Source organism: Ochotona curzoniae, unplaced genomic scaffold, assembly GCF_017591425.1.
Source record: "Ochotona curzoniae isolate NIBS_2020 unplaced genomic scaffold, NIBS_Ocur_1.0 scaffold_2453, whole genome shotgun sequence".
NCBI lineage: Eukaryota > Metazoa > Chordata > Mammalia > Lagomorpha > Ochotonidae > Ochotona > Ochotona curzoniae.
Window position 1 is genome coordinate 19,140,716 of NW_024467094.1, and position 144,179 is coordinate 19,284,894.

At 46.1% G+C, this 144,179-nt stretch overlaps 2 protein-coding genes across 2 annotated transcripts; both read right to left on the reverse strand.

Moving 5' to 3' along the window:
• Nucleotides 1-225: 225 nt before the first annotated feature.
• AATF (apoptosis antagonizing transcription factor) lies at nucleotides 226-101,161 on the reverse strand. Its single transcript, XM_041000283.1, has 12 exons — nucleotides 100,971-101,161; nucleotides 99,801-99,992; nucleotides 95,042-95,449; nucleotides 94,450-94,587; nucleotides 62,884-62,998; nucleotides 59,760-59,955; nucleotides 58,962-59,126; nucleotides 57,653-57,736; nucleotides 37,254-37,321; nucleotides 35,420-35,500; nucleotides 24,915-24,986; nucleotides 226-1,050 (listed from the first exon to the last, which is right to left on the reverse strand). The coding sequence occupies exons 1-12, from the start codon at nucleotides 101,059-101,061 to the stop codon at nucleotides 987-989; spliced, it is 1,674 nt and encodes a 557-aa protein (XP_040856217.1). The 5' UTR covers nucleotides 101,062-101,161; the 3' UTR covers nucleotides 226-986.
• Nucleotides 101,162-106,250: 5,089 nt separating this feature from the next.
• LHX1 (LIM homeobox 1) lies at nucleotides 106,251-110,640 on the reverse strand. The gene is made up of 5 exons (XM_041001120.1): nucleotides 110,384-110,640; nucleotides 108,451-108,677; nucleotides 108,070-108,347; nucleotides 106,963-107,128; nucleotides 106,251-106,694 (listed from the first exon to the last, which is right to left on the reverse strand). Exons 1-5 carry the CDS (start codon nucleotides 110,551-110,553, stop codon nucleotides 106,315-106,317), a joined length of 1,221 nt encoding a protein of 406 aa, XP_040857054.1. The 5' UTR covers nucleotides 110,554-110,640; the 3' UTR covers nucleotides 106,251-106,314.
• Between the last annotated feature and the right edge of the window lie 33,539 nt (nucleotides 110,641-144,179).

Here is a 144,179-nt window from a genome sequence, read left to right on the forward strand (position 1 = left end):
GAACCTCTGTGCCACATGACTGAAAACTCCAAGCCTCTCGGACCAGATCCCTGCTCCTCACTTCTAAGCTCCATGTTTTCAGATCTCACCACTAAGTCACATGGCACAGGACTCTTTTCCTGCGCCAGGCTCATTTCATTTAGCATAATGCCCTCCAGGTTCATCCACACTGTCTCAAATGACAGGACACCCTTTTTAAGGATGAATATTATTCCAGAGTGTGTTCAGACCACGTTTTCTTTATTTACACTTCCATATAAGAAACTGAAGCAACTCAGAAGACAATCCACTTAAAGGACCCAGAAATGTATCAAAAGAAGGTAAAAAAAAAAAAAATGGCAAACAGCATCATTAATCATGAGGGATATGCAAATTAAAACCACAATAAGCTATTACCTCACACCTGTTAGGATGGATAAGTGCTGGTGATGACATGGAGAGAAAGAGACCTTGCATACTGCTGGTGCAAATCAGCACTGCCTCTGGGAAAACACAAATGGTGATGCCTGGAAACACTGGAAATACCGCTGTCCTAAACCGGTTTTTACACAAAGAACTGGAATCGTCCCTATGATTCACAACACCCAAGATATGAAAGCACACTAAGTCTTCATTAATGGGTGAACAGATAAAGAAAAGGCCAAGTTCTATGTTGTCCAAGGAAGCCTGTGAAAAGAAAAAGCTGAAAACCATCCCAACAAATGTGTCATCCTGCCACAGCTCCAATCAGCTCCCCCTGCACTGCTTTGGAAGACACAGGTGGTGGGACCATCTTCACTGGTGGTGGGCTAAAGGGCCTGCAGCCTGCAGGTGCCTGGGCAGGCCACAGGCATGTGTTTCCAACACAGCACCTGCCCCGGGATTTCCCTGCTGGCTTGATCCATCAAGGCAATGGTTTCCTCCATCTGGACGCGCAGCTGAACTGCCAAGGAGCTGCTGTGTGCTGGGTGGGCCTGAATCAGGCCCAAGGCCAGAGAGGGGAGCTGTCAGTCCCGCGGGCCTTCGTCAGGAGGGCTGAGCTGGCCAAACAGGGATCGATATAGCTCTGTCCTGAAAGACACACAAAACAAACTGGTTAATGCTTTGGTTAGCTTTTCAAGATTAAAAAGCCAGCAGTAAGCTATGGAGTGCCCAAACCTGTTTCTGCCGTTGAAAACATGGCCGCATAATTAAAAATGCATCCCACAGCTCTTAACCACAAATATAAGGAATCAACTAGTGAGATATGTAAATAGTCCAGGGTGGCTGGCTACCGTGTCTCCAGGGAATGAGTTTTCAGTATGCCTGCCCTTTGCAGAGGCTCTTCAAGTAAGAAGACAAGATGGAATATTTTAATAGGAGGAATGAGTCTGCCACGCCATGAGGAGGATTCAATCAGACATGGCATGCGGGAGATATAATTTAGTTTTCATACATTTTCTCGGACTTAGCAGTACTTGAAAAACAATGAAAACGACCCAGCAACAAGATTCCAATTACTGCCATGTGCACAGCTGCTCAGGAGAGGGCCAGGGCTCCCCCATTTCCCAGCCCCCCGTGTTCTGTTTGTAGCCTAATAAACAATTTGACTGGCTAATTTATTTCTAAAGTTGGGTTTTGCCATGAAAAGAAATCACTACATGCTAGGGCCGTGGGCTCTTGAAATGTAATGATCACTCCCAATCTGTGTTCCTACTATTAAATGCAAAACACACACACGCATGCATGCACACACACCGTGGCCCAGCCACTGCCAAGACGGGGCGGTCTGAAAGCAGGGAGACCTTGCTGGTGTTGTGACACAAACTTAGGAGGACTTTGACCACGGACCACAGCAGATCCTCTCTGACAATGATAAGAAGCACGAGGAGCAAGGCAGATCTGAGTGAAAATGTTCACGACAGGTGAAAATGATGGGTGAAGTGCGGGGCGTGACGGCACACAGGGTCATCTGAAGCAGCGGCCCAGGCCTGCGCCCTGCACAAAGGGCCACTGACAAACAGCACCCAGAGCTAGGGGACGGACCAACAGTCAACAACTCGAGGAGAAAAGGAAGCTTGCTCTGACATTTTTACAGTCCAACTAAAAATATAACCTGCCATCCTAGGTAAGAAAGAACTTGGCTCTTGGAGGATGGCATTGTGGCACATCAGGGAAAACTACCACCTGTGACACTGGCATCCCACAGGGGCACCAGTTTGTCCTGGCTGCTCATTTCAAATCCAGTTCCCTGATAATACGCCTGGGAACGTAGCAGAGGATGGCCCAGATGCTTGGGCTCCTGAACCGCATGGCAGCCCTGGACGAAGCTCCCAGCTTCTGTCTGGGGAATTAACCAGCAAATGGAAGATTTCTCTCTTTCGTCCTCTCCCCCCTCGCATAACTCTTTCAAATCAATCTTTAAAACAAACAAATGAACAAATAAACAAATTACTAGCAAATCTAACTTCAAAAATAAATCAAGGGAATGGCGTCATGGCATGACAGGCTAAGTGACCACTTGTGAGCCAGCATTCATATCTGATACCAGCCTGAGTACCAGATGCTCTGATGCCGACCTGGCTTCCGGCTCATGTGCCTGGCATGGACAGGTGGCCTGTAGACCATGGCACACCTGGAATGGTTCCTGATTTTTGGCTTGGCTCAGTCTTGGCTGTTGTGGCCATTTGGACAGTGAACCAGACACACAGATTGCTAAGTCCATCAATAAATAAATAAATCTAAAACAAAACAAAACAAAACAAAACAAAACAAAAAACCCCAAACCTACCTTACTTTTCAAATAGCTCTTTCAGTTCACTAAGCCTTTAAAAAAAATTATTTTTATTGGAAAGTCAGATATACAGAGGAAGAGAGACAGAGAGGAAGATCTTCCATCAGCTGATTCACTCTCCAAGTGGCCACAACAGCCAGAGCTGTGCCAATCTGAAGCCAGAAGCCTTAAAGAAGAAACTATAAAAGCTGCAGAGAGAAATGAGCCTTTTCAGTGGGGATGGGGCCAGAGCAAGTAGGAAAATGGGCTCCAATTTTAACACAGGATTTGTAGCACAGGACGGGTTGATACCCTTAGCCTGAACCACTAAGCTGCCCCTGGTCCTACAGACAAAGGACGTGGCCTCACGGGGCTCCAGTCACCCCCCTCGCCCCTCTGCGGCACACATCTGTCCCCTCGGCCCCGCCAGCCTGCGGGGGTGCAAACGCAGAGGCATCCTCAGACTACACACATGCGCTGCCGGCCTCCAGCCTGCACCCCTTCCGGCACCAGCAGCAACGCCTGCCCAGCCTTCACCTCATTGCTCTGAAGCCTGCCTATTTGCCAGCAAACAAACCTCTATAGCCATTTCTAATAATTATAACAACAATAATAAAAAAAAAAATAAATGGGACTAAGGGAGAGTTGCTGTGACAAAAACAATAGCATGGCTTTAAGATGATACGGACCAACGAGAGAGCCATGCAGAAGCACAAGCTGTTTAGCCCATCGCAATCACGCCCTTTCCTGCTTCGCCTGCTCGCCTGCTCCAGACCCCGTCATTACCCAGAGCAAATGCTCCCACTCGGGCACAGCCGCACAGCCCGGAGCAGGCGGCAGTTACTGTCCCCAGCAGGGGCCTGGGAGGGAGACCAGGGAGAACTGCATTTCACACTCAGGTGGACAGAGCTGGCAATACAGGCAGTAGCTTGCAGCCTGCCAACCTGAGAAGCCCAGTGGTCTGGATTCTTGGAACAGTTTTACAGAAAGGGTCCGGTGAGATAGCCTAGTAGCTAAATCCTTCCCACTGGGGTTCGTATCCTGGCAGCCCTACTTCCCATCCAGTTCCCTGCTTGTGGCCTGAGAAAGCAGCTGAGGACTGCTTGGATTGGAAGTAGAATAGCTGCCATTGACTTTGAAATGCCTCTGTATGGGATGCCAGTTGCAGGCAGCAGCTCCGCCCGCTACGCCATAGTGTGTACAACACTCGACTGCTCTTCCCACATTAAACACGTTAGACATCACCATCTTGAATCAAGAACATGGCAACAGCCTCCTGGGAGTCCAGGTGGAAGATGCCCAGCAAAGAGTCTGGGTGGGGCCCTGCAGCCTGCTTCATGCCCGGGGGTGAACTTGGTCCAGCCCCAGGGCTCCCTCACATCTGCAGCTGTCAGGGCAAGGTTTTCACAGGAAAACTTAAAGCGTCACAAAGGACACAGTTACCAGCAAGCCGTGAATACTAAAAGCTTTTAAAATAAGCTTTTAAAATAAAATAAGCTTTTAAAATAAAACTTGTACATCTTGTTTGCAAAGCACCCAGTGGAATCTCTATGCCATCATTCGTTTACATAAACTACTTGATTTAAAAATGTAAAACACCCTTTTGGTTTTTTTTTAAAAGATGTATCTATTTTTATTGCAAAGTCAGATATACAGAGAGGAAGATCTTCTGAATGATGATTCACTCCCCAAGTGATCGCAATGGCCGGTGCTGCGCCAATCCTCCTCCAGGTCTCACACACGGTGCAGGGTCCCAAGGCTTTGGGCCGTCCTCGACTGCTTTCCCAGGCCACAAGCAGGGAGCTGGATGGGAAGCAGAGCTGCCGGGATTAGAACCAGTGCCCAAGGGGATCCCAGCGCATTCAAGGGGAGGACTTTAGCTGCCTGGCCATGGGGCCGGGCCGACACCCTTTTCTTTTAAAAGTTCTATATCCATTTGACTTCTCCCTATGGATTTATCTTCCATGTAAGTATTTTATGCATGGAAGCATTTTATTGATCAACCTATTATACGTCTCTAAGACAAAAACATGTAAACAAAAATATTTTGGAGCTTTTTGAAATTAAAAAAAAAAAGGAAATGAGAGTGATTACAACTTTTTGCACTGAGCCATTATTACAGTTCTTATTAGAATGTGGCTCATTTATCCGATGATACTATAACACAACGCATCACACACGCCCCTCATTACCGGAACCAGTGCACGGGCTGTCCCTCCACTGGGATCAAAGAAGATTCAGTTTCAATTCTAACCTTTTTTTTTAAAAAAAAAAAAAAAAAAAAACAGATGTAAGTACTAAGAAGCTTTGTCACTTAAAAATATGTGGGTTTTTTTTTAAATATCAACTCACAGGGAATGGAATTAAAAGATAAATTTTTATGTAAAAAAGAAAAAAAATTCAAGTCCCCACACTGTCTCAGAAAAGTGTATTGTGTATGCACCCGGTGAGGCGCCCTCCCAGCCTGCCGGGAGTTCTGCCACAGCAGTGTCGCTCAGTTCTCATTCACACAGCCATCTACCACCACTGCTCACCGACTCCAACCTGTTGGCGTGAGGCTGACAGCAAAGAGCTGTGACCCATCTCACCATTTCCTGCGTCAGCCTCACATGCATATTTCCAACTGCCCACAAGTGTCCCCGCCTCAGGGCAAGGCCCAAGGTCAGGGCCAGGCTTGAAGTGGAGAATGGAGAAGGCCTGCTGGAGGACCTGTCACTAGATCGGAGTCAATCCTGTTTCTGGACACTGACCCCTCAAGCTCTCTGCTCTCTGCCTGACCTGTCTTGGCAACCGTAGCATGATTTCCGAGGCATGGGGACCCCAAGTTTCTCCCCTAACTTCAAAAGGTGAGATATCTGGAGCTGAGGCTCTGGAAACAGTAAAAAAAAAAAAAAAAAACACACCCCAAGCTGACAAAGTACATCCAGACCCCCTCACCCTATAAACACTGAGGCTTCAAGAAGGCAGTGCGAAGATCCGATGACCTGCTGCCAGAGCCCTGGCCGCGTCTCTCCTCGCTGGGTGCGAGCAGCAGAGAGGCTGAACTGTCAGTCCCCCAATTGAACCTCGTCTCTACTGACTCCAGGGTTGGTGCAGACCGCAATACTGCAGGGTCCCTTAAGGCTATGCATACTGAGCTTGGCTTCAAAAATTACATAATTCCTGTTATCCATCACATTAAAAAAATCAAGACTTGAGTTAGTGATTTGAATTATTGCACCTCTCTTCTCTGTTCTTCTCCCCTCACATCGCCAGAGGATGAATCCACAAGGGCGGCGTGCAGGACGGTCACCCACACGGCAATTAACAGCCTCAGACCTAAAGGCAGGAGGTCGACGGCAGAGGCCCTTCCTTGAATTAAAATTTAACTCACCCTTTATTGCAACCTACAAATGCAAGTAATGAGCACTAACATTTTTATTTCTCTTAAACCGTCATTTAGCCTGTAGAGGGGATAATTACCTACCTCTGGTGTAGTAAGGTTTTATAACTCTTAGTGAGGCATTTTCTAATTTAATATTTTTACTATATTATCATAAAACCATTTCTAGAAAGAAAAAAGTCATCGTGGATTAGCAGCCATTTTCCATAAGGCCAAGGACGTGTGTGTATGTGTGCATACATGCAAGTGTGCTGGGACCCAGCTCACTCACTGTGCTGCTCTGGACACACTTGAAGCACACACACAGGCAAGCTACTGTTGAGACGCAAACACTTCAGGGGCAAGGGGCTGCAGGTGCATGAAAATGCATCCCACCCAGATGGGTGGGCCCTTACATACCCCTTTCAGTTGAATGTGCACACCTCCCATAGCTCATGATCCCGCACCATGTTGTTTGGGCACACAGCACAAAACGGCACATTAAAACTGCACACGGTCTGCACGGAGCTTTCAATCTGTAGGTCAGTAGCTTGCAGGCTTGGGAATCTGGAGGAATCCCACTGCTCATGACAAGATCTCACTCTCTTCCCGGGCCTGGAAACTCCTAGCTGCCAAGACACTCCCATGGCTGACACCAGTGGCTACGCCCGGGGCAAAGGCAGGGGGCCCACAGAGAGAGCAGCCACCGCTCTGCTTTATACAGAGACCTGCCCGGCCTCCCAGAATACACCAGGGCTCCAAGCAAGCACTCCATGTCAATCTGCCTTACACAAACCATATGCATCATTTGCCCTTCTTCATTTGTGGCTCCAAAGAGCAGAGTACCCCTAAACGTTAGCTATACCCCAGAATGCGCCCTTGCCCTTCTCTTCTCTCTCTCCTGCATGCCACAGCAGCATCTTTACTCAGTCCACTAGACAGATACATGAAGAAGAGCAAGGGGAAAAGAGCAAAGCTAGATCAGGGTTCTAATTTTGCCATGTCTGGTGGAGTCAGGCTCACAGTGCAGAGCTTGCAGGCATCAGGACAGACGTGGCTGGCGTCCAAGTGCACACATGGGCCTGCTCTGTACCACCTAGCCCAGGTGCCCTGCAGTAACTGGTAACGTTACCAAGGCCACCTCCAGTCCCCAACCCCATTTACTTAGGGCTGTGGCAGCTTAAAAACATGCACTAGATTATATGGTCCCCAGCCTACAACACGTGTATCACAAATGAAAACCAACATCTCCAGAGCAGGGTTGGCCTTTGCTGGGGGACAGAGAAGCATCACAGAAGGCAGGCAGGAAGGAGGACACACACAGGGAGTTATTCAGGACGGTCTACCCCACAGGGGAGATGCAAAGACAGCTTCCTCACCCAGAAGCCCACTCCGTTCTCCTGTGCCCTGACCATGAGCATCTGCTCTAAAAGGACTCACCCCACAGGAGTTCTCCCCCACGTTAGCCAGCTCCTATCTCCTCCAGGGCTCCCAGGAGGAGGCTTCCCTGCCAGCCCGACTAAGCCCCGTGAGGGCCGTGCAGGAAGACCTTCAGCACCAGACCCACGCAGCATAGTGTCTCAGCCCAGGGTGGGCAGAGGGCTCCGTGGCCTCCATTGAGTGGCCATTGCAGCCCTACACGCCCAGGACACTCCAAGTACCTCCTATAGACGCCGCCTTGCCAACGAGCACTGGTAGTATTGCTGGCCCCTAACCCAACAAAGCTCCTCGACCTGGGGCCCAGGCCTCTACCCCTGACTGCAGAAAGCCAGGGAGACCAGAGGCCACCACTGCTCTGTTTGCATCGCGCAGATGCCTCCCAGGGAGCAGCAGCAAACTGCACCTGAAGCAGAGGCAGGACTTGAACCAAGAACATGGGATGTAGGCATCCCAGGAGGCAGCTTCACCTTCTAGGTCACAGCAACAGTCTTCCTTGCCACAGATTTAATGAAACCAGAAGTGCAGATTTGATAGGAATCCCAACATAGTCACCGTGGTATTGCGAGAGCTGCAGTCTGGAGTCTGGGCCGGTCTGATGCAGGCACAGTGCCTTCCCAGGTCAGGGCCCTTGGCTGAGTCACTGATTAGCCCCATGAATCCTGGCTCCCTAGGCAGTAAGATGGTGGCACTGTCTTTCTTCAACCCACTGCTTCACAGCACTCAGCAAGATCATGTGTGACGCTGAAGAATGGAATGAGCGACAGCAGCCGACAGGCCGGAGCTGGGGGTCCTGCAGGGACCCATGTGACTGGGTTGTGGCCAGCTCCCCGCTCACATTGGAGACCAAAAGTCACCTTCCTCTAATCTTTCATTCCTTCTGCTTCTTTGACCCAAGTCCATTCTACTCTGCATCAGGGATTTTAACATGTTAGAGGAAGGTGTGTGAGAAATGTCCCTGTGACCCGAAAGGGGAACAGTATCGATCCCCATGCCCAGCACAGCCCGCGGGGCAGAGGAGGGTAGTTTTATGCATACCACAGGAATCAGATCTTGGAGGCTGGGTGAGCGGGAAGGCAAACCAAGCCAAGAGACAGATGCAGTCCTTACAAGACACCAGCTACTCTAGTCAAAATGATGCACAATAATTACGAGAGCAGAAAATGGAGGATCTGAGCGCAGCCGGCTAGTGCCTAACCCTCTCACCTCTAGTAGCAAAGGGTGGGTCTCAGGCTGCTTTCCTGAAACCTCAGCACAGTCCACGATAAAACCAAAGCAAAACCAGCAAAAAGGAGCACAGAACCAAAGAGGTGAATACAGGAAGGAGCAACCTTCTCTTAACTACCCACTCTATGTCTTCGCAGGATCAAGTCAGCAAAGCATGCTTTGCAAGGCTCCTCATCTAGCACTATCCACCTCAAACTAGATACAAGGCAAATCACCTCCATCAGAGGCTGCACGCGGCTACCCAAGTCCACCACAAGGTGGCAGTATGCGACTCATTTCTTAAGAGAACTAGACCAGTGGCTGCGTGAGCAAAGCAGGCCCATAAATTACCCAGAGCGTCTGTTCTCATCACCATCCTCCTCGGTGCTTGAAGGAGACTCGGGGAAGGTCTGTTCCAGTCGCTCTTCCGGGCAGGTCAGAGCTAGGTCCTTCAAACCTCTGCCAATGCTGTTCACCCTACAGCTTTAAATTACAGAGGGTGACATGTGGCCTCTGGCCTGATCCTGAAGATCAGACAGACTCGAGATTTATAAACGTTCCAAGATGCAGGTTCAGGCCCCAAACAAAGGAGCTGAAGGATAGGGAAGGAGGAAGGGGAATTAGGGTTGGATCGGAGAAGGTCTTCTCCTTGCTTGCACTCCCTCCTTGTTCAAGTCAGTTATAAATTCACTCCACATTAACTAAGGAAGAAAAAAGTTAAAACTTTCAACAGCCCAGAGGCTAGTCCAAGGCCTTTTTTTCCTTTGAAGAAAAATAATTTTCAGAAAAGAGGAAAAAAATTAATTTACCTTAGTGGACTGGCAAAACAATGTTGGGGTGGAGGGCACGTGCCAAGAGCTCTTCAGACAAAAGGGGAGCCACTCTTTCCCTGTGCATTAATATTCTATATTCCTGGCATGATTCCCACTTTCACAGTTTGACTGTTTTATAACAGATTTGATGCGAGGGAAGACAAATGGCCTCACCAAGGGAAGAAGACAAATCATCTCACTGCTTTTAGCAGGGTTTCCTCTTTATTTTTCTTTATTTTTATTCTGGAGCTGGGTGGCCGAGCTCGCCGCCTTGCTGGAGATGTTTAATATTAACGTCAAGCCACCGAGATCCCGGCAATAGAGTTGGCCAGTGCCGTGTTTACGGTTTTGTGACTGCTGGCTTCAGGAAGATGAAGCTCCTTGTTCAAACAGCAGCCCGTCTAACGGCTCCTGCTAAAAGCCAGGGGACGCTTCACTGCGTGGACGTGAATCACTTCCCCCACTGCACGCGCAGTGAGACTGACACGCCCGTTACACGGGTGTCCCTATCAGGAGCGCTGCCCCCGGGCCCGGGCCCTGGCGGGGGAACAGGGGGAGCGCTCACCGTGCGTCTCTTGCTCTACTGTCAGCTTGCTGGGTGACTCAGAACATAGGATCCAGGGTGGGCGTGTGTAGGTGGCTCACAGGACTTCAGCAAGCCCTACACTACCACCAAAACGATGTAAAGGAAACCTACCACCCGGCAGATCAACACGAGGCAATCAGCTCTGCCGGGTCGGGTCACGGGCTGCGTGCACGGACCAAGCACCTCTCCCTGGGTCCTGACAGCTCGCTTCTCCTGGCTCTCCTCCACACTCCTGACTCTTTCTGCCACTCTCTTTCTGCTAGGTCCTGCTCTGGGATTCCTCTCTCCTCCTGGCCACCTCCTCTAGTGACCTCAGCCTGTTCTAATAAGTGTCCTCCTTTTTTTTTTTTTTAAAGATTCTTTTTAAAATTTTTATTGGAAAGATACACAGAGAGGAGGAGAGACAGGGAGGAAGATGTTCCATCTGATGATTCACTCCCCAAGTGACCACAATGGCCAGAGCTGAGCCAATCTGAAGCCAGGAGTGGGTGCAGTGTCCCAAGGCTTTGGGTCGTCCTCGACTGCTTTCCTAGACCACAAGCAGGGAGCTGGATGGGAAGTGGGGTCACTAGGATTAGGACTGGTACCCATATGGGATCCCAGAATGTGCAAGGCGAGGACTTTAGCTGCTAGGGTACCACGCCGGACCCTAACAAGTTTCCTCTTTGCAAAGGAGCTGCACAAGGACCAGTGTGGTGGTATAGCACATTTTCTGACACAGCCAATCTCTAAATGCAGTGCCGGCATCTTACATGGACGTCAGTTTGTGTCCAGTGGAGGATATCCAGATCTTTGGCCGTGTACCCATGTGGGAGACCTGCAGAAGCTCCTGGCTCTCAACCTCAGACTGACCCAGCTCTGGCCATTGAGGCTGCTTGCAGATTAAACCAGCAGATGGATAATTTCTGTCTCACTGTAACTCTGACCTTCAAGTAAAATAAATATTATTTTTAAATTAGGGGAAAAAAAACCAGCAAAAACAAAAATAGAGTTCTGGCTCCAACCCACTGCCACGCCCAGCGGGCGGTGCCGGCTCCTGAATGACGATTTCTGTCCAACAGCACAAACGTAGAAGACCAAGCTGCAGAAGCCAAGGTCACATTTTCTGACACAGGCATCGTGGCACTTAGATGCCTGCAACCCGTATCAGAGCAGAGGTTCAAGTACTGGCTGCTGCACTTCTCACTCGGCTTTCTGCTAACGCACCTGGGAAGGCAGCAGAGAGGCCCAAGGAGCTGTAGCCTGGTCACCCACCTAGAATACAAAAATGGAGCTACTGCTTCCTGGCATCACCTTGGCCCAGGCTCAGCTACTGCAGTTAAGTCATTTGTAGAGTGAACCAGTCAATAGAAGCTCTCTCTCATGCTGCCTTTTAAACAAAGAAACAAGAAATTTAAAGAGAGAGAAGTATTCCTTCTGCTGGTTCACCTCTCATACATCCCCAATAGCCAGAGTTGAGCCAATCAGGAGCCCGAAGCCTCGCCTGTGCCTCTCATAGGCGTGCAGGAACCCAAGAACCCAAACCATCCCCCACGACTTGCCCAGCCCCCAAGATGGAACTGGACAGGTAGTGGAGCAACCGAGACTAGAACTGACACCCACATGGATGCCAGCACTGCAAGGCTGAGGATTAGCCTGTTGAGCCACCATGTCAGCCACAAGAAATCTATCTTTTTAAAACATATCAGACTGCCTGACTACAAAATAAAACCTGAACTGAAAATAGTGGTTACCATGACCACGTGCTGCATCTGGGTTGGGTTCCAGTCTTAGACCCCACCCCAATCCCTCTCAGTACACACCCTGGACAGAAGAGGTGATGAGTCAAGGGCGTCAATTCCTACCAGTCACTTGGGGGACTTAGATTCTGTTCCCGATTTCCAATTTTGCCCAACCCATTCCCAACCACTGTGGATATTTGGGGTAGTGATTCTGCAGATAGGAACTTTCTCAATTTCATAGGTCAAACACTAAAAATAAAATAACAGAGCTAAAATTGGGTTCTGATTTGAACAGTCAGCTTGTAACAACTGATAAAATGCAAATTGTTATCCTTGTTCTTGCCACTTTTGCCACTCTTTCTTTAAATAAAAGATTTATATATATATATATATATTTTTTTTTATTGGAAAGGTAGATTTACAGAGAGAAGGAGAGACACAGAAAAAGATCCTCCATTTGCTGGTTCACTCCCCAAGTGACCGCAATGGCCGGACCTGAGCCAATCCGAAGCCAAGAGCCAGGAGCTTCGTCTGGATCTCCCACGCAGGTGCACAGTCCCAAGGCCATCCTCTACTGCTTTCCCAGGCCACAAGCAGGGATCCAGATGGGAAGTGGGGCTACCAGGATTTGAACTAGTGCCCACATGGGATCCTGATGGATGTAAGACGAGGACTCCAACCACCAGGCTCCCGACACCAGGCCCATTCACTCTTTTTGTTTTTAAACAAATAAGGGAAGTCTGGAAAAGGAAAGATCTGCCCTCAGACACTCACCAGCTGACTCCTGTGGAGCAGCAATGGGGCCCTCTCAGCTGCTGGGTGCTTGTGACAGGCGCCTTCCTCCCCATGCCAGTGTCCCCAACCTCAGCCACTTCCATGGCTGCCTTTGAAGCCCGTGACTGCTGAGTGCAGAATGAGCAGCGTGAATGTCCTGCTCAGCGGTACCCCCTCCCCAGCACAGCGCAGGCTGGAGCTGTGGAAGAGGCGGCAGAGGGCTGCCAAGTGTGTGTATGAGAAAATGGGTATTGATCCTTCTCTCTCATAAAGCAGCGCAGAGCGGGAAGAACAATTGCCCCTCTCTGCAGCACTCCACATTCCCCACAGGAGACAAAGGCCCAGCCCCACCCCCTCTGGGAGCCGCCCCCAGTGCTGTCTTCTGGGTGCCTGGGGCCACCCTGCTGTCCTTGAAGCCCAGGAATGCTCTGTCTGCCTCTCGAGGCTGATGCTTCCTCATCTACACTAAGAAAGAGCCTATGTCTCATTTTCCTTTCTAGTGCTGGTGCCCAGGAGTTCATGCTCAGGCAGTGCAGGATGGTGGTGGCAGGGGCAGGGGCAGGAGGATGGAAAAAGCCCAAGGCAAGCTGCGGACTCCCTGTCCAGGGCGCTGAGTGGTGGCTTCTCGGCAGGAGGTGCTGGGCTTCAAATAGAAAGCAGCCCTTTATCTACACATCCTGTGTCGGTCTGACACTTCACGGCAAGACCGAACACGAAAAAATGGGACCAAGCTCTGGCATGCTGCATTTGTCATACAGAACCAACTCCAAACTGCTTTGCTCTTAAATCTTGAAGAACTCCAAAGAATGACTCTGAAGCTGCAATGAGCTGTCACAGGGCTCTATCTCTCTATAGTCCGATGTTGAGCAGTCACTTGAGGTGGGCCATCAGAAGCCGAATTCGACACAAGCACCACCGCCTCGATGAGCAGGAGAAAACCCACAAGACACAAAGTTTAGGGGGACTATTTTGGGAAGTGCATAGGTAAAAGCACTCTAGGATAATCTGTTTCCAAGGTTCATTCTAGTAAAAACGACCTCAAAACCCCTCCATGAAAAGCATCAGGAATGGGAAAGACCAAAGCTGGACCTTTTGTCTCTGGCCATGAGCTCTGCTTGCCCTCAAGCAGTGTGACGCTCTCACACACAGCCCGGGAAGCAGCCGGCCAGCGGAGGTGCCACATCCATCACTGCAGGAGTGACGCTCTCCAGGGGCAGAGGAAAGCACATCAAAGGAGTGCAGATGACTGAGAGAGGCAAGAAATTCCCTCATTCCCCTTAGAGGAATGTTTGCAAAAATCTCAGCAGCAAACTGTAAACAGACTTACAGACTGCCAGCCTTTAAAGGCATTCCGGATCCCAAGAAAGAGCTATGTGTGTGCTGCAGGCAAATGGACAATAGCATAACAAGTTACACAGACATGTGAAAATAGACACTTCGCTAATTCAAATATTCGTATCTAATACATTTAAACCAGTCCTGGCACAACGGCACAATGGTAAAATCTTTACCTTGCATCCACCAGAATCCTACATGGGTGCCAGTTCATGTCCCAACTGCTCCACTTCCCATCCAGCTCCCTGCTTGTGGCCTGGGAAAGCAGTCAAGGACAGCCCAAAGCCTTGGGACGCTGCACCCGTGTGGGAGACCTGGAATAAGTTCCTGGATCCTGGCTTTGGATCAGCATAGCATTGGCTATTGCGCTCACTTGGGAGTGAATCATCGGACGGAAGATCTTCCTCTCTGTATCTCTTACTTTCCAATAAAAACAAACCTTTTTTTAAAAAGTGGGAAATCAGACAAAACTGGAGAAAATAAAGGTGGACAACTAACCCCACGAACATAGGAGGGATTGTCTAACCACAAAAGGCTCCCAGACTACCCGGGAGGCTTTTGTGCGGCCAATGACAATATCAGCAACCTCAGTGTCGGCATCTGACACTCTGGGTGAAGCTTCTGCTTGTGGTGCTGCTTTAACTTATGAACGCTGCTCTGAGTCCTGGCTGCTCCACCTCCACCCCAGCTCCTGCCAATACCCTGGGGAAGCAGCAGCACACCATGTGGGCACGTGGCCTCTGCCACCTACACAGGAGACCTGGGCGGGACTCCAGGCTCCTGGTGTGCACCCGGCCTGGCTGCTGTACTCATTTGGGACGTGAACCTGCAGATGGCAGATCTTTTCCTATGTCTCTCCTTTTCTTTCTTTAATTCTGTGATCAATAACAAAGCAGGCAAACAAAATGGAAAAAAATTCTATAAAAAATGAGAATCATAATATATATAGAATTCATACAAACTGCAAACTCAGAGAAAAACAGCATCAGGATAAAAACAGAAATACAAATGGTACAAATAGCTGATTAGCAAATTATACTCTTTAGTTCACTATTAAATGAGAAACACCAGATAAAAGCCCCATATGTAGCACACTGTATGTCTTCAGGAGGATCTTGTAAAGGAACTCTGATATTATAAAATCATATTAAATTTTTTTTTCTCAAACTACAAATTCTTTAAGATGTATTTATTTGAAAGACAGAATTACACAGAGAAAGAGGGGGAGAGAGAAGAAGAGAAACAGAGACCTTCCATCTAGTGTTACTCCCCAAAAGCCAGGAGCCAGGAGCAGCTGTACTTGGGCCATCTTCCACTGCCTTCCCAGGCACATTAGTAGAAAGCTGGATCAAAAGTGGAGCAGCTGAGAACTGAACCAGTATCCCTTCAGATACTAGTATATATAACAGGAGGAGGCTTAACCTGTTAACACCACAGTGCCAGCCCCTAGAGCATAATTTCTGTATAAATATGTTCACTGAAGTTCTTACAGAGCAGGAACAACTACCACAAGCAACCTAAGGTGTCTGATAATAATAGGACATAGCAATGTAATTTAAATGATTTTAAGAATGTCTAGAGGTCAGTGTAGTGTCATAGCAAGCTAATTCTCCCCCTGCAGTGCTGGCATCCCAAACGGATGCTGGTTTGAGTCCCTGCTGCAGCACTTCCAATCCAGCTCCCTGCATTCATGTGGAAGAGTGAGAAGAAGCTGTCGGCTCTCAGCTTTACACTAACCCAGCTCTGGACATTGTAGCCATTTGGTAGTGAACTAGCAGATAAAATGTATTTCTATTTCTCTCCTTCAAAGAAACATAAATTTTAAAAAATTTTAAAAATACTTAATGGCATCAAGATGCATAAAATACAAAGCTTACTAAAAAAAAAAAAAGACTCCAAAGTATTCATGTATATAAACTATATAAAATTTATACACAAGGGTTGGGCACAGTAGCCTAGTGGCTGAAGTCCTCACCTCAAATGCGCTGGGATCCCATGTGGGTGCTGGTTCGTGTCCCAGCTGTTCCACTTCCCGTTCCAACTCCCTGCTTGTACCTTGGGAAGGCAGTGGAGGATGGTCCAATGCCTTAGGATCCTGCATCCGTGTGGGGAACCTGGAGGAAGCTCCTGGCTCCTGGCTTTGGATTGGCTCAGCTCTGTCCATTGTGGTCACTTGGGGAGTGAATCAACGGATGGAAGATCTCTGTGTAAACCTTACCAATATAAATAAATAAATCTTTAAAAAATTATGCACAAAATTCTGTAATAAAACATTAATGTAGCAATAATGCTTAATAGAAAGACTGCAGAAAAATTTTTGTTGTCTATTTCTCAAATTTTCTTTACTGAGCATTGATTCTTTCTATGATAGGGAAAGGATATCATCTCTAGGGGAGACGGGGGTCAGACACTGGAGGGGCGGGCGGCACAGGAGCACACTGCCTCCGTGCTCCGGCTCGGAGGCGGGATCTCTGGAACCACGACAGCTTTAGAAATGCAGGGCTTCACCTAAAACACGCACTGAGGAGCAGAAGCTTCCTGACAGCATCTTTCCGAGCAAAAAGAAAAAAAGGGTTTTAACCCAACCAAGTTTAACATTTTTTCCAATAAGCTTTCAAAGGACAGAGACACAATGTTTTTTGTGTATGTATGTGTGCAGGAGGGAACATCCTCTAGGCATGTTGTTCCCATATGTTAAAAACATCTTGCCTACCCAATAAAAATAATAAATCTTAAAAAAAAAAAAGTCAATATTCTGGAAACAGCAGCAAAGGTTAGGGAGTCCCAGTGCCTAATGTATGCACTGGTTTCACCACTTACTTGCTCTTCAACTTGGTCAAGTTACTCAATTGCTGTAGAGCTTATTAGTCTAACACAGAGATCATGTCAGCTACTTCAATGGTTCCTTTATAGTGAGAAGAGCTTTAAAGTTCCTTTAAAGTCCTCGCCTTGCACGTGCTGGGATTCCTTATGAACGCTGGTTCATGTCCTAGCGGCCCCACTTCCCATCCAGCTCCCTGCCTGTGGCCTGGGAAAGCAGTCAAGGACAGCCCAAAGCCTTGGGACCCTGTACCTACATGGGAGACCTGGAAGAAGTTCCAGGTCCCAGGCTTCAGGTCAGCTCAGCTCTGATCATTGAAGCTACTTGGGGAGTTAATCAGCAGACAGAAGATCTTCCTCTATATTTATCTGACTTTCCGATACAAATAAATCTCTTTTTAAAAAAGATTTATTTATTTATTGGAAAGTCAGATATACAGAGAGGAGGAGAGACAAGGAGGAAGATCTTCCGTCCGATGATTCACTCCCCAAGTGAGCACAGCAGCTGATGCTATGCCGATCCAAAGCCGGGTACCAGAAACTTCTTCCGAATATCCCACATGGGTGCAGGGTCCCAAGGCCTTGGGCCATCCTCGACTGCTTTCCCAGGCCCCAAGCAGGGAGCTGGATGGGAAGTGGAGTTCCCAGGATTAGAACCGGCGTCCATATGGGATCCTGGCACGTTCAAGGCACGGACTTTAGCTGCTAGGCCACTCGCCAGGCCCAATAAATCTTTTTTTTTTTAAAAAAAAGCGAGTATTTTTAAAAGATGTCCACATTCCTTACCAGCATAACTACATTCCTGAGTCCAGCTTCCTTCTAACGCAGAATGTAAGAAAGGGTGGCTGTGGCTCCAGTCACTGCACTCCTGTCACTCTGTGGGAGACCTGAGGTGAATGCCCAGTAGCTAACCCTGGCCTTGGCGCAGCCTTGGGGAGTAAACCAGTGCATGTTACTGTGCTCTCTCCCTGCCGGAGAATCAATTAACTAGACACACAGAAACTCTTTAAGAAAAAATTCACTTAGGTGTAACAATGTTCTTAAACCCATGAAGACTAAGTTCTTTGTTCTTCTGTCACACACTTGCAAGTTAGTTATTGTTACTACAGCATCCATAAGACATAGTACACTTAGAAAGCTAGTAATAAAAAGTTCTAAAACAAAACACTCTTAAGAGACACATTCATGCTCATTTTAGGGAACGTGGAACATCCCTTCAGGGAAAAAGGATTTATAGTCTTTGAAGAACATAACTGCAGAGATGAGAACTATGGTCACTTATTCCATTTTAGGAGTGTTTTCTCTATTCTCCATCTACAATATATCTCTAGAGGATGCATCTTTATCATTCCACCTCCTGCTTAGATCCCATGCTGCAATTTGACAATGCAAATTCTACAATAAGACACTGAACAGCAACAGATTGGGGGGAAAAGAGAGAGAGAGAAACAACTGCAATGTTTTTTTTCCAACCCTGTTTTAAAACTCCAGCCCAACTCTCCAGTTTGAACTTGAGAGTGTCCTTTCTGACATTACTGGAGGGGAAAGGCCTCTGGCCCCTATCTCTGTGTTGGATGCCATCTTTAATGATGATATATGGGGATCCTTTTGCCTTCGCACTGCTGGGGGGGGGGGGGTCAAACATGTGATACCACCCGCCTAAGTATCAACAAGCGAATTATAAACTCTGTCAATCCAAGCTAATGCAGAGCTGTAATCCTCTTTAACAAGAGATCAAATCGCCACCATGAGTTATGTTCATTCTGTAATCTGATAAGGTAGAAAGGGAACCTCTAATAAAAAGAGTAATGGGAACCTTTAATGATGCCGGTAAAGGCAACACCAGCTAAAACACGGTGCTTGTTCCTGCTGATTAGATCAATGTTGCATATTTGCTGGGGCTTGTTTCGACTGTCAGAATAACCTGTGTCTTTAACAGAGATAAGAAGCCTCAGAGAAAACATCTGTGTCTTAAGTATTCTTGCCTGCAAGTTTTTAACCAACAGATAGTGCTCAATGGTGGGTATTTCTGGGGTTATTTGCCGATGCTTCCTCGGATGCTGAGCAAGCTACATCAGAAATGTCATCATGATTAGTGCATATTTCTCTTAAAGAAAAGAATAAAACTGGCAAGGGAGAATAAAAACAGATTTAAATAACCTCAGGTTACCAATGATGGAGGCAAAGATAGGATCTGTGTAGTAGAACATGCCCATATTTAGGGTGTAGACCCATACACAAAAATGGCAAGCGGAAGACAAATTGCCTGCTCAAATTCTATTATACCAAGGCACCTCAAGAATAACCTGGCAGTGATATTGACAAAGCACTTTACAAGGCTGTATTTCATTTGTACATTTCTGTTTTAAACACCAGATATACAACAATAATGCATGGGTACTTATCATTAAAGGACCCTCGCCTTGTTCTGTTTGAATGCCAGCAGCTCTATAAAATAAGTAGGAAACGTGGTTTTTTTGTTTGTTTGTCTTAGGAGAGAGAATGGGGCTACAACTGATGAATTTTCCATTCTTTGCAAAAGAATGGAATACCTATAAAATGTTAAGATGGCTAACATTTTTGGAATAGAAAAAACAACCTACTTTGAAGGATACAAAAATCTACAGCTTTGACATAAAGTGCCAGAATCCAGTTAATCTTTGAATCAGCAGCTAGTGCAAGGCGGATATGCCTTGGCACCTGTCAAACAGCCTGCTGTGATCAGACGATTTCCAAGGTGACAAACAGAGCCAACAGAGCAAACAGTTCCCATGTGTACCCTACCCGACATCGGAGTGGCTGGCCACTTTGGAGCAAATATTTCTTCCTGCCTCATAGGGTTTACTTGGTATAGGCTTCTTCTAGTCACGCCAGCATTTCACTATCTGACTCACATCAGCACCATGAATGACAAGAAATTCACTTCTTTACAAGTCTGCCCCAGGGAGGCTATCAAGAGCACAGGCAAGCAGCAGCTGGCCACTTCTGGCACCTCCCCACGCTGCACATCGTCCGAGTCCTGGTAAGGGGCCTGCTGCGTCTTCACCACATGCACCCTCTGGTCTAACAGCACTCTCGGGGATTCACACCACGCAAAGGGAAGTGGATTTCTAAAATGTCCTTGATAACCTTAAAATAACTTCAACGGAAAAATGACCTGCAACTATGCAACTACTGTGGCTGAAGGTGACAACAGAGGGATGCTCCACCAACGAGATGCCGTGCCTGTTCTCTTAGGTCACTGAAAATACTGCCTCTAAAGGACTCAACTAGATCCCTTGCCTCTTAGCAAAGAGAACTCTGGGAGCTGGCAGAATGCTGCAGTAGGTTAAGCTACCAATTGCAATGCTGCAACTGACACCCAGAATGCTGGTTTGAGTCCCAGCTGCTTTGCTTCTGACCCCGCTTCCTGCCAATGTACCTGGAAAGGCAGAAGATGGCCCAAGTATGTGAACTCAACCATCAATATGGAAGACGCGGATGGAGTTCCCAGCCCCTAGTCTCCTTACTGGCATGGCCCAGCCATATGGGGGCAGTCATATGGGGGCATGAATCAGAGGATGCAAGAACCCTTTGTCATTCTGCCTTTTCTAATAATTTTTTTTAAAAAGTATTTTTTATCACTATTATGATTTTACAAAGAGGATCCTTTTTTTAAAAAAGATTTGTTCATTTTTATTGGAAATGCAAATTCTAAAGAGAGCAGAAGAGACAAGAGAGAGAGAGATCTTTCATCTACTGTTTCATTCCCCAAATGGTCACAACAGGAGGAGCTGAGCCAATCCAAAGCCAGGAGCTTCTTCTGGGTCTCCCACATGGGTGCAGGGTCCTATAGACTTGGGCCATCCTCCACTGCTTTCCCAGGCCATAAGCAGAGAGCTGGATGGGAAGTGAAACAGCTGAGATATGAACTAGTACCTGGCAACTGCAGGTGGCAGATTAACCAACTGAGCCATCATGCCAGCCCCACAAAGAGGATTCTGAAGAGAAAGCAACAGGTGCTATGGGAGCTGAGTTGCCTTGGGCCAAGAGTTATCACCGGTGCACAACAAAGCAAATGATAATTTCTGGGTTTACAGAGACCTGCTCCCCTGCCTACAGACACCTAACATGTAGGCAAAGAGGAGATTCTGTGGCTTTCTTTCAAAACTGTGGATGTTCATCAAGCATGAAATGAATACCACCTCTCTACTGCAGAGTGGAGGAGAGCTGCAGAGCTGCAGAGCCGCAGAACCGCACGTGTGTGAAGCATCAGGGACTGCATGAGGCTCCACACACAAAGGGGACCAAAAGCACCCTGATTGTTATTGATTCATTTTTTATTTAGAGGGGGTAAGAGACAAAAGAAAGAGAAAAGGAGATGAAGGAGAGCTCCCCTATCTGTTGGTTCACTGCTCAGTGCTGCAACTGCTGGGGGCTGAAACCAGGAACCAGGAACTCAATGTAACAACAATGAGCTAGAAGAGGAAGCGGAGTAGGAGCCCACTCAGTCATTCCATTAGTGGGCGGGGGAGGGAGGGTGTCCTGATCAGTCTCTTAACTACTACACCAAACACTCAGTCCAGAGACTTGAAAGCATTTCAATCAGGCAGCAAAGTACACCTAAAAAAAACAGAAATTCGGTAATACAGGGACAAAACAGGGCTACTTTGCATTTAAAAAGGTTTTTTAAAAAACAGATCACTTCAAGAGAAAAATTCCTAGAGTGAAAAAGGAATTTGTATCAGCAGAAATTAACTAAATAGATTACACTACACAGAGCACACCACAGGAGACAAAATGAAGATGCCACTACCCTTTTAAAGATCCCTTTAAAGATAGCATTTCTTCCTCCACCAGGATTTTAATGCCCTGTCTTAAAGACCTCTTCTTCACTCTCTCCCTTAATGAAAGCTAGGTTTCAGTTTCAATTCAATTCAGCCAAACACAAATTCATTGTGCTCACACTGCAGAAGGGATATAGGGAACTTAAGGTTGTACATTTTGGCCTCGATCCCTATCAAAACAAAACAAAAAACCAAAAAACCAGCCCACCAGGCATTAATACAGTTTAGACCCGTGTGTGGAACAATAACCCAGGAACTTCTCTCTCTAGACCTGTTTAAGCTGGGAACCATGTGTGGTGGAGCTCCCTCAAGGAACAAAAAAAATCAAAAGGACTTTCCACGTTATGTGTACTTTCCACAACTGAGTTAAGATCCCCACACCCCATACTGCAGTACATGGTTAAAATCCCTGGCTCCAACTTCCTGCTACTGCAGTCCACACAAGTCAGCAAAGATGGCTCAGGCTAAGCAGGTACTTAAAGACAGGGGAACATCTCAAAGGACAAAAGGACTTTCAGGAATCTGTGAAAAACAATTTTTCTTCCCAAGTTTACTTATTTTGGGGCCTGCACAGTGAGTAAAGAAACTACCTGTAACACCAATATTACATATGGGCACTGGTTCATGTCCCACTCCCGACTTCTGATCCAGGTCTCTGCTAATGCATCTGGGAAAGACAACAGAAGCTGACCTGGGTGTCTGGGCCCCAGTCAGTCATGTGGAAGACACAGACAAAGCTTCTGCTTTCTGGTTTCTGGACCCTGGCCTTAGTGGCGTGGCCCAGCCCTGGCTGTTGCGGTTATCAGAGAAGTGAACCAGCAGATGGACGATCTCTCTCTAACTGTATTCTCAAGTAAACCATTTTTTAAAATTTATTTATTTGAAAGACAGAACAGAGAGAGGGGGAAAGACAGAGTAGGAGGAAGGATCTTTAATCCGTTGGTTCACTTCCTAAAAGCTCCCAACAGCCAGAACTGGGCCAGGAGGAATCAAGAAGCTGAGAACTCCATCTAGATCCCACCCACAAATTGCAGGAACACAATCACTTGGACATCTTCCACTGCAGGAAGCTGAACTGGAAACTGAGCATCCAGGACTGAAACCAGCACTCCGACATGGGATCCTGTTGGTGCAAACAGGATCCTTCTACATCACAACAAGCTTCAGATCTGCAAAAACCTTAAGATCAAAATAAATATAATTCCTTGACTATGAATCCCTATACAATATTAAATAGATGAGAAAGGAATTCTTTATTACAACAGAATGCCAACTAACAAATACATTTTAATTTATTCTTTAGGAAATGCTTATTAAACACAAGTACAGTCAACTGATTTTTGGCAAAAGTGTCAACAACATAGATTGAAAAGAAAAGGCATTTTAATACATAACATTAGAAAAGCTAGGTATCCATGTACAGAAAGATGGAACTAGACCTCTGTCTTCCATCATGTGCAAAACCCACCATGCTGCAATGGACTAAAGACCTAAATGTCAGAGCTCAAACAAAATATTAGAAGAAAACATTAGGGAAACACTTTAGAATACTGGAGCGGGCAATGGTTTTAGGGATGAAACACCAAAAGCAAAGGAAACAAAAGCAGAGATAAATGAAATTTCATTAAACCAAAGAGCTTCCGCAAAGCAAACAAAGTAAACAGACAACCTACACAACGAAAGAAAATGTTTGCAAGTTACACTACTAACAAGAGGTTAATATCCAGAATACAGAAGAAATTCAAATAACTTGACAGCCCCCAAAATCCAAATAATCTAATTTAAGAATGGACAGTAGATGTACACAAGCATTTCTCAAAGGAAGACACACAAATGGTCAATTTGTACCTGAAAAAATGCTCAACATTATTCATCATCAGGGAAATGCAAATCAAATTACAGGAAAGCATCAAGGTCACTGCAGTTAGACTACTACTGTCAAAAAGACAAAAGTACTGGGGAGGACGTGGGGGAGAGGGAAGAATTTCTCAAAAACTACAAATAGATCCACCATATGATCTAGTGATCCCACTGCTGCATGCAGATCAAAGCGGTGGAATCAACAGATCAAGAGACATCTGTGTGTTCGTGTTAAATGTACTGTTCACAACAGTTGAAAAATAGAAATAACCCAAGTACTCACCTTGTAATGGATAAAGAAAATGTGGCACATACACACAATGGAGTACCACTCAGCCATAAAAAAAGGATGAAACCTTGTCATTTTCAACAACATAAATGGAACCAGAGGCCATTACGTTAAATAAATGAAGCACAGAAAGGATAGTATCACAGGATCTCCCCTAAATGTGGGGCTTGGAAAAAAAAGATTTCACAGAAGTTAAAACTTCTGTGGGCATTGTGCCACAACGGCTAAGCTGCCACTTGGGACGCTTGCATTTCATGCTGGGATGCTGGAACACAGTCTTGCCTCCACCTCCAATCCAGCTCCCTGCCAACAATGCATCTCAGAAGCAGCAGATCACGGTCCGAGTGCTTGGGCTCCTGCCACACACATGGGACACCTGGACAGAACTTTGGGCTCCTGGTTTTGACCTGATCCAGTCCCTGCTGCTGTGGGCATTTTGGGGGAGTACCACCACACAGAAAGTGTTTCTATCACTCTGATTATCAAACTTAAAAAAATAAAGCACAATGGGGGTTACCATAGGCTGAGGAGGAAAGGAGTAAGGAAGAATGGGGAAAGGATGACTAGCAGGTACTAAGTTATAGCTGATCGGAGAGTTTCTGTGGCTCTAGCACACGGCAGGTTGACTGTTGAATATGTTAATGGATTATGAGTGCACACACACATATACATATATGTATTTCTAACTTATTTCAGCTTTTAGAAAATGAGCATGTGCTTCTTTTCCAAAATCATGTGTAATACTCAACAGTGGCCTCAAAAAAACAACACACGTACATCTCTAGAACAACCTCTAGAGCCACCATGAGGAGAGCAGACACACAAGTTCCTCCACACAGCAAGTACATGAGCCACCATTCTGACCCCTTACTCGGGAGAGGAGTTCCGACGCCACAGGGAGGCAACCTAAGATTAAAAATGAAACAAAACTGCAGGGGAAATAAATTACTAAAACCAGCACCAAGATTTATGGAAATTTTTGATTTGCTTTTAAACTTATTATGAGAACAAAGAGAAGTGGTGATGATGCTTGCTATGATGTGAAATACAAATGGTTAACTGATGCAAAGAAACAGAGAGGATGACAGGCTATAGGACAGGTCAATCTCAGGCTATCGAGAAGCCATTTGAGACATGTAATTAATCTAGTACTCACCTAGCATCATCATTCATTGTGGTATGGTCAATAGGTGCCATGAAGCTCAGCAGCTTGCTAAGGACGTGAAACCTGAACAAAGTGTGAAACAGACAGACAGCAACATTAGGAACTGTTCACGTAGAAATAGAATCACATTCTATGAATTGACAAATTCCAGAAAGATGACAGGAACATCCAGAGAGGAATAGAGGAAAATTCATAAGCACTTGCCACATATAACTGCCCTCTCCCATAATACTATGAGTGTAAAAGGATACAGCAATACATTGTAAAGAACAGAGATCAACACACATCTGTTTATAGCACAGCCCCCAAAAGGAGAAGACATACTTGTTCTCTTGAGCAACATCCAAACCCTTCCAGATAAAAGACAATGAGGACTTGACTACCCATAGTCCTCCTTTACACACATGTAATCCTTTTTTTTAGTGTCATTTAGGCTACCTACTGGCAACAACAGCACAGGTGGTGTACTAACACATGAATGTAATCCCTCACTATGCCTGATTCACCCGCACTGGTTCCACATCATTCAGCCCCTTGCTTTATTTATTTTTTTTTTTGAACTACCTAACTTTAAATGTAATCCAGCTTGCTTGCTTCCCATACCTTCATATAAGGTATCGGTGAAATTTACAATACATCACCCACCCACAATTCCCAATAGAGAAAAGGGCACTTTTTCCAAGTTCTCAGAGACTCCTTGACAACATGGACTGCAACAAATGATCTTGTACATCACAAAAGGTAGCAGAAAGGAACCCTTTCCATTCATTAAAACAAAGAGGCTGGGGGTTCCCCACACAGGTGCATGTGAGCATATGTAAAATCAATCCAGCTTTACTTGGGTAAAACACTAACCACAATAAGAATATAAACAAAATATTCCATGTATTTAATTATTTAGACTTTTAGAAACAATTCTGCATTTATTAAATAATTTAATTCTCACTATATCACTCACAGAAAAACCTCCCAAATTTTACCTTTTTTCTTAACAAGTGAATTTTGTAAGCGATATAACATTCCCCATTACAAGAGTAACAAAAAGTATAAATTCGTTACAAAAAGCTTGGAAAATCAAGAACACACAAAAGATGCAGATTTCCTCTACCCATACAAAACTGCTGCTATAACTTACATTACTACTAAGCTAGCTTTATATTGTGATCCTTCTGCCTATAGATTTATGTAGTTTTCTAAGCATCGTCTCCCAATGGCTGCATACAACTGCAGGAGAAGCACCACAATCTAGCTTATATTTTTGAATATTTCTACTGTTTCCAATTTTTTTTTCTATAATAAAAAAAAAACCCACAAAACTCTATGGATTATACTGAAAAGTCCTCTGCTAGTACTATTCCCTAGAAACAATCACTGTTATTTAAAACTAAATTTGGCTGCTGTATTTTCCTTGTTTAAAAACTGAATGTATTTGGGGTTGGCACCATGGCATAGCAGGCCAAGCTTCCACCTACAGTACTGGCATCCCATATGGTGCACCATTCAAATCTATCTGCTCCATTTCTGATCCGACTCCCTGTTTATGGCCTGGGAAAGCAGTGTTAAGATGACTCAGGCCCCCGGAACCCTGCACCCACATGGGAAACCTGGAAGAAGCTCCTAGCTTCAGATCGGCACAGCCCTAGTCATTGCAACCACGTGGGGAATGAACCAGCACATGGAAACTCTCTGCCTCTCCTTCTCTCTGTAACTCTTTCAAATAAGAAAATAAATCTTTTTTAAAAATTTAATATATTTATCATAAAAATGGTATTGTGACATACCTGTGTATAATGGCCTATCAGTTCACAATGGATAGCATATACAACAGTGTGCAGTCATCTACCCCATGCAGGATGGTGTAAGTGCACTCTACGATGCTTACACACTGATGAAATTGCCTAAAAATGCATTTCTCAGAACATCTCCCCATCATTAAGTGACACATGATTCAATATTATGCATTATGCTTTTTTCTGCTGAAGTATATCATTTTCTATTCTTGTTCATAGTTCAGAGCAAGTCATTATGTTGATTTAATGTAATTTTTTGAGTCTCCTATTGATGGATATATATATATATGCGTATAAATTAAAATAAATTCTCTTTTAAACATAATGGCAAGGTACAAATTCTTATACATAAATTATTTTATAACTTTTATTTTACATTTTAAAAAGAGATTTATTTTTATTTACTTAAAAGAAGAGTAGAGACATTTTCCAGCCATTGATTCACTCCCCAGGAGGACCCTAACAGCCGAGGCTGGCACAACCTGTAGCCAAGCACCAGAACTCAGCTCAATGTCTCTCACATGGGTAGCAGGGGCCCAAGCACCTGAGCCATCATCTGCCGCCTCCCAGGCTGCAAAAGCTGCATTGGAAGCATAGCAGGCAGGACTCCAACTGGTATTTCAAATCAGGATCCAGGAGTCAAAAGTGCTGAGGGAGCTACCTCTATCTGCTGGTTCATTCTCCAAATGGCCACAATGGGCAGGGCTAGGCCAAGCGGAACCACAGGCTTCTTTGGGATCTCTCACATGTGTGCAGGGCTCCAAGCATTTGGATCATCCTCCGCTTGTTTCCCAGACAGGTGGATCAGAAGTGGAGCAGCTGAGACCTGAACCGGTGTCCACATAGGATGCCAACACTGCAGTCAGTGGCTCAACCTGTTACACCATAATACCAGCCCTTCATATATTTTATGAGATAGATTTTGAGTTGTGAAACTGCTCAATGAAGAGGTAGGCATGTGTAAAACAGGGAAGCTGCACCAAAATGCCCTCCCAGGGGCTGTGTCAATGCATGGACAGATAAACATTCACACAATCTTTTTATTTAAAGACACAATACAAACACTAAAATAAATTTCAGTATCTTTGGGCTTCACTAAACTTGAAGTATCCTTCAAGAAATGAATACTATTTCTGCATTAACTTAATTTCTGGATAAAAATTATTAACTGCTTTTCTGCAGTTACAGTTTCCACTACCAGTATCCACTACCCATCTATGGTTAACTGAACACTTGAAATGTGGCTAGTTTGAATTGTGACGTATTTCACTATAAGACACAAATCAGATTTTGAAAATCTGAGATAAAAGAATGACATACAGTACTAAGAACACTTAAAGTAATAGTTGATCAACAGACTGAATACATACTGAGTTAAACAAAGTCATACAAAACAAAGTCATCTGTTTAATTTTTTTCTTCAGTGTGACTGCTAGGGTATTTAAATTGGCACTGCTCGATAGATTATACCGTAATGCAATATATTCAGTAACTATTAAGTACATGATGAAACATAGGCTTTACATAAGCTGGCAAATTCTGGGCGTGGGCCTGGACACAGGCAGCAGCTCCCACCAGCATGAACGTGGTCAGAATGGTGGGGCTGGTTCAGCTGAGCTAGGTTTCAATGCCCAGTGATACGAGAGCTAAACACTGCTGCACATACCGGCAAACATACCAGAACCAGGGCTGGGAGTAGGCTTGGTGGAGGTTACTGGAGATCGCCCCAACGAAGCTGCAGCTCCCACTGGTGAACGTGAGGACTGAGTATGTGGTGGGCAGTATTGAGTTGGGACAAAGCATCCATCGGTTTATGTAAGAGAGAGGGTTGAAAATAGAACTGACCCAGCAATTGCAACCACCAGTGTGCATGTAGGCTGACATGGGTGTCAGAGCTGGACCCCATACTGGCAAACAAACACAAGAGTCAGATCTAGTATTGCCACACAAGATTTCTGTGCGGAATCCCCCCAACAACTACTGAACCCAGATCTCCAATCATTGGGAGAATCGTGGGATCTGTGGTCCAACTGTGGAGTGCATGTGTCAGAACTGGACCTCCTTAGTGACTAAGATGGAGCAGTAGACAGCATGCCCAGATGCACATGGAAGATACAGCAGTCCATTGGGGTCTGCAGAGGAAATCTGGTACCACAGCAGAGAAAGGAGAGCAGAACAAATTGGTCAACTGCCCTAGCCAACCACTGACAGCTAATATCTGGGCAAATGGAGACTCTAAGGCAACTGTGTCAGCAGACACACCTTGGAAGGATTTCCTCATTCCCTGGATCAGCGAGACTGACATATTTCAAAAATCGGAAACTCAGGGATGGCACTGGGTGGCCATTCCCCAGCCCCAGGTACTGGAGAGGCAGGGAAGGTTTGGGTGCAGTTCTCCCCTAATTTCCTCCCCTTTCCCCAGATACAGGAGGAAGAGGGGTTAAATTTGAAAACAACTACCTCACCCACATCCCCCTAGTTCTCCACCCTTCTCACCCTGGTCAACTATGTAAACATCAGCAGAAATAAAAATAAAAAAATAAAGACAGGCTTTAAGAAGCCGTCAGACTAAAGGCAATGTAGTAATGTGCACTTAACGTATTCCAGCTGATCTTAGTGTTCCTGAGGAAACCTGTGTGTTTTTGTATGAAAACATCTTTTTACCAGTCATACTGAGGCAAATGTAACTTTGTTATGGAAGAACAGACCAACACCCATAGGCAGACATGTAGCCTTATCCTATGGTTAAGATGCCAGTTAAAATGCTCACATGCCATCTCAGAGAACTTGGGTTTTGATATCTGCCTCTGGCTCCAGACTTTCGCTTCCTGCTACTGCAGATCCTGGCTCAAGTACCTGGATGTGTGCCATTCACGTGGGAGACCTAGACTGTCCAACTCCAACCGTCAGGGGAAAACTCTCTAAGCCTTTCATATGTATAAACAATTTTTAAATGTTAGACTAAGAAGGCAAGACATCTTATTAGAGGGCCCTAGGTTTCCTTATTCAACCATGTTACATCCACTTACACGTTGTACTGAATAAAATAATAGTAATAATTGGCTATTAACAAAATAAAATTTTTCTTTTACTTTCTAGAACCTAATAAGCAAGCTGCCATGCCCAGTTTGACTAGGTTGTGATTTATAATGGCCTGTTATCATTTAAGCTGTTTCAACAAGGTAATGTTAATCCTCAATGTGTTTCTGGAAATCTTATCTTCTCAACACTATCACAAAGAGCAAAAATTGCTCAATAGTGGGACGTGTGTCAGCGATGACAGCTGGCATGCCCTCCCTGCTCTCTTGAAGTCTGCTTTAAGGAAGTTATTTATAATATTTTCCTGTAGCTGGGCCACTCAGCTAATCTTTTATGACAGGAGGCTGGTGTAGCTGAGATGTCATTTTGGTGTCTGCACAGACTATTTGGTCCTGCCAATGAAACAACTCAAAAACCAGATATTAGAGGAAGGCATTTAGTCTGGAAGGGAAAACACCCACATCAAAGTACATGCATTTCAAACCCAGCTCCAGCTCCTCACTCCAGCTTCCAGCAGATCCAGGAAGGCAGCAAGGGACGGCTCAAGGAGTTGAGTATATGCCACTATATGCCATCCACATGGGAGATCTAAACTGAGTTCCTGGCTCCAAGTTTTGGCCCTGGTCCAGCCCTGACCATGGGCTCATCAGGGAATGATTCAGGAGATGACAGCACTCTCATTCATTAGGTTGCTCTCTCTCTCTCAAATAAGTTTATTAAAAACAAAACAAACAAACAAAAAAACCCCACAGGTTAGAAACATAAACTCTGGTATCAGACCAATTAGTTCCAATCCCAGTTTGCTACTTAGTAGCTCTGAAAGATATGAATTATTGTGTATAATCTAGGTAACCACCCTGAGATGCGTCTTGTATTGTCATACTCTCTTCATAGATGAGGAAACTGAATTGCTCAAGGTCTCACTGTTACTACAGAACAGGCACAAAATGTCATGCCTAGACAGTTTCAGAGCCTGTGCTCTTTCTGCTTCTGAGGGAGGGTACGCTGCTTCCAGCGTCTGACAGTGAGGGCTCTACAAATGCTAATTACCATTACTGCAATTAGTGAAAATTCTTTTCTGCTTTTAGCCACAAAGCCAGGCTTGTACAGATGCAAACAGTAGGGTGCTCATATGTATCCTCAATTTCCTCTCACGTTTACAAGTACCATAAACAGCAACATTAACACAGGAAAGTAACATTGTACGATATCATAAGCTACAGATCTTGTCCAAATTTAACCTCATGTATCCTACTGTCCTTTTTCAAAATCTAACATAAGACCCCTTACTGTATCTTGTTGTGATGTCACCTTAGTTGCCTCCAATATGTGACACTTCTTTTCTTTTTCAGATTTATTTATTTATACAGAGAGCAGGGGATACAGAAAGCTTTTCTGTCTGCTGGTTCACTTCCCAAGTGGCCACAACACCAGGGGATATAAAGTTAAGAGCATCTTGATGGGTCTCCCACGCGGGTGCAGGGTCCCAAGGCTTTGGGCTGTCCTCTACTGCTTTCCCAGGCCACAAACAGGGAGTTGGATGGGAAGTGGAGCAGCCAGGACATGAGGATCTGAAGCAAGGCGAGGATTTAGCCAATAAACCATTGCATCAGGCCCTCCCCTACACTCACTTATTTATTTTTTGTAAGGATTTTTTTTAATCAGAAGGAAGGAAGAAAAGAAGGAAGGTAGGAAGGAAAGAAAGAAGAAGAGAGAGAGAGAAAGAAAGGAAGGAAGGAAGGAAGGAAGGAAGGAAGGAAGGAAGGGAGGAAGGAAGGAAGGAAGGAAGGAAGGAAGGAAGGAAGAAAGAAAGAAAGAAAGAAAGAAAGAAAGAAAGAAAGAAAGAAAGAAAGAAAGAAAGAAAGAAAGAAAGAAAGAAAGAAAGAAAGAAAGAAAGAAAGAAAGAAAGGCAGGCAGGCAGAAAGAAAGAAAGGAAGGAAGGAAGGAAGGAAGGCAGAAAGAAAGAAAGGAAGGAAGGAAGGGAATGTTTAAGTCTTTTTAAAATGCCAATTTGGTAAATGAGAATTCTGATAAATTTATTTCAATCTAGCAAATATACTCATGTTCTCTTAAGTTACTTTCCATACTACAGAGGTTTTTACTTTTCCAACACTTATGCTTATTCTTGCATTCATTTGTTTGAAGGGCAGACCATTAGAGAAAGAGCTCTTCCATCTACTGGGTCATTCACCAAATGTCCCATCTACTGGGTCATTCACCAAATGTCCAAAACAGCCTAGGCTAGAGCAAGCTGCCCCCAGGAGCTCTATTATGGTCTCCAGAATTGGTGCTGAAGAAGGGAACGGGGATAGACAGATATGCACACAGTACATTTTGTGCTGTTTTCCTAGGAGCTGCCTTCCCAGGCTCTTAGCAGGAAGCTGTGTCAGAAGTGAAACACCCAAGATTCAAACTGGCATTGAACTGGATGTCAGCAAGATAAGCAGTGGTTCAACATATTGTGGTATGGTAACACCTGCCCCATCAGATTTTTCTTGAAAAAAAAAAAATATTTCAAAGACAGAGTGAAAGAGAGAGGAGGAGATGGAGAAGCATTCTATCCACTGGTTCACTCCCTAACAGGCACCAATGGCTGGCTGGCCTTGGCAAAAGCCAGAAATCTGGAACTCCATCTGGTCTCCCATTTAGGTTCAGAGGCCCCAAGATTTGAACTACCCTCTGCTGTTTCTCCATGTACACTGGCAGGGAGCTGGCCTGGAAGCACAGCAGCCAGGATCTGAAGCAGTGCTCCAGCATGGGATGTGCCAGTGACACAGGCAGCAGCCTGACCCACCACATCAGATTTCTTAATACTTATTATCTTTACAGTTATAGTCACCTCTTAGTACCTGGCATTTTAATTCTACTACCAGAATCACCAGAAAACATTTCTGATTAATATCTACAAGGCACAACAGCAGAAAATAAGGTTGAAGCTGTCTTAAAGGACCAAGCAGCCCAGGTCTTGACCTAAAAGGGCAAATAACATGACGACTAGCTAGGGGCTCAGAGACCACAAAGGTACAAAGTAAGAATTTCCTGATGAACTTAGTTAGCTGACAAGCTGAAAGCAGGAATTCAATCTGCCTCTTCAAGTTCAAATGGGAGATCTATATTTGTTTAAAAAGGAATTTAAGGACAGGCAGGCTCTAATAAGAAAATCGCGTTAGCTCCATGTATAAAAATGTTTTAACACAAAGAGTTTAAGTTTTTGGCCAGTGTATACAAGAAACACAAGTGTTCTTTTATAACACTTTCCAGGCCTAGCGCGGTGGCGCAAGTGGTTAAGGCCCTTGCCTTGCATGCCCAGGATCCCATATGGGCACCGGTTCTAATCCCAGCAGCCCCACTTCCCATCCAGCTCCCTGCCTGTGGCCTGGGAAAGCAGTCGAGGATGGCCCAAAGCTTTGGGACCCTGCACCCGCGTGGGAGACCCGGAAGAGGCTCCTGACTTCGGCTCAGCATAGTATCGGCCCTTGCGCTCACTTGGGGAGTGAATCATCGGGCAGAGGATCTTCCTCTCTGTCTCTCCTCTCTGTGTATCTGCCTTTCCAATAAAAATAATAAAATAAATCTTTAACATAACACTTTGCAAGATACTGTGTCACACACACAGCAGGAATACAAGCCTAAAAGTATGTCAATTCTTACTCTCACTCCTTCCTTCTTCTGTATCCCTATAAAATTCCTTAATGCGCTAAAAGAATGGATGGGTGATAAATCTTGCTATTTCCTCATAAAGAGCGTATTTATCATTTCATTTAAACACATTGTTAACATTCTCCATAGTCCTTCCTTTACATCTTTTTAGCATGCAACGTAAATGAGCGGCATGAAAAAACAATCAATACAACCCTATTCTAAATAGATTGTAACATAAAAATTTTAATTATTCTACAGAAATCATTTTTTTAAAGATTTATGTATTTTTATTGGAAGGCAGATTTTTACAGAGGAGAGACAGAGATGAAGATCTTCCATCTGCTGGTTTATTGTCCAAGTGGCCAGAACAGCTAAAGCTGAACCAATCCGAAGCCAGGAGCTTTTTCTGGGTCTTCCATGTGGGTGCAGCATCCCAAGGCTTTGGGCTATCTTCTACTCCTTTTCCAGGCCATGAGTAGGGAGCTGGATGGGAAGTGGAGCAGCTGGGACATCAGCAGGCACCATAAGCGTGAGCATTTAGTTACTGAGCCATCATGCGGGGTCCAGAACTAATTTTCAAAACAAAGATCATCTTAACTATCTTGTCTGTTTTTTTTGTTTTTTTTTTTTTAATTTAGTTTTGCTTCTTGTCTGTTTTCGTACTTCTCTTACAAGGAAATGTACCAATTTTTTCATGCACCTATTCATAGCTTTGGACCAAAAATCAACAAAACTATGTTTCATTGCATAGCAAAGAATTAGTAAAGAGGGCCAGGCGCAATGGCTCAATGGCTAAATCCCTGCCTTACACACAGCAGGATTCCACATGAGTCTGGTTGGTATCCCAACTGCTCTACTTCCCATCCAGCTCCCTGCTTGCAGTCTGGGAAAGCAGTCGAGGACGGCCCAAAGCCTTAGGACCCTGCACCCACATGGGAGACCCAGAAGAAGCTCCTGGATCCTGAATTCGGATTGGCTCAGCTCTAACCGTTGCAGCCACTTGGGAAATAAACTAGAAGACAGAAAATCTAACTCTCTGTCTCTCCTTCCCAATCAAAAATTAATTAATGAGCCTATTGGGGCCTGCAGAGGACATCTGGTACCACAGCAGAGAATTGAGAACAGAACATACTGAACAACTACCCCAGCCAAACGACAACAGCAAGTATCTCAGTGAATGGAGACTCTAAGGTCGACTGTGTCACTCAATGGACATTGGATGGGTTTTCTCATCCATAGATTGGCGAGATCGACAGCATTGCGGAACTATCACATCCACCTGGACAGAACCCTGGGAATATCTGCCACATCAGGACCCTTGGTTGACATCGGGTGGCCATTCCCCATTCCCAGATACTGCGGTGGTTTGGAGGTTGGGTATGGCGTCTTCCCTTATCTACGCTCTTACTTGCCCCCCCAAAGAAATGGGAAGAAGAAATATAAAGTTTGGGGCCCGGTGTGGTGGCCTAGCAGCTAAAGTCCTCACCCTGAACACACTAGGAACCCATATGGGCGCCAGTTCTAATCCCGGAAACTCCACTTCCCATACAGCTCCCTGCTTGTGGCCTGGGAAAGCAGTTGAGCACGGCCAAAAGTCTTGGGACCCTGCACCCATGTGGGAGACCTGGAAGAGCTCCTGGCTTTGGATTGGCACAGCATGGGTTATCGCGGTCACTTGGGGAGTGAATCATTGGACGGAAGATCTTCCTCTCTGTCTCTCCTCCTCTTTGTATATCTGATTTTGCAATAAAAATTAATAAATCTTAAAAGAAAAAAAAAAGTTTGGAAACAATGATCACACCCACTTTTCCTTAATCCTGGATCCTTCTCACTCTGATCAACTATGTAAGCAGAAAAGTGAGTCAGAGAAAACTCTCAAATACTCCTTTTATTTTTATTCTAATAACAGACTATTAGAAGAAACAGAAAAAGTGACATAGCAGCAAAATGTTAAAGAACAGACACAACATGTTAAATCCCTCCCCGCCAAAAATTAAAATAAAATAAAATAAAATAAAAACTCACCGAAGTTTCCTTCCTTTGCTAGCTTTCCTATCTACTTTCTTGTGGATTTTGCTTCGTAACTTCTGGATGGCAAGCCACTGCCTGGGAAATTCACAAGCAATGTTATATACATCATCACTAACAGAAACAGTTACACATACTGACAAACTGGAATTTTTCTATCAACCCTGCAGAAAGAAATTATCAACCTACATCAAGTATCTTATGATAGTCTGAGACCAAAGTGACTAATCAACTGAAGAGGATTTCTGCAACAGTAAAAAATGGCAGCAGGGAAATTTTACAACAAATTTGGTTAACAATGCTTCTTAGTACTTGCAGTTGCTGTGCCAAGCACTTAATCTACAGCGGGCAGGAATCCCGCGGAGCTGAGTCCCGCTGCCCAGATCCCACGTCTCAGCTGTGCAGCATGTTTTCCCGCTATCTGCAACAGTTGGTGGTTTGAATGCATGAATTCTTTAAAAATAATTTTGCCTTTGCTCATATATAACTTTTTCCTTGTGCTTTCCAACTTTAGCTAATTTTTAATAAATACTGACTGCTGGCACTAGTTTTACTTAAGCATTAGAGATGCAGTGAAGAATGTTAAGTGTTGCTCAACAAAGCTCTTTCCTTCTTCCCCCAAAATCATCTCAGCGCCGTTACTCTACCCAAAAAGATAACAGCCCTTTGCATTCAAGTATTTGCATTTTAATTTTTCCAAAATGTCTCAATTTTAAAGTTTTACTGACTTATATACTATGCAATCAGCTAAGATATGAAGGAATTAATTTTTCAAAATAAGGGATATTTGGCTAAGGAAATCTTCATAAATTGCTCAGATGACAAATGGGGGAGGGGCCTGGGAGAAGGAAGAGAAACAGCAGCCGTGGCTATCATCTTACCTGATTTATTTAATGAAAACTCAACATGAGGAAAAAAAATCTAGGGAAATCCAATTACTGTAATCTTAATATAATCTTAATTACCATAATCTATTTTATTGTAAAGTCAGATAAATGCACAATATAATCACCAGTTAAATGCAATTTGCTCTATCACATCAAATTTATAGCCAACAGTTCTAACATTCCTGAGACATGCAAAACATCAACAATACCCTACCCTAAAATTCAAACAACACTTTACTCAAATAAAATGATTTCATCAACACAAAATGTATGATTGCCTCCTCAAAATGCTGCTCTGCCAAGAATCCCATTCTGGCACTTGCAGCTTTTGTTTCCTTTTCTGCTTTTGCAAATTACAGCTCATGGCTATTTAAATGTACACCATTCATTAGGTAGCACTCCAAATGCCCTTTCTATTTTCCAACCACAGGATGAAGCATACACACAAGAGCCTTCCTTCACTACTTTACATTCTACGCTGACATCTGGGTAATGCTTCCACACTCCACTTCTAATTGTGCTGCAGCTTTTACCGAAGGAGTGGAGGTCTAAATTAGGGCAGGCTCTAACAAGGCAGATTCAAGGAACCTGTTGTCTACAGTGCCATGTTCTGACAGCTGAGAACACACATTAGGGTGGCTGCTTTTTATCCACTGGTCTGTGGATTGATATGGATACAATCACAGCACTAAACAGAGAGCAGAGTCTAAGTCCTTGAAAAAGAAAACCCTAAAACACGTAAATGTTGTTTAATCTCTTTTCAAACTGCACTATGGCAATACACGACAAGCAATAATTCACTTGGTCTTTCTAGCTCTTATTATCTAGTTTAAGTTTGATAATTATAGGACCAATCACTGCTCTGGCAGTAGAACGAATGGGATCCAAAGCAAGAAACTATGATGTGAGACAGCCTGCATGAACAGAAAACCACATCAAATTACCTTCCCATGGCCACCTGATCGTTGGGATCCAAGGAGCTGGTCTTCCGCTCTATGAGTTCCCGGAGGAGCTATGCAAGAAAAGAAATACAACTGATTTATTTATCTTCTCCCAGCACCCACTGACTTTAAAAGGGCACAGAAACAACTGTGAATGGCGCAGTGACAGCTCAACGCCCTAATCAATAAGGGACAACCCAATGGCAACAGCATGACTGAATTCCCATTAACCCTTTCCTATTTATATATTTTTAAAAAGGTGGCAATAGCAATAGCTGAGAATGGAAGTCCATTTGGAAGACATATGGTACCGCAGTTCATTTCAAATGGATCAATGAATGTGCAACATTCCCTTCATTGTTTTTATGATTAGTTTTGTCCACCCCATCGATAGCAATGGAGAATCTTTAAAAGGTCATGTGGGAAGGGCTGTGTAGCAAAAAGGGAAATGCATCAGCTTCTTACCAAGAGGATGATGGTGCACAGTTAACTTCTGGACTATAACCTCTTACAGCCAGGTAGATTCTCCTCAGGCAAAAGCCTTTATTGTATAATTCAAAGTGTGGACTTCACCCTCTTAATTTCCAGAGCTACTACTCTATTGTGCTTGCTATTAAGTAATTTAACCATATGTGACACCAACAAATATTCATAGCCATAATAATTTTTAAGAGGAAACCTAAAGAAAGTCATTTATGTGTACAGCAAATACAACACCGACAGCCAGACTTTCATCCTGTGCAATTAACTCCACAGGACTCTACATTACTCTCTGGCTCTCCTCTTAATCCTGCGTACTCCACTGCACCCAATCAAAGCCCATATCGACATCTTTCAGACAGACTTAAGAATCTGCACTGGAGCTTGAAGTTCTAGGTGAAGAGAAGCAATGGATTTTAAAGTTTAAACACAAAAGGAGGAAAATTTTTAATTAGACTAGTCAAGTGCAGTATCTCTTATGTAAGTCCTATAAGCAAACAGCAACAAACAGGTTGAAATCCCAAAGCTCTGAGCAAAATCTAAGGCAAAATGCTAAAATATATGTGGTCTTGCTAAGTATCATTAATAATATAAGCCTGACTCTAAAACTCATTTTGTCATACAGGTAAGTCATTATTTTGTGTGTAGAACATGATGGCGATACAGAAATTTCAACAATTTAAACAGTGGGAGCCTTCGGAAGATGGAGAAGGGGGAATAAATTCCATGGAAGTAGTTTCCTTTTAATTTTCAGTTGTTTATGTGAGATGGTCTTAGATGAAGTAAAACACGTTTATAAAAATACTACTTTCCATAAGATGAATATTTATTGCAAAAGGGGAAAAAGATCTCAGCTGCAATTAAAAAAAAGAAAAGAAAAAAAGAAACAAACCCTGAGATGTTTTTTTTTTTTTTCCATTTGCTTCTTTCGGACATTATTAGCACAGCAATTACGTTTAAAAATGCGAGGACCAGAGGCCACTGGTTTATTATCACTAGAAAACAGCCAGCTATTTCTCTACCCTATTTATCTGATTGATTCCCAACATCTTTCTGGCAGCCAATCTATCAGTTTATCTCTCCTACTTCATCACAGTCACTTCTGGCAGCTAAATACAAGATCCAAATCCAGTGTTACACAGACACACGACACAGTAAACCTATGTAACGCGCTGCTGTGTAAACAGCTGCCCCGAAGGCTAAGCAAGAATGGGCTTCTGGTTTCCAGTCAATATGCTGTCAGAAGCAAGGCTGGGCTGGGTTCAAGGGAGAGGTTACTAACAGTAAAAAGAACAAGAAGAAAAAGCAAAAATAAGTAAAAAAAAGAAGAACAATAATGAGATGACTGCATTTCATTGCCCTTACCTTGTTCCAGCCTCATGGGCAGTTAAAACCATTCCTGCTTTTCCTAATCATCTCTGAGCCCTTAAGTTGGGACGCCACGGCCACTGGGGAACAAGTGCTCATGGAAGACTGCCCCAGTACAACGGGGTCAATCTTGCGGAAGAGAGAGCCACACGCCCTTGCCAAAGATGGAAAACAGCTCTGCCACCGCAGCACAGTTATCGAACTTGGAGTGGTCTCTGCAGTTCTAACGCCAAGCACTGAATCGCTTACTTTCGAGTACTCTGAGCACCACAAGTATCCTGAGCTGTATTTTCACTGCCCAGCTGCTTTGTACGGTTATTCTTGGCCATTCATGATAGGGATTTTCTTTATGATTCATTTATTCAGTCCTTCTTTCAGAAGGTTCTTTCTTGTCCAAAGCAGAAATGAGAAACCAGAAGGAAAAAAACAAATTAGATGAATTATTCCTTCAGCTATTACTATTTCCCACCACTTTCACTATCACTGGGCTTAAATTTAATTAGGAAAATAGTTTTCCAAATGCTGCTGCAAAATGCAGCTTTAGGGGTATTAGCTTAAGAATTTAATTTTGCATCTGAGTTCAATTTTTATTTTTTGACACATAAAAACTACACATTATGGGGGTACAATTTGATGTCTGCATAGACATATATATAGTCTATAATGTTCAAATCAACATACATCAATTCTTTATGAAAATATTCAAAATCCTTTCTTCTGCCTTATTTTAAAAAATGCACAGTACATTGGGCCCGGCGCGGTGGCGCAAGTGGTTAAAGGTCCTCGCCTTGCACACCCGGGATCCCATATGGGCGCCGGTTCTAATCCCGGCAGCCCCGCTTCCCTTCCAGCTCCCTGCCTGTGGCCTGGGAAAGCAGTCGAGGACGGCCCAAAGTTTTGGGACCCTGCACCCGCATGGGAGACCCACCAGAGGCTCCTTGCTTCGGATCGGCATAGCATTGGCCATTGTGCTCACTTGGGGAGTGAATCATCGGACGGAAGATCTTCCTCTCTGTCTCTCCTCTCTGTATATCCGCCTTTCCAATAAAAAAATAATAAAAATAAATCTTTAAAAAAAATGCACAGTACATTATCTACAGTCACTGTACTGTGCACAAGCACCAAAATACATTGCTCCTAATCATAACTGTGTACCCTTTGTTCAACCTGTCCCTGTCCCTCCCTCCCTCCTACTCGCCTATGCTTCTAGTAATTACTGTTCTAAATTCCACTTTTATGAAATCAGCTTTTTTAGGTCATATATTACCAGTGAGATCATTTGTCTTACCAGTAACATTTGTCTTTCTGGTATATTTCATTTAACAAAGACCCTCCATTTCCCTCCATACTGATGCAAATTACAGACCATGTGCTTTTTAATGGTTGAGTAGTATTTCTCTGTTCATATGCAGACTTTCTTTACCCATTCATCAGCAGATAGACACCTAGGCTGCTTCCATGGAATGTCTACTGTGAGCAGCACTCAAGCAACATGAAAATGTACAGCACACTTCAACATGCTGATTCCATTTCCTCTGGACATAAACTCAGACTTGGAATTGTCAGATTACACGGTTCTATTTTTAATTTTTTTTTAAGATTTATTTTTTATTATTTTTTTATTGGAAAGGTGGATATACAGAGAGGAGAGACAGAGAGGAAGATCTTCCATCCGATGATTCACTCCCCCCAAGTGAGCACAACGGCCGATGCTATGCCAATCCGAAGCCAGGAGCCTCTTCCAGGTCTCCCACACGGGTGCAGGGTCCCAAAGCTTTGGGCAGTCCTCGAGTGCTTTCCCGGGCCACAGGCAGGGAGCTGGATGGGAAGAGGGGCTGCTGGGATAGAACCGGCGCCCATATGGGATCCCGGGCATGCAAGGCGAGGACCTTAACCACTTGTGCCACCGCGCCGGGCCCTATTTTTAATTTTTTAAGGAACTTCCACACTGTTGTCTACAATAGCTCTACTAATTTACATTCCCACCAACACTTGTGCAAGGATTCCCTTTTCTTCACATCCTCACCAGCACTTGTTATCTTTTGTCTTTTTGATAATAGCCATTCTAACTGGAGTGAAGTGATATGTCATTGTGGTTCTCATTTGCATTTCCCTGATGAATATTGATGCTGAGAATTTTTCTCATATACCTGTTAGTCATTTGTCTATCTTCCTTTGAGTATTGTCTATTCAGACCTCTTGATATATATTTTGGGTATCAATCCCTTGTCAGATATTGAATTTGTAGACATTTTCTTCCATTCTACAGGCTTCCTCTTCATTCTGCTGTTTCTTTCACTGTACATCCAATCTTTATGCTTTAATTACATAAACTATGCCTCCAAAATCCAAGTTTCTGTTAGTTGTTGTATTCTTTATTTCAGCAATGATGAAATATTAATAGTAATTTGCCTTGTGACTCAGACAATACAGAGTTGTATGAAATATTTTTGACTTAACGTGTTACATTCCTCCCAATAGTCAATTCAGGAGGCCCTGACTGTAACTCTGGTTCTAAGAAAATATCACAGATAAGAATAGGCTGCAGGTCAGCACATAAAAACTTATTTAATCTAAAACATTCCACAGGAGGAAAAGTACAGATGGTACCATTCAGCATCTAACACTTACAGAGGCAGGCATTTGGAGCAAGCAGCCCACATGCCATCAGGGACACCTGCAGCACAGAGGGAAGGACCAACCTCACTGCCAGCTCCTCCACTTCTGACCCAACGTCCTGCTCATATATGCCCTAGGAGGGAGCAGATAATGGTTCAAGTACCTGGGTTCCTGCCAACAATGTGGGAAACCCAGCTGGAGCTCTTGGCTTTAGCCTGGCCCAGACATGGCTGTTTTGGGAATCTGAAGAGTTGACCAAAGGATGGAAGAGTTCTTTTCTCCATTTGTTTCTCAAATAAAATGAAAAATAAGTAAGAAAAAGTTTATAATACTGAATAGAAAAACGCACACCAGAATCAATTAAAAATGGATGACTACACACATTAGCTTCTTTCTTTTCATCTCAAACTCCTATGATTGGCCCATAAGAAAGGAGAAAAGAAGTGAGACACTCATATTTTGATTAAATTTCCCCAGAGACAGAGAATTAAAACAATGTGAGAGTGGAGCCAATCAGATCCACAGAATCCCTGTGGGATCAGCTCTCCAACTGGCAGTTACCTCAGAAGGTGGGAAGAGGAAGGACAGACCTACTTGGCCTTCTCATTCATTCTCACTATTCCAAACAGCTAACTATCCGCCTCCCTGAATCACTTGTTCTTTGTTTGTTTGTCAGAAACCACTGCCTAATTCAAAGTAATGCAGATTTGCTCCTATACTTTCTTCTAAGAGTTTTACAATGTACACGTTAGCTCTTATATTTGGTATGTGATCCACTTTTGATACATTTTTGTATATGGTATAAAATAGGTGGCTATCCCTGGAATTCCTGTCCCTTTAGTTCAATATCTGATCTACATATTCCCAAGTTTTACATTCAATAATCTGTCCATTTTTCTGTCTGTATGCTTCCACTTGAGCAAGGTTATCATTACACTGCTTTCATCAACATTTATTGAATACATGCAGAAAAACTGAGTCAGACAAAGTCAGTCTATCCCGACCAATTGCATCACTTAACACATCTGACCTTCAATTTAGTTCTCCTCATTGCAGTCATTCTGTTACCTTCAAAACACAAACATGTCAGAACACTAGTCAGTCACCACTGGCCCTACCTACTTCTCCACTCTGCCCTATCTTCCCACTCCATGTCCCAAGCAAAACGGGTTTTGTTGTTGTTGGAAAGTCAGATTTATAGAGAGAAGAAGAGACAGAGAGGAAAGATTTTTCCATCCGATGATTCACTTCCCAAGTGGCCACAATGGCCGGAGTTGAATCAATCTGAAGCCAGGAGCCAGAAGCTTCTTCCAGGTCTCCCATGTGGGTGCAGGGTCCCAAGGTTTTGGGCCATTTTCTGCTGCTTTTCTAGGTCACAAGCAGGGGGCTGGAAGGGAAATGAAGTAGCTGGGATACAAACCAGCACCCATATGGGATCCCAGCACATATAAGGCAAGGATTTGGCCACTAAGCTACCACACCAGGCCTGCAAAACGGGCTTCTTTCTGTACCTTTCCTGGAGCACCTCTCCTTAAATGGCCACAAGGACAGATACAGGGTCAGGATGCAGTCAGGAGCCAGAACACAATGCAGATCTCCCCCACGGGCTGCGAGAGCCCAAGTACCTATGCCATCTTCCACTGCCTTCCCAGGTAATACGAGCAGGCAGCTGTTCTGTGCTCACTCCCACACACCCACTGCAGAGCTCTTTAGGAAGCCAGCAGTACCAAAACAGGCTTCCCTAACCATTAATCTGCTCACCTCCCATCTCCTCCGCTCATTCATTAAACTCAAGGTTAAACACCTCTTCCTCTAGGAAGCCTTTCTCTTCACCACATATGCCCATGGAAGGTGCTCAACACCAGAAAAGCAGAAAAAGAAAACTCCTTCTGGGAAAACAAATTTTGTTTATTCATTCATTCACATATTTCTCTTCTTCACTGCTTTTTAAAACTATTTTATTTCTGTGGAAGATACATACACAGAGTGAAACAGAGGGAAATACAGCCAGATATCTTCTGGATATTTGGTTCACTCCCCAAATGCATGCTTGCATCCTAAGCAGTCCATAACTGCTATGCCCAATGCCAGCCTCCTCTTCATCGATTTTCTACAAAGCAATCACTGGGGCCAGTGTTGCAATATAGCCGATTAAGAGCTTCCACAGGTAAATTGCTAAAGCTGCTGAAAATAAAAGACAGAGAGGGGCTAGTGCCAAACTATAGCAGGTTAAACTTTTGCATTCCATATGGGAGCCGGTATGAGTCTATGGAGGATGGTTCAAGTCCTTGGGTCCCCGCACCCACGCAGGAGACTTGGGTTACAATTCTGGCTTTAGACTAACCCAGTGCTAACCATCGTGGCCACTCTGGGGAGGGAACCAGCAAATGGAAGGTTTTTCTCATTTTTATTCAGCCTTTCCAGCACAAATATTTAAATATTTAAATATAAATAAATAAAGGACAAAGAAAAGCAAAGTAAAACAAAAGGGGAACAGTGATGTGGTATAAAAGCCTTCACTTGAGACACCAGCATCCCAAAGGAGTGCCAGTTTGTGTCCCAGCTGCTCCACTTCAATCCACTCCCTGCTAACAGTCCGGGAATGGTGCAGGTGTCTGAAGCCCTGCCATCCACGTGGAAGACCCAGATGAAGTCGTTGGCTCCTGGTTCCTAGCTCCAAACAGCTCCAGATTTGGTCATTTTGGCCATCTGGAGAGTGAATATCAAAAATCTGTCCCTTCCTCTTTCTCTGTAATTTTGACTTTCACATAAATAAGTAAACCTTTTCTTTTTAAGAAAAAGTTGTTAAAAATCAACATACACAATTCAGTTATTTTTCTTAAAACACTTATTTATTTGAATAAAAATAAGACACAGAAAATAAATGAATATAAAATAAGATAAAGTGAATAAAAAGTAAATGAAAGAATATAGGGTGTAGGCATCCCGACCCAAGTAGCATCTTAATTACACCAACAATATCTGTCCTCAATTTTCCTTTTTAACTTATTTCTAAAATAAAAAAAAGTTTAAGAAAATATAAAAAGCACGGAAAATCCATAAACCTGTTAAATCAATCCTTGAAAAGTATGCTTCTGGTTATGATTAAATTGAAGCAGAGGCAGTTCTCTGCTATTCTCTTCCCATGACATGCAACCTCCTCTACCAGCCTTGAGTACAGGGCTTCATCCGGTGACAGCCTTACATCCCACCTGTCCTTTGCAGACAAGTGCAAACACTACCTTACCCTCTCTCCAACTGTTAATTTCCCCCAAACTATCATTAATTTCTTCCTCTTCCAATTTTTTAATTATACCACAATAAGTACTCCAGCTAGCTATATTTATGGCATATTCTCTTCTTGTTTAGATTCTTAAAGAGCAAGGGTCAGGTCTGACTCAATTTTGCCTCCCCACAGAACTCTATCCACTACCTTTTCTGTAATGATTATTCAATAGTATTTCTAAAATCAGTAAACTGGTGAGCAGTCTCCTAAATCTTGTGAGCAAAGTTGCAAAGTATTCAACTTTCGCAAAGGCAAATTCAATATTTTCAAAAAGTGTGAGTAAAGTCCAAGAAACATCTTAATGGTGAAGCTGAATAACCCACCTTTGCTTCTACAGTAAGAGAAACACACAGCTAGAGGATGCACTCCCAAAAGGTCAGCCTAACTCTGCCTCACTGCCCTTGGTCTGCAAGAAAGCAATTCCTTCACTTTGGGATTCAGCCTGCTGTCATGCTTTCCTTCCGGAGCTGGAGCTATTGTCTGTGACTTGGAAAAGATGACAAATTCTTTCACGGAATTTGTACAGGAACACTGTCTTCTCAGTGCAAATTCTAGAGTATTTCAAAGGCCGTAATATTTCACTAAGCTTGACCATTTGGATTAAAATTTATTAGTCAAAACAGAAAATTTCCTCATCAGATCGCATATACTCCATTAGCCGTAATATACAGTGTCTTAAGATGTCTATGATTAACTAGAGGTGTGAGTAAATCACTGTGAGTCTTAAGCCCTGAAGTGTGTGAAGACACAGTAAGAATTAAGAAATTCAAATGCGAGCCCAGCTCCATAGCCTAGTGGCGAAAGTCTTTGCTTTAAACACGCTGAGATGCCATATGGGCACTGGTTTGTGTCCCTGAAGCCCTACTTCCCATCCAGCTCCCTGCTCGTGGCCTGGGAAAGCAGTCAGAGATGGCCCAAAGCCTTGGGACCATGCACCCACATAGGAGCCTCTGAAGAAACTTCTGGCTCCTGGCTTCAGATTGGCTCAGCTCCAGCTGTTGCAGCCAGGTGGGGAGTGAACCAGCGGACAAAGACCTTCCTCTCTGTCTCTCCTCCTCTGTATATCTATCTACCGTTCCAATAACAACAAATCTTTTTTAAAAATTCAAATCTTAAAGAACTTATTTTTCCACTTTTTTTCCCTTTTTCCTCCAAATAAGGAGGCACAGCAGGCAAAGCGGCTTTCAGGCACCTGCCACAGCAGCAACTCATATGGGTCCAAGTTGAAGTACCAGTTGCACCACTTTCAATCCAGCTCCCTGCTCACAACCTAGGGAAAGCAGAAGCAGGACCCAACTGTTTGTGTCCCTGCCAACCACAAGAGAGATTCAGATGCAATTCCTGGCTCTTGGTTTCAACCTGATTCAGCACTGGCCATTGCAGCCATATGGTGAGGGAACCAGCAGGTAAAAGGCTCTCTCTATTTCTTCAAAGTAAATAAACAAATCTTAAAAAAAATAAAATAAAATAAGAAATGCACAGAGGGTGCTTTAAAAAAAAAAAAAAACCAAACTTTTCCAACACTCTCCCTTTCAAATCATCTGCTGGTTACCAGACAATTGTCTTAATGTGTGCCTTTTCCCCCACCCCTATAATAAAGGTAAACAGGGGATATATATCCTTTGAGACACTAGTGACACATACACTGTATCACTTGGTTTGAAAGAGTAAGGTCATTTTGAATTTTAAAAAAGCATCACAAGTAGGAAACTGGAAGGACAGTACCAACCTGTACTCTAGAACTGTGTCCTTAAAGACTAAAAGCCTGACTGAACCAAGTTTCTCTCCTTGCCTTGCCAGCATTTTCCTTGTAGCATTCAGATGTCAACAATTCTTCCAGTCCCACTAGGATCAATAATCCATTGATCCTGACACTTTTTCAGCATCCTTCATCCTCTCCTTGTGTTCACTCCTTTCCTCACCAGTGGATATGATTCCATAGTCTGTCAGGATAATCACCCCTAGTGCAGGCCCTAAACTCCCAGGCTGGCTGTCATACAGAGCCACGACCCCAAAGGAGCAGATGCACCTGAGAATTCAAATGCATGATTGGTCCCACTAAGTGACACAAGTAAGGCCTATATACAGCTCCTGATCATTCTGATTATAAGCTATCACAACATAGTTTGCCAAACTTATCAACAAAAATTCTGAGCTTTCAAAGCAGTTCTTATTTCAGAATTGCAGATAAGAAATTCTATGTGCTTACACATTTTTTGACAACACCTGAAACCAGGCCAAACCTCAGTGCTTGCACTCACGCAAGTGACACTAGGGAAAAAGCACAGGTCAACCAGGCTGGTGTCCTCATTGTAAAAGTCATTCCCAACAACCTACTAACTTCACATCTGAACACCAGGCAATTTCCTAATCCATTCACCTGTCTGAGCGCTGAGGAGTTCTCTCTAAATTCCTTCTCAAGCCACAAGCTCCTCCTGTATCTTCTCACTCTTGGCTTCCTAATTCTTAAACCAGGAACTGAGGTGAGAACTTCCACGTCCTCTCATTCCTAATCACTTGCACCATACTCACAGTGTTCTGACTACACAGCCGTCCTAATGGATGTGAAGTTGCATTCACTGTGGTTAATACTGAGTAACTTTCACACACACACTGCACTGCACTGTCTTTGAGGGAAAATATCCATTCAGATCCTCTGCATTTTCATTGAGTTGTGTGTCTTTTTATTATTGAGTTGTACGAAGCCTTTATTATAATCTAGACATCAACTTTTTTAGGATTTATTTTATTAGAAAGTCAGATACACAGAGAGGAAGAGAGACAGAGAAGATCTTCCGTCCAATGATTCACTCTTCAAGCAGCCCTAACAGCTGGAGCTGAACCGATCCAAAGCTGGCAGCCCGGAGCCTCTTCCAGGTCTCCCACACGGGTGCAGGGTTCCAAGGCTTTGGGCCATACCCAACTGCTTTCCTAGGCCACAAGCAGGGAGCCGGATGGGAAACAGGGTTGCCAGGATTAGAACTGGCGCCCATATGGAATCCTGGCGTGTTCAAGGCAAGGACTTTAGCTGCTAGGCTACCACATTGGGCCATGACATCAGCTTCTTATCAGATACATAACAGGCAAATATTTTCTTCCATCACGTGAATTGTCTTTCACTTTATTATTATTATTATTATTATTATTATTATTATTATTTATTCATTTATTTGAGACACAGAGAGACAGAGAGGAAAACCTTCCATCTTCTCATTCACTTCCCGATGCCTGCAAAGGCCAAAACCAGATTTGAAACCACAAGACAGGATCTCAATTCAGGTTACTTGTATGAGTAACAGGGACCAATCACTTGTTAGATCACTACATCTTTCAGAGTCTGCAGTAGCAGGAGGTTGGAATCAGAAGCCAAAGCCAAACATTATGGCATCTTAATTATTAAAGTAAATACTCTCCCCCCTTCACTTGACTTCTTTTAAAAAGATCTATTTCTGCATGGGCCCAGTGTGATGGTTCAATTGGCTATGTCCTCATCTTGAGATGCTAGGATTCCATATGGGTGCAGGTTCATGTCCTGGCTGCTCTGAACACAGGAGCCTCTTCCAGGTCTCTGACATGGGTCATGGTCCCAAGGCTTTGGGTTATCCTCTGCTGCTTTTTCCAGGTCATTAGTAAGGAGCTGCATCTAAAGTGCGGCAGGCAGGATATGAACTGGCACCCATTTGGGATGCCAACATCATAGGCAGCAGCTTAAGTAACTATGCCACAACATTAGCCCCCCCAAAGAACCTTCATTCAGCTCTGAACAATTAACTACACGTGTACAAAAATGGGAGTTTGTATTACCTAGAATTTATAACAAACATCATTTCCTAAGGTCTTCTACAAGTCACACACAAACTCTTTGGGAATTACTCAGTTGTAAACTGAGGTATTCACCAATACACCAATGAATGCTTGAGGTATATTTATCATAAAACAAGACTAGAGAACCATAAGTAATGTGATTTTATATATACGATTATTCTTTACAACATTTATTTCCTCCACTTAAATTTTATTGAAGTCACACTCTTAAAAAGCAGCTTTGTGATCCCACAAAATCAGAGATTCTTACCTTTGTCAAATAACACAAACTCTGTGACAGGCATTTTTCTTTCATCAGCCTATATAAAACCTAGCTTTTAGCATCATGAATGTTAGTAATGCAGTTCATAACCACTCACAGGTGATGCATATGAATTCTCACAGTACAAGCAGGTAGCTGCATCTCCAATTTCGTAAACAGATATAAATCTGCACAGGAAGTTTTCAAATGAACTAATTTTAAAACTACTCCAGCCAAAAGACAATATACTATACTGGAAAGAAAAACCGGGAGCAAGAACACCTGTGCTCAATGTCCTAGTTCACAAAGTGCGGTGACCTTACACCTTTCAAGTACTTTCCCTAGTCAGCTTGGACTTGATGATCTTGATGCTCTCCAATTGAAAGGTAGACTCACAGGAGATAGAGACAGCAAGAGATGATCTTCCACCCACTGGTCCACTCCCCAAATGGCTGTAATGCTTGTAGCTGAAACCAGGAACCTCGGATCCCATCCAGTTCTCCCACATGGTGGCAGGCAGCAAGCACTTGAGCCTTTATCTACCACTTGCCCAGGCACATTAGCAGGGAGCTGGATTGGAAGTAGGGCAACCAGAACTTAAACTGGTGCTACCATATGGTATCCTGGCATAACACACAGCACTTGGATCTATTCTACAAGGCCAGCCTCTGCTCTCCAAGTTCAAAACAATTATTTCCTAGTCTAGATCCATAACATACAATACAATTTTTAATTTCCCTCTCTCAGCCTCATTGTTTTCCTTAAAAGTTACTTTAGAAGCAGTATAGGTCTGCCATTGTGGCAGAGCAGGAAAAGCTGCCATCAGATAAGGCATCCTCTATGGCTGCCAGTTCAAGTCCCAACCATTTCACTTCCTCTTTCTCTCTCCCTCCTTTTCTCCCTTTCCCTCTAGCTTCCTTCAACTAAATAAAATTAATCTTAAAAAGAAAAAAAAAAGCAGCAATACATTATACACTATAAACTACCATACCATCACGCCTATTTTAGAGATAGGGTTCCCCAATTACTGACTATCAAGTTCTTCACTTGTAATCATAACACATTTCAGAGATCCTGCGTTTAGTTTTCACTGAGCTAGATGACACTATGCCTCTCAGAACAAAACAAGCAGTTCTTTGCCAGTAGACTGTCAGAGTACCACTGCCTTGGAAAAGTGTCTTCAATGGTTCTAATCTAATGCTTACTTCTTTCCTAGTTAGCACCAAAAAATAAACTAAACTGTTGTACTTTCTTACTGAGGTTTTACCTTTGTTTAAATGATGTAGTTGTATGAAAATCATGTTCTCACTTTCTTTTAAAGCACAGAAGCCAAAGAGAAATCCAAGCTGTTATGTGCGCCTTCCCTTTTCATTGCTGTTTAGTGAAGTTTCTGGATCACGCATTTAAAGGGGAAGGTGACACAGCAGTTAGGATCTTATTTGGGTATCGGCATCACACATGGGAGTGCCTGGCTCAAGTTCCAGCTTCCTGCTAGTGCATATCCTGGGAAGCAGTGAGCAACAGTATAAGAGTCTGGGTCCCATGTAGGGAACTTGAATTGGGTTCCAGGTTATTGACTTCAGTGTGGGCCAGCCTGCCATGGGCATTTGGGGAACAAACCAACGCAGGGAAGACCTCCCTTTCTTCCTCTCCCACTTTCATATAGTATGAAAACAAATGAACAAAATGTGGGCCAGATGTGGCAGCCCAGTGGCTAAAGTTCTCGCCTTGCATATACCAGGATCCCATATGGGCGCCAGTTCTAATCTTGCAAGCTCCACTTCCCTTTAGCTCCCTTCTTGGTATTGGGAAATCAGTAAAGGATGGCCCAATGCCTTGGGACCCTGCACTCCGTGTAGGAGACCCAGAGGAGGCTCCTGGCTCCTGGCTTAGGATCAGCTCAGCTCTGGTTACTGCAGCCACTTGGGGAGTGAACCGGCAAATGGAAGATCTTTCTGTCTTTCCTGCCCTCTTTGAATCTGCCTTTCCAATATAAATACACAAACAAACAAATAAATAAATAAATCTTAAAAACAAAACACTAGGCCAAGTAACTAGCTTAACACAAACAAAATGCTGAAGTCATTAAATCAAACAAAGCTACAGGATTCTCATTCTATGCAGTGAGCCCACACTATCAACTAAATGCCCATAAGGATGCCATATTTGGGTCCAAATTCTGAAAATGACTGGAGACTGTCTTCAAGAGGCAGCAGAGAAGACTGCTGCTATGGTCTAGCAGGTTATCTTTCTATTTGAGGCAAGCAAAATCCTAAATCAGGGGGCCTGGGATCAAATCCTGATCCTGCTGACAATCTAGCTAATGTGCATACTGGGAAACAGCAGTAAATGGCTCAGCCTGTCACCCATGTGGCAGACTCAAAGAAGTCCTGGCTCCTGGCTTCCATTCAACCCAGTCCCAGGTGCTGTAGGCATTTGGGGAGTTAACTTGCAGCAAACCTCTCTATTTCTGTGTCTGTCTCTCTGTCTTTCAAATAAATAACAAAGTTTAAGTATTTAACAAACAAAAAGAGGCAGCACAGTAACCACCCAATATCCCAAATAAAACTCCTACACATGTAACACAAAAGAATCTTGTAATTATTAAAACTAGAGTTTAATTGCACATTAGTATTGGGCTGGTTCGTTTTTAACATGATTACTATGCCTCAAGCAATCTGATTAATTCCCTGCTGCATTTTCAACCACATTTTCAATCTTAAAATGCATGCATTTCATACATATGTTCTCTTTAAAGTTATAGTATCTGTGTATAGTAACTTTCACCCAACCTAAGAAGCACAATCCAGATGTCAATAGCAATATTTTCAAAACAAAGAATAAAGTGCAGCTCTGAACAATTTCAAACTCATTAACAAGGGCTTGTTCAAATCAAACTTCAAAACATTATGAACTGCTGTAAGAACTCATGTCCAGAGTAAGAATAGCACACTGCAGCTAGTGAGACTGTTTTTAGCCCCAACATCTACATGTACACAATTAAGGCCACCACGCCAGGTGTCCATACTAGCCACTCACCAATTTAACTGTCAAATTTCTCCATTTCTCAATATTACTGACTTATAAGAGTTCAGCAAGTTCGTAATTTCTCGTTTATGGCATTATCAAATGTCTTAGAGACCAAAGTCCAACATGTGGTGAGGTACGCAATAGACACGTTTTCTTGGTAAGTGACACAACAGATTCAGCCCGTTAGGAGAGCTGTCAAAGGAGCAGAGCCCATTATACCTATGCTAGACACTCCTGAGCAGGTTCAAAATAGCTGGACAAACTAGACCAAAACTAACCAGAGCTAGAAGAAACACACAAAACTAATGAGCCTTCGAAATCCAGGTGAGTATCAATCTGTCAACAAGTAAGCTCAATTAGTCCTTTCAGAACAAAATACCTTTTGAGGTGACAGGAAACCAGACTGAAGTCTAGAACAGGAGAAGAATAAAAGCAGTCACTTTTACAGAGCTCGCTGCCGAATGCAGTCATATCACAACAGGAGGATTTTGTAATGACTAAATAAAGACGCATGTCAAATACCTATCCACATAATACAGAAGGGGGCACAGAACTAGTGTTCAGCAAATATTGGTCCTTTCACAAATCTTTGAGAACTCAGGCTTATCAAGTCAAAGATCATCTCTTGGCTTAAAAAAGTAAAACCAGATTAGGGGTGTTTGGCCCAGCGATTACAGCCCTGCCTGGGTGTGGCCCTGGCTGCTCTATCCCTGACCCACTTCCCACTCACACAGACCTTGGGAAGAGGCAGGGGGTATTTTAAGGGATTGGATTCCTGCCGCCCTGTAAGAGATCCAGACTGCAGCATGGCTCTAGCCTCAATTACACTGCAGGCATCTGGGGAGAGAACCAGCAGATGAGAACAAAACAAAGAGAAGCCTTAACTCCTTAAGTGGCAATACAAGACATCTTAAAAGAAGGTAGGGCTATAAAGCAGCAGGTAAGACCATGAAAATGAGAAGCAGCTATGGAAAAATTTCTGGATGACTTACACTTTTGGATGACTTTCTTCACGGTCATTTACAAACTTCATGTTTTGTGAAACTGTAAAGATGAACTCTGACAACAAATGGGCCAAATGCAAACTAATTTGGAAGTAAAACAACGCAAAGTCTTTTGCAGCAGGTGAACGGTTCCTTCTATAAATCCCTCACCCCCGGCTAGCCAGACTTGAAGCTTTCAGCAACTCCAGTTTTCAAACACACCAACAACAAAATTATACAGTTAATTTTTTCATTAGAATTATTAAATAACAGGAGGTTCAATAAATCGTTTGCCTTCGAAAGGAAAAAAATTACTTTCTAACACATGTAATATTTCTCCCGGTTCAAAGAAAATGAAGTTTATTTATTTACAAACTGAAAACTAAAATCTTTATGGCTCAAGAATGAAATATTTAAGAAACAATGATACAGAAAGAACAAGATTTGGTCTAATTCCAGTATTAAAAAATCGGTGGTGCGGTGGGGAGGGGAGGAGGGAGACAAAACATATGGCATAAAAGGGTAATACGGTGTTTCTTAATGGCACCAGCATCCCATATCAGAGTATCATTTTTGTTTTATTTTCCTTTTTAAAGATTTATTTATTTTTACTGGAAAGGCAGATCAGATTTATGGAGAAAAAGGACAAAGAGGAAGATCTTCCATCCACCAGTTTAATTCTCAAATGGCCACAATAGTCAGAGCTGAACCAATCTGGAGCCAGGAGCCAGAAGCTTCTTTTGGGTCTCCCACGTGGGTGCAGCATCCCAAACTCTTGAGCCATACTGCACTGCTTTCCCAGGCCACAAAAGCAGGGAGCTGGTTGGGAAGTGGAGCAACTGGGACACAAATCAGTGCTCAAAAGGGATCCCCAGTGCTTGCAAGGTGAGGATTTACCCACTGAGCCACTATGTTTGGCCCACCTTTATTTTTTTTTTAAGATTTATTTATTTTTATTGGAAAGATAGATCAGATTTACAGGAGAAAAGGAGAGAAAGACAGAGTACCATTTGGAATCCTAGTTGTTTCACTTGTAATTGAACTCCCTGCTATCATTCCTAAGAAAGCAGAATAAAATGTAGAAGATTTACATGGAGTTCTAGGATTCTGACTTCCGTCTGGCACACTCTCCTGGCTGTTATGGACATCATGAGAATGAAGCCACGAATGATCTCTTTCTCTCTCTCTCTGCCTTCCTTCCTCGCTCCCTCCCCCCTGTCTCTTAAACAAGCAAAATCTATTAAAAAGAAGAAGAAAAAACACTTTTTGGTATCAAGTACTAGTACTGCAACTCACTATAAGACTTTCAGGAAATGACTTAAACTCTAAAAACAGTAAGATTATGAAATCTGATGCTGCCTTCAGTGTTCCCCAAAACACGCACATACACAAACACACATGTACAAGAACATGTCCCCATGTCCCTTTGTTAAATAATTCTGTCATATTTCTGATGTGGTAGTAACTTAAGCCCCATTAAGAAACATTTTACTCACTATTGTGGCAAAATAGGTTAATCCACTGCCTGCCATTATCCCATCTGGGTGCTTGTTCAACTCTCAGCTGGTCTACTTCAATCCAGCTCCCTGCTAACCTGCCTGGGAAAGCAGCAGAAAATGTCCCAAGTGCTTGGACTCCTGCACCCACATGAGCGACCTAGAGGAAGCTCCTGGTTCTTTGCTTCAGCTTAACCCAGCCCTCATTGTTGCAACCATTTGGGGAATGAACCAGTGAACGGACTACCTCTCTCTATGTGTAATTCTTTCAAATAAATAAATAAATAAACCTAACTCTTGCTTTTAAATAAGTAAGTAATCTTAAAAAAAAAAAAAAAGATATTCATGGAGGGGGGATCCAACCCCACACATCATTCTCAGTACTTATGGCATTTACACAGCTTCATGACACCTGAATTAACCAAGTAAGCCTTTAAACCCTTACAATGAAACATTAAAATTCAATGTGGCTCTAATCTCTTCCTTTAAAAACATGGGACCCAACAGTCTGGCTTCAAGTATGGTTTAAAGAGGGGGCTGGGAAGGGGACGTGCAAAATGTATTATATTCCCCATCCAGCTCTTTCCTATAACCACTTAAAACATACACACTCACAAACACACACACACAAACCTCACAAGCCCATTGTAATACACTGAACCACTTTTGAATGCAACACTTAGCTCAGGCTTACTAGACTGACAAATAAAGGAAAGCACTTTATGAAGCCAATTTAATTGGGAGGTGACAGAAAACATACAGCCATTCTCTTTAGCCTTATCATTGAATTGGCTTCAGCTCCAATCTCTGGCAAATCCCACTCAACAGAAGAAATTAACCAGGTCAGCAGAACAGGTGCTACGTTGTGTCTGTCAAGGGCCTGGCATCACCACAATTACTTGCACACAATGAAGCAGTAATCTTTACAGATCATCTCTCCCAAGAAGCATACTGAGGAGGGGGAGGAAAACTAAAGGGAGGTAGACAGCATGGAGATGGGGGTGGGGAGGTGGGGAGGTGGGAAGATGATCGGAAGCAAAGAGAAAAGGCAAGAAAAGAAAATGAATGTGCAGCTGCTTTGCAGCTCAGCAGATGTCAGAACGTGATGTACGAGGCTAGGATAAGCTGTCGTAGCCCGCTGCCAAAGAGTGGTAAGTGATTAAAGCCGGCATAGTGCTAAGCACCATATTTAGAATCTGTGGGGTTTCAAGACTTGCACCCATTCCTTGCTGTGCTGCCAGATGTTGGCAACTGGTCCAGTTCCTTACTGACTGTGCATGGATGGCAGCAGTTGGAACAGTAGCAAAGCAATCTGGAATCCTTCCGGAGATGCTGTACATTAACAAGTGTCACCCATCATTCACCTTTACAGAACGCTGAAACAACTCCAATTTGCTGCCACTTCCCTCTTGGGAAACAGCCAAGATAAAGTTGTGCCTGGCAGCCCCATTTGTTTCACTCAGGTGTTTCAGCTGCCTTGCTGACCTCTATTAGTTTAAGTTTTAATTTAGATTAACCCCAGCACCCCAATTAACCAGCAAGGGGAAAAGCTAAAATGTGACTAGTCATAATTTTGAAATCAGAATTTATCGAAGCTAAAATTATTAATTGGGATGAAGGGCCAATCAAGTAATGCTATTTCTTCTTAAATAGACCTCTAGGCCAAAAAAAGAACTTTTCGAATAAGGAATGCCAATAGAAGCAACTTCCCCCAGTAATTTCAGTTTATTTTATTAAGCCTGTTTAATTTATGATGCACTTTCCATTGAACAATGTTCACTTCAATTAATGAGAACATTTCTGATTGTCTCCCGTGATCTCACACTATTATACAGCATTAATATCCCATATCAGGTACTTCCTAACCCACTCCAGAACAAAATAGAGTTCCTACTCCTCTGACAAATGGATACAAAGAAAAGAAGAAAAGGAAAAAAAGAATCAGGACTTCTGGCTGAGAACAGCTGAGGCCACACCAATTCTCTTGATTACTTCTCATCATTACTGATAAGAGTCACAGCAATAACTTTATCAAATATTACAGAATAAATGCAAAGATTAACAGTCTCTTTCTCTTTTTAGAATAAAACAAAAAGTATTGCCTGTACAGAACCACTTGTTTGGCTTTGCACATAACCTTCCTAAGAAGGTCCTCCTTTCACTTACACACACAATAAAGCCGCGGGGGCTAAACCTTCAACAAACACTTGCAAGTTCTTTCACAAGCTGACACACAGCATTCAGCAGAGAAGCAAATTGTCCTGATAAATAACAGTACAACAAAAACCGGCATATCACTGCTAAGCAGCATCCTCCATTCTCCACTATGCTACAACTTGGGAAATTATTTAAGTTCTTCATTTTAGACTTTAATCCAAATGTTTAGTCTACCTTAACAGTCACTAACATCATTAAAAAGCAAAAATAAACAAACAAAAAAACACCACACCAACAGGTAATGTCAGGACAAAAATTGAGTAGGAGCATTATTGAGAACTGGGTCATAGTTGAACTTTTTAACAATTCTTTCTGCCTTCTAAGAATAATACTATTATTATAATCAACAGCAAATAATCCTTTTCTCTCATACACATACACACACACACACACTCTCTATATATATATATATTATATTCAGCTGATTTAAACAGGCACAAAAAATATGTACAATAAGAGGCTTCAAAGGTAACAGAACCAGACGCACAACTCTCAAGAGTTCAGATCCCAGCCCTTTGGCTTCGTATCATTCCTAACAGCGCTGGGAGAAGCCACATAAATAGCTAACAGAAAGTCCTCAATTAATACTACCAAGCACAGCTAAGAAAAAAGAAACCATCTCACACACAGGAGTTCAAACTGTTTTACATATAATATACACTTATTGAACAACTAGGAAGGTAGCTACAGCTGTTTCCATTTCAGAATGAAAACAAAAAACATGCAGCAAATCCAGAATGACAGTCTACTATGAATGCAGTGCTGACTTCATTCTTCCAAAGCTGCCCCTTGTTCAGAGAAGTCTATCTGCTATTTTAACACGCTAAAACCATTTATCACAAAGAGTTAAGTCATACCTGGTGGTAAAAGTCATCATCATCAAAGATCTCTTCATCCAAATCCTTCAGGTGAGCATTGGCGGGGGCCTCAGGAAGGACCTCCTGCGTCAACAAGTGGAGGGAATCCCCATGAGGTTACAAACTAACACAACCACAAATCTAAGTCAAAAAAGCTCGTAGATAAAAATTTAAAAATAAAAACAGTTCAATGATAAAATGGGCAAACACATTAACAAGACAGCTGATTAAAAAAAGTCACAAATAATAACAAAAATATATTTAACTCCACTCTTACTAAATACATACAAATCAAGAGGAAAGGATAACTTTTTTTCATCAACAAGACTGCCAATTTTCAGTATGACTGGAGGGACTATATATTAACGCAGCTTTCAGAGGCAATTTGGCAACCTCTATCAGGATTTAGTGAATTTCCTTTAATGTAACATCTCCACTTCATGAAATCTATCCATATGCTTGCAAAAACACTCAAATTTTCTAGAATGCTTCCTGTAGCACTGTTTCTAATTCTGGAGACAACACAAACATGCATTGTTTGAATAAAGTAGTATACATCCATACAATGGAAGGTTCTGCAGCCATGTGCAAAAATGAAGGCAGTCTCATAAAACAGTATGGGCAAGTGTCTAGTATGTATTACATTTAAAAAGTAAATGCTAAGACCTTCTATATAATTGACATATTTTGTTTATAAACACATAAATATGGCCATACTATTTAGTTTAAAAAAAACACCATATTTGTGTCTGTGTATATGTGTATATATTAAGATGAATAGAAAAATCCCTGAAAGCTTGTCACAACTATCAATACTGACTAAACACAAGCAGAATTTTCAGAGTAGGGGCAGATTTCATTTTCCCTTTTAAAATCTTAAGAACATAAAAAAATTAACACATGACTATTTCTTCTAGCATATATAATATAAAAATATTCCCTTCAAACAATGATATTTGACTATTCCACTTTCAGGTCCTTTTCTGGAATACTAGCAACATTAAGCTTAAAATGCATCCCTGCTTCCATACTGACATTCCCACAAAGTCAGAGTGAATTGTAAAAAATTGGATTATGAACGTTTCTATTACCAGTTTCCTGCATCGAACTCAAATCTCAGAAGCTGACACACAAGAATTAATGAAAACCTCATTTTTAAAACTTCCTCCTTGCACATAATCCCAGGCTCTCAATAACCCAGTCAAGTATACCTGTTTTCCTTTCTCTAACTTCTTATCCCAAGGCACGATACCTGCACATTTCTGAGTTAGCCTCCCCAGTGCTGCTCCCGTAGTTACAGAGTTCTTACCGGTTCCCCGGGCAAACTCTCCGGGACAGGCTGAGGTGCCAGTTCAGGTTTGCCAAGAACTCGGTAGACAGAGCGCTTGGTCTGTGTCCTTCGAAGTAATCTTTCTTTGTCCATCAGAATATGATCAATCTGAGTCAAGATCGAGCGTTCAAAGGCACCAAAACCCTGCAACAACATTAACCGATGTCAGATAATGCAGAAAGTCGGTGCTGAAGACAGCTACATTAGTTTCTTTATCTTTCTGTGTCAGCAAAGAAATAGACAATTGCCTTTGCAGAAGAGGCTTTCTGTTACAGATGGACTTTGTGAGTGGCTGCAACTGTTCTCCAGAGGAAAAAAATTAGACTTAAGCAGATTAAATCACTTTTGTTTGCAGATTGACTTTTGCTCCTTTAATAACTGTTTTAAGACCCATTTCTTTATTTTGTACATTCAATACTTAAAACACAAAGACATCCATTTTAAGAATAAAATATTTTTCTAACAAAGTTAAAATCCCAAATCTGAAAAATACAAACCGCAGCTGGCAGTTCAGCATATTCTGCTATAGAAATGAGTGATGCAGAATAAAGCCTGGTTTCAAACCCCCTGTCCTCTGCCCAGGCAGCCTCAGCCTCCACTCCCTCTCTCCTCATCCCCCACAGGTCCCCAGCTAAAATAAAACCTTCTGCACGTTGAGGAAAAAAAAAAAGACTGTTAATTATTAAATCATAACAATATCCAGAAAATTTTCTTAAAATTGCTTCAGGTTGCTACCTACCTTATGTGGGCGCATGCCCACACACACACACAACTTGCCTTCCCAAGTTTTCCAGAAGCCAACTTGGTCTTATCATGCCATTTCTGAAGTGTGCGGTTCCTGTAGACAGTGAAATCGGCAAAGCGCTTTGCCATGAAGCTGGGATAGTCATCCATCTGCAGCTTCCTCTTCCGTGGGGCCCTTCTCTGTTTCTTCTCTTCTACCACCTCTTCATCTTCACTAGAAATCTCCTCACTGGAAAATCAGTAAGAACATGAGCTCCGTATCAACGAACATTATGCAAACAAAGAACAGGGCTCCACAAAGGAAAATACTGAAGTCTTTCCTATTCTAAGTTTTTACAACTAAGATTTATTTATTTGCTTTTTTTTTAAAGATTTATTTTTATTATTATTTTTTTATTGGAAAGGCGGATATACAGAGAGGAGAGACAGAGAGGAAGATCTTCCATCCGATGATTCACTCCCCAAGTGAGCACAACGGCCGATGCTATGCCGATCCGAAGCCAGGAGCCTCTTCGGGTCTCCCACGCGGGTGCAGGGTCCCAAAGCTTGGGCCGTCCTCGACTGCTTTTCCCGGGCCACAGGCAGGGAGCTGGAAGGGAAGTGGGGCTTCTGGGATAGAACCGGCGCCCATATGGGATCCCGGGCGTGCAAGGCGAGGACCTTAACCACTTGCGTCACCGCGCCGGGCCCTATTTATTTGTTTTAAAGTCAGAGAGAGGCAGGCAGAGATCTTCCACCTGCTGGCTCACACCCCAGATGCTCCTAATGAGCATTCAAATACACTCTACTAGAATGGCTTTTTTATTTGGGTGGAAAGAATGTGCTTAAGGTGAAACACTTATGTGTCTTTTCAAATAAATATCAAATTGCTCCATTAGGGATGGGAACAGCATAGTGGTATATAAGTTAATCTTTTCCTTGTGACACTGGCATCCCATATGGGCTCTGGTTTGTGTCTGAGCTGCTCCGCTTTCTTTATTTTTTTTTTCTTTATGTTTTTTTTTTTTAAGATTTATTTTTATTATTTTTTTATTGGAAAGGCGGATATACAGAGAGGAGAGACAGAGAGGAAGATCTTCCGTCCGATGATTCACTCCCTAAGTGAGCCGCAACGGCCGATACTATGCCGATCCGAAGCCAGGAGCCTCTTCCAGGTCTCCCACGTGGGTGCAGGATCCCAAAGCCGTGGGCTGTCCTCGACTGCTTTCCCGGGCCACAGGCAGGGAGCTGGAAGGGAAGCAGAGCCACCAGGATAGAACCGGCGCCCATATGGGATCCTGGGCGTGCAAGGCAAGGACCTTAACCACTGTGCCACCGCGCCGGGCCCACTGCTCCGCTTTCAATCCAGCTCCCTGCTTATGTACAGCCTAGGAAGGCAGCAGAAGACAGCCCGAGTGCTTGGTCCCCGACACCCATGTGGAAAACCCAGAAGCAGCTTTTGGTTCCTGGTTTCAAACAGGCTCAGCTTCAGTCCCATGGCCATTTAGGGAGTGAACCAGCTCTTGAAAAGACCTCTCTCTGTCTCTCTTTATCTCTCTGTAAAATCTGCCTTTTAAGTAAAAATAAATAATTCTTTTCAAAAATATTTTGAGGTTCCAATGTGTGGTATAATATATTAAGACACCACTTGCAATGCCAGCATCCCCATAAAGAAACTAGTTGGTTCCAGCTGTTCTACTTCTGATCCATCTCCCTGCCAATGAGCCTTGGAAAAGCAACATAAGATTGCCCAACTGTGAACACGCCAGGCTCCCAAATGGGTGCCGCTTCTAATCCTGGCAGTCCCACTTCCAATCCAGATCCCTGCTTGTGGCCTGGAAAAGCAGTTGAGGACAGCCTTGGGACCCTGCACCCGCATGAAAGACCTGGAGGAGGATCCTGGCTCCTGGATTCAGATCAGCACAGCTCTAGCCATTGCGCCGCTTGAGGAGTGAATCAGCAGACGGAAAATTTTTCTCTGTCTCTCCTCCTCTATGTATATCTGACTATGCAATAAGTAAATCTTTTTAAAAAATGTTTATGAGGTAAGGAAATTATAAAAATAAATGAAGCTGCAAAATCACTGCTAGAAAAATCTATGAATCACAACTGTACTATCATGAACAGATCTTTAAAAATTAAACACACTGGGCTGGTGCTGTGGCAAAACAAACTAGACCTCACCTGCATTCCTTACGGGCACCAGAACAAGTCCAGGCTGCTCCACTTCCAACTCAGATCCCTGCTAATTTGCCTTGAAAAGCAGTGGAAGATGGCCCAAGTGCTTGGGCCCTGGCACCCACAGGGCAGACCCAGAAGAATCTCCTGACCAGCCCAGCTCCAGCCACTGAGGCCCTTCAGGGAGGGAACCAGCAGAGGGAAGACATCCCTCTCTTGCTTTCTGCATCTGTAACCCTGCCTTTCAAATAAAAATAAACATTTGAAAAAAACATTTAACACATAACCATATTTCTATGAATTCAATCCTCAAATCAAAATGCCTCTCTGTAACTCAGGAAAGGAGAGTCGCACTGTACCCCCTTTTCTTTTTAGTTGCTATCCTCCCAGGGACCCACAAGGTAGACCTGCAGAGAACATTACTGGATTAAATCAGAAAACTCAAAATTGGGCAGGCGTTCGGCACAGCAGAGTAGATGCTGCTTGCAATACCCAAGCCCACGTGCCCAGGTTCAAGCTCTGATTCCATGTCAGACCCCAGCTCCCTGCTAAGGCACTCTGGGGGGCAGCAGGCAATGGTCATGTATTTGGAACTCCCTGGTTTCTGGCTTCAACCTGGCCCAGCTATGTCCATGGTGGGCATTCAGGGAGTGACCCCTCAGTCGGTGGATGATCACTCAGTCTTCCTGTCTCTCTCTCTGCATTCCAAAAATACAATACAATACAATAAAAACTCAAAAAGAAGGCCACAGGACTGGCCCTAAATTGTACAATCGGCCATCTGTTTCTGCCAATTCCATATCTATGAGCACCATATTTACATAATTCAACCAACTTAAGACCGAAAAAAACATGCACAGAACATATGCAGTCTTTTTTCCTAACAATATTTCCTAACAAATGGAACAACTATTTATATAAGTTGGTTTTACTTCATAAATGATGGAAAACAACCAGATAAAGAGAAAATAAATAACTCCACAGCTCCATGTCCTCTCACCTTTCTGCTTCAGGTTTAGTCCCATCTACGAGGTACCTAGTGTCAGGGTACTGACAGAGCAACTCCTCCTGAAGATCCACCAATGACCTCAACAATGCTTTAAGGGCCTTGTGACCTGAGAAATAAAGCAGAGCAGAAAAGACCATTTTTTGATTACCTACAATTCTCCCAAGTATATGATGCCTCTAACTCCTGATTCTTGAGCAGTTCTGGCTGGTGACGGTGAATACAAGGGACTAAGAACCCTCTAAAATACCGGATTTCCCAGTAGAATAACAGTATTCATTTCATAGGACTGTTGTCAAGTACCAGCAAGATAATACACATAAGGAGCTTAGAAAAGTATTTACAAGTAAGTCTAGCACATTATCAGTTCTTCAATTTATTAAGTTTCACCAGTTCCCTCCTTGCCTACCTTCATGACCATTCAATTGTTCCTCTGGAGTTAGATCCTTGAGCATCACCACTGTATCAACTCCTTCAACAATCCCTCCTCTTTTAAAGAACACTCCTTTAGCCCGGGATCTACACCGCCTCTCCCCCTCCCCCCGGAGAGCTCATCTGCATCCAGTTTAAGCGGCCACCTCCTTCACTCAATCTCACAACACATACCCATATGGAAAGTTCTTGTTCACACACAAAAACCTAAACTAATGGCTTTCTTTTCATAGTAGTGAACTGCCTTTTAAAAAATCTGTGCACCAAGAACATGTTGCCATCTAGTTCTCGCAGCCAACAGCATGGATCTGTCACGCAGCTGGTTGGGTTTAGGTTTACAGTCTATGGCTAAGAACTCCTGGAATAAAAACTGGACCCCCAAGAACTGAATCCCTACTTTCTGCAGCAGAACAATCCCACTAAACAGGCTAAAAAATCCTACTAACTAGACACTAAGTATCACCATTTATGTGCTGAGAGCTCTCAGACTTCTCTCCTATAATCAAGCCTTCACATTTCCAGCTACAACTGCCAGAAAAAGCATTCCATGGAAGGTCATACCTTCAAATACATGTCACGTAAGAAACAAAGCTTTTTTTCTTCCTAATATTTCTCCCTTGTCTGAATTTTCTTCTCTGTTGAATGTATTGTTATAGATCACGGACTTCGGCTGCATTTTTTCTATATGTTTAGTTGGCTGATAAATCCTGTACTTTCCATTCTTATCATCTCTGCTAATGGTAATCTCTGGCCATGCTTCTAACTTTTCTTCCACATAATCAAAATCTTACAAACACCCCTACTTTCATTCAATTATCCCTATATTCATTTTTTTATTTTATTCTCCACACTAACTTCAACTTTGATTACATGACTTTGATAAGTCTTAGTCTCTCTTTTCTGCTTGTTTCTACCTAGTACAGCATGAGCAGCCTTCTCACTATTGTGCATTCCAATGCCATCTCATTAACAGGACATCAATACATGAGTTAGAAAAGCTCTCCAAATACCTTACACAGTAACATCCTATTTCAATCTAAGGCTAGAAATTAACCTGCCTGAGAAAGCCTTCTTCAACTGGACAGAAGAAACTTGACCCAATGATAACCTGCAATATAACACCATATAACTATAACTTGCTTGAAATAAGACCCTTGGGCTCAGTCCAGAGACATAGTGGCTAAAGTCCTTGCACGTGCCACAATCTCATATGAATGCCAGTTCATATCCCGGTTGCTCCACTTCCCACCCAGTTCCCTGCTTGTAGCCTGGGAAAGCAATAGAGGATGGCCCAAAGCCTTGGGATTGGAACCTTGCACCCATGCAGGAGACCAGGAAGAAGCTTCTGGCTCCTGGCTTCAGATCAGCTCAACTCCAGCCTTTGTGGCTCCTTGGGGAGTGAACCAGTGGATGAAAGATCTTTCTGCCTCTCCTTCTCTCTGTATATCTGACTTTCCAATAAATATAAATAAATACTTCCTGCTAAAGACCTGGGAAAGAAGGGGGGAAGAGGTGGAGGAATGGTCCTGGTATTCAGGCTCTTAAACCCACAAGGGAGACATGGAGGAAGCTCCTGGTGCTGAGCTTCATTATGGCCCAGCTCTGGCCGCTCAAACTCTTTGGGGAGTGGAAAGGAAGATCTCTCTCTCTGTCTCTCCCTCTTCTCAGTAACTCTTTCAAGTAAAATAAATAAATCTTTAAAAAAAACAAAAATCTTCCACCAGGTAAATATAAAGATACTTATGAAGAAGAAAATCGCAATACAGATTTATTCTGTCAGCTTTGGGGAAATGAATTAAATATAACCCAGGTGAAAAGTAAATAAGAAAGAGACAATTTAAAGGCAAGAATATGCTATGTGTACATGTAGAACAATGCAAAATTATGTAAATATACAGGACATTTTCAAAGAAAGGAGAGCAAAGATTACAAATGATAACTGCCAATACTCTCATCACAGCCATCCGAGAAAAGAGCGAAGAACTGTTCACACATCTCCTCTAGCAGCTGAAGTCCAGAAAGTGTCTGTTATAGCAAAAGCCTTAATAAGAAATGAAACAGACACTAGTACTTGGAAGAGGGCCCATGAAAATACAGAAATCTCATTTCATCCAAATTCTTTAAAAATATGAACCGTTTTTACCTTCTCCTCCAGAAATGACATCTTAAGAATAGTAATACCACACGTTAATTTGCATCTGCAGAGCAGTTTTTAATATTCCCCAGATCAAATATGGAAAATATTTGACCTTGTAAAAAAAAGTCAATTGGGGAAAAGAAAAAATACTGTATAATTCCACTTATATGAAGTATCTTAATAGTCATTCTATATCTATACAGAGACACAAAATAGAATAGCAATTTCCAGGGGGTGGGGAGAAGAGTAGAGATGTCATGATTGCAGGTGTCCAACTTTGAGACAATGGAAAAAATCTGATATGGACAGTAGAGACAGTTGCATAATAATCTGAACATACTCATGCCAACAAACTACAGACTTAAAATTATTAAAAGGGCAAGTTTTTGCTATGTTATATATATTTTACTATTACTGAAAAACTTTAAAAAAAATCCCCAGACCATGATATAATAATTCTATCATCTCAATTCATCTCAGTAGAGACAAAAATCATAATTCTTTAAACTGAACCTATTCAAAAGGAACAGGAAAAAACAATGGAATATTCATTCAGCCTTAAAATGGAAGGAAACTGACATTCATGCTACAACACAGATGAACCCTGAGGATATTATACTAAGTTGAATAAGCCAGTCACAAAGCGACAAGCACCGCAGGATTCCACGCACATAAGTACCTGCAGAAGTCACACCCACATATGGGGACAGGAAGTAGAATGTGAACCAGGGGCTAGAGGAGGGGAAGAGAGGAAGGTATGGCATCAATTCTGCAAGATGAAACTTTTGGAGACTGGCTGCACAACAATATGAATATGCTTAACACCACTGAACTGCAACCATAGAAAGAATTAAAACAGTGACTTATGTGCCTTTTTTTCACAATGAAAAACTTAAAAGGACAGAAAAAGCAAAATATCTGTCCCTTACTTCCTCTAGGCACATACATTCATGAACTGAAATATGAAATAAAAATTGATGCAAGGAAGAAGTTAAAAAACAGTCTGTAATGTTTACAGCTTCCTGCCCCTAAAAAGCAAGTGATAATTTGACTCACACAGCATAACCAAGAATTGTCAAAACATCCAATAAATGACCGTAACTTTCAAGAGCCACTTTCAAGTAGCCACGAGTCTTTTTATTTAGGTCAGTTTTTAAAAACCTACTGCTCATATATTAGACAGCGTATCAATCCAACAAGAAAGCAGAGAACCAGTACCAGTAAATCAAAGTGTGCCTTTCTGTTAATACTCTCTCATACACCCTTTCACCCACTCAGAAAGTAACCCTGAAGTACTTAAGCTCCATTCTGGGATAGCACCATCAAGCATCAAAGTGTCAAGAGACCTACCAGAAATGAAATCTGCAATTCTGTGCTTCTAATCACCAAAGAGGAAAAAAAGAAAAAAAGAAAGGGGGGTTAGGGGGACAGCAATATTTAGCAAAGTAGATGTCACCAATGGCCCAACAGACAAGTCAACTTCCTCTGAAGAGACTTAAGAGGACAGAATCCATTCTTACTTCTTGATGATGCTGGGTCACAGTTCATTCTGGATGCTTTGTAATCCAGAAGAGATGCAGGGCAGTCCTGTGGTGGAGGTGAAGACCTCCTTAGAGCCAAGCACCAACTCCATGGCAAATCCTTCCCAGCCAAGATAAAAAACCAGTAAAAACAAAATATCTCTATTATTTATATAGGACTGGATCCAAGTTGTTCAACCCTGTGAATAGTAAATGGAATGGAATAAACAGTTTCTAACTCATCTTGGATCTCTTTCCTGTTATAGAAGAGTTGAAAGTTAAGAAAAGTAGTAAAGATGCACATACTTTCTTCTCTAGCCTTTTCGGCATGTGGCCACAAAGCAAATGAGATTGTCAAGGGCATATATGTTTATATTGCCCTACACGGTTCATTTCCAGAGGCCTTTCCCTTACAAAGAGATTAAGAAGGACACGTGCCTCTTGATATTACCCCCACTCACCCCAAGCATCTGATCGGCTGCAGGGATAATCTTGAATACAGAATAAATGGAAAAAGTACTTTCCTGAGGGTCAGGAGCCCCACATTCTACCTGACACCATCACTACTAAGTCGTGTTATGCTGAGTGGACCAGTGTAATCTCTTGAGTCTCTCATCTATAGAATGTAGGTAATTCTTTGCCTACTGATCTCATAGAAATAAGGAAAGAAATAACGTGTTATCATTTATTAATGTATTTTGTAATTTTGTTAAAAAGTTGCAGAAGGGAAGACATATTACTATCCTAACCACTGTCATCTTTCACATGAACTAAATCCTTCACACTCCGCTTGAAACATATAGCAGTGAGCCTGACCTGGTATTCAGAGATTCCTGTATTAGGTATTCATTTACATGCTACACATCTGCAAGCATTCTGTATATAAAATGTCACCAATCTAAAAACCATTTTCATCTAACAGCTTTATATTTTTCCTTGATTCATCCAGGCTGCTTGACATAAACAAAACTGTAGTCAGAAGAATAAGTTTGGACATGGCACACTGTTCATTAGTTAGATTACACACCACTAAATAAAATTTCCGGCTACAGGATGAAGGTGGAACAGGAAGAATGAATGTATAAAGTAAAACAAATCTAATCATATCAGTTTAAAACATCTATACAGCTATTTTAAATAAATATGCAAACATACAATTATTTATGTACAAGTACACATAAACTCCCACACTCCTATTAACAGAGATAAATACAATGAATTGGAATTTGCAGATTACAAGAGTATTTTTTTTCTCCTTCTAAAGTACTCTAGAACTAGAGCTAAACTATAGGTCAAAATGACATGCACTATATTGGTCTGAGAACAATACTTTTCATTCAAATTCACACAGGCCTGCCACTTGCACTAGTCACCCCCAGCAATTAATCCCCCAAGAAAGACGTTTGATTAAATCTTTTCAAGCAAATCCTTTGCTTTGCTTTTGTTAGTTCACTTCTTGTCAACATCTATTAAAATATGCCTTTAATTCTCCCACAATCTTAAAAAACACCGATTCCACTGTCTTCAACTTTAATCAACTGTATGGCCGGCATTTTTCATTTCATAATAATGTGCTGCTTGGAATTCAAGAGGCAGGCTCAGCATCAATCATCTGGTAAGAATTTTTCCACTGCAATAAATATGCAAATGAGGAGAGCCAGTCAGTCGTATTTCAGGCCCGACTTGCTAGTGTTTTAAAAAAGACACAAATTTATTAATTGCCGGTGGCCAGAGGAATCCTATTACTTTGGGCATTGATTACAAAGCTGTGTGAGTGATTATTGTGCAACTCGCAGGCTACCCAGGCATGAGGAAAAATTATTAAAGCAAGGCAGAGATTATCAACTCAGAATAACAATAAGCCTTAACATTTAGGCCCTAACTTCTTCAACAAAGAATTACGTGAAGGCTCCACTGTATCATAATTCCGAATTCTGTCAGTATTACTATTTGCACTTGTTCTATATTCCTGAAGCAGAATGGTACTTCCCATGAGAAGAGGAATGTAGGTTACAAATTCCTCAACAACAACCATTCGGACAAGCTGCCATGATTCCCAATGTGTGTCCAACCAGAAGTCTTACATGTCAGTACAAGTATACCCAGTCAAGTGTGTGCACATACACATCCTAGATTTAGATAAATGGGAATACTATCACAAAGACCTTGGCTTTAATTGGAATAGTGTAAGAAGTTCTGTTTCGAAGAGCTAGTTAGTTCTATGGGCCAAAAGTAGAACTATTCTAAAAGTAATAAATAAATAAATAATAACCACAAGAATCATTTTCCAAAGCAGAGCACAGGGACTTAGGATTTTATAATCCCAAATGCTCAGCCAAGACAGAACCCTAGGGGTGCCATAGGAGAAGGCATGCCATCTACACAGGGGGAGAAAATGTGGGGGAAACAGAAGGGTAGGCCAATTCTGAACGCAAAGTGTTTTTGCAAGGAACATTCAACCTAAGATACATTAAATGAGAAAGAGAACTCAGTGGATAAAACTTATTTTTTACTCTTAAGAGAATGATGTGGGGAATTGGAGTAAGTGGAAGTTGAAATAAGGGCAAGATGAAGGGACATATGATAAAATATACATCAGGTGAAACCCTCACAGAAAAGAAACAACAACAAAAAATCCTTAACATCTGACATTACTGCCGTGCTAAGTAACATGAAAAATAGTGCGCATTTGAGTTCTGTGGAGGGACAGCCCGCATAAGCTGTAATTTCTGCCCAGGCATGAATTTATAAGGAAAGGGAAAAACGGCAGAATTTTTAGGTTTCCCTGAATACTCTCTCAAATATCTTGATGAAGTGTGCCAATAAATTCTTAAAAAGCCCTACAGGACACAGCAATCTGGCTGATCAATGTGCTTTCTGAAATTCACCCCAGTTACCGTCACAATTCCTGCACAACTTCCATTGCAACGGAGCACTTTTCCCAAAAAGGGAAACTTATTTTCCTCTTTAAAGAAAAACAGCATTGGTACTGGGAGTGTGAGAAGGGAAATCTCCAAGCCTTTGGAACTGTATCGTAAAAAGTTTTTTAATTATATAATAATAAGAAGAAAGAAAAAGGGCAAATGCCCAAAATATGAGATACTTATAACCCAAGCTTATTCACAAGTAATGTTTAAACCAATGGTGGTGAACCAGGGAGAAAAACAATACTGGGTTTTGTTTTTGTTTCTCTCTTTTTTATTTTATTTTTTGATACACTTTTGAACTGTTTGAATATTTTATAAGTATCTATTTTTATCATTTAAAATTTTACTCAAACTTAAACTATGAAGTAAGAAAACTTTTTAAAACTAAAATGAATCCCACTTGACTTGTCAATTCCTGCTCCAGTTGCTTCACTGACAGTACTGGTCCCTGCTCATGACCTGGGAAAAGTAGAAGATGCCCAAGAACCCGCGTAGGAGACCTAGAATAAACCAGAGCTTCAGCCTTCCATCAGCTCAGCCCTCAGCCCTCGCTGCTGCAGACACCTGGGGAGGGAACCAGAGGACTGCAGATCCCCAATCCTCGTCGTCCCTTCTGCCTGTTCTCTCTGTGTAACTCTGAATTTCAAACATATTTTTTTTTCAAACAAGTAACTTCTAATAAATAAAAATAAAACTAGAGCCACAACCTACAAAATTCTCAGTCATTTCACTTAAAGTCTGGCTCTTGTGTAGTATATAATATTTAAGGAAGCAAACTCTGAGGTGGTAAAACTGTACCTAAATAAATGCTCAAGTTATTTTATCCTTTAAGACTTACTTTTTTTTTTTTTAATTGGAAAGGCAGATACAGAGAAGGAAGGAGAGACAAAGATCTTCTGTCCACTGGTTCACTCCCCCAAGTGGCCACAATGGCGAGAGCAGAGCTGATTTGAAGCCAGAAGCCAGAAGCTTCTTCTGGGTCTCCCAAACAGATGCAGGGTCCCAAAGCTTTGAGCCGTCCTCTCCTGCTTTCTCACAACCAGAAGCAGGGAGCTGGGAGGGAAATGGAGTAGCTAGTAACTTTTCTTATGCATACCATAAAACTTGCTGATAAAGGCTTGGTAATTATCACCACTTATATACAATAGCTGAGGAACACAAAGCAACAGATTTTTTCTCACTGTGTTTTTCATATTGGGGAAGACTAAAGGTTATTTACTCATCAACTCAAAACCCTTTTTATTCATTCACATAAAAACAATTCAGTTTAGAGCCAGCATTGTGGTACAGAAAGTTAAGGTGTCACCTGCAATACCAACACACAATATCCGAGTCCAGCCACTCTGTTTCTGATCCAGCTTCTTACTAACAAACCTGGGAGGCTGCAAATAGTGAGCCAAGCAACCAGCTCCCTACTATCCTTGCGTGTGAGGGCAGCATTTAGAATTCCTGGCTCGTGGCAGTGGCCTGGCCTAGCCCCAGCTGTGGCTAGTATCTAGGGAGTAAAACAGTGGAATTCAGAGCAGCATCTCTCTTTGTATCAGTCTTTAGAATTTAAAAAAAAAAAAATTCTGAAAATGCCAATGTTATTTTATGCTTTAAGTTGCAGTTTGTCTGTATCTACATCTAACTACAAGTTTCCTCCCTGCCTATACTACTCACCGTGGTACGACTGGTATCATCAAATGCAAGACTCTATAATGCTGAATACACCATTGTTTGATAGATTCTATATTGCTGAATGTATAGTTTCAAAAACTTCATAGAGACACTCATTATAAAAAACCAAGCATAGGTTTCAAAATTAATTTACATCAGAATTTCATATCAAAATTAATTTACTTAAAAAAAATTATCCACTCATTTGAAAGGCAGTTAGCAGAGAGACAGGTCAGAGAGAAACGGAGCTGGGTCCCTCCACTATGTGGGAGATAAGGATTGAGATGCTGACTGCTCTGACTTAGGCAGTAATACAGCAGATGGAGCTGTGGGTGTCTGTGCGACTCTGCTTCTCAAATAGATAAATAGACCCTTTAACTTATTTTGGTGAATTTTCACTCCATGCATTCAAGTACATCTCAAAAAGTGTGTGAAAATGTATACTATGAGAAATTATGCACGGATCTCCAAATATTTTTGCATCAAAATAAATAGCTTTTAATTACATTTTTTGTAAAATTTTTGAAGCCCTTTTGATGTGCTTGTGTGTGTGGAAAGTATTACTGAACAACTGAAGAAAATGACTTATCGGTATCCCCTTTGCCATGTACTTCTTATATGTACATTTCAAATCTTCAAAGAATTAGCTGTACATTTAGTATCAGTATTTTATTCCCACAACCCCTTCAAGGAGGAAGAAAGCAGACCAGCGATTAAGACTGCAGTTATCAGTAAAGACCCACTATGTGCAAGACACTAGTCCAAAAAATTTTTTTATAAGAATTAAATCATTTAATTCCACACAAAATAATCCTCTTGAGGGAAATACTTTTATTAATCATATTAAAAATGAAGAAAATTAAACAGTACAACAAGTTTTAAAGATGTCTCGGTTTTTATTTGCTAGATCAACGTCCCCTTGGTAAGTCAAAATTACCTAGGGGGAACAAAGAAGCGTGGAATTCAATTACAATTATATAAAAAGGAAAATTTGTCTCTGCAAAAGCACCACGTAAGACCAGAAAGGCTCTGCTAAAATGTCACATGCAAACATGTCCACATATAACAAAAACTAAGTGGAGAAACTAGAGGAGGCCCAGACCGTGCAGATGGAAAGCAGGTGCAGCAGAACGAGATAAAAGAATATCTGCTTAATGTGAAAAGAAGAAAAAGGTGACAATAGGACTAACAGCCTCCAAAATTCAAACGGTCAAACACATCAGAAGATATATGCCATCACTAAAAAAAAAAAAAAAAACCTCCTAAAGACATAAAAGCTTAAAACAATCTGATAGTTTTCTGAAAATGCTTCATGTCGGCAGAAAAATCTGTGAGGGGCCCTCTACAAACAACTGCTAAGGGTTCAATTAGCGTAACGCATGCAGGACGCAGGCTGCCAGAACGCATCAAAGTTTCACATATGCTTATCTTCCGACCCTACTCTTCCACTCCTAGAAAGTAATCCTAATGAAACACAGCAAAGAGGTAGGCACAAAAATGTTACTTTCAGCATTTTTCAAAATAGGTAAAAACCGCAAATATTTTAGGTGCCCATTTATGAGGAGTTGCTTATGTTATTTTAGACAGATTAACTCTTTGTGCAGCTGCTTAAAAAAACATAAGTATACATGGAACTTGGTTTGAATAAACCAAATAGTAACATCTTTTTAGAATAAATGAGATAATCTAATAAGTGAAGTGAATATATTATATATCAGGACTTATTAATGTATTTAGGTAAGATGATAGTGCTACATTAAAAATAGCCTCCTCTTTAGAATTATAAGCAGAAATATATTTAAAGGCAAAGTCATATGCTTACAATTCATATTAAAGTAGTTCCAAAAACAGAAAATCACCTATAACAAAATATTTTTAAAGAAACAAAAGTTAGATTTGTAGCAGTGACATGTTAACAGCAGTTTGCTCTCCTTCAGTTTATAAAGGTTTATCCTGGGGTCCGGCGCAGTAGTATAGTGGCTAAAGCCCTCACCTTGCATGCACAAAGATCCCATATGAACGCTGGCTCGTGCCCCTCTGGCTGCTCCATTTCCCTTCCAGCTCCCTGCTCATGGCCTGAGAAAGCAGTCGCGGGTGGGCCAAAATCTTGGGACCCTGCTGCGCCTTTGTGGGAGACCCAGAAGCTCCTGGCTTCAGACTGGCTCAGTTCCAGTTGCTGCGGCCACTTGGGGAGTGAACCAGCAGATGGAAGATCCTTCTAAACCTAACTTTCCAAGAAAAAAAATCTTCAAAAAACAAAAAAAAAAGGTCTGTACTGGCACACAGGAAATCTCTGTAAGGACATACGCCGCACGGTTAGATTGGGTCTCTGGAGAACACCATCAGGAATAAGAGGCCTTCCCTTCACGCTCACTGTCTCAGGTTCCAGGACAAAGCATTATTTGGTAAGGAGGAGATGGGGAGGAGCAGACTCAGTAATACTTGAAAAAAATATTTACAATAAACAGTTCTTACATTTATTACATGGCTTTAAAAAAACAAGTCAGATTAAATAAAGATCTTCAAGAATACACAGGCTTTCTGAGGTAGGTGTCACCTCCCCAGTCCACAGAAAGTCAAAAGGGGGGAGACGTGGCACAGTGGAGTCACAGGCTAACCCCCCTACAGTGCCGGCAGCATCCGGGTACTTCTGCCTCACTTTCAATCCTGCTCCCTGCTTATGGCCTGGAGGCAGCAGAGATTGGTAAGGATGCTGAAGTTGACCCACACAGAGCTCATCTGTATCTCGATCTGATTCACCAAACAGCAAGGACCAACAAAGGAGCGGAGGGGGATGCTTGTCCTCATTAAACAGTGAGAAATTAAATAATTGGATATCATTTTCCATTGCCAAACTGAATAAAATGAAAGTTATAACACACTCAGTGTTGTCAAGGGTCAGGGAGACGGGCGTCAATGCACAGCTGGTGACCGTGAGCAGATATAGCTTTTCTGGAGGCAATAGGGTGACACAGATCTAGACCTTGGGACTACAAATCCCTACTCTATGGATTCATTTTACCCCACAAAATCATCACAGACGCCAAGGCACAATGGACTAGTGGCTAAGTCCTCGCTTGTACAAGCACCTGGATACCAGATGGGTGTCGCTTCTTATCCCTGCTGCCCCACTTCCCTCTTTGTCTCTGTAAATCTGTTTACAACAAAAATAAATAAATCTTTTTTTTAAAAAAAATCATCATATATACAAGTAAAAATTAGGTAAATACAATATTGAGCCCAGCGCCAAGTCCTCGCCTTGCATCCAACCGGATCCCATACCCAGCTGCTCCACCTCCTATCCAGCTCCCTGCTTATGGCCTGGGAAAGCAGTCGAGAACAGCCCAAAGCCTTGGGACCCTGCACCTACGTGGGAGACCTGGAAGAAACTCCTGGCTTCTGATCAGCTCAGCTCCAGTCACTGCAGTCACTTGGGCAGTGAACCAATGGATGGGAGATCTTTCTCTCTCTCTCTATCCTCTCTGTAAATCCAACATTCCAATAAAAAATAAACCTTTTTAAAAAAATGTCTTGAGATTGGCACTAGTGCCTAGTAGATAAGGCCACAACCTGCAGTGCCTGCATCCCATAGGACACTAATTTGAGTTCCAGCTGTTCCACTTTCCATCCAGCTCATGCTAATCATTTGCCTGGCCCCAGCCTGGGCCACTGCAGCCATCTAGGGAACCAGCAGATAGGAGACATCATCTCATTCTCTCTGTGTGTATGTAACTCTAACTTTCAAATAAATAAATCTTATTAAAAACAAAAAAAGAATCACACTTGCCTGTAGAAGAGAGACAACCACATTAAGGGCTCTCCTGAGGCCCTTTCCAGCTGAATGAATGCATAAACAGCCTGGGAACAAAACACCACTTTTAGAAAAACTATGGGACACATCTAGTGGTCACTATCTAAGCCTGCAACCCTACAACAAATTCAGCTCCCTTGGTCTCCTAACTTCCTTAATCTTGAGCATTTATTCCTCATTCCTAGGTTTTCCTACATTCTTTGAAAAAGTATGTGGGATGAGGGCCTCAGACAAAAGAATTAACTATACACATAGTAACAGGGTGCTGGGGCCAAGGGAAAGGCTGCAGCGCAGACCTAGGCTTCTGGACTGCCTGGGTCTCTAACCAAAGACCAAGGTCTGATCTCCCCATCTAGACAACATCCTTTTTAGCACCTATTTCAAATGCTGCTGTGGGAACCACAGATATCAATACAGACCAACCCTAGGACAGTACATGCACAGGAATGCACAATGACCACACGAGAGCTATTTTTATCATCTCTAACAGAGGCTACTGGCACTGGACTTGTGTGATAAAAATAGCAAGATCAAAGTAAATTGATAATCTCTACTCTCAAACAGCCATTTGATTTCCTTCCACTCATGTTCTTGCACTGCATGAGCCTTACTGAGGAGACTGGCTAATTGAGTCACAGTGTGTCCCACCTGCTCCTCCTCCATTGACATTTGTGTGGTATGTATTAGGCACCATCTCTACATGGAAGAATCTTCAAGACTAATGCGTAGTTTCTGAACTTGCATTAATTTGACTTGCATGATAATTCAGTGGCTAAATCCTCGCCTTGTAATCACCGGGATCTCATATGGATACTGGTTCCTATCCCAGATACTCTACTTCCTTCCAGTTCCCTGTCTGCAGCCTCAGAAAACTGTCAAGGACAGTCCAAAACCTTGGGACCCTGTACTTGCATGGGAATTCCTGGCTCCTGGCTTTGGATCAGCTCAGATCCAGCCACTGTGGTCACTTGGAGAGTGAGCCAGGAAATGGATGAAAGATAATTTTCTTTGTAAAGCTGCCTTCCCAATAAAAATAAATCAACCTTTAGCACCGGCCGTTGCGCTCACTTGGGGAGTGAATCATCGGACGGAAGATCTTCCTCTCTGTCTCTCCTCTCTGTATATCTGCCTTTCCAATAAACAAAATAATAAAAATAAATCTTTAAAAAAAATACATGAATAGGACCCGGCGCGATGGCGCAAGTGGTTAAGGTCCTCACCTTGCACGCCCGGGATCCCATATGGGCCCTGGTTCTATCCCAGCAGCCCCACTTCCCATCTAGCTCCCTGCCTGTGGCCCGGGAAAGCAGTTGAGCACGGCCCAAAGCTTTGGGAACCTGCACCCATGTGGGAGACCTGGAAGAGGCTCCTGGCTTCGGATCGGCATAGCATCGGCCGTTGCGCTCACTTGGGGAGTGAATCATGGGACGGAAGATCTTCCTCTCTGTCTCTCCTCTCTGTATATCCGCCTTTCCAATAAAAAATAAAATAAATCTTTAAAAAAAAAAAAAAACATGAATAGGAGCCTGGCGAGTGACCTAGTGGCTAAAATCCTCGCCTTGAACGCACCGGGATCCCACATGGGCACCAGTTCTAATCCCGGCAGCTCCACTTCCTACCCAGCTCCCTGCTTGTGGCCTGGGAAAACAGTTGAGGACAGCCCAAAGCTTTGGGACTCAGCACCCGTGTGGAAGAAGTTCCTGGCTCCTGGCTTCGGCTTGGCATAGCATCAGCCGTTGCGCTCACTTGGGGAGTGAATCATCGGACAGAAGATCTTCCTCTCTGTCTCTCCTCTCTGTATATCAGCCTTTCCAATAAAAATAAATAAATCTTTTAAAAAAAAATACATGAATAAACAATACAATAAGAACAGTAAGAACTCTTCCCAAAATAACATTTTGAATTTCTCCAGAGGCAAATTTACTGAACCAATCCAAGGAAAATGGGACCTGGTAGAATTAGGGCCACACAAGAAGTAAAAATAATCAATAACACACAAAAGGCATTAAAAATTACCAAAGAGGGGCGAATCTACAATGACAGTATCCCATACGGAGACCAGTTCAAGCCTAGCTGCTCCGCTTCTGATCCGGTTTCCTACTAAAGGCATGAGAGATGCAATGGGAGATGGCCGAAATGTTTGGGTCCCTGCCCCCTCTTGGGAGACCTAGATTAACTCCTGGCTCTTTGCTCCAGGAATGAATCATGGGACAGAAAATCCCTCTCTCCCTTCCTTCTCTCTGTGTAACTCTGCCTTTCAAAATCTTTTTTTAAAAAAACTACCAAAAAGCTCGAGTGTAGTCCAAGCACAACTTCCTTTTTTTTTTAAAGACTTATTTTATTTACAGATATACAGAGAGGAGATATACAGAGAGGAAGAGAGACAGACTGAAACATCTTCCATCCAATGATTCACTCTCCAAGTGACCTCAACGGCCAGTGCTGTGCAGATCTGAAGCCAGGATCCAGGAGTTTCTTCCGGGTCTCCCACATGGGAGTAGAGTATCAAGGCTTTGGGCTGTCCTCTACTGCTTTCCCAGGCCACAAGCGGGGAGCTGGATGAGAAGCAGGGCCACCGGGGTTAGGACCGGCGCACATATGGGATCCCAGTGCATTCAAAGAGAAGACTTTAGCCGCTAGGCCACAGCACCGGACCCCAAGCGCAATTTTCAAAGCAGATCAGATGTTCAAACTTATCAGAAAACAGGTCATAAATATCAGTTACAATAATCAAGAAATAAAGGTATTATGAAAGAAATAAATTAAGTATTATGATTATTAAATTAGGCATTACTGATTTTATAGACATTTGGCTCACACCCCAAATAGCTGCAATGAACGGGGCTGGGTGGTACCAAAGCCAGTAATGTCAGCCAGGCCTCCCACGGGGGTGTCAGGGAAGCAATATCCCACTGCTTTCCCCGGCACGTTAGCAGAAAGGAGGAGGTAGTCAAGAACTGAGACGAGCTCCCTACCAGATCCCAGTGCTCCAGCAGCAGTTTAACCTGCCAAACTTCAATGCGGGCACCAGGCACACAGACTTTCCCTAAGATCCACAAGGAACGTTACAGCCTATGTTATGCTCTCTTTCCTTATGTTTCTAAGCTCTTTTTGTCAAACTAACACGAAAGCTAAATGGAAGAACATGTAAGAGGAGTAAAATGAAAGAATACAAGTCAATTGTTAGCTACATTTTGTGTAAGATGTAGCCGTGTGCATTTGGAAAAGTAGGAGAGCTTTTACTTTTTTCTTTATATACTAAACTGCATGGTTTATTTTTTTCTTCAGTGACATTACTACATATTGATACTTTATTTCAATCGTAACAGCTAAGTACAAGACTAATTAAACAAAATTCCTAGCAAGTTTCATAAATATAAGGGGAAAGAATGTCTCCATTTTTTTGCAAAAACTCTCATGGTGTTTTCAGATAGTCAAGCTAGTTCAGAGAACTGCATTATGAATAGGCAAGCATTCGGCACAACTGGAACTAGAAAGGAGGAACCTACTGAACCAGTGATCAATTTCACATTTCCGTCAGCCTCTCAGACCTCTCACCACAAACAGTCCATCACAGGCCTGAGAAGGCTGCTAAAGAAAATGTAACCAAACTCAAACATTCTTCACCTGTGATTTCAGGAAAAGCAACTCAAAAGGCACATTAGAAAGCGGCCTACTTGACAGCAACATCGGGCTGTCTGTCTCCGCTTCTAGGACTTCATCAGAAGAACCACTGCAGCGTGATGCAAGGAGGGGGTCTGCTAATTCAGAGCACACAGAATTACAACCTAAGAGAACAACATGCTGGACACTGTTGGACATTTAGCCACCAGTGGGAACTCACAAAAAAAAAAAAAAAAGGAAACAAAGAAAGGAGCCCGGTAGCCTAGCCGCTAGTCCTCGCCTTGAACACTCCAGGATCCCACATGGGCACCGCTTCTAATCCCGGCAGCTCTTATTTCCCATCCAGCTCCCTGCTTGTGGCCTGGGACAACAGTGGAGGACGGCCCAAAGCCTTGAACTCTGCACCTGTGTGGGAGACCTAGAGGAGGCTCCAGGCTCCTGGCTTCTGATTGGTGCAGCTCTGGCAATTGCAGCCACCTGGAGAGTGAATTATCGGACAAAAGAGCTTCCTCTCTGTCTCTCCTCCTCTCTGTATATCTGACTTTCAAATAAAAATAAAATAAATCATAAAAAAAAGAAACAAACAAACCAAAAAACACATGCATGTCACATGTCTTCAAGGAAAATATTATTCCTTTAAACAAAGGATTTACTTTCTGGTGTTCTACCAAGTAGTCCATTTGGATCACCGGTTCCTATTTTGATACAATGTAACCCTACAGCATTTCAATGAGTTGTGAAATAATTGTTAATCACAAGCAAAGGGAGGGGAAAAAAGAAGAAGAAGAAAGAAAAGGCAGCATTAACTACAACTGCCACTATAACTGAGAAACTTACATCTTGCACTTCTCCCATGTAAATAATGCACACATCCTGCGGGAACATGCCAACCACCAGGATTCTTAATTAATGGAGCTCTTTAATGTGCAAATCAGGAACAAATTGCATGTTCTGACTTGCATTGATTATGAAAACATTAAATAAATGAGCAAGACCCTAAAAAAAGATAGAATCCCAAGTCTTCCAAGAGACCAGAAGAATATAAAGCTCGAAAGCAGACAAATCTACCAGTGCCTAAAATGCAACCCTAAAACAGTGCTCTCATAGTACATAACAAACTCAAAGCAAGCACAAAAAAGTGTCATCAGAAAACAACTACTATAAAAAGCAAGCATTTCACCACTACCTTGCACTCATGGAAAAATGAGTCCACTTCCAAAGCTTACAGACACAGCTTTAACAGGAGAAACCACTTTTTATACACAGACACATATATGTATAGAGGTATAACAAAACAATGCTGTCTCTTTAAAAGGAATTCATCCTATATAAATTATAGCCATAAACTTTTCCTGCAGTGCAGCCTAATTAATTCTTGTTCTATACACAAAGGGAAATGCTGGGTGACAAATGGGTGTGAAGCCAGAAAGCTGCCAGGTCTGCAAAACATTTTCTACTTCAATTTACAAGCAATTTTGCTGTAAATCATCAACCAGAACCTGGAATCTCAGGAATCTCAGACTGTCCAAACCACATTATATCACTTATCAAAGAGAGAAGGAAAAAAGAGTTTAAAGACATCTCATTTTTCAGTCCTAACCCACATCAAAATCTAGAGGCTTTGTATCATCTATTATTCTTGTCTGGTTAAGGTTTTAGTACCAGGGATACATATTTTAGGCAAAAATGACACTACAAGTTGATGCAGCCTGTTCCTCTATCCCTAGAAATGCTGTATCGCACACCCTTTACCCTAAGAGCTCTCAGCATTTATGTAGGAATAAGCACGCAACTGTTTATATGCCCTGCCACAGTCCCAGCAAAACAACCACCATCCAGGCAAGCCCAAGGGTTCAACCGAAAGCCATCTCAGGAAACAGGTGGGACACACCCCAGCAAGCAGAGGCTCCTGGAGAAGAAAATGGAAACCCTCAGGAGACAAAGAGAGCTCCCCGGCCTGTTTGTAGGCAAACCCTCCCGCTCCCTAGCCCACAGAAACCACTCAGCAGTTCCCTGGCCACACAGTTTTACTTCCTACAGAATGTCACATACATGAAATTTTAGGGAATAACCTTTTGATACTGGTGCCTTCCACTTAGCATAAAAACCTGTGAGATTCACCTGTGTTTGTGCGTGAATAGTAGTTTGGTTCCTTCTTACTGCTGAGTAATGGACCAAACTTTGTTCCTCATTTGCCCACTGAAAGACATTTGGGCTGTTCCCAGGTTTTAGTGACTATGAATAATATTGTTAAAAAAAAATACAAGTAGAAGTTCTTTGTATTCTGATCTCTCTAGGGTAAATATGAGACTGCTAGATCAGGATCACTTGGTAAATACTTCATTTTTGAAAATCACTTAACTGTTTTTCCAAAGTAGCTGTATTGCTGCACTGCTTTTGTATATGTGTTGCATTCCCGCCTGCAACACATGTTAAATTCCAGGTACAATGAATTCTTGCCAACACTGGATATTGTCAAGTGCATATATGCTTTTAGTCATGCTAATTAGAATTGTGGTTTTAGAGTTCTAGGGGTTTTTTTGAGGATTCATTCATTTATTCATTTATGTGTGAAAAGGCAAAGTTAGAGAGGAGAGGAGGCTGAGAGAAACGTTTTGCATTTGCTAACTCATATAGCCAGAGCTGAGCCAATGTGAAGCCAGGAGCCACTTCCGGGTCTCTCACATGGGTGCAGAAAGAAGCCCAAGGACTCGAGCCATCTTCTGCTTTCCCAGACCATAAGCAGGGAGCTGGACTGGAAGTGCAGCAGGTGGCCCCCATGTTAAATAACAGTCTTAGGCAGAATTTTAACTCACCATGTCACAGTGCCAGTCCAACAGTTCTGTTTTAAACTTAAGTCAATGTAAACTATTTGATATTATGTTTTTATTTTTGGTGGTTTTTTTTTTTTTCTTTTAAAGATTTATTTACTTTGGACCTGCAGCAATGCTTCAGTGGCTAAATCCTTGCTTTTCACATGATGGGATCCCATATTAGTGCCAATACCAGCTGCTCCATTTCCCTCCCAGCTCCCTGCTTCTGGTTGTGGGAAAGCAACAGAGGATAGTCAAAAGCTTTAGGATCCTGCACCCTCGTAAGAGGCCAAGAAGAACCTCCTGGCTCCTGGCTTCAGATCAGCCGGAGCTCCAGCCACTGTGACCACCTGGGAAATGAACCAGCCCATTGGAAGATCATGTTTCTAACCTCCTCTGCATGTCCAATTCAAATAAATAAGTCCTTTTAAAAAGTAATAAGTAAATATTTATAATAAAATAAAAAGTGTTTTAAAAATAAAAACAAAAAAATTATTTTTAAAGATTTATTTATTTTTATTGGAAAGGCGGATATACAGAGAGGAGGAGAGACAGAGAGGAAGATCTTCCATCCGATGATTCACTCCCCAAGTGAGTACAACAGCCGGTGCTGCGTGGATCCGGGAACCAGGAACCTCCTCCGGGTCACTCTCACGGGTGCAGGGTCCCAACACCCTGGGCTGTCCTCGATTGCTTTCCCAGGCCACAAGCAGGGAGCAGGACGGGAAGTGGAGCTCTCGGGATTAGAACCGGCGCCCATATGGGATTCGGCATGTTCAAGGTGAGGACTTTAGCCACTAGGCCATGCAGCCAGGCCCTAAAATATTTTTTTTTAAAGATTTATTTTATTTTTATTGGGAAGTCAGATACACAGAGAGGAGAGACAGAAAGATCTTCCGTCCAATGATTCATTCCCCAAGTGACTGCAATGGCCAGTGCTATGCCAATGCAAAGCCAGGATCCATGAACTTCTTCCAGGTCTCCCACATAGGTACAGAGAAATCAACAGAAAATAAGCAAAAATAAATAAATAAATAAAAAACAAACAAACACTTTGAAAATTCTAAGGGCCAATGCAAAAACTCAACTGGCTAATTATTCCTGTCTGCAAGTACCAGCATCCATATGGATGCGAGTCCATGTCCTGCTGCTCTGCTTCCCATCCAGCTCCCTGCTCGTGGACTGAAATAGTAGTAGAGGATGCTCCAAAGCCGTGGGACTCTGCACCTGTGCGGGAGAACCAAAAGAAACTCCTGAATCTTGGCTTTCCATCAGCTCAGTTCCGGCCGTTGTGGCCATTTGGGAAGTGAATCCAGTGGATGGAAGATCTTTTTATTTCCTTCTCCTCTCTGTAAATCTGCCTTTCCAATAAAAATAAGCAAATCTTAAGAAAAAAAAAAAAAAGATTCACAGCACCTGGCGTGATGGACTGGTGGCTAAATCTTTACCTTGTAACTGCCGAGATCCCACATGGGTGCCAGTTTGTGTCCTGGCTGCTCCACTTCCCATCCCACCACTTCCCATCCCACTTCCCTGTTTGTGGTCTGGAAAAGCAGGAGAGGACGGGACCCTGCACCTGTGTGGGAGACCCAGAAGAAGCTCCTGGCTCCTGGCTTCGGATTGGCTCAACTCTAGCCATTGCAGTCACTTGAGAAGTGACCTTCCTCTCCGGCTCCCTTTCTCTCTGTAAATCTGCGTTTACAATAAACAAATCTTAAAAAAAAAATTCCAAGAAGTCTATCACTGTGCTATCTCGCAGTAAATTCAACACAGCTGCTTTTCTCTCTAACATCACAGCAGAGCGACTTCTGCAGTGATACCTAAATGCTTGGAGTTACCATCATACTGACGAAGGCTGCATGCGGCAGTCTCTAACATTTGATTGTTTAATCGGATGCTCACTAGAGAGGCACCCAGGAACAAAAAACAACAGAGGCAACAATCGATTTTGCCTGTCTTCCGTTTACTGCAGGACATCAACTCATGGGATCAAACAGCAGGCAGGGCTCCAGGCACTATGTAATACTTGCTCACTCCCTCTCACATAGAGCCATGCACACAGGGTCAAACCCCAGGTCACACTCACTCACTCACTCACTCACACACACACACACACACACACACACGCAGGGAAGCTCCAGATATAAGATAGATACTTCAGCACAAAGACAGCAAAAAGGGCGAGCCTCCGATGCAGCTATCAGCTAGCACGGGTCAGGAGTACGTCCTTACCCAAGGCAGTACTATCAGCACTGTTTGAATGCGGAAAACCTGTATTCCTAAGAAAGCTAACCCCTTAAAAACACCATTCAGCTCCCTGATTATAGCCTGGGAAAACAGTAGAGGATGGCCCGACATCCATGTGGAAGACCCAGAAGAGGCTATGACTGGCATTGGCTTGGATCAGCTCCAGCCATTGCGATCACCGGGGAAGTGAACCAGCAGATGAAGATCTCTCTCTGTCTCTCCTTCTCTCCGTAAATCTGATCTACCTTTCCAGGAAAGAAAAATAAATCTTAAAAAGAGAGAGAGAAAACAAAATAGTAAAAATGTGGCATAATTTTATCATTTACACAGTAAAGTTAGATTTTTGGAGGTTTTGATTTTATTTTTGTTGCTTTTTTAAGATTCTTAAGGCAGAGTTAAAAGCTGAGCTGACCTGAAGCCAGGAGCCAAAAGCTTCTTCCAGGACTCCCATGAAGGTGCAGGGTCTCAAGGTTTTGGCCCATTCTCAACTGCTTTCCCAGGCCACAAGCAGGGAGCTGGATGAGAAATGGGGCTGCCAGAACATAAACAGGAATCCATATGGGATCCCAGCACATGCAAGGCAAGGACCTTAGCCACTAGGCTACTGCACTGAGCCCTCAAATAAATGTTTTAAATTTAAAAAGCTAAAGCACATACATTTTCAAAATTCCATGACTGCCCATGATTTGAATAAAAATTTAAACATCATTCTTTGGGGATAGCACAGTGGTGTAACAAGCTAAGCCTCCATCTACAGCACCAGCATCCTATAAGTGTGCCAGTTCAAATCCTGACTACTCCTCTTCTAAACCAGCTCCCTACTTATGGCCTGGGAAAGTGGTGCAGGATAGCCCAGGTCCCCATTCCCCTGCACCCATGTGGTAGAGCCAGAAGAAGCTCCTGGCTTCAATAAGCTCAGCTACATCACAGCAGCCATTTGGGAATGAACCAGTGGAGAGAAAACCTCTATCTCGCCTTCTCTCTATAAAATTTGCCTTTCAAAAAAAATTGCCTTTCAAATAAAAATATTTTTTTAAAAGAAAAAAAAAAAAAAAAACCTGCTCTACTCAGGTCAAAGATATTGGGGACACAAAGAAGTGCCACATAAAGAGAAATGGGTACATAAAAATCAGAAGTATAAAGATGTGAAGGAACAAAGAAAATACACTATACTGATAGTGGAATTTTTCCTACCGGTTTCCAGTGTATTTCAAAGGCTAGATGGAGAGAGTTCTTTCATCTGACGGTTCACTCTTCCAAGACTAGCCAGGACCCAGAACTCAAGCCAGATCTCATCCACACAGGTGGCACAGACTTAAGCGCCTGAGCTCTCACCTGTTGCTTCCCAATAAGTTCATTAGCAAGAAGCTGGGTCAGAAGCAAAACTGCCAAGGACCCAACCAGGAGTTCCACTGCAGGATGCAGGAGTCCCACATGGCAATTTAACTGTTGAACACACACTCATTCACCCGAGAGAAGAATTTGGGCCGGGTGCAGCAGCCTAGTGATGACATCCTCACTCTTCACCCCATGGCGGTGCCAGTTCCTGTGCACTTCTGATCCAGCTCCCTGCTTATCTCAGTAGTTGTCCCACTTCCCATCCAGCTCCCTGCCTGTGGCCTAGGAAAGCTGTCAAGGATGGCCCAAAGCCTTGGAACAACCCTGCACCTGCATGGGAGACCCAGAAGAGTCTCCTGGCTCCTGGCTCCTGGCTTTGGATAGGCTCAGCTACAGCCACTGTGGCCACTTGAGGAGTGAACGAGTGAATGAAAGCTCTGTCTCTCCTTCTCTCTGTATACCTGCCTTTCCAATAAAAAAAATAATAATAACATAAATCTTTAAAAAAAAAAGAATGAAATTTTTATCCTTTTTAGACAAAAAATGTTAACACTTCCTCTACATTTATATTACATTACAATGTGTTCTTGGATGTTTTGCTTATGGGAAATATCAAAATGTCAAGCATTGTTTCTACTAAAGGTCTTTAATGATATTGCATTTTAGACCTGTAATGAAACATGGTGCTACTGCAGTTTGTAATGCATCTCATTAAATACATTAATAACATGCATTTCACTAAAAGGTCAACTTACTATAGCAGCAGTTTAGTTTTCCTTTAATCACTTCATTTAAAGCTACAGAGCAATCCTTCAAGACAGTAGAGCCTGCCTGCTACAGAAATGCTCTCATTTCTTCCACCTTCTCTGTCATACTTACTAAGAAATTATTATCGGCCCAGCACCAGCATCCAGCACAGGTGCCAGTTCAAGTCCTGGCTGCTCCAGTTCGGATCCAGATCCCTGATAATGCACCCGGGAAAGAGGTGGAAGATGGCCCAAACGTTTGGGCCTCTGAATCCATGGGAGACTCAGAGGAGGTTATTAACTCCAGGTTGCCGGCTTAGGCTTGGCCCAGTCCTGACCATGCAGTCAATTAGGAGTGAACAAGTGAAAAGAAAAGCCCTCTTTATCTCTTCTAACACTGCCTTTCAAATAAAATGTTAAAAAAAACTATTGTTTGTATGTAGGATAAGGTTGTTACAATTTTACATACATACAATGAAACAAGAGGTTCTGTGATTTGCTCCAAACGAAGCAGGGAATTAATATAAGACTGACCCTGAGTTGAAAACTGCTGCAGATGGTAAAGGTATATGGAAGTTCACTATATCACTTTCATCATCTTTACAAAGGTTCAATACACTACATAATGAAGTTTAACTTTATAATAAATTATTTATTTAATCAAAGATTAGAGCAAGAGAGGCAAAGAGATTTTCTATCTGCTGGTTCACTCCCCAAACAGGTGTAATGGATGGAAATGGGTCAGTCCAAAGACATGAGCCAAAAGCTCCTTCCAGGTTATCCACGTGAATGGCAGGACATTTCTTTGAGTAAAGCCACAGGTTGCAGCACCAACAACTCATATGGGCACCAGTTCAAGTCCTGGTTGCTCCATTTCCTGCCCGGCTCCTTGCTAATGTGCCTGGAAAACAGCAGAGGCTGGCACAACTACTTGGGCACCAAGTGGGAAACCCAGAGAAGGTTCTTAGCTTCTGGCTTCAGACCAGCCCAGCTCCAGCTGTTGCTGTCACTTGGGGAGTGAACCAGCAGATAAGTGGAAGATCTCTATTTTTCTGTCTCTCCCACTCTCTCTCTCTAATTCTGCCTCTCGATAAAAAACATGAATGTTAAACACACACAAACACACACACACACAGAGGTGAAACAGGCATGGGTGCCAAGGCATAACAGGCCATAGGCTAACCTCCCAGTTAGGATCCCCGCATCCTACCGGAAGAGCTGGGGATTGAGTCCACTGCCCTGCTCACAGTCCTGGTGGCTCTAAGATGCCTCGGGGCAACCAGTGATGGAGAATATATTCCAGGGTCCCGACTTCAGCCCGGACCAATCTTGCCTGTTGCAGGTTGCAGACACCTGCAGAGTTAACCAGCAGAAGGAAGTACCTCTTTCCCCTTCCCTCTCTTTCAAAGAAATAAATAAAACTTTCAGGAAAAAAAAAAAAAAGCTGAAACAACTGGCTATCCTTAAGAGGCACAGAAATTTTAGTAGTAACAGAACTCCCCATCTCACTATCTTAAAACAGACACCTAGGCCTGGGGCCGGTAAAGTGAGGTAGCAGGCTTAATCCTCTACCTGCTAGCACTCGCATCCTAGATGGGCACTGATTTGTGTTCCAGCAGCTCCACCTCCAATCCGACTCCCTGCTTGTGGCCTGGGAGGGCAGCAGAGGATAGCCTGTGTTCTCAGATCCCTGTATTCATACGGGAGACCAAGGAAAGCATCCTGACTCCTGGTTTTGGATCAGCTCAGCTTTGGCAGTTGTGGCCATTTGGGAAGAGGACCAGCAGACCTCACTGTCTCTCCCCTTTCTCCATTAGAAAAACAAACAAACAAACTCTTACTTTTAAACAAAAATAAATTAATTAATAATAAGAAGAAACCTAGGCCTGTTGTGTGACACTGTGGGTCAGGTCACTGCTTGCAATGCTGGCATTCCATAATGGAGATGGAGCTCAAGACAGTCCCATCTGCTGTTTCTGATCCAATTGGAAAACATGGAAAGCAGCCCAAATACTTTGGGATCCTGCCACCCTCATGGGAGATCAGGATGGAATTCCTATATCTTGGCTTCACTTTTCCACAATCCATCCTAACAGAATATAAGACACAACTGGCTAAGTACAAAAGACAGACTAAGACGATGAGAACTGTTGAACTCCACAGTTAAACGGCATTAAAATAGCTAAAGAAACTTGACACCTAAGAATGTGTCAATTATCCTTGGTGATAATTCCTAAAATAACTATCTTTTAAAATGAGTTTCTTGGGCCCGGCGCAATGGCGCAGTGGTTAAGGCCCTCGCCTTGCACACCCGGGATCCCATATGGGCACCAGTTCTAATCCCGGCAGCCCCACTTCCCATCCAGCTCCCAGCTTGTGGCCTGGGAAAGCAGTCGAGGACGGCCCAAAGCTTTGGGACCCTGCACCCGTGTGGGAGACCCAGAAGAAGTTCCTGGCTTTGGATTGGCTCAACTCCAGCCATTGCGGCCACCTGGGGAGTGAATCATCAGATGGAAGATCTTTCTCTCTGTCTCTCCTCTCTGTATATCCGCCTTTCCAATAAAAAAATAATAAAAATAAATCTTTTAAAAAAATAATAAATAAAAATTTTAAAAAATAAATCTTTAAAAATAAATAAATAAAAATAAAATGAGCTTCTTTTTTAAATGAAAAAGGCTTAGTAAAAGAAGAACAAACAGTAACAAAATAGAAAACACCTTATTGTAAGAGATTTAATCTAAAACATCCCAGCAGCAAGCAACTGCCTGGTTGCCTTATACCTAGGCAAATGTTATACTGCTGTAGGAAAAACAGTACTGGTGGGCGTTCTGGCCTGGTTGATATTAAGCTTGTGTTAACTATACCAATGTGCCAGCATAGCTGCCTATTCTACTATTTTTTTTTAAAGACGTGTGAAGAGGGCCTGGCCCAGTGGTCTAGCGGCTGAAGTCCTCACCTTGAATGCACCGGGATCCTTTGCAGGCGCCAGTTCTAATCCCGGCTGCTCCACTTCCCATCCAGCTCCCTGCTTGTGGCCTGGGAAAGCAGTTGAGGTTGGCCCAAAGCCTTGGAACTCTGCACCCATGGGATACCCAGAGGAAGCTCCTGGCTCCTGACTTTGGATCAGCACAGCTCTGGCCATTGCGCTCACTTGGAGAGTGAATCATCGGATGGAAGATCTTCCTCTCCATCTTTCCTCCTCTCTGTATATCTGACTTAGTAATAAAAATAAATAAATCTTAAAAAAAAAAAAAGTGTGAGGAATTCTGAGTGTCACATGTGGTACAGTGGAAGGTGAGGAAAGTCAGGCCAGGACACACACCTGGCACCCAGGCACACTGCTGCACAGTGGGAAGGCTGCAGGCTGCCCGGAGAAGGGGGACTGGAGATGTGCTAGAGCAGGGGCAATCAAAGGCATGTTTGACAGGTGAGGAGTGATTTGTGGGGCCTTCTATGAACCCACCAACTGCACTCCTAGGTAGTTGAGGGAACTGAGATAGGGTGGATTAAAGCGGAGAAACCAGAAGGCATGTCTGGGTCATAACCAAGGCACCTATGTGGGCGATAAGAGCTGAGCTTAAGAAACTTGCCTACTGCCCACATCACACAGAAAGCTGGGGCTGGGAGGCATGTTTGGTTCAGTTAGACTACAGTACTCAGCAGCAACTGTCAGGGCAAAGGGTGGACCATGTCAGACCAGGTTACAGCAGACATCAGAAAGCAAGAGAAACAGATCTGGGGGCAGATTTTGTAGGGGACTGGGTGGGCTTGTCTTTGTGGGACTGCAACACCCACCCATTCATACGAAAGCTGGGGGTGGTGATGGACCAAGACAGGCTGGATCATGGAACTAACCATGACTTGCAGAGCCTGGGACTGGGATGAGGTTAGGCTGGGCCAGGCAGCAGTATCCACAGGCACAGGCAAAGACGCAGACTGAGCACAGACCATGCCAATAGGACGGCAGCACGCACCAGGACAAACAAAAGCCTGGACCGGGTGCAGACTAGGAGGGGCTGGGTCAAAAACATCTACCAGTTGACATCATGGCAGGGCTGGATGTGGCCCTGAGGGAGGCCAGGCTGAGCCTGGCTACAGCACCTGCCTATGAATGACCAGACTGGGGATAAGCCATGTCAGACTGGGTGTACCTGGCAGGGGAACGTCAGGAACTCCCCTGCTAGGCTGCTGTTTTCACAGGTGAGCATGAGAACTGCAACTGAGAGCAGGCCACTCTAGGAGGCTGCAGAACCTGTCAACCTGCATGAGGGGTGGGTCTGGGGGTGGCCCAAGATGGGCTAGGCTGCAGCACCCATTGGCAAGTGCCAGGAACCAGACATATGTCAAGCCAGTCTGCAGTACTCCCTGTCAAACACAAGATCCAGGGTTGGGAACGGGCTCGGCAGGGGAACTCTGGGCACTCTCCTACTAGGCTACAGCTCTCACTGGTAAGCACAAGAACCAGGGCTGGCGATGGCACCTAGCGACATACGTGTGGGACAGAATCAGGAGCAGGTTGGGCTGAGCTAAGCCCCAACACACATTTGTGTGCAAAAGAGGCAGATGGGATGCTGGCCAGGCTAGGCCACAACACGCTCAAAAGCTGGGGCTGTGGTCAGGCCTGTTGGGGGTTATTGGGAGTTGCCCTGACCGCTGTACCCACACGTGTGCATGCAGATTGGGCCTGTGTTGTGAACTGGACTAGGACACAACACCCACTGGTTAGCGCGAGGGATGGAGCTAGGCTGGAACTGACCAGCAGCTGCATCTATTGGTATGTATTTGGCAGCTGCAAGTGACAGACTAAATCTCACCCTGCACTGGCTAGTGCACTACAGTCAAGTCTGAGATCACATCAAGCAAGATTTCTGGGGGAATCCCCACCTACATCAGTGGACTCAAATTCCAGCCACAAGAAAAATCACAACATATGAGGTCTGACCGTGCAGGGCATATATCGACTCTGGGCCTTATCAGGTGCTGATGCCTGTGCAGTGCACAGAATGCCCAGATGCACGTGGGGCACATGGCAGCCAGCTCATCTAGGACACCAGAGGAAATCAACTGCCCCATGAGAAGATACAAAGTAGGGGCCGGCGCAATGGCCCAATTACTTAATCTTCCAACTGCAAGTGCCAGCATCTCATATGGGCACCAGCTGCTCCACTTCCCTTCCAGCTCCCTGCTTATGGCCTGGGAAAACAGTGGAGGACGGCCCAAAGCCTTGGGACCCTGTACCTGTGTGGGAGACCTAGAAAAAGCTCCTGGCTCCTGGCTTTGGACTGGCACAGCTCTAGCCATTGCAGCCACTTGGTGAGTGAACCAGCAGACGGCAGATCTTTCTCTGTCTCTCCTTCTCTCTGTAAATCTGCCTGTCCAATAAAAATAAATGAGCTTAAAAAATAAGAAGAAGACAGAAAAGAAGAAGAAGAAGGCAGAAAACAGAGCAAGTTGGAAAATACCCCCAGGCAAGCTTTGCAACAAGTGTCTGGGGCTGTGAATACCCTAAGCTAACAGACCTTGAAAAGATCTTCTCAACCTTGGTGTAATGAAGCTGACAACGCCTCAGAACTGCCAAAATCACTCAAGTAACACTCTTGGAACATTCTTTCCCACCTCAGAGTCTCTAACGTGCCATCAAATGATCATCCTTCATCCCCAGGTGCTCATGTAGTTTGACAGTGAGGAGTGGCCTCCTCCCTCTCACCTCCCCCTACTCCCCTAGCATATAGAGGAAAAAAAGAAAAAAAAAAAAAATGGAAGCATGTACCCCACCTACATTCCTGCATATATTGACTCTCCTCACCCTAATCAGAAAGTCAGATTTGCAGAGTAAAGCAGATACAGACAAAAAAATCTTCCATCCACTGATTCCCTTCCCAAGTGGTCGCTCCCCAGGTGGCCGCAACAGCTGGAGCTGTACCAATCTGAAGCCAGAGACCAGGAGCTTCTTCCCACTCTCTTCCCACTCTTGGGTGCAGGGTCCCAAGGCTTTGGGTCGTCCTCCACTGCTTTCCCAGGCCACAAGCTGGGAGCTGGATGGGAAGTGGAGCAGCCAGGATTCGAACCAATTCCCACATAGGATCCCAGCAGATGCAAGGCGAAGACTTTAGCCACTAAGCTACCATGTTGGGCCCTCTTTTTTTTAATCAAGTATGTTAACAATATCAAAAATAAAATAAATGATACAGTCTAGTCTTCATCAAAAGATCTGTAAGGAAGTACGGTATTAGGGCAATAAAAGTAGCAGAAGTGTTCCAGAAGTCTCAGGAAGTCTGAAAACCATGAATCTGTCCATTTAGGAAGCAAGGAGAGGAAGGTGTTAAAGGGGGATATAAAACACCAACCCTCACAGTCTGTGCAGGGTTTCTAGGAAGAGTACAGAGACTTTCCACAAAGGGAAGAGACTTCAGACAGAAGGACACAGACCCAGATCCGGACTTACAGGACAGGCTTTGTGGTACAGCGGGCTAAGCCACCGCTCAGGATGCGTAGCATTCACAGCACAATGTCCGAGTCCCAGATGCTCACTTTTTTTTTTATGATTTTATTTTATTCATTTGAAAGGCAGAGTTGCAGAGAAGAGACCGATAGATCTTCCATCCCATGATTCACTCCCAAAGTGGCCACAATGGCCAGGGCTGAAGCAGGCCCAACCCAAGGCCCTCATCTAGATCTCCCACTGGGTGACAGGGGCCCAAGCATTTAGGCCACTTTCTGCTGTGTTCCCCAGGGAGCTGGTTCAGAAGCGGAGCAGCCACGACATAAGCCACCATCCATATGGGATGTTGGCATCACAGGAGTCATAGGCAGTGCTGCAGCATGGTCTCCCACGACTCACAGCTGCTCCAGCTTCCTAATGATGGGCCTGGGAAGGCAGAAGACGGCTCAAGTACAGGTCCTGCCGCCATGCGGGAAACCCAGATGCAGCTCCTGGTTTCAGCGGATGGAAGATCTTTCTCCCTCTCTGCCTTTCAAATACATAAATAAATTTTTTTAAAAAAATAAAAAATAAAAATTGGTCTCTAGGAAGTTATTCCTAATTAAGCCAGGTATTTGCTTACAGTATTGATTCACAGATTTCTATAACCAAAGATATACCATTTATGTTGAAAGGTTTTAAGAAGACTCTACCTAGAGGCATTTGCTACATTAGATGTCCGGGCAAGGGTCCTCCAACCAACTCCATGATACTCTTAAAGAGCAAGTAAAAGCACCTTGCTTCAGGGCCAGGGCTATGGCCCAACAGGCTAAACACTCCACCTTCAAGTGCCACTTAAGTGTCATGGCTGCTTCACTTCCCATCCAGCTCCCTGTTTACACCCTAGAAAAGCAGCAGATGGCGCACATCCTTGGGACCCTGGACTCACTAGTGAGATCCAGAAGAGGCTCCTGGCTCCTGGCTTTGGATCGGCTCAGCTCCAGCTGTTGCAGCCATTTGGGGTGTGAGCCAACAGATGAAAAGATCTCTTTCTGTATTTCCTTCTCTTTGTAAACCTACAATTTCCAATAAAAATCTTAAACAAAAAGTCTCAACATGCAAATAGAGTAATTCTACCCACAGTTATACACTCATCCCAAATCTCCAGCTCCCACAGTCCCATGCCACTGGGCTCACAGGCCCACTGAATGAACACAGGAGGCAGTAGTGCTGTGCTTAGCAAACTGCTACAGAGAGAAAAGGTGGACAGGTCTGTGCTGTGCATCAGTGAGCTTGTAACCTTGGGCAAGTGCTCTCTCTGGACCTCACCTGGAAATGAGGGGACTAAGAACCAAACACAAACAGCCTCTAAATCCCTTCTCTCTCCTAGAAATCTTTGACTCTAACAGTTGTTCACTTTTCTTACAAAATGGGTGGATCTCTTCACAGTCATCATCTTTCTCCTCTCCCTACAACACCCAAAGGAAGATATGAGTGAGATCAAAAACCCCCAACGGCAGGCAGGATCTTCAAGGCACACAACACGACCAATTCAAATGATGCGTTTAACCACTTGTTCTCTTCCTTTGGTTCTAGATCAGTTAGTTTCCAGTCTTCCCTGAGCACTAAAGAAATCCTCAGAAAGCCTAAGGAAAGGTGTGGCAGGAATGAGGTCTGGAAAGAAGAAAGCGGAACAGCGAGCCATTTCAGCCAAAGCTTTCTTCATGTGATAAAAGGGTTATAATGCTATCTTTCTTTTAAATTGAAATTGCCTTGCTATAACCATAACATCACTAAAATAGTATCATTTCTTCTTCTTCCTTTCCATCAATCCTAGTATATTCCAATGGTTAGAAGTATCCCAAAATGGTAGAGATAGCCTTACTGTTTTTTAGGGCACTGGCAAATTCTGGACCACCTTTGTCCTTGAAAGCAGGGAAAATATCTGGTTGAGGCAGCTGATTGGTGGTCAACAGAGCTTTCTGCAGTTTGATCCTTCCTTCCAAGAGCTGATCCCACAGGGCTACAAAGAAGAAGAGAGGATGCCATCACTCAGTTGTCAAATCCTCCCGGGACGCAAGGGAGACGCAAGAAACCATGCCCATCTCTAGGCAGCACTGCGTTATCAGTTTCACACCACAGAAACACTCTCCATTATAAGAAATAAATTTTGTATCTTGGAAGCAAATATTTGCTATGAGAGAGGGAATGTTAAAGCCCAAGGAGTGGAGAAAACACTCTTCAATCTTCCACAGCCGCTGGGAAGTACCAGAGCAGAACCAGCTAAGCAGCTCAGCCCGGCAGCGGCTGGCTAAGCATGGAGGTGGGCTTTAGCCCTTTGGACAAGTGGAGCATGTCACAAACTAATTGGAAGCACACAGAAACATAGCGCAGCCAAAAAACAAACAGCTAAATAAACAAAAAGTAGATACTTCAAAAAATAAATAAATAAACAAGCAGTAAAACCACAGACAAACCTATCTGGTTCTTCACAGCTCGTCCCTTCTCCACTTCCTCGGAAACTTTGCCTCCGGAGAAGGTCATCACCACGCCATCATCCTCACTGTTCCTGTCTCCAGCCGCGTCTTCCTCACTCTCATGCTCCAAGTCTTCCTCCTCCTCCCCTTCCTCCATGCCGCTCTCTTCATCTTCATGTTCCTCCTCCTCACTGCTCCCAAGGTCATCCATTCCCTCGGTGAAGCTCTCGAAGTCACTGATGCTCTGGACGTGGAAGCCAGCCGTGTTGGCACTGTGGCTCCTGCCCTTCCTCCTCCCAGCCAAAGTGTCCTCTTCCTCCTCCTCCTCTTCACTGGCAGCACTCCCGTCTTCATCAGAACCCTCGGAGTCTTCACCTCCAGATCCTTCCTCATCAGATAGTTCCTTGTCTGGACAAGAAGGGAAGGAAGAAAACATAGCTGCTCCTCAGAGAAAAACACTAAACCATAGCTTTCTTTTCAACTGAAGAATCACAGCATCTATTAAGGGGGAAAACACATATGACTGTACTCAACTCCATATACTATAGTCAACTCACTATATTCTGCAAATAGATAGGACCCATCAAATACCTCTAAAAGGTAAGAGGGAGGCAAAGAATAGAACACGGTCCTGCACTAATGAAAGATTCTACTGGGTAAGACCAACGTAATTAAAACTTAAAACTGTAATGCAGGGGCCAGCACTCTGGATCAGCAGGTTCACAGACTACAGCACGGGGTTCCTATATGGACACTGATTTGGATCCTGGCTGCTCCAATTACGATCCTACCTCCATGATAATATACCGGAGACAGCAACAAAAGATGCCTAAATGCTTAGGTTCCTGTCTCCTATGTGGGAAGCTCAAATAAAGCTCCTGACTCAGGGACTAGCATTGTGGCAAACTGCTGACACTGGTTCCTATCCAGTGGCTCCACGTCCAATCCAGCTCCCTATTAATGACCTGAGAAAAGCAGCAGATGAGGGACCAAGTATTTGAGACCTATGTGAAAGACACAGGTGAAGAATCCTACACTCCTGGGTTCTTCAGCCTGACTTAACTGTAGCCATGCAACCACCAGGGGAATGAACCAATAGACAGAAGATCTATTTCCCTCCCTCTCTCTTATTTTTAAATTAATAAATAAATCTTAAAAAAAAAAAAAAAAGGAAGAGCTCCTGGGTACTGACCCAGCCCCAGCAGCTGCAGCCATTTGGGGAGTGAACCATAACACTTCTGTGTCTTTCCTTCTCTCTGTAACCCAAATAAACAAGTATTTTCTCAAGTAAATAAATACTGTAATATAGGAAGGAAATAGAAATGTTTTGATGGGCCCGGTGCAGTACCCTAGTTGCTAAAGTCCTCACCTTGCATGTGCTGGAATTCCATATGGGTGCTGCTTCAAATCTTGGCTGCCCTACTTCCCTTCCAGTTCCCTGATTGTGGCCTGGAAAAGCAGTTGAGGACAGCCCAAAGCCTTGGGACCCTGAACCCTCAAGACAGACCTGGAAGAAGCCTTTGGCTTCTACCTTTGGACCAGCTTAGCTGAGCGAGCTCAGCTCAACTGGCCTTTGATGTCATTTGGGGAGTGAACCAGCAAATCGAAGATCTGTCTTTCCTTCTCTCTGTAAATCTGCCTTTCCAATAAAAATATAAATCTCAAAAAAGGAAGGAAGGAAGAAAGGAAGAAAGGAAAGAAGGAAGGAAAAATACCCAGAGGAGAAAATAATTTAACTATAAGGCAAGTGATCTGAAGCAGGGCTTCCAACCAAGCAAAGAACACATAGGCTAGATCATGAAGAATGGTAAAATTTCAACTGATGTTCAGGAATTACCAGTTTTGACATAGAAGACACAGTTTACCATTAATTACCCCATGTGTACACTTGATCACATCACTATATCCTATTTAACACTTATTAAGGCATGCTCCAGGAGCCAAGTATAGACAAAGGCTGAGGAAGCACAAACATACTTTAATACTATAGGGAAGAGATGACAGTCTGGTGGGAGTGATAGATACCCATCTAATAAAATAACAATGATATTATAGCATCATTAGTACAAGGAGTTCAGAGAAGAAACCATTCAGCTCTTCTGGAAAGCTGAAGAATGGAGCAAGTGACATTAGAATTTTACTTAACAAACGTAAGGAACAGGTCTCAGAAGACAAAGTGGAGAAAAAGAGGAAACAGCACTTGAGTACAAAATGTACAAGCAAATGGGAAGAGAGGGCTAATGGGTCATTCAGCAATCAAATCACAAGGATCTTATTTTCCAAAATGGAACTTGATCCTACACTGGTTCAAGTACCAGCTAAGCCTACTTATACTTAGGGCATCACCTGATACTTAGATTTTTTTTCCCCAGATTATCCAATCTCTTCCAGAAAATAAAAGCCCAACGTATAGCAAGCACAAATATTAGATAGAAACCACTCAGTGACAACTGTCTTCAATAAAACAAGCTATTTCATGAAAATGTGATGGGTCTTCAGTATTTGCAGCTTTACAGATGCTATCATTTGGCAGAGTGGTGACGTTACTGGTTATGACGCCAGCATCCCAGGCTGCAGTGCCTGGGCTTCGTCAGCAACTTCAACTCTTAACTCCAACTTCCAGAGCCTGAAAGCAGCAACGATGGCTTAAGAAATTGGGTTCCACTTTCCATCCAGCTCCCTGCCTGTGGCCTGGGAAAGCAGTCAAGGATGGCCCAAAGCCTTGGGACCCTGCCCCTACAAAGGAAACCCAGAAAAAGCTCCAGGCTCCTAGCTCTGGATAGGCTCAGCTCCAGCCGTTGTGGCCATCTTTTTTTACGATTTATTTTATTGCAAAGTCACAGAAGGAAGGAGAGACAGAGAGAAAGATCTTCCGTCCGCTGGTTCACTCCCCAAATGATCACAACGGTCGGTGCTGTGCTGATCCGAAGCCCAGAGCCAGGAGCTCTTTCGGATCTCCCATGTGGGTGCAGGGTCCCAAGGCTTTGGGCCGTCCGCTACTGCTTTCCCAGGCCACAAGCAGGAAGCTGCAAGGGAAATGGAGCAGCTGGGATTAGAACCAGCACCCATATGAGATCCCGGCGTGTTCAAGGCAAGGACTTTAGCTGCTAGTCCATGGCACCAGGCTCCCAAAAAAAATCTTAAAAAAATAAAGAGAGAGAGAAAGAAATTGGATTCTTAACACCTACTTGGGAAACCTGGCTTGAGTTCCTGGTTCCCAGGGTAAGCTCAAGCCCCGCCTAGCCCCGGGATGCAGACATTTGAAGAATGAAGAAGCACATGAGAACACTCTCCCCGATTCTCAAATATAAATATATTTATTATATATGTGTGTGTGTATATAAGCATGTATATTTAAGATTCACTTATTTACTTGAGATGCAGTTACAGAGACCCCTCCACGGACAGCCACAATGGCTGGGGCAGGATCAAGCCGAAGCAGCCTGGAGCTTCAGGATCTGAGTAAGTGTAGAGGCAAATCCTTGGCCACCTCCCGCTATGCTCCCAGGTGCATCACCAGGGAGCTGGGCCGCAAGTGGAGCAGCAGGACTCAAAGCAGCACTCCTCTGGGATGCTGGCCCCGTATGCACTGGCTTAAACCACGGAGCCTCTATGCCAGCCTGAAAAATACCTTCTAAAAAAGTAGTGTATGTAAACTTTTTAAAAAAGATTTTTGTACTTACGGTATGTATAAACGTAAGACAAAAATTAGGCTGTCAACAATCTAAACACAAAAACTAAGAGCAAATCAGTTAACTAAGAAACATTCATATAGAAGTGTACAGTGTAGATCTTGAAGTCAGACTGCTCTCACATGAATTCTAGCTCCTCCACTCACTAACTCTCTGACCTTCGGTAAGTTACCTAAACAATCTGCCCTCAATTTCCTTATCTCTAAAATGGGGATAAATAATATCCACCTCTTAGGCTACTGAGAGGATTAAATGAGATGATACATGTGATGACAATGGTGATAACATTTTTAAGGGCTTACTGCATCCCAGAGTCTTGGAACTTAAAGCGCTAACCACCATGGCTGACACATGGTGAGAGTTCAATGAATATTATCATATTTGTCTCATGATTGGTCTCTTTATCAGTCTCTAGGCGTAGAATATGAAACGAGCTTATCAGTAGCAGCCTGAACTACATCAAGGACTATGTCACAGATACAACCTGAATGATGGTCCCTTCCGTATTATCTGTAGAGTCTCAACCCAGCACCCCTGACCTCCCTAAAGGGAAACAAATGGCATCCTCAGGTAATGGCCATATTCAGGCCCTTCTGCAGCTCCGAAATTCACCTCTCCTCGCAACTAGACGCACACAGCATCCTAACTCCCTTGGAGGGGAGCAGGGAGGATGATGCTGTCCTTTACAGCATCAATCCATGAATACAGCCCCTGACAAACCAAAGGAAAACGGCCAAAAGCAGAGAGGAGCATGTCCGTCAGGCACAATGCCAGTCCCACACACGGCCCTCTTCACCAGCCTCTACGCACTGCCTGCTCTTCACTCTGTTGCAGGGAGACCCATTAGTCTGCACCTAAGGAGTGCAGTAAAGGAATGACTCTTGTCATGACATGCAATGCAGCAACCTGGAAGGTTCCTCCTAATACAAATCAGCAGCCTGTCCTAGGGCCACAGGTGGGAGCACACAGGCGGGTCCTGCAGGCATCACCCAGAAGAGGAAAATCAAAAGGCCCTTAGCCCTGAGACAGTCAGGAAGAAGACATTCCATGCCCTCGTGTCTACTCACCAGATGAAACTGGCAGTGTCCTCTCCCAAGGGTCTTCCTTCCACGCTTTTCTTGAGGTGGTTCTGCCAGAATACCTTCTGTCCGTGTCCCAGAGGGAGGCGGATGCCAATTTCCTAATGCTGCCCACTGCCAGGAAATCACCTGCTCCGTCTTCCCCTTCCTCAAACCTGTCAATCACTCTGGCAGCAGTATCTGGGGGTGGGGGGGAGGCGGAAAAGTCATTAAATTCCCCAGGTTAGGAGGAACTTTCATTTGAACCCCTTTCAATCCTTTCATCTGCCTGGATGTTCTCTCCAAGAGACCCCAACTTCCAGAACAGGGAAACTTGTTACCTCTCAAGGGAGCTGGGCCACCGGTTCTACTGCTGTTCAAGAAGGGACAGCCGACTCCCTGTGTCTCCCAGCACATCTCCTGCTAAGCTCCCAATCATCCCAAACTAGTCTGACTCCTGCGGCACAGGCAGGTTGCCCCACTCCCTTCCATCAGTGCCCTCCCACCACGCCAGGACTCCTCCCATCCTCAAGGGAGTCCCCTGCTCTGAGCCAAGCTAAACAGTCCCCAATGCCTGCCACTGCAATGCCTAAGTCACGGTTCAGCACTTGGATTTATCCCTGCTGATTCTCCCTTCCTCACCCTCCCCTGACTCGAGTTTAAAACAGGATTACTGCCAGCTAGACCTCCAACGGCAGCTTACAGAACAGCAGCCTCACGACCCGAAGAGGCTTAAACAGCACCAGGGATTGCTACTTTTTTTTTTTAAACTATGTTCTCCAAGCAAGTTCTCGGGCACAGCGAATCGAACATACAAATCATCACCGACACTCACTTCTGGCCGTTTTTAACGCAATACCAGCCAGGGTATTCTTGCTGAAACGTAACCTCCTGCCCGCTACGACCAACCCTCCTGAGAACCCTCCAACAGCGCTCGCGCAAGTTGACCCCCAAGGCGCCGAGTCCTCGGCACGGTCCCCCACCCACCCACACGAGCACCAAGTCCAGAGGCCGAAGCCCTCCTCCTGCCGGGCTCAGGGGGAAGTGGCAAGCCGGCGGCAAGGCACGGCTGCCCGTCCTCCTCGGGCTGCCCACTCCAGCCACGCGCACACACGCCCCGGCGGGCCAGGACCCAGCCCCGCGGGGCTCCGCACGTGGCCTGCCCCCGTCAGGCCTTACCCTCCTCCGGGTCGGCCTCAGGGTCCGCCTCGCGCGGCCGCGGGTTCAACAACTGTTCCAGCTGCAGCGCCAGCGGTGGCGGCCCCGCCATCGTCTCCAGGCCTCGGTCGGAAGTCCGCAAGTGAAGGAGCCCGCAGTCACCGTCCCCAGCCGACCGCTCGACGATCTCGCCCAGGAGAGGCAACCCGGGACCGCGCGGCCAACGGCGCTCAAGCTCCCAACCGGCTACTTCCGGGAGGCGCGCGCGAGCGGGGCGGGGCCTGGCGCGTCACTACAGCGTTGCTAGGATCCAGGCGGAAGCGCGCGCGAGGCTGTAGGGAGGGCCGCCGGCCGCGGGAGGGTGCGCATGCGTCGAGCCGGGGAGCCAGTGCCGGGCGGCACGGGAGCGCGCAAGGGCACGTGACTCCCCCAGAGGCTCAGCAGGGTACGCGCGGCCCCGGACGTGGCGGGACAGAGCAGTGCAGCCGGGTGGGCCGACTGGAAAGAAGGGATGCCAGGATAAGCTTCTCCAACCTGTGGTTCCCAGTTGGGCAGCTACACACAGGCTGGGCCCCCTAAACAGACTTGGATTTTTGACAATTAAGAGGGGTCTTGGGAAAGACTCTCCTGTGCCCACAGCGTCCTGGATTTGGAGACTTCCTGTTAGGGATGTGTAAGTGTGAAGCAAACTGTTGGGGTCTTTATTCATGGGAGTAATTGGGGCTCACTAGGGCTGTGCATGAATATAAAGGTCTCTGGCTTCTGCAAGTTGCCTTGCCTGAGTAGGGAGAGGCAGGCAGCGCGGGGATTTCTCTAGGGAACACCCTCCTTGGGACTGCCTTTTGTGGTCAGAGGTGGGGGCGCACTCAGACGCCTGATACTGGCGCACAAATGCAGGCACTGAAGGGTAGACTACAAATATCAACAAAGGGTCCATTTCATTGCATACAGGCAAGGTGAAAAAAGAATTGCTTTGCATGCCCCCCATCCAGCATTCCCTGCAGAGGCTGACAAACGTGGAAACAGACACTGTGTGAGGGCTGTTCTCCTTCTCCTGCCGAACAAGGCCTACTAAAGAATCCTCAAAAGAGTCTGGGAGAGTGACTGGGTGATGTGTTAGAGCCCCCGTTGGGTACAGTCCAGCCAGGCCCCTGGAATGTCATGGCTCCCCACTGCCTCCTGTGGAACCCAAAGGAGTAGAGGCTTCCTGTCTTGGGCAAACTCCCTGGTGAAGAATGCCAGGCTCAGCAGGGGCAGATTCCTTAGTTTGTCAATGTCTTCAAGCAGAGTGCAATCCTGAGCGACTCCACCAAGTGACCATTGCCAGGGCTTGAAGTACATAAAAGTCTGCGTCTCACATGGAAAACACGTCCACCCTTAGTAACACTTAGCAAACTGGCCTCCAAGCTAAGGACGAAGTGGAAAAGGCAGAAAAGTGAGGCAGGGCCCAGCCCACCTCTAGGCTGTAGCATCTGGACGCTGCTGGGCAGCTTGGAAGCTGGACAGGGCAGACACTCAGCAGGAAAAAAAAAAAAAAAGCTAGAAGTCTGCTTCCCACCTCTCTCTTCTTGGTTCTGGTTCCTACTGTCTTGGATAGCCTTCATAAGGACTTAAGATGCCCTACTTTCTCTCTCTCTCTCACACACACACACACACACTCCGAAACGCTACCCCAGACACAGAGCTGCAAAAGGGCTCCAGGAGGGGAGGCAAGGATTCCAGGAGTGAGCTATAACTGAGAGCAGCTGAGCAAGGAGCGGGGATGGCCTCTGCAAGCTCTCAGGGGATCCTTCCCTAAATGCATCCTAGGTTCTTGAGATGGGGTGGCCACTCTCCTAGAAGAATCTCCCACCTCTGACTGCACAAAGATGAGCACAAAAGTGAGCAGGGTCCTGCAAAAGAACACACCTCTCCTCTGCCAAGTGGCAGACATATGTAAGAATAGGTTGGCAGAGGTGGGGTGACATTAGATCTATCCCCCAAGGGTCCCCAATATCTGTCTGTTCACCTGACCTGCGCTTTGAAGAGTTCATGGTATCCAGGTGATGCCTCTAACACCTTCAAACGCCCAGCTCCAAACGCCGGTGTCTTCCCCTGTGTTCCTTCCCAGCCTTGCCCCCCACTCTCCCATCAGCCGGGAGAGACACTGAGTGAGCAGGCTGCTGCTCTGTCCCAGCCCCAGAGGGCAGGTGGCAGGAGGCCCAGAGGTGGCGGCGGCTGTTAAGATGGCTGCGTAAGAAGCCAGGTGGCCAAACCCGGCCCAAGGAGAGGAGGACGCAATAGAAGACCGCGGCGGAAGTGCTCCGGGAGGGAGAGTGCCGCGCGCCTCACCGCACTGCATAGCTGGAGCCCCGCAACAGCGTCGGGCAGGGTAACGGTCCCTGGCACTTCCAGGCCTGGTCTTCACCAAGCCCTAGGGCTTGCAATTTCTACCCTGCTCAGGCATCCTTCGGAGCTGACTGCACCACGCCGAAGGGAGAAGCCGCGCCACTGGCTAGTCGCCGACTGCAAGCAAGCGACTCCTGCCCGGACGCCCAACTCTAAAGCGCCTTATCAAACACCCAGATCCCACAATAAAGCTGCTAAATAATTCAGCAGCCTTGATAGGAAAATGCAGCTTCCCAGTGAGCATACATTCAGCTAAATGAGTGTCTTTGAAGGGGCAGAGGGCTGCGGCTCTAATGAATCCGTTGGCTGTGGCTGAATGTATATACGCTACCAGGGCTGAAAGAATCAGCCCAGCCCGCAACGGCAAAGAAAGCAGAGGAAGAAGTGTGCTGCACTCACAAGCTAAGAGTTTCAAAAGTCTCCCTTGCATTTCATAAATCTTTATTTCTGCAAGAACACTGCCAGATTTCTCTCTGATAGGCATCCCCCAACACCATGAGATAAACCATTATATGGATGCAGTGAAATATTGCTTATCTTAACGCCACCACTGCAGAAAACAGAAACTTGGCTGCGTTTTAACACAATCTGAAAACAGCACTGGAAATTACATACCATTTAATGGGAAACCTTTGATTTTTTTTTTTTTCAAATAAGGACATAAATAACCCAGACAGAAATCTAGGTGAAATGAAAAATTCTGACACACTGATCGTGTCTGACTTTCACACACTCACCAAATCTTTCACAGTGCATCAAATATTCAAATTCCTTCCACGTCTAATGAAGGCTTGGAAGGGACTGAACTACTTTTCGGAACCTATTGGCAACTCCCAGTTGAAATTTCATTTCTACATTAGTTATTTGAGTTCATCTTGCAGAGAAACTTAATATGAATCCTGTGCCATGCAAAACATTTTATTTTTTATGCAACTCTTCACATGTTAGCAAATACTAGGAAAAACAGTTTCCTGTCAGTTCTGCGAAAGGGATTAAAGTATTTCATTTCCAGCTATGGTGTCCATGCTTTTGGTTATCTTTCAAACTACCCAATTAGAAAGCTGGATTATCTAAAGAAAATGAACTGGAGCTGGAAAGCACCAACTCTGACTGTATTTCCAAGCAGCTGACATTCACGGGCGGATTTTGCATGTGCGGGGAGAAGAGGGCGAGAATGCTTCCGATCACGCTCCATCACAGACCGAGACCACTCATTCTGAGCCATGGATTTGATTTCTATTTCAAGTTGTATATTAAACATATCCACGAACATCTCTTCAACCCTATCAGTTAAAGCCACGGAATGCAAATCTGTAGTTAACAGCAGGAAGCCATGGAGTAAAGCCTGGCCGGTATTAGCAAAGGGCTTCAACCACACAGCCAAGGTAAAAAAACAAAAACAAACAAAAAACAAACCACATGTCCCCCAACCCTGCCTCTGTCCCCCGGCTTTGCAGGGCCCGTCCTGTGCCCTACCCAGGCTTCGAGCTGGTTATGGAAAACATCAAAGAACACAGCACCAATTATCTAAACATCAGATTTTCTATTTTTATTAAAAACTCACAAATTTATTCAACATGTTTTCTTTCATACAGTGAATGGTCTAATATGCACTGGAGGTCACACAAGCTTAGGTTTATTAGAACAATAAAAGACATATGAGAAATTTAATATATAAAGAAAAAGTAGCAGCTGCTGACTGCATATTTGACCATAAAATTTAAATATTTTTGGACTTTTATTTTAAAGACACAAAAATAAAACCTGTGTGGGTCTATATAAGTCATTATTAACAATTCCATGAATGTTCAACAGGACTAAAAATTAGCAAAGATGTCTTTTTTTTTTTTTTAAACCTTGTAACACTTTTTTTTTTCTAAACACTTTCTCAGGTTGCTGGTGCCAGGCACCTTTACAGTATTTGTGCTATAATTATTCTATTTGGCAACTGTCTGAATATCGTGTTTTCTCTTCGCCTCGTGTAAACAACACCTTTTTTTTTTTTTTAACATACTAGCACAGTGAGCCCCAAGCCCTGTAAATCTGTCAGAACATCTACAGGAAAAGAAAAGGAACAATTTTGGTTGATTGCTCAAAACATTTTGTTATTGAACAAGAGGTTTCAAAAACAGGATATATTAGTAAAACACTGAACTCCTGAATTTAACAGTATACGTAAACAGTTGACTGTTTTAGTTCAATAGTCTTTTTTTTTTTTTTTTTTTTTTTTTACTTTTTGTGTGTGAGGATAGAATACTTTCTCTTGTACAGCTGAGTTCAAGTCATGTTCCCGGAGCCGGTCCTATCCCGTGTGAGTGTGTGTGTGTGTGTGTGTGTGTTCGCGCGCGCAGAGCTTGGCGAAGGTAGAGGAGTTGATACTGAGGGATTAACATTTAGAATTTTGCAATTTTGGCAAAAACAAAAACCAAAAACCCAGAGACAAAATATATAGAGAAGAGTCCCACCTGATGCGCAGCAGGTCGGTGTTTCTGAAGCTACAAGAGTTTGTGGCCGCTGTCGCTGAATTGGGCACAACACTAGTCAGCTAACTGCCTCACTGCCCTCCCATGACCGTGCCAGGTTCCGCCCTCCCGGCGGCTCTGGAGGGACAGGGCGCACGGGCCTGTGGCTGCTGGGCGCGTCTTTGCGCGCTCAGTGTTTCTGGGGATCCGGGAGCCCCTGTCCAGGTCGCAGGTGGGGACAGTCTGCGTTCCCCTTCTGGAGCCCCAGTCCTGCACCTTGCCAACCAGTGCTCCGATCCCAGTTCCACCTCGAGGCAGATTTGGATCCTGCTCGGTGTTTCCCCTTTGCTTTCCAGCCAGTCTCCCTAAACTTTGAGCACATCCCCGAGGCTGGAGGGAGCGTGGAGGGAGCGGCCTTGCTTTTCAGGTTTTTTTCCCCCCTTCGTGTCTGTTTTCTTAAATAAAAGTTTCATTTCTGTACAACCACGTATTCCGTGCACCGTGAGAGACCCCCGCTACCACACGGCCGCCTCGTTCATTTCTGGGGGATGGGACAGGTGGTTTCCGTAGCTCGCCCCGCCATTGACAGACAGCGAGGAGAAGGGCGGGCTGGGCCCAAAGACCTCAGCTGACATGGAGTGCAGAGGCCCGGGCAGGCTGGGTTCTGGGCTGGGTGAGTCCCCCGGGGGATGTGCCAGGATGTCGGTGAACCTCTGCGCCTCACTCGAAGGGTGGTGGCCTGGCAGTGGGTGCTCCAAGCCACCCAGGGGCGTTCCAGAAGGGCCGGATGAGGGAACGAAGGGCAGGTCCACCGGCGTCTGAGCCTGCGAGGACGGGGGGCCTTGCGGGAAGAAGTCATAGTTGCCCCCGGGACCGTAGTACTCGCTCTGGTAATCTGCGGAGCGGCGGGGAGGAGAGCGTCAGGGCGGGAAGCAAGCCGCAGCGCGCGGGGCCGGGAGGCAGCGGCTGCGGCTCGGCGCTCCCCTTCCTCGGACACGGCCAAGATTTCACCCCTGGGTCTCGCCATCTCTCCAAGCCTTACTCGGCAGCCCCTCTTCTCCAAGAACTCGTGCAGCGCTTTTTGCGCAGCCACCCCGCTTCCTGCGAAGCCCACCTGGCCCGACCCGGCCCGGCCGCGCCCCGCAGCTCGACCGCGAACTCACCTCCGTAGAAGGAGAACGGGCCGTTGGGGATGAGCTCTCCCGGCTCCAGGCGGTCCACGAGCGGCCGCATCCGGCGCGGACTGCGGAAGAAGGCGTGGCGCCGGGCGCCCAGCGCGCTCAGCTGCTTCATCCTCCGCTCCTTGGAGCGCCGGTTCTGGAACCAGACCTGAAGCAAGCAGTCCGTGAGGCCGCAGCTCCTCCTTTCCTTCCCCGCACGCCCATGGGTCCCTGTCCTCCAGCCCTGTGCTTTTCCAGCCCTGTAGTTTTCCGACTCCTGGCCCCTGGGTGTGCATGCGAGCGCGGTGTGGGGTAGAGGACACCTGGTTAGGCTTCCTGTCCGACGTGAAGCAGTTGGTACAGTCGGCGGTGTTTACTACAGGGCACACTGCCACAGTTTCCGCTAGACTTCTCCATAGCCTCTCACCCATAGCGACAGGCACACCCATTGCCCCTGCACAGGTGTGCGCTGCCTCCCAGAGGCCCCAGGGCCTCCTGCTGAGGAGTGCCTGCTCTTAGACGCAGACTGAACACCCCACCACAGGCAGTCACCACGACCCCAGAGCCACTCACACTTTCGCAGAAGGCACGGAACTCAACAATGAGCAGTGGGTCGGAATGGCACCAACCAGCACCCCATGTGGCAACACCGCCTCGCAATATCCCAAGCCCAGGCCCAGATGCTTCCAAAGGGCTTGGCTTCTGCTCCCCAGGGCAGACCCTGGGCAGAACCACCCTCCCTTCCATCCAGGCACCCCGCCCCCCACAGCTTTCTCTGAAGGGGAAATCCTTGCTCTGGGGCTTGTCTGACTGGGCCATACACCCACAGAGTCAGAGCTGAAGACTTTTCTCTTGAAGTTGCCAGACTGATACCCATAGTGTCCTCTCCGCGACTTCCTAACTTGGTATGGGGTTGTGCCCCAAGCCGGGTAAGTTAGGCTTAGCTCCAGGCATCTCCCTCTCCAGCCCCAGTCATTTCAAAGACGGGGAGCCTCTGCAGCCATACCCCGTTTGCCCCAGCCCCCAATCCCAGCCCCTGACTCACTGCCTTCCTCCACACTGGGCTCCCCCAGCCTGGACAGGGTGCTCTGAGGGCCCTACAGGGCTAACCTGGATGACACGCATGTTGAGGCCAGTTTCCTGAGCTAGCTGCTCCCGGATGTGTCGCGTGGGCTTGGGGGTGGCAGCGAAGGCGGCCTTCAGCGTCTCCAGCTGTTTGGCTTTGATGGTGGTACGTGGCCCTCGGCGCTTGGCACCCAGGTTCTGGTCATCATTCTCGTTGCTTCCTCCTTCCTTGTCCGACACATTGGCACTCTCTGAGTCCTTGGCATCGTCCTGCGATGGGTCTTGGGAATCCGGAGACAAACTGGGGTCACTGCCCGTGGTGGCTGAGGAGAAGGAAGTGACAGGTTGAGAACAGGGACCTTGGCAGGACCTCCTCCCCCAGGACCCCCACCTGCCCCTGGGGACAGCCAAGAATCAGGGCCTCACCGGAGTGGAGGCTATTCTCTTTGGCGACACTGCTGTTATTTAGGTAATCCTCTTTGCACACGAACTTGTTCTCATCAATGATGTAGAGCTCCTCGCCGGTGGAGAGCTGCTTGTTGCACATCATGCACGTGAAGCAGTTCAGGTGAAACACTTTGCTCCGAGCTCTCCGGACCAGGTCGCTGGGGGAGATGCCCTGCGCGCAGCCCGCGCATTTGGTACCAAAACACCTACAAGGGACGAGTACAGGGGTTGTTGGCAAGAGGCAGGGAGGAGCACCAGAGAAACAAGGGAAAAGAGAATAGAAGTGATGTGGGAACTGATGTGGGAAGGAGGAAAGAGGGAAAGCGATGGTGAAGCAGGCTGGCCAGGAGGCAGGACGCACCAGGCAGCAGGGCAAGTGATTGAAGCGTCACCCGGCTAGAGAAGAGTAGTCCCAAGCTACCTCCCAGCCCCTGCGTAGTCCCGGGGTAAAGAGCGCAGACGGAGGGTTGGGAGCACTCTTCCATTTCAGGGAAGTCAAACTGGAATGTGAACGCCCTGTAAACAAGGCCCCCGATAAAAGCGGCTTTCCCTCCCAGGTCTTCTGTCTCCCCAAAGAACCGGCACAATGGGCTGGGGATAGGCGAAGTTCAGCCCGACCGTGGGAAAACAAATCTAGAGCTCCGGTGGCTGTGGCTGGGTTGCTGCCAGGTTCCTGCCCGAAGCCGGCAGATTGGCGCAACCTGGAGCCTGGAGAGTGGATTCTAGGCGCCTGCTGCGCTGTGCGGATGTCAGGCCTGTGTAGCCCACTGTCACCGGCAACCGTTTCTGATCCAGCCACAACTGTGAAAAGCCGGTGTGGCCGAAGAAGGCTCGAGGCTCAGCTAGCGCTTCCTCTAGGACCCGCGCGTGTTGCGCTCCGCACCACGGCTCGCGTAGAGCCGATCCGTGCATCCCAAAGCGGCCTGGGCTTCTAGATCAAGCGGCCGGGGTGGCTCCGCATCCCTCCCTGCTCGTCGCTCCCTCCCCATTTTTGTCCAGCACCGCAAATCTAGAGAAAACAAGCTAAAGCCAGGCGAAATCGCACTGTTTCAAAGCCGCCGGATGCAATTAACAATTCGCAGTTGCGCCTGTTGTTCTCTGTTGACTTGCGTGTTTGTAAGGATGTGGTAGCAAGATAGTGACCTTAAGAAAACACAACTTAAAAGCCAAACAAGGGAGGGGAAGGAGGGCGGAGGTCTCTCAGCTGCAACCAGCGTAACCTCGGCTTTTCCAACTGTTGGCCAAGCGGTGAATAGCCGCAAAGGCGCGGTGCCTGGGAAGGCTCCAAAGCGGCCCCGCCGACTGGGGATGTTCGGGACAGGAGAAGGGAAGCAGGGAATAGCTGGGGAACTGCCGGGCTACAGTGGGGCTGTTTGCCCAGGTCTGCACTAGGAGGCCGGTCCGGGTTTCGGGAAGGTTCCCGCGTCTGCAAGTTCGACTGTCAGACCGAGCTGTTCCCTGCCCCTGTCTCAGCAGGTGGCGGGGACACTGCCTGCCAAAGGCGCCGCAGTTCCCGCCAAGACTATTCCGAGACCGCCCAAGCAGTGGCACGGAGTGAGGTCCAGTTCTAAGCTCAGCCTCGGAGGCCCAGAGGGAGCAGTTGTTGGAGAGCCGGGACACCCGGTCTCTTCCACACTTGCAGGGGCTTCCGAACCGGTGGAGGGCTCAGGCCCTTTCTTCCCAAGCACGTGTAGCCCAGACGGACCTCCTAGTTTCTAGGACACAAGCAGGGCCGCGCGTCACCGGCGCCCAGCGCGCCAGCTGGCGAAGAGGCGGCGCCCGCGGGACTCGCTGCGCTCTCCCGAGGCAGCTCTACCGCAGCGGCGGCGGCCACGCTGACCTCTGATCCGAAGCCGGCCGGGCACAGCCCGCGGGGAGGGAGCGACAGGGGCGCGGGGTGGCAAGGACTCACCGGAAGAAGTCATTCTTGCAGTAGAGCTTGCCTTCCCGGGAGAAGCACTTCTCGGTCAGGTTGCATTTACATTCACAGCACTGGACGCACTTGACGTGCCAGGCCCTGTCCAGCACGTTCAAGAGGAAGCGGTCCAGAATGGGCCTTTTGCAGCCGGCACAGTGCACCATGGTCTTTGGTTTGGTTAGGTGAGGCCCGGAGAAGGGGGGCGGGAGGAGAGGGACGGAGGGAGCAGGCAAAGCTGAGGGGATGACTTCAGAAGAGGACCGATGAGAACCCCCTCGGAAAAGAGGAGCAGACCCTCGCGGCAAGCGAATCAAAACCCGCACCAGGAAATCAAAACAGGGCCGCGTCGACTGGACGTGCGCCACGGGAGTCCCAAAGCTCCGGAGGGCAGCCCGGGGCGAGAAGGAGGAGTCTCGGGCACGAAAGAAAGCTACTCTTCTGCCCAGAGCCCGCGGAAGAGTGAAGGTCACCAAGAATGACGACGGCGGGAATGGAGATAAATGAATAAAGCGGAGACGGAGAAGAGAAAGACGCTGCGAGCTCGCGTGGCGGGCGCCGTGCCGCCTAGTCCTCCCGGGCTTGAGGTAGAGCTGTCACAAGTCAAAGTGCATCTGCTTTTGTCGGGCTACGCGGGCGGGCGTGTGCGTGTCAGGCTGCCCACTGCCGGGATTTCCTCCCTCTTTGAAAAAAAAAGGGGGGGAGCCAAGAAAAGAATCAAGCGAGTAAAAAAGCTTTGGATCCTAAACTGTTGGCGGCAACGTGCAGCAGCCGGACGCGCGCTGGGTCTGGGGGAGGGGCGGGGGGGTAGGTAGGCCGCGGAGGGAGGGAGGAGGAGGAAGAGGAAGATCTTGTTGGTTGCTGTTACGAGTTGGCTTTCCCTCGTTTTTCGAGTAGTGTTTGTGTATGTGTCGATCGAAAATGCAGAGGAGTAACTTCGGGCAAACGCAGCCAGGCACGCTCTCCGCCGCTCCGGCCCAGTCACTTCGGCCTGTGGCCTGCCCGGCCTCCGAGTCCTCGGGGCGGCCCTCCCCGCGCCCGGGCTCCTTCGGAGGACAGAAGAGACCCGGACTGGCTTCTCACCGCGCCTGGCTGTGTCCCGCGGCTCCAGTCGCAACTTGCGGTGCGCAGCCCCGCATCGCTCGGCCCACGCTCCGCCTGCCTGCGTCCAAACCCACGGTCGCTCGACTTTTTTTTTTCCTTTTCCCCCCTCTCTTTTCGTTGTAATGGCAAATCTGAGTTTCCTTCCTAGACTCCTCCTTCCTTTTTGTTTTTCCTCTTTTGCTGCGAGAGGAGTGGGGGGGAGGGGGACAGCTTGGAGAGCGTTTTTAAAATGTCCCGGTGCAGCGGCCACAGTAAACAGGCGGCTGAAACAGGCCGGCAGTCCGCGCCGCTGTCGCCGCCCGCGCCACGGCTCGTCGCTGGCTCTCCCAGGGCGCGCGTCCCTTCGCTCCCTGGTCTCCTGGCCCCGTCCGCTGGCCCGGCGCGTCTCTCCCCAGCTCCGGCGACTCGGTCACTGCTCCTGGCTGTTGGCAGAGCTCTGGAAGCCCCCTCGCCTTAATGCAGCGCCCGCCGACGTCACGGCGGGCGGCGACCAATCAGCGCCTCGCGGTCCCTCTGTAAACCATCCTGCATCCCCCGGCCGGGGAGAGTGCGGGGAGACCGCGTTTAGAGCATCAGTGGCGGCAGCACCCGCGGCCGCGCGCGGCGCAGGCGGCAGGCGGCGGGCGGCGAGGTGCCTGGGCCCCCTCCTGTTTCGGTAAGGCGGCGATCTCGGTGGGAGGGACCGAGAGAGGGCGGGAATAGGTCAGAGCGAAGGACAGAGTTCTGTGGAAGGGTGGGAGGGTCAACCAAGACCGAGTTTCCTCCAAGGTTGAGGCGCGCAGAGCGGTCCCGTAGCATCGTTTGGATTTGCAAGTCAGCGAGTGCTGGCATTTCTCCGCGGTGCCCCTTGCCTCTGTACTTTCTGCGCCGAGAAGTTTGCCCTTGGCACAGCGCGTGTCTAGATTGGTAGGGGGCGCTTGGCAGCAGAATCTTCCCTCCTCTCGTTCCCCCTTCGGTGCGCCCTCCCTCCCCCTCCCCACCCGCCCGTCCAAAGTCCACTAGGTCCGGGTCTCTGGTGTCTGCCTCCCGCGGCGCGCCCTTGGAAAGTTGATTCAGGAGGCTCCCTGGTGGAGGCGGGGAAGACCGGAGGCGCGGGGGCTGGCAGGCGGGAAGGAGTGGGTGGGGAAGAGCTTCGGGTGAGGAGTTGCCACCCCGGAGAGAAGTTGTGAGAAAATCCTGACCCGGAGACACCTTTCGTAAACACAAACGACCTAGCGCGAAACCGCGGGGCTCCAGCGCGCTCGGCAGGGGTTGGAGATGTGGGCATTGTGGCGAAAAGGGGAAGAGGAGGGGGACCCCAAGGAAGCCACGAGGGGTGCAGTAGATCGGTAGGTTGGGCTGTTCCCCACCCGGCGGTCGGTCAGTGCGCGGCTAACCATTCTCCGCCCCCCCCCCCAGCTTGGCAAGACAGTGGCTGACCCACGCCTTGCCTAGTCCACTCCTTAAGACTTCCTAAATCCACTCTGGGCACAACCTTGGGTCGACCACCCACAGGGCCAGATTTCCCTGGGGTCGGGCTTGGGTTCTGAGAACGTTAGTTCTAAACATTCATCACTCCATTTCCCTGGCGCACTCAAGTCAAAACCTAAATTCAGTTTCGGCCACAATTTTCTAGGCTTAACCCTACTTTCCCCTGAAGTGGAGTCTGAAGGTGGTAGTGCTAGCGGCGGTCTCGCTTTTTTGCTCCTTAATTTTGTTTTTGAGGAGGAGAGTTGGGTAGACGTATCTGGCCTTAGTATGGAAGGAAATAAGGGCGGTGGCCAGTAAATCTAGCTGGCATTTTGGGATAAGCCTTTTGACCCCTTTCGCTACCCCATATTGACCTGCAGCTAAATTAGAAGGGAAACGCGTGCAAAAACGCAGTTTTGCAATGAACTTGGGATGGACGGGAATTCCGCTCGGAAAACGCAGTACCCTCTTTGGACGAACCAAGAAGCCGCTGCAGCCAATCTGGCTCGTTTAGGTTTGGAAGCTCTCACCGCTTCCTTCCCGCTGCTGTCCGCAGCAACCCGCAGCCCCACAATCCCCTGGGGGAGATCCTGCTTGCAGCCGGCCTCAGTTTTTCACTGAAAGCCTTAGCCGCACAGGCTTCGTCGAGCGCCTCTTTGGCTCTCCGCCCAGCTCTGACCTCCCGGGGCCAGGCCCCTAAGGCTTTCTACTTACCCCACGCCCACCCGCACCCAGACACACATTTCTGGCTGGGGCTCCAAACTACTCGCCAGGACAGTGTGGGAGGTGGAAGAGCTCGTGCGCATCCATCCGCGGCGTCGGTCTTTCCAAGGCCGGGGCTAAAGTCCTGGCAGGGAAGGGAAAAGACGGTTTTCTGACTCATCTGGAGGGCTCTGCGAGCTCGAACTTGGCTTCGCGCTACCCTGCGGACTCGCCACTTCCTAAAGCCAGGCGATGCGCGCCCGGGATTCTGGCACCCCGGAGGGCGCTAAGACGTGCTAGGCGCCGGGTCTTCACTTCCTCAACTAGGACCGGAGGCACCTCCAGACAGCTGCGCAGGCTGAGGCCGTGGGGAGGAGCCGGTGCAGCTGAGCGGTCCCCTCGCTCCTCCCTCCCCCAGCTGTTCCGGTGATCGCAGCCTCGCAGCCAGTGCCCTCGACCCAACTGCTTCTTTCTGGAATCTATGGCGGCCCCAGTCCCGGGTGGCTCGTCCCCCGCCCCCGCTCCAGCTGGGCTCCTTCTCATGCAAAGCAGAGGGGCTACGGGAGGGGGGGGGGGGGCATCCGTCGAGAGGCCCTACTGGGCGACAGCTGGACCAAGCTGCCGGGTCTTCTCCAACCCAAGGTCCACCGCCTCCCTCCTGTGGGCTGCAGGAGGTTGCGGGGGCCACAGCGACCTCCGGATTTAGATACTGGGGGGGGGGGCTTGCCCGTCGGTGGGCCTGCGAGGTAGGGGAGTTGGGGCCTGGGACAGGATGCTGGCTGTAGGGCACCCGGCTCTGTTTTCCGCAGTGTCCAGATGGCGCAGTGAACAAATCCGCGTCTACAAGAGGTCCACGAGCGCTACCGAGGTGCGCCTCTTGTCTCCCAGTTCCAAGTTTGAGGTCCTGATTTAACGCCTCTGGGGCAACAACAACACACTAATTTTTTTTTTTCATTTCCGTTGAGGTTTACTTTAATCAGTTTCAGAGAAGGGAAGAAAACTGGTCCAGCTTTCTAAATTTGCCGTCTTCGAAGCCGCTCAACTCTGCGTTTCAGCCAGGTCCTCTGAGCGAGGAGCACCAGCGCTGAGGTCTGTTCTGTCCATCCCTGCCGCGCTAACTGTGGGTGGTTTCTCCTACCCCAGCGCTTGTCTTGCCCCCACCACGCTGCTCCGAGCGGCACAGGACAGGTCCATTCCCAACTCTCAGTATCATGGGGTCAGCTTTATTGCCGGACCATCGCTCAGCAGCCTGTAGAATCCTCTGCTATAGGTTCCTGGGCACCCTCAGAAAAGGCCCCAGAGGGTCCAGAAAGTGGCTTCGTAGTGTGTTCTGCCGGCTCACCTACAGCCACCCTGCAGTTTTTGGAGTTGAATGCGCTCCATCCTGCACCCTATTGTCTCCTGCTTTCTATGTCCCAAGCCTCTCCTGCCCCACAACCCCAGTGTTAACAGAGTCCTTCTCCAGAGTGGTGCCTGCTTCTAGCTGCTTCCCTCCTTTCTCCCTGGCGCTCCAGTCCAGCCAGTAAAGCACGAGGAGGCCACGAGAGGACGCATCTGGAGGCAGACAGAGCTGTCTCTAGGCAGTCACCATGTGCCTAACCACAACCACGCAGGGCCACAATGAGGTAGGAAAAAGCAAAGTGGGTGTCCTCTCCACCGCGCTGTCCCTCCTGAAGGCTGTATATAACTCCCACACTAAGTTGCTAAGGACATGGCTGCTACCACGGAGAGAGGGGTTAGATTGGGAGCACTTGATCAGATCACCAACTTGACCTGTGCTCCCCTTTTCCCCATTTAGAGCTTTCCTCGCTCAGGTTATTGGATGTCTGCTCCACCACTCTGCCCGAAGAAAGGTAATATCTTCCCGGGCGAGCGGAAAACACCTGGGCCAGCGTTGTTGGACAGGAGGTGGTGGGGTGCGGAAATCTGGCCACCTGGGACCCGAACATGTTTTCCAAAAGGAGTTTGGGCAGACTGAGGTCAGGAAAGGACTGCGTCTGCCCGGGGCCTCTCCGTGAGCGCTTGGGCTGGGTAAACAATGCTGCCTTCCCACCAGGACTGCGCAGACTGGGGGGGAGGGGGGAGCAGCGAAATCGAGCGTGATGATCTCAGATGCAAGTCAGTGCCCTAAGACGTGGCGCGTGAAATCGGGGAGAAAGCCGAGAAAAACAGGCGGAGACAGAGGGACTGGACCGACGGGGAATGGAACGCAAGTAATAAGAGTGGAGCCAGAGACATGGAAAAGCGCGGTGCACCGCTGCGACTTTCGGAACCCCTGGACGGTGCGGCTGCTGCGGGGGCGTTGGTGCGACTGGACCTGAGGGCGCGTTCGCCGGAGGCGGCGTGTTTGGTAGGAGACTCAGCGCCTGTGGAAACGCGTGTGAGCGGCTCTGGGCAGGAATCCAACAAATAAATAAAACGTCTAAGACGGCGTGACAACAATGTGTATTTGGGTGCGTGCCCGCGTTGCTCTGTCTGGGCGCACACTCACACCGGGGAAGGAAGACAAACGGGGCTTGTGCCTCACAGTCATTAATCCTCTCGCTAATTGACTCTCTCCCCTTACCTAATGGCGGTGGTCGCTGCCGGTATCTGGAGAGATATCAAGGGGGTGGGGAAGGATGCCAAGAGAAAACACCTCTTGGGGCTGAGACCTGAGTTCCTTCCAGAGTTCTTGCTCCCCGCAGGTCTGGGGAGCAGGAATAGATGTCCCATTAAATTCAGATGAGCCGATCCCTGTCAGCAAGTTAACGGTACATTCTAGCTCAGGGCAGTGGCTTTGTTGTTCCCCCAGAACTTGGCCTTCTCAGGCCCTGGGATGCCTCCTGCAGTCCCTAGTGAGGCTGAAGAATAGCCAAGTTCAGCTAGATGGCAGTGAGGAGGGAGCGTCCTGGGGAGTGTGGGGACAGCTTCTGGAGGCACACCTGCTTGGAAAGGGCTGAGAGACAGAAGTTGTGAGGACAGTTGCCACCTGGTGAGTGGGTGGTCTGTGGGGACAAAGAAGGGAAAGGATAGACACTGCATGGAGGGCAGGAAGGTGGCAGGGTCAAGTGACCCCGATGGGCCAGTTCTGATCTGTGTGAGGATGGGGAGGAGCGTCCCCCACCTCTGGTTCCCTGGGGAACAGAGGCCAGGGAGAATGTATGGAGCCTGGATCAGTACCAGAGGGGGCCCAAGACACACAGTCCTTCTGCTGTTGTAGCTTTAAGGCTTGGAAGTAGAAGGTGAATGTCAACTCTCACCCAGGCAAGGTGGCAGCTTTGCTCTGTTGGCTCTCTCAGAGGCTAAACAAATAAAGGCTGAGATCCATAAACCACCCAGCCCAGGGAGAGGAAGGAGGAGGAAGGGCAGCTCCCAAGAGAAGGAGGAGAAAACTCCCACTCCCAGCTAAATGCATCCCTAATTGTCCCTTGGGAACATTTGTACATTTGACCAAAGTGAATCCCCAAGCAGTAACAACAAAATGAATCATAGGAGTTCTTGGTTGCAGGGAGAGCTCCGCTGGGCAGAAAGAAGAGATGAGGGGATGGTGGGCATGTTCCAGAAAGTGAGAAACTTGGCTTCCTTCTCAACATCTCTATGAAGCTTTAGAATGCGAGCAAGAAGAACAAAGTTCCAAGACAGAGAAGGGCATATAAAAGGCAAATCCAACCCAGAAAGCAAAGAAAGTGAAGAAGAAAGAAAAAGGCGGGAGCGTGGGGGGGGGGGCGATAATAAAAGAGGGTGAAGGCGGCCCCAGGAGGCTGGGCCTCGTCCCCAGCCATCCGTCTTCATTGTCTGTGTGTGTGCAAAGGCGACTCCAGCATAAGGAAAAGCCACTATCGGAGCGGCGGCTTGATTTTATATCCTATACATCAGGAGGGAGGCAAAGCTTTATTTTCGCCAAGAGGCAGATATTTTATTTCTCTCTTACGGTTTTATGTGTGAGAGATGTCAGGTTGCCACAATGGATGGCTAATGCATAGGCAAGAGGAAGCCGTGTTGGCATGCTGTGTGTCATGGGGTCTTGAGGGGGGGTGAGTGGGCCTGGGATTTAGGGCTGATGGGACACTCTGGGGGATTTCTGCTCAAACATCTCTCTTCATAAATCCAGCAGCATGGTCAGCTCAACAGGGAGAAGAAGGAGTTTTAGAGGGAAAAGAGTTGGGCTTAGTAATAAACGAACACAAAGAAACCGCTTACCTTCCAACAGGCACGGACCGTAGGGGCATGACAGCCCCATGGAAATGCAGAGACCCTGGCCAGACACACACACACCTCTTACGGCAAGTGTTTTCCTGACATAGGCCCATGTCAGTTTTGCTGCTCACCTCTCTTTACCGTTTATATTTTTTGTGCACCTGTTCAGAGCTCTGGGGGTGGAGGGTTGGGGAGGGGGGTAGAGAGCCACAGAATTGTAAATCATCTGAACTAGAAAATTATGAGGATACCTGTTTTGCATTATGGGATCCTGGTTCTTGAGTAGACACACAGAGCCCACAAAGCTGCTGACCCTGGGGAGGGGGCAGGTGCCAGAGTGGCATCCAAGAAAAACTCGCTGCACCAAGACCTGCAGCCATACTCAGCCTAGATCCCCAACTGCATGATGTCCCACTGATAACCCTGGGAAGAGGAGGGGGCACAGAGACAGAGGGCAATTCTGTGAACCGCCCTGTTCTGTGCTCCCCCAACCCGTCACCCCTAAGTCGTTTCTTTACACAAGTTTTTGTTCGTGCTCATTTCTACTCTTAGTTTTTTTGGGGGGAAGGTCTTGGTTTTTGTTTTCTTTGGAGCAGGAAGGTGGTCATGGCCTTTCCTGCCTGTCAGAACAGCAAAGGCAGCACAGGATCCTTAGACAATAAGCTTGGGAACTGGTCTCAAAGGCCCTGGCCTTCATGGGAGGCACTGAACCTTCCTGAGTCAGTTTCCCTAGCTGCACCAGCTGGGGATTGGGCTAAATGTTTGTGGGATCTCTCACGGCTCTGACCACTCCCCCCACCCAGCCAGGGGAGATAATGTGTGAAAGCACTTTGCACACGCTAAAGCCAGACGAATGCCAGGGATTATTATTATGATTCTAATCAATCCTCTTTGCTCCAACGTAGATCTGGACTGTTTAGTGCCAGCCAGCAGGCTAAAGAAAGCCAAAAGCAGGAAATCTAAAGCTTAACAGAACTGGAAAAACTCTGTTGTGGACAGAAAAAAAGCCTGCATCTCCAGAAACAGCCTGTGCATCCCACGTCCCCAGATCTAGTGGCAAGAAGTAGAGAGAAGGCTGCAGCCTGGCTGGGTGTGACCCGTTCCAGCCTACACAGGGGCAGAGAGCTTATTTCTTCAAAAGCATCATTGGCCTCCAAGTGACTGACACAGGAACCTGATGGGAAAGTAATTTACAATTGTTTTTTTTTTTTCCCCCATGAAGAAAGGAGAGAGCTAGGTGTAACTGATTAGCAAGTTAATTATTTCAGTACCCCAAGGGTTGCAGTGTAGCCATGAGTTGTCCAGCCCTGGTGTAATTTCACAGTCTTTGCATTTCCTGGTGAGCACCTGGGGTCTGAGTCTGTCTCTCCATCCACCTGCCTCAAGTCTTCATGCTACGTCTTGGGGCATGAGCAGGGCCTGGAAGGTAGTGGCATGGGATCTACATTGAGCCTTTGCTGTGGGCGGGGAGGTCTCGATGATGCCATCCCCTTCTGCTGAGTGTTTAATTACCTGGCCTTGTCTTCCAAAAAAATTTTTTTGTTGTTGTTTAATAAATATTAATGAGACAGGGTTTCCGCAAGTGGACTCACCATGAGGTTATTTCCCAGACTGAGCATGGGAAGGAAAATGGGTTTGAAGGGTCCTTGTGCTTCACCCTGCTTCCTAACTCCCCCATGCTGCTGCTGGATTTCCGACTTCTGGCCGTCACCTGTTCTGCAGCAGACTGCTCCATCTGACATGCAGACCTGCTTTCCCCTTGGGGGAAAGGTGGGAGGGGTTGTGTGGTCAGATGCACACCTCATCTCAAGAGATAAGTTGGAGATGTGAACATTAGCCCTGGAATTAACAGCTGCCGGCTACTTGCTCACTCAGCTCTTCATGCTGCCTCTCTGCTCTCTCGAGGCTGGTAGGGCCAGTCACACACACACACACACACACACACACACCCGCCTGCTCCTTCCCAGGAGGAGAGAGGGTTCTACAGTTTACTTAAGAGTGGTCCCATCTGCTCAGGCTGGCCTTTCATAAGGGGAGGGATTTATGCAGTGTCCTTGTGCACAGACCTGGGATTTGGCTGAAAACCTTGGGCCTCTGAGAATATTACTGAACGCTAAAATGTTCAGCTGCGGTGATGATTCATGGTTTTGTCTGCGTGGACTGGTTGCATGTGTCTGAGTGTGTGTGTGTGTGTGTGTGTGTGTGTGTGTGTGTGTTAGGCCATGTACACACCCTGATGGGTGTTTGACACTATTCTCTCTTTGTATGCAAACACTAAGAAGCTATTTTCCCCCACATTCACTCAGGAGACAGCTCATGCATCAGGCTTTGGAGAGCTAACATCCTGCCAGTGGTGTGAACACCATACTTTTGGGGGCTGGCACTCTGCTGTCCGTGGGCCTGATGCCCAAAATCCTGGCTGGTGGAGTGGGGCCAGGGCTGTCTGAAAAGATGGTTCTTTTGGCCATCCTGGTGCTGGCGGTGCGGCAGAGGATTTGGGGAAGAAGGGTGGAAGAAGTCCAGCCGTGGGCTCAACTGAACTTGGCTTTAAGGGATCTCAGTAAGAGAAAAACAGTGATAGGAGAAACTTAGCACCCTGACTCTTGGGAGATGACATCTGTGGCAAATGTGGAAAGACTAACAAGTGCCGTTCATTTCCCACTTTGGGGGACCACATGCAATTCCTTTTCCCTGTCCAGGAGCTGGTAAGGTGTTTTCAGCTTGTTTGATTTCACCACCTTTTTGCGTATGTTCAAGTTGGGCCTTGGAGATAAAAATCACATCTTCATGGGCTCTGACATTCTTTTCCTCAGGGGTCATTTATGATGCAGCCCACATTCCAGTCTGTTGGCCAGTCCATTTGGAAGGTGGGTCTGTGACCACAGGCAAGCCTGTTCTCATGTGTGTGTGCTAGAAAGAATCCAATTTGCCCTTAAAAAAAGAAAACAGGGAACCGTTGCTATGAATGAAAGCTGTAGTGAAGAATTTACAGTTAATGGGCTATGCGCCCTGTTCCCTTTCCGCTGCTGCTGAGTGAATGACTTCGTTACCTTCGGTGTCTCTGTTTCAAGGAGGGCCTGCCCCTGACACACTGGGAGGCATCGATGTAGTCTAGAGCCTGGGGTCTCAAAGTGTTATCTCTCTCTACCCTAAATCCTCACCCTCCCCCCTTTATCTGCCTTTAGTGCTGGTGCAGAGACTGCCTAGAGGGGTGGGAAGGGTTGGGGAAAGGAAGGGAATAAGGTGAGCCCCAGGAAGGATGGGGACAGTTGGAATTTTTAGACGACTTTCCTCTGTCAGAGTGCTGTGCCTTCCAGCCTGCGGATGACATGTGTTTCAGTCCCAGTGGATGTGCGTGTTTGCTCAATGCTACTTGGCCAGAGCAGTGTTAAATAAAATTGTACGAAATGCTACCGGGACCTTGCATGGGTTATTTAATTCTATCAATGATAAACAATGTTAATATGTAGCATCTCAGTCGGCACAACATCATGTTTCATTTATATATGCCTAGATATAGTTAAGCATGAAAGATACTGTTTTCCGACACATACGTTTCCCAATGATTACTTCAGAGAAAGGCGACAGAAACAGCCGAAAGCTTTCTCTCCTGCATCAGCTGGCACGCCGCATACAGACTGCCGGTCACACACAGTGGTAGGGTCAGTCAGCTGTTTACAGACTGCCCTAACACATGGCCTCATCGGTCCACATGCATGTGGTAAGCATCCATTCAGCCATGCACACGGATACACCTTCCCAGAGACGCGTAGCAATGTGCATATCAGGTGCCATTTCACCTGATCATTTACACATGTTGCCTCACATTCGTGCCAATGTTGCTGCTTAGATGGATCCTAACAGCAGCATCCCAGTTCTATCATGGATGCTTGCAGGAACATAGGTGAGTATGCTCACTGCCAAGTATGGATGTGGCCCCACTTGCAGGGGCTTCCTCTGCTCAGGCAACTGGTAGACTTCTGAAGGTTTGTGGAAAATGGAATTTAAAGGTGAACATACTGGAATGCCAAAAAAAAAAAAAAAAGCATACATGGGGTGGTTTTTCAGGAAACGTGAAAAAATATGTATTGTGAAAATGGATTTCAAAGTTTGGAACACTAAAATAAATGTTTAATTCCATCTTTCTACAAACTTTTTTTTTTTGGTTTAAATCTATTTTTCATAGAGAATACAATCTTTCGTCTTTGGGTTCACTCTCTGCATGCATGCAACAGCCATGGCTGGGCCAGACCAGAGAAACCTCTGATGGGAGTAACATGAAAATGCTGGCGTGGGCCAGCTGACGTCTGGCCCTCTCGTTTGCTCATTTTGCAGGGCAAGAGGCTGGGATGCTCAGCCATGTCTGCTGCCCTGCACCTGCCAGGGAGCCCTGTGAGCTCAAGCCACCCGCCTCCAGGCCTGTCTTCCCAGCCGGCGTTAGTATCTGGGGGTTCAGTCCCAGGTTCTGAGGATACTGCCATCTAGAGGGGCCCCAAATCCCTCACGGGAAATGGTGCGTTTGCGTATCAGCCACTTAGGCTCCCTTCTCCCGAAAGTCAGGTGGCTGAGCTGTAACCCCATGGCCTTGGAAACATTCTGTCTGCAGTTATTACACCGTCTCATTGAAGGGACTGGGGCAAGAAGTCTGTGTCCGTACTCAGCACACAGTTCTTTCTCCTGAATGTGTCTGATCTGTGATTGCATCCGCAGCTGCAGAGCCGTAGGAGACAGAGGGCTGAAGGTCCCGGCCTAGAAGTGGGCGTTGTTAGCCCTGGCTACACAGTCTCTGCATCTGGGGAGCTTTCCAAGAGATGCAAAGGCCTGGGCCCAGGCCCAATGAGATCATCATCTGAGGAAGTGAGCCCATAGCGCCTCATCTTGTCAGAGCTCCCTAGGTGACTGTCCCATTAAGGATGTGAACCACTGAGCTGGATGCTCCTCCAGGGTCCCTCAAGCCTGAAGCCCTGTGCCCTGGGGGACCTTCCAACATGAGGGTGTTTCATTTGTGGAATGTTTGTACTTTGAAAACACTATGTGTGAATTTCATGAGATTTTTTTTCTTTCAAAATAAACTTGTCTTGCTGAAACCTCTTAAATTTATTTGTGCAAGGGCAGAAAAACAGATCAAAATCATTCTTCATTCAACACAGAAAAACAATCATTTTGAACAGACTTCCTTTTCCTTTACAATCCTAAATTAATGTATTTGAAAGGCAGAAAGAGGGGAGAGTGAGTGAGCCAGTGGCACATAATTCCACACAACAACTACAGCTGGGCCAGCACTTCCTGCCTCTCGGCGTACACATTAACAGGAAGCTGGAATCAGAAGCCGAGCTTGGGCTCAAACCCAGGGACTCCAGTATGCAATGTAACCATCGTAAGCCTCATCTTAGTTGTTGCACCAGATGCCTGTCCCTGAACAAACTATATATTTATGCTGAAACAATTCATGCCTGCATTTGCAGCTGATTCTTTTGCTTTCTGTCCAGTCTTTTCTCCTCTGACGCACTCAATCTGACATTAATTAAATGCCACCTATTCAAACACCATGTGTACCTGTTACATATACTAGATACCTTGGCAGCAGCACCTCTTCCTGACTAGCTCCTCACTCAACCTGTTGGATCCCATACTACTTTTAGTAGGGTAAGTGACAAGGCACACATCTCTAGGGAAAAAAGTTCTCTCCCTCCCCCCAGCCCCAAGCCACAGAATACCAGGCCCCTGGTCCGTGCCCCAGATCTGGAGGATTCAGTTGCAGCTGAAGCAGGCATGCCAAGTTGTGTGGCCCAGAAAGCTGCTCTCAGGCCTGGGCCTTTGGGAATCCCACATTAATATTCTCCAACAATGGCTCCCTGGTCAGGGCCAGGCCCCTTGGAACACAACCCTGCGCCCTGGTGTCCCAGCTGCCTGCCTGCACCTGCAGAGGCCCCTTAGTGCAAGCTGAAGGCAAAGTCGTAAGGACTCAGCTTAGCACCTTGAGCCCCTTTCTCTGACTGGAGAGGTTAAGTGTGTGGGGGAGACTTCTGTCTTGCTCCTGTAGGGGTGGTGTAGGGGGCTGTGGAAGAGTGTCCAGGCTGCTGGAGGGACTCCCCTGCTCCCTCGGAGGAGCACTCCTCGAAGGAGTCTAGTTCTTTTTCATCCCCACTCTTTTCCTGTCTCCTGCTAGTGTTGCTGTCCACTTAGCATTTGCCTTAGTTTTGTCCCGATATGGTAATGTGGCTCCTCACTCATTTGCCTCTTGATTCCCCCTCTACCCTGAGTCTCATCTCCCTTTCCCCTGGAGACATACACAATCAGCTGTCAGCTCCTGGGGGGGGGGGGCGGGGGGGGCACACATGACATAAGTTGCTGCTGGTCACAGCAGACTCCTGCAGCCACGGTGAGGCCAGAGCCTTCCCTCGCAGTGGAGGACCAGCATGGTATAGCCAAGGGAGCCCCCACAATAGCACACAGTCCCTATCTTCTCAACCCAGGTCTGGAGTCCTGCTGGAGCCTGTGCCTCTGCCCAGGTTCCCCCTCTCCCAGGGCCTGGGGACCATCACACCCAAGAGGTGATGCGTCCCCAGGCCCCTTCAAAGGGCTTCTCGTTTGTTTGCACTGCAGACCTTGAATCCCGCTCTGGTCATAAGTGTTGTTTATTTTGACTAGGGCCTACTGAAAGGGAACTGGAGGACAGGGAGGGCAAAGAAGCAACTCTGCAGGGAAGATCATAAAACAATTAGCAGGGCAGGGCTTGGGGGGAGGTCATGGGATCATAGACCTCTGCTGGCTGGAAGGAACAGAGGCCATCAAGAAAGTCAGAGATGCCCACTGGTCAGCTACAGGCCTCGAGGGGTCACATGGGGCTAGGGTGGGGGTGGGGCTCTTATGTGGGGGAATGGATTTAGAAAGTAGATGCAGGGTATAGGGCATGACCCGCCAATAACCCTATGGCAGAAGGGGAGGCTGACAGTCATTGAGTATGATAGATTTGCCCTCCTGTGTGACACAGCCTCCTATTCTAAAAACACAATCCCTGTCGCTGGGTAAAGAGTTCTGCTTCTACTACTATTATTGAGCAGCTAGTATATTCCAACTGCTGTGTTTCACTAGCAGTACCTGTCTTAATCAATTTTTCTAGGACAACTCTACAAAGTGAGCATTCTCATTTCTGTCTCATACAGAGGAAGCATAAGGCCACGTAGCAAGTTAACGTAAGATGTAACCAGACTTTAAGACTTTGGATTCAGAAGCCACCTCTGTGGCACAATGAGCAAAGCTTCCACCTGCAATGACAGCATCCCAAACAGGCACCTGTTGGAGTCCAAGCTGCACTACTTCTGGTTTAGCTCTCTGCTAATGGCCAAGACCTTTGGTCCCTGTAACCATGTAGCAGACTCAATGAAGCTCCTGGCTATAGCCTGGACCAGGACTTGAAGTTCTGAACACTTGGGGAGTGAATCAGTAGATGAAGTATCTCTGTAATTCTACCTTTTAAATAAAATATATATTTTAAAAAGACCTTGGATTTTTTTTAAAGTAAATCTTCCTTGACTCCCCTTCCCTTCTGCTGTCTGACATGACCTTTTCTCCTACATCCCAAGAAATAATGGGATCCAAGCTGTCCTCCCCAAGGCATATGTTGGGCTAAGAAACATTGAGGAGCAATCCTCTTTGTGGTGGGGAACGGGAGTGTCAGGCATGGCCTGGCACCTTGCAGAGGAGATACTCACAAACGCAGCCCTCCCTAGCAAACTGTCCTTGGCTTGCTATGTGACCTAACAGTAATTCACTTGACCTCTCAGAGCCACACCTTCCTGATTCCTCTCCAGACTGAAGTTGTTCCTGCAAAATGTGGATAAGAAGAGGTGGCTGCAAACTTTTTGGTCTTCTCTTTGGCATAAGAGCTTGCAGATGAGGTTAGAGGAAAATGAAACATTGTTTTACCCCTAACCTGTCTAAGATTACAAGAAGACACCTTGAAAGCAGGTCAGGCAGGGCAGGCATTGTGACACAGTGGATAAAACTGCCAGGTGTAACACCAGCATCCCGTTTTGGTCTCTGTGCTCCACTTCTGATCCAGCGCCCTGCTGATGCACCTCGGAAAGCAGCAGAAGATGGCCTAAGTGGTTAGTCCCTTGTCATCCATGTAGGAGACCAGAGTGCCAGGTTCCTGACTTCAGCCTAGACCAGCCCCAGCCATTGCAGCCATTTGGGGAAATAGCATGGTAGATATGTTTCTGTCACTCCTTCAGATAATTAAAATACATATTTTTTTTTAAAAGCTGGTCAGCCAAGGTGTATTACAATTCAATGTTGGGAGTGTGAGGGGCTGAGAGCCAGGGCAAGGGCTGAGCAAGAACAGGCAGCTTAAGCAGCAAGTTCTTCCCTGACTACATAATGCCCTTCTCCCTGGCCCCTCCCCCACAAAGGCCTCCCACCAGGCCTGTCAGCTTTGGGCACTAATCTTCCCAAACAGCCCCCTGCAAGCAGGCTGCCCATGCTACCCATCCCAGCCACCTCTCAGCAGGAGCCAGTCAAGGGGTTTCTGGGGAGCCAGAGGGATCTCCTGCTCTCTGGCCTACCAAGGAAACAGAGGGGAAGCTCCTGGGACAGAGATGGGGAGTGAAGCTGAGTCCCCTGGCAGAGGCACCTTGGTTGGAGTGCACTATCACACAGACCCGCTATTTCATCATTTTTAGTTCAAAATGGCTCTCACCCTATAGCCCCCTGGCCTTCCCACCCCCTGCACTTTCATTCATCCATCCACTAAGCTGGTGACAGCTGCCCGGAGGGTGAACTCCCCAAGCCTCCTGCAGCCCAACAGAGATGAGAGGGACTCAGGCCAGGCTGTGCCCCAACCCCGGCCTCCACACCCACTTCCCGGAGCTGGGCCTCAGTTTCTTCTGAGTCAGACAGAAGAAACGCAAGGCAGCAACAGAACAGGTGAAAGGGCCACAAGGAGAGAGATGTGAGAGGAAGCAAAAGGAAAACAGAGAAGCTCGAGTAGAAAAGTGAGGAAATAAAGATGGAGAAGGTGAGAGGAAGAAAATCAAAAGCCCAAGCAGGTGACAAAGTAGGAGGGTTAGTGAGGAAGGGATGGGGGCAAGAAGGGACATGGGGTGGAGGTAACATGGTGGTGTTGCAAATTAAACCCCAACACAGTATTCCATATGTGAGGGCCTAGATGCAGTCCCACCCCTCCTTTGATCCACTGCTTCACTCCCCAGGTGGCCTCAATGGTCAAGCCAAAGCCAGGAGCTTCATGAGGGTAGACATGGGAGGCAGGGGCCCAAACACTTGCGCCATCCTCTGATGTGTTTTCTAGGCTTTTTCCTAGCAGGGAGCTAGATCAGAAGTAGAGAAGCCGGGACTTGAATCGATACCCTTGTGGGAAGCTGGCATTACAGGTGGCTGATATACCACAGCACCTCTGCTTCTGATGGAGTTTGGGGTTGTGATGAGTACCATGTTCTGAGCACCTACAATGTGCCAGCTTTGGCAATCACTAGCCTCAGTACATCTACACAAAGAAGAGTAAACCAAGGCCCAGAAAGCTTTGGTAACTTGCTGGGAAATTTACTCAAAGCCGGTGGTGCGGAATGCCTTATGCCACCATCTCTCTTGGGTGCTGACAGCTGCCACTCCTCCCCACGCCTGACACACCCATCCCAGGATTAGATATGATAGCCCCTCCAGGCTGGCTAGAACTAGGGTTGTCAGGGGAAAGTTGGCTCGGTCATCCCTCTGGCTGCACTCCCCTGACTCCCCTGCAGACCCCTCAAGGACAAGGGTAAGGTCCCCTGAGACTCTAGGAGATTTATCTGGTGATATAGGTATTTTATGGGATGGGCCAAAGAGGTGTCAGGAAGGCAGCTGGCTGTAAATCTCCTTCTTCACTCCCTCTCCCTCTGTGAGTCCCCTCCCTTCTGAGCTGGGGAACCTGGGGCTTCGGGTCAGGTTTGTGGTGGGAAGAGAAGGGACAGTATGCTTCCCCTCTCTGGGATCTGCTCCATCTGTGTGCACACTCCAGTATGGCTTCAGAGAAGAGCTCCACGGCACCAAGCAGCTCTGCAGTCAGCATGTAGCCTGCCACGCTGCGTATGCTGCCGAGGCCGGTGGTGCGTGTGTGTTCCCTCAAAGGTGTGTGAGCCGCTGACTCACACCAAGACATTGGAAGCAGGCGCGCCTGCCCAGAATTGGATGTGTGACCCACTTGCAATGACTCTGAGGCCAGGAAGAAGGGGCTGTGCTCCCCTGTGGGCTGGGAGGGCACGGGGTAGCTGGAAAGCAGCCTGCTGGAGAGCCCTTTCCAGGAACGCACATGTAGGAAGGTAGCCTGCAGACAGCTGTGTTGGTTGCCTTAGGATCACTATCTGGCATATCTGGCAGCAGCCAACAGGAGGTCACAGGCCTGAGAAAGCTGAAAGCAGCTGGGTACCTCTTTACCTCCTCTTGGGCTGGGAACACTGAGCTTAGCACAGGTTGCCTGTGACCAGAGGCCTGGAGGAGAGAGAGAGCTTAACCCAGAAAAATAGAAGCAACAGGAACCAAGGTGAAGGAAGGGCAGTGGATGGAAGGAGTTAAGTGGGGCTCTGGGTGGGAACCAGGAAGGAGCTCCCTGGGGGAGTGGGAGGGAAGGAACCTGAGGCTGGGACACTTCCTCCATTCCTCCCACATAGTCTGTCTAGCGCTGGACCTGCCCACCTCCAGTCTCCATGGTGCTGATGCTCATGGGGCTTCCTGGACTTGCCAGCTGGCTGTTGGAGATTTGCTCCAACCTCTCCTGGTACAGGGACTTAGAGAAGGCTCAGGGAATACTGGGTAAAGGAAAGCAGAATACAGCAACATCAGCCTCGCCAAGGAGAGCAGGTGGCTGCCCCCTCCCCATCCTCTCCTGACTGCCCAAACCAGGGCTGTGCTGTGTCTCCAGTTAAATATATGGAATTATCTATTACAATACTTCAATATTTATTACATTGATTTCGCTTTAAATGCTTTGTAAATCATAGCAAAAAATAATGGCCTTCCAACAGAGAGTCATATACCGTAATCAACTGGAAGAAAGTCGGCATTGTAATTTAAAATAAAAAAAGATCCTTATGTGAGTCTCTCGTTTAAATTAAGAGACAGGACGTGATTCACATAATAAGGCCCAAGTGAGGCTGGTTTTTCTTGGCAAATTAGTAGAGGTTTTAACTGGAACTGAAAAGGTGTTAAGGTGGAACACTGACCTTATTAGACCTTAATTATTTTCTGTTGTTACATTCCTGGTGCCCAGGTTTTTTTTTCCCCCAAAGTGGCCATGTTAAGTCTCCTCTCAGGAACTTTGCCAGTAGAGATCACTTCTCAAGAGGTATTAGTAGGATAAAAGGCAGATACTCACTCGTTTTCCTGCCCTATGGCTGAGAGCTTTCGGGACGCCCAGGGTTGTCGCTTTGGGGACAGTGTTCTTGTCCTTGAAAGCTGAGCATCCCCGCCATCTGCGTCCCTGGCTTCCTTTGCGTTTTGCACACCGCCGTGGCAGCAGCCTCCTTCCTCTCCCTGCATTGATCCTCTCCCTCAGCTGCGGGAGCCAGCATCTGCGTGGCCAAGGGAGAGGAGGGCGATGCCTGTGTGTGTGCTGCTGAGGCAGCCAGGTCCTCATCCTTTACTGCCGCCTTCCACAGCCAAACTTCACAGCTGATGGTCACCACAGAGCTAGCCAGGCCCAGCCAAGACGCCCACGGCACCTGGAGAGGAGAGCGGAACCAAGGCCACGCCCCACATGGAAGTCATGCAAACATGGGCCAGCAGCACTGAACCCAGCACATGGTGGGCACTCGTCAGTCCTGTCGTCTTTTTCCCTCACTTCAGACCCAGCCCTTCAGCGTGCCATGCTAGCCTTGGGGTGGGATACAGTGGCAGAGGAGAAATGTCCCAGTGTAGATGTTCGCTCCACAGCTACAGGCCTCAGCCCCGAAGGTAACCCAGCTGAGTTCTTATTAAATGTTACCAGTTCCAAAGGTTGTGGAAGCCATCACAGCAGACTCCTGTGGCAGTATGAAGCGGTGGAACGCCCTGCCTGAGTGGGCAGCAGAGCTGAGCTGACGTGGAAAGAATGCAGAAGCTGCAGGTGCTGGGCCTCTCCCCTGTAGGCCACCTGGCTGAGCCCTGGAGTGCAAGGGTCCACCGTGGCCCCTTGCACATGGGGGCTGATTTCTGCCCCCTAGCTAGCTGGAGAGATCTGTATTCCACTCGTGGTTCTGGTCACTCAGAGTCCACATAGGTGAAGAAGGAGGTGCCAGGGGTCAGAGATCCAGGCCTCAGCTCCATGTGGCACAGGAAGTAGCCCCCATCTTGTCTTTTGACTTCCACCAGGGCCCTACTTACCTAAGGCTAAATCAGCTGGGCTGGTTGTAGGACAGCTTTGCAAACTGTCAAGTGGCTGGGAACATTTAGGTCAGCTGGGATTGCCACAGAGAGGATGATGTAGCCACAGGTTCAGATCAAGCTGCTGCCTCCTCCCTAGCTTAATTCCAGATTCTGCCTCCAGCTACCCAGGAAGGAAGGTGACAAGGGAGGGAGCTGAATCCTCCTAACAACGCAAGTGGAAGATGGGTAGCATTTATACCCATGTTACCAATAAGTAAACTGAAGGCCTCTCCCACAGCTGCAGAGAGGCAGAACTGAGATTTGAACTCAAGTTTTTTTTTCCCTGTAGATATATGGAAATCCCACCTGGGTGGGAACTGATAGCCAGTGCAGCATAAGCTCCCGAGGGCAGGCCCACTGCGATGATTTCTATTCTGCTTCCCTGGGGCCTGTTCTGGACAGTGGGGAGTTGGGGGGTATGGTTGCATCATTCCTGCTGCCCCCCTTGGGTGTTTAGCTAGCTGGTTGTCACCATGACAGAGGTTTGGTCCTCAGAGAATAGTTGAGCGAAAAAAGAAAAAGGCAATATTGGCAGCTAAGTGCACTCTGTAGACAAGAGCAGACTCTATTAAAATTGTATTTAGACACAAATACTGTCCTGCTCCTGGTCTACCCGTTTAGGAAGATCTTCTGAAGAAAGAATACTACATGTTTTCCTGATCAATAAATCCTTTAAAAATATTTTTTCCCCAATTTTTATGTAAAGAGAGATCTCCCATGGTTGGTTCACTCCCCTGTGTCTGCGACAGCCAAGGCTGGGCCAGGAGGAGACCAGGAGCCGAGAACTCAGTCTGGGTCTTCCATGTAACTGGCTGGAACCAGACTACTTGAGCCCTCCCCTCCAGGGGTGCATATCAGCAGGAGGCTGGATTGGAAGCAGAGGTGGCGCTCCATCTCAGGCACTTTGAAATGGGATGTGGAGACCTGGAGCAGTGGCTTAACCCTCTGTGACAAAATGTTCATCCCTCCTGCTTCCTCCTTTTATTCTCTGTACTTATAGATAGTGGACATGGATGTAAATGAACCAACTTTTGATTCAGCCAATTTTTAAAAGATTTATTCATTTTTATTGCAGAGAGGAGAGACAGAGGGGAAGATGATTCATCAGAATGATTCAATTCAAGTCCCAATTGGCTGCAATAGCTGGAGCTGCGTTGTTCAGGAGCCAGGAATTTCCTCCAGGTCTCCCACACAGGTGCAAGATCCCAAGGCTTTGGGCCATCCTCACTGCTTTCCCAGGCCACAAGCAGGGAGCTGGATGGGAAATGAGGCTGCTGGGATTGGAACTGGCGCCCATATGGGATCCTGGAGTGTTCAAGGTGAGGACTTTTAGCCACTAGGTCACTGCCGAGCCATTCTGCCAATTCTTATTGAGTACCTACTATGTTTTATCTGCTGGGTTAAATCCTGGCAGCTCTGGAGATGCCCCAGGGATAGCCTTTTCTCCCGGGCCTATCCTGCCAGCACGCTGCAATGGGCTGACTTGGCCACATTGGGCTCCTCCTTCTGTTCCCTGTGCAGGCGAGTTAGCTTCTTGCTCTGGCAAGTCAGCCCAGGTTCTTCTCTCCCTCTCTCTCCTCTTGTTCCCTCCTCTCCCATTCTCCACCCCCAGCAACCCTCACTGACTGCAAAGGTACAAGAGGGAATCTGAAAGATTCTGTGCTGTTTGTTTTGGGTTCAATGGAATCTCATTTACACGTATTAATTGCAACTAATTGGCACTAATTGGATGAACAGGAAACCCTCTGGGAGCACTCATACCTTTAATTTGTAGTAAATATCATTAATTAACATATGCTAATTAGAGCCAATTAACATTGATTAAGGGTTGCCAGCTACTTGGAAAGTACGACTCCGTGGTCCTCCCTGGGTTGTCTAAAGTCAGCAAAAAGAGGGAGCATGAAGTGTGGGGTGGGGAGGGGACAGCTCATTGGGTGCAGGGGGGATCTCAGCAACACACACACCACCACCACCCTGCCTGCACTGGTAGCTTGATTGGAGCAGAGGGCTCTGTGTGGGAAGAGCCCTGCAGGATGCAGCAGAGCCAGAGTGCTGGACGCTCAGTGTGTCGAGCTCACAGGTCATCCACCTTGGCCCCAGCTGGCACTGGATGTGCGATATACACAGAACCTCCTCCATCTGACAGGACGTGTTAGTGGGGGACCTCCTCCATCTGACACTAAGTGCGAGGATGCTAGGACTACCCCCCTCAGACATCTCCTTGGCCTCTTGTCTAGGTTATTTTACTGCAGATTGGGATCGTATCCCCCGGGAGATGAGTGTTAGCTTAAAAAGAAACCATCAGGGCCCGGCCCAGTAGCCTAGTGGCCAAAGTCTTCAATGTGCTGGAATCACATGTGGACACTGGTTCTGATCCCAGCAGCCCCACTTCCTATCCAGCTCCCTCCTTGTATTCTGGGAAAGCAGTTGAGGACAGCCCAAAGCCTTGGGATCCTGCACTCACGGGAGATCCAGAAGAGGCTCTGGGCTCCTGGCTTCAGATTGGCACAACTCTGGCCATTGCAAGAGTGAATCATCAGATGGAAAATCTTGCTCTCTGCCTCTCCTCCTCTGTATATCTGACTTTCCAATAAAAATTAAAAAAAAAAAAAAAAGAAAGAAAGAAAGAAAAAGAAACCATCAACCAGGGAGCCAGAAGGCTTTCAGGTTTGCTTCCACTTGTGTGGCTAATGAACTATGAGACCCTGGGGGTTCATTTAAATATAGAGAAATTGTTGTGGCCCAATTAGAAAAAGAAATAGCTGCTTATTGCAGAGCTCCTGCAAAAGGCTCACAGGACCTCCCCTGGAATAGTCACTGCACTGTTTCAAGGCCCACATCCAAGTCCACCAACAGGACGCCAGACCCCTGAAGGCAGGCTTCAAGTGTGTTTTTGACATTAAAGGGATGTGTTGCATGAAAGTATGAACGAAAACATGAAGCCCTTCTGTAACCTCCACCACCATGAGAAAAACAATATGTTGGCACAGGTGTGTGTATGGGGGTCTCCAACAGGCTCATGGAAAACACTTAACATGAAAAATTATGCATAGATTTCAAAATGCTTGGTACACAAATAAATATCTCTTTATTGCCTTTTCCATGAACTCTTTGTAATACCCTCATATATATACACCTTTACATATAAATAAAACCTTTTGTAATCGTTTATTTATTTTGAAAGGCAGTTACAGAGAGAGAGATCCTCCATCTCCTGGTTAACTCTCCAGGTGACGGTGAAGGCCAACTATGAGCCAAACTGAAGCCAGGAGCCAGGAACTTAATCCAGGTCTCCCACATGGAACACAGTGGGAGATGGGGAGCCCTCTTGTGCTGTCTTTCTCAGGCCATTAGCAGGGAGTTGGACTGGAAATGGAGCAGCCGGGACATGAACCAGTGCTGGAGTCACAGGCAGTAGCTTCATGTGCTATGATACAATGCTGACATCCAAAATTTACTTCTATAGAACACACAGATATATGTGTATATCCAAATAAGCTTAATGTTTGCTTTAAAAAGTTCATTGTAAGTGCTGGTTAAGGTCCTCGCCTTGCACTCCCGGGATCCCATATGGGCGCCAGTTCTATCCTGGCAGCCCTGCTTCCCTTCCAGCTCCCTGCCTGTGGCCCGGAAAAACAGTCCAGGACGGCCCAAAGCTTTGGGACCCTGCACCCGCGTGGGAGACCCGGAAGAGGCTCCTGGCTTCGGATCGGCATAGCATCGATCGGGCGGAGGATCTTCCTTTCTGTCTCTCCTCTCTGTATATCCGCCTTTCCAATAAAAAAATAATAATAATAAATCTTTAAAAAAAAGAAATCATTTGAGTTCTTTTTAGATTTATTATACATTTGTGTGGTTTTGTAAATTTTGAATAATAGATTTTTAAGCTACTGTTTCAGTCACTCTGAATAAAAGTAGCAGCAGTGGCTCAAAAATTAAAACTAATGTTCAAATGTAAAGGGCTGGGTATTTTGCCTGGCAGGTGACACTTGCACCTTAATATTGGGAGAGTCTGAGTTGGATTCCTGGCACAGGTTCCTAATTCCTGCTAACACACATCCTGGCAGATAATGATGATGGCTTAAGCAGGTAAGTCCCTGCCATGCATGTGAGAGACCTGGATTAAGTTTCTAGTCCCAAGTTCTAGCCAGGCCCAGTCCTGGTTGTTGCACATATCTGGGGAATAACTAATATAGGAGAACACTCTATTCCTGTCTGAAAAAACATCACAAGGCAAAATATTTTTAGGAGAAATTTACACTTGATCTTAGCTAAAAGGCCAATAAGTGATTAGGAGAAATGTAAATAATTACACAATTAGCATTTTTATAAGCTTATAGCACTTGGAAATTATTGCTTGTAGCTGGCATTGTGGCATGAAAGAAGCCATCTCCTGTGGTGTGACATCTCATAAGGGCACCAGTTTGAGTCCTGGATGTTCCATTTCTGATGCAGCTGCCTCTGATGGCCTGGGAAAAGCAGTGTCAGATGACTCAAGTCCTTTGCCCTCTACTACCTATGGGAGACCTGGATGAAGCTCCTGGTTACTGGCTTTGGACTGGCCCCGCCCTGGTTATTGCAACTATCTGGAGAGTGAACTAATAGATGGAGTCTCTCTCTTCCTCCCTCTCTCTCTGCAACACTTTCAGATTAATAAATCTTTAAACAAAGAAAAGCAAAACAATTCTGGCATGGCCAGGTATTCCTGCACTTGAAGCCCTACACACATCCTGGCTGGTTTCTTGAGGAGCAGTTCCTAGAAGGACAATCGCCACTTGTCGGAGTGAGCAAGGGAGCACCCACTAGGCCTTCTGCTGTGCATGGCCACCTGCCTTCCAGAAAGCTCTTGCTCACTGGCTGTTCTTTCCTCCAAGGACGAGTAGGTGGGCTCTTCCTGTTGGCACTGGATATGGCTCTTTCGGTCACTGGGGAAGTCATGTGGATGTGGCATCAGGCCAGTGGTACTGGCAGTACTCAGCTCTGCAGCCCTCTTGTGCAGGACAATGCTGGGGGTTGTATAACCCAAGGAAGGAATATCTGGAGCTCCCCAGATCTGAGGTATTGGTTCTAATGGGAAGAGATGGGCAGAAGGTGGAGGAACCTTAGCTGCAGAGGAAATTCTGTGGTCTAAGGGTTTCCACTAGCTGGGGACACAGGCTGTGCATGGGGGACTTGTGGTTTAGAAGGACGCAGCTTGCAAGGCTGAAATATCTGCCCATGAGCCCCAGGCAGGGTAAAACCAGTTAGGAGCCTTGCTGAGCGACAGACACGCTACAAAATGCATCGTGTGCATTCATGTAATCTTCCCATAACAACATGAGTTACTTTCAGTGACTATCCCCATTCCACAGATGAGAAAACTGAGACTCACACAGGCTGGCTGATATGCCCTAGCTCACACAGCTATCAAGCATCAGGGCTGTGATTTGAATTTAAGTTGAAAGCTGACTTTCCTCTTCTGTCTTGCCCCTTCCCTCCCATCCTCCTTTGGCTGCAGGAAACAGTGGCTTCCCAGGTGCAGTTCTCAAGGGGGGGGGGCGGTTCCTTGCCCCTCCTGGGCCTCAGGCGTGACTGGTACTGTGTCCAAGCAGGCCCCACTCCCAGCAGAAATCTGAGGTCCGAGGGAGAGATGCTGGCAAGGCTCACCGCAGCTTAATTACCAAAGTGATTTTAATTTGTGTTTGTTAATTGAAATCTCATTAAGTAAGTAATTCACTCCAACACAGCTCAGGAGTCCACAACTGCACGGGTGAGAAGGCTAAAGGGGATTTGAGAACCTGCCGTACACAGTGAACAGTGCTTCTCCCAGAAAAGTATTCACAGAGATGGGGACACTGCCCTGGTCATTGCCACAGGCCCCGGGCACCTGCCTGCCTTGCCCTGTGTATTGGAGTGATGAGAATAATGAGAATGGACTGGCCGTTTGGCAGGGCACAGGTGCACCCTATGGCATGTGGGGTGGACACCCAGAGATACCACTTTGCTCTCATTCACCTGCATGCCCAGCACTGTGGTAGGCCCTAAGGATGCTGGTGGTGGGGTCTCTTCCCTTACTGGGGAAAGGTCCCCTGGGGACAGAGGCAGTTGCTGGTTGCCTGCCTCACCCATTGCAGCCTGACAGGTGCAACCCCCCACTCCAGCTCCTGCTATGGCCAAGTGGCCACAAAGCATTCATTCCCAGTCTTGTCTGAGCAAGACACTGTCTTTTTCCCCAGTTGGATTTCTACTGAGTTTTTTGGTTCCGGTGTGCCACAGGGATGTGCTTCTCCTGCCTGCAGGGGGTGAAGCCCAGGGAGGCGGGGTTCCTGGCCCATCTATCCCACCTAGGCCACAGGAGATGGGAAGTCTTCCAACCCTGGGTGTTCCTGGCGCTGCTCACCTACTGTGCAGTGAAATGAGTGAATGAGCTGTATCCTGCCCATCCTTCAGATTGCAGCTAAACTGAAGCTTTTTCAAAAAAAGTACAGCAAAAATATACCTAGCAGAAAGTTGGCCATATTCACCATTTTTCAGTGTGCAGTTCATGGCCTTAAGTATACACTGTGTGCAATCTTCGCTACTGTCCATTGCTAGATCTTTCTTGTCAGCTCCTAAGTTAACTCTGTACCCCTTAACAATTCCCATTCCTCCATGCCCCAGCCCCTGCCCAATGCCATTCTATTTTCTGTGTCTGTGAAGGGACTATTTTAGCTCACACAACTGAAGACAAAGCAGGCTAGTCCTTTTGTCTGGTTTATGTATGAAATAGTACTTAAAAACATTGGCCATCCAGAGAGACAGACATAGAGGTCTCCAATCTTCTTCTCTCCTCCAAAGTGCCAAACAGCTGGGGCTGGGTCAGGTTGAAATCAGGATCTGGGAACTCAATCCATGTCTCCCACATGGGTAGCAGGGACACAAGTACTTGAGCCATCACTTGCTACGCCCAGAGCACACATTAGCAGGAAGCTAGAACTGGGAGCAGAGCTGGGACTTGAACTCAGGCACTCTGATACGGTTGCAGACATCCTACATACTGTTTTATCTGATACCCCAAGCAACTGCTCCTGAAATGGCACCTGTTCAGGAAAGTCTTTTTTGATCCCTGCACTGTCAGCTCACCTGCTACCTGTTCCTACCTTTTATCACACTCAGCTCATATATTATAATCCCTGGCCATCATCCTGCCTCCCCGGCTCTGAGCTCCAAGAAGACAAGGACTGCTTGGCTTTACCATGGCTGTGGCCCTGCCTTAGCTATTCTGAACACTTGGGGTGGCCAATTTTCTATCAAATGGCACTGTGTCAGGGCATAGCAGGCCACTTAGCATTCCAGTGTGTGTAGCATTCCCTGGTGTGTATACTTGTAGTATCCCCCAAATAATTATGATGAACCAAGCATGCCCCCTCCACATTCTAAACTCTCGGGATGGGGTTGGGGTTTGAAGCCAGTACAGGTGGCTAATTGTTGCCTGGCACATAGTAGGGCTCAGGGACCATCTGCTAATATAGGACAAATGAGGGTGTACATGGGCAGCACATCCTAAACCTGCATGGGGCTTCCCCATGAGGCAGTGTGCTCTGCTTCCCAGCATTGTGTCCCTGGGGGCCCCATACGCAGAGGATTCTGGGCCCCATTGCCGGCTGGGCCCTGGGTCTCTGGCACTCTGGCTGCCTCGGAGATTTCTGTTTCATCTCATGGCATTGACTGCGGCCACTTGGTAGTTTCCAGGTCTGACATTTCGAACATGTGATGCCATATGTATTGCCACTCTCAGGTAATTATCACGTAAAATTAAGCTAGTCTTGTACATGAAACCAGCAATTAGCCAGGGATTGAAGGTCAGGGAGAGCTCGTTTATAGAGTCGCTAACAAAATGTTAAGTGGAAGTGTGTGTCAGATGGGCCAGGAGGCTGGATTAGCTGGGGTCGCCGCGACGGGGCTGGAGAACTGTGGAGATTCCCAACCCTGCAGCATAGGGCACCTTGGCAGGAGTTGGGGATTTACAGCTCCCACATTTCTCTTCCAAGTGCTCAACTTGGGCTGTGGCTTTGGAGAACAGGTTGCTAAGCCTGCTGAGTCCTGGTGTGTACCTGGGCTATTTTCCTATTCATCCAGTTACCTATAGGTCCTGACCCAAAGTTATGATCAGTCCCGCCTGTGCTTGGCCACTCAGCCTCTCAACTGTGCCTTGGGTACTGAAGTCACAGTCCTTCAGGGATGACCCTGTAGGACTCAAAAACTTTGCACCTGCCATTCCCTTTGCTTAGAATGCTTTTCCTTCTCTCCTAACCTCCTTATTATCAGCGTGGAAATTTTCTGTCTCGCTAAATCCTCACTTAGTGGCTTTCTGCACAACCTAGACCCTGTGATGGTCCTAACAGCTCACTTATACACACTGCCATTGTCTGCATTAGTGTCTGGGATGAGTAAGAGATAGACATGCAATGACCACATCCAGCAGAGACAGGCCATTAGGTGGAAGCTGCCCTAGGTTTAGTCTACAGACCTGGTTCCAGTTCTGTATTGTTGTGTAGGCTTAGATCCATCACTCACCCTCTCGTCCTTTATGCAGTTAAATCAGGTCATCTGGGATGAAGCAGGCACTCAATGCAGGATCCCCATGACCCTACAGCATGACCCTACTCCCTCCTACCCTGGCCAGGAGTAGAAGGTGTTTTGCAAGTTATCTTATCTAGCCCATGGCATCTCTGCTAGGGGATCATGCAGTTCTGGCTTGCATACCTCTAGGGTCCAGGAGCTTACTTCCTCACAGAGCATGCCATTTCACCTGCAGACAGCTGGGCCCTATCATCCTGTACCTGGCATCCCAGCTCATCCATCGTAGGTGCTGGCTTTGCATCACGAGGCTGATCTCAGTGGCTAGGCTTCACAGACAGCACTCTGCTTCAAGCTGTAGATGTACCCACTCCGTTGCCATTCCTCCTTTGAGTTGGTCTGAAGCCTGGTCACCATTAAGTTTGCTGCCCTTGTCCAGAGGTCTTTTTAGGTGAAGTGCCCCATCACCTTCTTTTATTGAGAATTTGGCATCTGTTAATGGAACTCCTGACCATGTTTTGTAATCTGCATCTCTTTCAACCCTACAAAGCACCTCACCATAGGAGGCAGAGCTGAGGATGAGCAGGATTTCTTTTCAATTTTCATTTCATGTAAGTCTGCATTTATTTATTTTTTTAAATATAAGATTTATTTTATTTTCCCTAGAAAGAAATACAGAGGAAGAGAGACAGAGAGGAAGATCTTCCATCCGTTGATTCACTCCCCAAGCAGCTGTAAGGGCCAGAGAATGAGCCTATCTGGAGCCAGGAGCCTCCTCCTCCAGGTCTCCCACTCAGGTGCTGGGTCCCAAGGCTTTGGGCTGTCCTCAACTGCTTTCCCAGGCCACAAGCAGGGAGCTGCATGGGAAGAGAAGCTGCTGGAATTAGAACCAGTGCCCATATGGGATCCCAGAGCATGTAAGGCTTTAGTCACTAGGCTATTGGGCCAGGCCTGTAAGTCTGCATTTAAACAAAATACTATCTACCATCAACCAAGTCAAACACAAATGGCAAACTAGGAAAAAGATATTTGCGACTCATACCACAAGCAAAAGGCTGATTTCCCTTAATAAAGAGGATCCACAAATCCACAAGCCAAAGGCCCACAACCTAATTGTTCCACCAGTAAAGACCATCAGAAAGTGGATAGGGACCTGAAAATTGCTCTTAAAAGACACAAAAAGATGCTTAGTCTCACCCAGTGTAAGGAACAGGCATTAGTCTTCCTTCTATCACCTAGGCAAAACCAAAATGCTTGATGACACTCATGGTAAACCTGTGTGGAAACAGACATTCTCATCCATTGCAAGGAGAGAAGGGGACAGTCCCTGTGGGTGTGGCTTCCTATGCTGAATTTTAAACACCAGGGGCACTTTGCTGTGACTGTTGCATCTCCAGGAGGACACCCTGCAGAGCCACTGAAATGAGCATGCCAGCAGGTTTGCTCACTCTGGGAGGGAAGGGACTTCCGCTGGTTATCGTTACTACTCTGGCACCTAGAATGCTGCTTAGCATACAGTGAGTGCTCAATAAGTATCTTATGAATTAGTGCGTGAATGACTGGATAAATGTTCACAATAATATATGTTCACGTTGATTCATTACAGTTGTTTTGGAAGAGCAAGTGAACAGAAATCACTTGTGCCTAACTCAATAGAGTCAGACTACCGTCAAAAAGGCCAAGGAAGCTCTCCAGACAGCAAGAGAGCCCCACAGCATATTCAAGATTGATTGATTGATTGACTTTAGTTGAAAGGCAATGTTAGAGAGATTCCATTCACTGGTTCACCCCCCAAATAGCCATACCAGCCCAGTCTGGTCCAGACTAGGCCAACAGCCAGGAACACCAGCTGGGTCTCCCACAGGGGTGGAGGGGACCCAAGTATTTGACCCATCATCTGATGCTTTCCCAGGTGTATTAGAAGGAAGCCAGGAGCCTCATGCAGTAGCCTAGTGGCTAAAGTCTTCACCTTGCACACTCTGGGATCCCATAGGGGCGTTGATATGTGTCTCACAGGCCCTGCTTCCCATCCAGCTCCCTGCTTTGTGGCCCGGGAAAGCAGTCGAGGACAGCCCAAAGCTTTGGAACCCTGCACCCATGTGGGAGACCTGGAAGAGACTCCTGGCTTCGGATTGGCTCATCTCTGGCCGTTATGGCTGCTTGGGAAGTGAATCAGCAGACAGAAGATCCTCTCTGTCTCTCCTCTCTGTATATCATTCTAATGAAAGGAATTTTTTTTTTTTTTTTTTTTACAAAGGAACATGTTTCTTTTTCTTTTTAAAAAGATTTATTTTAAAGATTTATTTAATTTCAAGTCCCACCTGTGATTGGTTTGTCAGGACCAAATGATTGACCAAATGATTTCTCAGACTTTATATAGACCACAGGCTGGACATTCCCCACCCAATAAGCTACTAAAAGGAAAGAGGGGTTCATGTGTGACCCCTATTTGCATTGTTCTCAGAGCCCAATAAAACAGCAAGGCATGTAGTAGGCACTCAAGAAATGCAGAAGGAATGGGTCTGCCTGAGTCTAGGGGTGGTGACAAGTCCACTTGGCCCTTGCACAGGCTGCACCATTACTGCTAGATCCAGCATATCACCAGGAAAAGGGCTTCTTCATAGCTCTTCTGCCTGCAGCCCTGAGTGGGGACTTCCGCAGCGCGGTGGAGCATGAGCCCATGGCAGCCTAACCACATGCAGAAACCTGGCTGCACAAGAGGGGCCCAGATGTGACCAGCCCAGGGTGGCCTAGCCACATGCAGAAGCCTGGCTGCACAAGAGGGGCCCAGGTGCGACTTGCCAGTGAGACAGCCACGTTGCAGAGGCAGCTCGCTCGGGAAGTCATCTATCTGACTCCCACCTGCAGGCACTTAAGCTTCACAGACCCTCGGGCTAACCCCAAGTTCAAATCATCACTCATGGTGTCTCCTGGTGCTCTCCTGTAAAATGGGAGTAGCTTGAGACCTGCCTCTTGTGCTGCTGGGAGGACCAGTATGAGTGTCTGGGAAGCGCTCTGCTCCTGGCACTGGAGCTCTTCAGAGGCTGATTCTTCTGGCAGCCAGAGCTGCCAGGCTCCAAGTCTGCAGAAAGCTGCTTCAGCTGGGCCAATCCTGGAGAGGTTCCTGGTTACCAAGCAGCCAAGCAGCACTTTGCTGCCAAGTCAGGTGTTTTAGTTTGGGATTATTTTGCCACAGTTAACGCTCCGTGGTGAGAACTAAAGACCTAGCCGGGGACGGGAGGTGCGGTGGTTTCAGCTTTGTGGATGCTCTATGTGCTGTGTACAGGTAGGCATGTATACACATGTGCACAGGAACCTGCTGGCAGGTACTCATGGGAACACCCACACATCTACACACACGTGTGTCTGCCCACGGCTGCTGGTGCAACAGTGGTGGCACAAACAGCCAGGAAGATTGGAACACACTGCCCAGAGGAAGAAAGGCCAGCTAGAGATAGGCTGAAAAAACATGGGACCAAAAAAGGGCAATTTAAAGACTAAGAATGTGGGAGAGGGTTATAGACAGTAGAGTGTGGTGGGCGAGAGTCTGAGCTTGGAACCATTCCTGACGTTCATTCCTAGCTTGTTCACCTTGGGCTGCTCACTCAACCCGTCTCTGCCTTAGTTTCTCACCTATAAAATGGGGATTAGAACAATGGCCCCTACTGTTGAGAGCATTAAATGAGTCAGTACGGTCATCCCTCTTCACCTTCAGTTTCAATTTCTTTTTTCTAAGACTTATTAGGCAGAGAGAAAGGGAGAGAAACAATATGGAAGTTCACTTCCCAAATGGCCACAACAGCTAGAGCTGGGCCGGCCAAAGCCAGAAGCCAAGAACTCCATCCTGGTCTCCATCCACAGGAAGCAGCAGCCAGAGGTCTTGGACCATCATCTGCTGCCTTCTCAGGCATATTAGTAGAAAGACAGATTGGAAGCAAAGCAGCCAGGACTCTAACCAGCGCTCTGACATGGGAAGCTGACATTACAAAGCTAACCTCTGCAGTTTCACCCTCTGAAGTTTTAGTATCCTTCAGCCAATAAATTTGAAAATATTAAATGGAAAATCATAGAAATACCATATCTATCAGTTTTACATAATTTTATTAAAGCATATTACTATAATTGTCCTATTTTATTTTGTTAATGCAGTTAATCTGTCCCTATATCTAATGCATAAAGTAAATTTTATCATAGATAGGTAAAGGAGAAAACATAGTATAACAACATGGATGGATTAAAATGTTTTACCCCAAATAATCTTTTAATTTCATTTTCCTTACACTTCTAAAGATTTATTTATTTGAAAGGCAGAGTTAAAAAGAGAGGGAGAGGAAGAAGAGAGAAATCTTGCAACTGCTGTCACACCCCAAATGCCCTTAACCATCAAGGCTGGGCCTGGCCTAAGTCAGGAGTCAGGAACTCCATTCAGGTCTCTCACTTGGGTGGCAGGGGCCCAAGAGCTGGAGCCATTAGTTTCTGCCTGCATAGATTTATTAGTAGGAAGCTGAATGGGGAGCAGAGGGGTCAGGGCTCAAATCAGCCACTCCAATATGCCCAAGCAGTGACTTGGCATGCTGCTGCTCAGGGCCTGTCCCTTTCATGAACTTTAGAAGTGGCCTTGAATACAGGGTTGGGTGTAGCTGTGATTTTAGACATAGACTGGGATGTATGTGGGGTCTTGGAACATATTCTCTAAGAAAAGAGGCTACAAAACATGTCAAATGTTTCATGGGGTCTGGGGCCAAGCCAAGTGATGGTTAAGAAAGAGAGAGAGAGAGAGAGAGAGAGAGAGAGAGAGAGAGAGAGAGAGAGAGAGTGAAATAACCCTGTGCCAGGCCTCCTTTCTCACTTCCTTTTCTCTTCCCTCTAAGATGCTGCCTCCCAGTCTTTCCCTGCTCTTCTTCCTCTCCACTGCGACGCTTTGCCTCCTCACAGGGTCTCTGGTCTCTGCCACAGCCAGGCCAGGAGCAGGCAGCACGTGCAGTTGGCAGGGCAGGAAAGCCAAAAGGAGCAGGAGGAGGCAGAGACTCTGGCTTCCAAATGCAGCTGCTTTTTTCTTTTTCCCCTGTTTCCCCAGCCATGTTCTCTGAGGCGGGAGGTTTTGGGGGCGGTGGGCCGGCTCCAAAAAAAAAAAAAAAAAAAACAGACAATCCCAGCCATTCCCTGGTGGGCTGGGGTCAGGCCCCTCCCCACTCCATCTGCCTCTGCTGCAGCCTGTGCCATCCGTCTTGCCAGCCCAGCCTGGCTGGGGGCAGGAGCAGGCCCCAGGTTGGAGTCTGGGAAGGTTCCTTCTGCTTTGCTTTCTGTTCTCAATCTCTCCTTTGCTTTCTGGGCCCTGCTCTCGTCCAGCCCTGGGGCTCTGCCTCGGTGCTGTGCCAGCCTCTCTCTGGCTCTCCTACTGGTCCCTACAACTTTGCTACCACCT

Coding starts and splice junctions, on each gene's coding strand:
- LHX1 (XM_041001120.1), bottom strand. CDS start 110,553: ATGGTGCACTGTGCCGGCTGCAAAAGGCCCATTCTGGACCGCTTCCTC. Junction 107,129..108,069: donor TCAACATGCGTGTCATCCAG/GTTAGCCCTGTA, acceptor TGCTTGCTTCAG/GTCTGGTTCCAGAACCGGCG. Junction 106,695..106,962: donor CCCGTTCTCCTTCTACGGAG/GTGAGTTCGCGG, acceptor GCCGCTCCGCAG/ATTACCAGAGCGAGTACTAC.
- AATF (XM_041000283.1), bottom strand. CDS start 101,061: ATGGCGGGGCCGCCACCGCTGGCGCTGCAGCTGGAACAGTTGTTGAAC. Junction 59,956..62,883: donor ACTAAACCTGAAGCAGAAAG/GTGAGAGGACAT, acceptor CTGATTTTCCAG/TGAGGAGATTTCTAGTGAAG. Junction 24,987..35,419: donor AGCAAAGGAAGGAAACTTCG/GTGAGTTTTTAT, acceptor CACTTTGTTCAG/GTTTCACGTCCTTAGCAAGC.